This window comes from Colias eurytheme, chromosome 10, assembly GCF_061535395.1.
Source record: "Colias eurytheme isolate Ceu_HAF_F1 chromosome 10, ilColEury1 Martin Lab GWU primary, whole genome shotgun sequence".
Lineage (NCBI taxonomy): Eukaryota > Metazoa > Arthropoda > Insecta > Lepidoptera > Pieridae > Colias > Colias eurytheme.
In genome coordinates this window covers 6905918-7035565 of record NC_142989.1, presented here as the reverse complement: position 1 = coordinate 7035565, position 129648 = coordinate 6905918, and the positions used below count along the sequence as shown (strand labels likewise).

At 33.6% G+C, this 129648-nt stretch overlaps 11 protein-coding genes across 15 annotated transcripts; 8 read left to right on the top strand and 3 right to left on the bottom strand.

The window, feature by feature from the left end:
- The first annotated feature begins 464 nt into the window (after positions 1-464).
- On the top strand, positions 465-8757 carry LOC149905251 (transmembrane protein 181). Of its 2 annotated transcripts, XM_090106654.1 has the most exons (13): positions 465-587; positions 917-1084; positions 1185-1288; positions 2304-2462; positions 2807-2909; positions 3441-3594; positions 4122-4202; positions 5019-5118; positions 5618-5745; positions 6317-6463; positions 6816-6918; positions 7128-7352; positions 8392-8757. In XM_090106654.1, the coding sequence occupies exons 2-13, from the start codon at positions 936-938 to the stop codon at positions 8523-8525; spliced, it is 1587 nt and encodes a 528-aa protein (XP_089962780.1). In that variant the 5' UTR covers positions 465-587; positions 917-935; the 3' UTR covers positions 8526-8757. The 2 variants fall into 2 exon arrangements, with proteins under 2 accessions (XP_089962780.1, XP_089962779.1); XM_090106653.1 differs by lacking the exon at positions 465-587 and having other exon boundaries at positions 802-1084; positions 8392-8756.
- A 3492-nt stretch (positions 8758-12249) lies between these two features.
- ova (ovaries absent) lies at positions 12250-14577 on the bottom strand. The gene has a single exon (XM_090106068.1). The coding sequence runs from the start codon at positions 14343-14345 to the stop codon at positions 12975-12977; it is 1371 nt and encodes a 456-aa protein (XP_089962194.1). The 5' UTR covers positions 14346-14577; the 3' UTR covers positions 12250-12974.
- Positions 14578-17339: 2762 nt separating this feature from the next.
- On the top strand, positions 17340-27197 carry TBC1D5 (TBC1 domain family member 5). 2 transcript variants are annotated; one of them, XM_090106067.1, is made up of 13 exons: positions 17340-17521; positions 17596-17663; positions 18162-18299; positions 18588-18687; positions 19438-19554; positions 19841-19968; positions 20608-20658; positions 21277-21379; positions 22328-22446; positions 22816-22958; positions 23797-23989; positions 24620-24833; positions 25500-27197. In XM_090106067.1, the coding sequence occupies exons 1-13, from the start codon at positions 17519-17521 to the stop codon at positions 25773-25775; spliced, it is 1653 nt and encodes a 550-aa protein (XP_089962193.1). In that variant the 5' UTR covers positions 17340-17518; the 3' UTR covers positions 25776-27197. The 2 variants fall into 2 exon arrangements, with proteins under 2 accessions (XP_089962193.1, XP_089962192.1); XM_090106066.1 differs by having other exon boundaries at positions 24617-24833.
- A 2721-nt stretch (positions 27198-29918) lies between these two features.
- Positions 29919-36276, top strand: LOC149905248 (cytochrome P450 6k1-like). Of its 2 annotated transcripts, XM_090106589.1 has the most exons (10): positions 29919-29994; positions 30616-30775; positions 31371-31571; positions 32137-32286; positions 33080-33264; positions 33425-33567; positions 33772-33890; positions 34211-34313; positions 35572-35820; positions 36078-36276. In XM_090106589.1, the coding sequence occupies exons 2-10, from the start codon at positions 30617-30619 to the stop codon at positions 36248-36250; spliced, it is 1482 nt and encodes a 493-aa protein (XP_089962715.1). In that variant the 5' UTR covers positions 29919-29994; position 30616; the 3' UTR covers positions 36251-36276. The 2 variants fall into 2 exon arrangements, with proteins under 2 accessions (XP_089962715.1, XP_089962714.1); XM_090106588.1 differs by lacking the exon at positions 29919-29994 and having other exon boundaries at positions 30243-30775.
- Positions 36277-37048: 772 nt separating this feature from the next.
- LOC149905247 (cytochrome P450 6k1-like) lies at positions 37049-43518 on the top strand. Its single transcript, XM_090106591.1, has 10 exons — positions 37049-37103; positions 39984-40143; positions 40463-40663; positions 40959-41108; positions 41286-41470; positions 41629-41777; positions 42097-42215; positions 42425-42515; positions 42781-43029; positions 43288-43518. Exons 2-10 carry the CDS (start codon positions 39985-39987, stop codon positions 43458-43460), a joined length of 1476 nt encoding a protein of 491 aa, XP_089962717.1. The 5' UTR covers positions 37049-37103; position 39984; the 3' UTR covers positions 43461-43518.
- A 488-nt stretch (positions 43519-44006) lies between these two features.
- Positions 44007-47314, top strand: LOC149905246 (odorant receptor 13a-like). Its single transcript, XM_090106558.1, has 5 exons — positions 44007-44776; positions 44877-44976; positions 45061-45165; positions 45540-45695; positions 47261-47314. Exons 1-5 carry the CDS (start codon positions 44007-44009, stop codon positions 47312-47314), a joined length of 1185 nt encoding a protein of 394 aa, XP_089962684.1.
- Positions 47315-51580: 4266 nt separating this feature from the next.
- Positions 51581-57529, top strand: LOC149905245 (cytochrome P450 6k1-like). The gene is made up of 10 exons (XM_090106590.1): positions 51581-51827; positions 54181-54340; positions 54660-54860; positions 55084-55233; positions 55442-55626; positions 55799-55956; positions 56043-56161; positions 56292-56397; positions 56546-56794; positions 57318-57529. Coding segments are annotated over exons 1-10 (1503 nt in total). The 5' UTR covers positions 51581-51825; the 3' UTR covers positions 57491-57529.
- A 648-nt stretch (positions 57530-58177) lies between these two features.
- On the bottom strand, positions 58178-68867 carry LOC149905244 (ATP-dependent DNA helicase DDX11). Its single transcript, XM_090106587.1, has 14 exons — positions 68642-68867; positions 68447-68567; positions 67972-68288; positions 67641-67807; positions 67204-67444; positions 66393-66660; positions 65757-66064; positions 65305-65490; positions 64523-64717; positions 63955-64143; positions 63482-63588; positions 62881-63041; positions 60305-60405; positions 58178-58264 (listed from the first exon to the last, which is right to left on the bottom strand). The coding sequence occupies exons 1-14, from the start codon at positions 68759-68761 to the stop codon at positions 58178-58180; spliced, it is 2568 nt and encodes an 855-aa protein (XP_089962713.1). The 5' UTR covers positions 68762-68867.
- A 2461-nt stretch (positions 68868-71328) lies between these two features.
- DCTN6-p27 (dynactin subunit 6) lies at positions 71329-73692 on the top strand. Its single transcript, XM_090106369.1, has 4 exons — positions 71329-71507; positions 71614-71784; positions 72042-72214; positions 72580-73692. Exons 1-4 carry the CDS (start codon positions 71497-71499, stop codon positions 72795-72797), a joined length of 573 nt encoding a protein of 190 aa, XP_089962495.1. The 5' UTR covers positions 71329-71496; the 3' UTR covers positions 72798-73692.
- A 577-nt stretch (positions 73693-74269) lies between these two features.
- fwd (phosphatidylinositol 4-kinase beta fwd) lies at positions 74270-119107 on the top strand. Of its 2 annotated transcripts, none has more exons than XM_090106623.1 (10): positions 74270-74787; positions 103897-104800; positions 108246-108446; positions 109838-110110; positions 111111-111290; positions 111745-111978; positions 113672-113850; positions 114797-114908; positions 115219-115360; positions 115782-119107. In XM_090106623.1, the coding sequence occupies exons 1-10, from the start codon at positions 74699-74701 to the stop codon at positions 115961-115963; spliced, it is 2496 nt and encodes an 831-aa protein (XP_089962749.1). In that variant the 5' UTR covers positions 74270-74698; the 3' UTR covers positions 115964-119107. The 2 variants fall into 2 exon arrangements, with proteins under 2 accessions (XP_089962749.1, XP_089962750.1); XM_090106624.1 differs by lacking the exon at positions 74270-74787 and adding an exon at positions 103465-103812.
- Positions 119108-120058: 951 nt separating this feature from the next.
- On the bottom strand, positions 120059-127633 carry LOC149905241 (ATP-dependent RNA helicase DDX54). Its single transcript, XM_090106560.1, has 13 exons — positions 127360-127633; positions 127001-127180; positions 126630-126813; positions 126041-126387; positions 125413-125623; positions 124886-125004; positions 124493-124606; positions 123844-124035; positions 123298-123411; positions 122856-122983; positions 122182-122317; positions 120853-120979; positions 120059-120269 (listed from the first exon to the last, which is right to left on the bottom strand). The coding sequence occupies exons 1-13, from the start codon at positions 127552-127554 to the stop codon at positions 120085-120087; spliced, it is 2232 nt and encodes a 743-aa protein (XP_089962686.1). The 5' UTR covers positions 127555-127633; the 3' UTR covers positions 120059-120084.
- Positions 127634-129648: the final 2015 nt, after the last annotated feature.

Here is a 129648-nt window from a genome sequence, read left to right as displayed (position 1 = left end):
TGAAATTCTTTTCAATACGTACCTACATTTAACCAATAATTTTTCTTATCATTTTAAATCAAAACAGATGTACCTAAGTATGTATATTAAATAAGGATACAACCATTGAGATAATATTACTACGTATGGAGGAGACACCACGAACAAAATCTGTGCGCCATTTTTTTGCTCTAACTAAGTTTTAAAAATTATTATCTAGTTAGGTACTAACCGATAAAAGTTATTCCTTTGCACTTTTCCGTATTATTTGTGCAATATCGTAACACACACGAAGGCATATTTGATTCGTTTCACTTTAAAACAAATAAAAAATGAGCGTGCAGTTACGCCATATGGCGTATGTTGAGCGGAACATAAGTGATGTAGGCGGTGTCGTCTCCATATGTATATCTCAATGGATACAACCATATTAAATAGAGGTTTAGAGCTAGCGCGCACGAGCAACTTTGTCCCCGCAACTATTTTGTCTCTCCCATCAATTTGTATGGGGAGTTGCGTCGCTACGTGCGCGCACTTTCATACTAGCCCATGGGTGGAGAGACAAAATAGTTGCGGAGACAAAGTTGCTCGTGCGCGCTAGCTCTTAGGTACGCAAATAATAATAACTAAGTAAAGATGAAATACTTAACTATCGAAATCACCTTCATTCTTCTTATAAAAATTATACATTTATTATTAATCCGTACGTTTTTAAACTCATTTATTACATTTTACTTTTGAATCTTGTTTTTGTATCTATAGTACGGAATCCATTAGCCACGTAATATCCATCATGGCGTGTCTATGGCAAGTCCCGCGAAAATCAATAATGCTTGTAAACAAGCCGAGTACGATTCCGCTACGAACTGCGTATTTTACCACGTATGGTTCACGTTTTTGCTTTGTTCAGAGTTTTAATTATTTATTTCTGTTATAGTCATTTAAGTTAGGCTAAAATGGAGTCAGCCAATGTAGGATATTCCTACCATTTGCCCAGCGGGGGTTGGAATTATAAAATTCGCAACACTCTATCACAATTTAGTGATTTATTTAGCGAATTTAATAAATATATTGCCCCTGCTTATCATCATGATCGCTGTGAGAGGTAAGTGAATTTATTTATTTTTTAATAGTTTGTAAAAATAAGTTCTTTGTTTTTATTTTTTATTTTATATTGAACCTCAAAATTATAATAATATTTACAGATCTGTTCAAATGCGGGTATATTCAATGCACAAAGGAGAATTTGTTATGGTTATTATTGCATTTTTTGCATGTTTTGGTCTTGGAGTATTCATAGGATTAGCGGGTGAGTTATAACTTTTATATTTTCGCAGTTTATAGTGTCGCAAAAGTCGTATGCAGAGGCTTCATAAACTGCCAAGTGTATCCACTCCTTAGAGTATGTATTTAGCTTGCTATTACATACCTACTCTAAGATCCACTCGATACAAAAAATAAAAATAAACTTTTATTCGCGATTAATAAAAATATTACAAAATATCAAACTAATTAGTTACAAAATAAATTTAACTAGGGGTTGTTTATTAAAAAAAATAGGTTCAAATTATAATTGTGTTACAATTAAAGTACTAACATAGGTTATAGTAATAGGTAGTCTTAAAAAAACAATCAACTCATACGGACAGACGACAGTGAGTGAAGAGAGGTTTAAGTGTCCAAGTACGTGACGTAATATAAGGGTTTAGTTTTTATCGTGCCTTTGTAAAAATACTGTATCGTCTACTGTAACTCTTTTCTAATGCATTCTTTCAAGCGGTCTATTGATATAAATTGAAATCCATACTAATATTATAAATGCGAAAGTAGGTAACTCTGTCTGTCTGTCTGTTACTCAATCACGCCTTAACTACTGAACCAATTTGCATGAAATTTCGTATAGACATATTTTGATACTCGAGAAAGGACATAGGATAGGTTTTATCCCGGAAATCCTACGGGAACGGGATTTTCTTTGAGCGGGCGAAGCCGCGGGCGGAAAGCTAGTAGAATATAGTTTGTTTTTGTAAGCTTTGTAGGTAAATCTCGTACTAAGTTAGCTACTACTCATACGAATATAAGATCGTATTGTTATTAATTTATCTTTGTTCACTTTTAATATTATAAAAGCTCAAAAAATATTCCTACAATTGCAACAAACGCAGTATAGCATTTGTTATACGCCTTCCTTCACTAATATGAATCGCCGTAACATTTTGATATAGACCGTAAACGACCGCCCTCTGTGCCGATATATTTCTGATATGTAGGTATACCAACTCTGTAGTGTAATTAAAATTATTAATATTAAATAAATAAAACAGGTCCATCACCAACAATGACAACATCTATATCAGCCACCAGCGTGCTAAAGAACGCTAGCACGATATTCACTGGGCCATACCGTTTGCATAGTCCCGCGTTGGGCACTCGCGTCCAACAGTTGTGGTTGCTTGCTGAAATCATTACTAATAATAATGATGGTATGTATGAACTTATAATGATGTTTTAAGTACAATTTGTCGAAACGCATTTCTGTTTTATTCCAAAAAGTTGAGCATAACATGGCATAACGTAAGCGATCAAATTCGTTTCGATATTTTACGGTCACTTTGAACCTTAGAGCATAAGCTTTGAACCAAAACAATATTACTTAATGTGTCCTCGACCTATTAATAGCAATTATTTTAATAGTAACTAGGTAGGTACATCAGTTTATAACTCAAATTAAAAATGAAAGCATTGTAAGGAAACAATCCCTTTAGTAAGTAGTAACTACTGTGTGTCACTGAGATTTAACCTAAAAATGATTTTTTTTTTATTGCAGAAGAAATATTTGATAAGAGCTTCCAAATAAGTATATCAATAGATGGCGTACTGAGCGACCATTCGACTGTCAATTTAACGCCAGAATCAGATGCAACTAATAGGTAAGAAAATGACCTAATTTTATACCCACAATTACTTATATGATGACTTTACACTAGTAATTACCTTTTACGGCCTACAGAAAACATATGCAGGGAACAATGCACACATTCATTCATTCATCATTTATGGAATAATTATAAAATTTCACCTGCAAATAAATTCATAATGCTAACGTTTTTTTCCTAGAAATCTGTCATCGAAAACAAGTGATAACTGCGTTAAAAACAACCGACTTCAAACTTGCACTTGCAACATTTACAAATACAGACAAAAATGCTCATAAAATAAAAACTACTGGGCCTATCCGAATAAAATTTTTATGGGACCAATTCGACACCATCCCGCATCGAACAAAAAAAGAATCACGTAAATCGGTTCAGAAGCCTCGGAGTAATCGGTGTACATACATAAAAAAAAAACATACCGGCCGAATTGATAACCTCCTCCTTTTTTTGAAGTCGGTTAATTATCACTTAAATTAATAACTAAAATTATCGTAATTGTGATTAAACTCGTTTAAATTTTTCCAGAACACTCCATCTAAAATGTCAGAAACAAGTATGCGAAGAAGTGATGGTTCTACATCTGGGTTCCTTAGAATACACGCATTACGTACTCAACATACATTTCTATGGTCTACAAGAGTTCCATAAAAGATATTTTATACGCGAAGTAATGTTTTATGTAAGTTTCACATTCTTAGACACATCACCTACATTTAAGGGGCAGACTTTCACCTAGCTGTCTCTTTCTATCGCCCATAAATAGCATACAATAGAGCGAGAAAGACTGCTTGCTAACTTGCTTATATTAACTGGCATTAATTTGAGTAAAGAAAATTCTTAGTATTTGAAGTAATGAATCATAAATGTATTGTATGCTTGATAAACGAGTAGGTTAAAAGGGTTTCTTAAAAGTCGGTTTAACGCACGTTTTTATCTGATTTCTCGCCCTTATTTGGTTTATCAAGCGGCAAATGCATTTCACATCTGTTCTAATGAATGATTTATTTAGGATCTGCTAGTGTGACTGTGAGATATGATAAAATGTTGTATATCCTACTAAAACTCTGCCCAGATTTTATCGAGATAAAAATACCAAAAATAGTCTATGACATTCAAGAATATTCTAACTTTTTACTGTTGAAAAATTCTTAAAATTAACCCAGTAGTTTCTCAGCCAAATACACACCTCATTGTTATTTATTTCAGTTTAAAACCTACAATCCAGTATTCACACAAATGGAGACTTGGTTCAGATTCATTTTCCTACTAACTACGTTCTCTGTTGCTGTAAGTACCTAACTTTAAACTATACAGGGTGTCCCACTATTGGTATACTAAGCGCGAAGGAACTTGTAGTTTTGCATACACTGATCACGTAAAAAATACTTTAAAAAAAAATTACGTCCAAAATTTTTTGCTAAATTTTTCCTGAAAATCCACGTTTTCTTCTCTAGCTTCGCGCAGCCGGCATATACCGCTTCTCTTATATGAGCATTTTATCTATGAAAACATAATCTTAAACGATAGCTCACGTGCTGGTGGCAAAGTTGGGCGGCTCGCTTGTTATGGGTGTACACATAGAGTTTTAAGAATTCATCTATTTGAAAAAAAAATGAATCTGGAATTTTTTAATTATTTTTTACGTACTCAGCGTATGCAAAACTATAACCTCCTTTGAGCTCAGTATACCAACAGTGGGACACCCTGTATAAATATTATTGATACATATTTCCTTTAACTTGTGAGGTCATCGTATCGCTTGTATTATCTCTTTAGTTTATAAAATCCTTGTCAAGCATCTCATGTATATTCAGGAACTCCGGGAATAAAATAAGCACCTACGACCACGATAAGTAAAAAGGTGTAGCTAGTGTATGAGAGCTCCGGGTGGCACGTCGAAATATGGCTAATTAGCCACAATTTACTTCAATTGTCTGTTTTTCGCTCATACTTGAATAACGCTAATTTTTTCGTCTGTGTATAATATGATTTTCATTAATTCAATAAAACATCGAGACAGTATTGACTTAACGTACGTTCCAGCATGTATACGAAATAAAACATATTTGTAGATTTTCTTTAGTTTACTAATAATAATTGCAGTGTTGGTTTGCGCATACGCTCCGGAAGTACTCTACGCAAGACTGGGCAATTGAACAGAAGTGGTTATCTATTTTACTACCATTGCTCTTGTTATATAATGGTAAGAACTATTTTATTAAGATTTTATATGCTAATAACTTGGCCCTTGATGTTCATGACACTTAAGCTACATAATATTTTAAATTAAATTTCATACTAGATACAGTTAGTAAGTTACCTATTACCTACATGAAAATATATGAAAGAGATTTTTATATTATTTTTTTTATACAGATAAACAGAATCCAATTTCAAGACGTTTTATATACAGATTTAAAAGACCAATCGCAACCTCGCTCACTTGACGTGCGTGATTTAAGTCACGTAGCATTTAGACTTCTTTTAATACAGACAGTTGACTTTATAACGATACTTAAACTTAAACTTATTATATTGTAACCCTTTTGATTAAATTCTCTTGAATTATCGTCTCAAACTAACATAATATATGGGTGAAATGTCATTTTGACAGCCCACATAAAAATATTGTACACTACCGTCATCAACATATTTCGAAAAATAAATAAATAATGTTACTATTTATGTTTGTTTATATCCAGACCCAATATACCCCTTACGGCTAGTATCGGGCGGGTGTTTTGCGCCGTTCGTAGACACGATGTTCCAGACGACGTTCCTAGCTTGCGTCATGCTCTCGTGGCTCGCCTTGTACCATGGACTGAGACAGGTGATATGAATTAATAATTTGCTTGTATATGAAAAAAAATCATGAAAAAATATGAAAAAAACATAAAAAACCGCGTTTAATATTTTTTAAGAAAAAAAAAAATATGGTCAGGCGGTATTTGAATTTGTATTACCGGGATAATTGAGAACAGTTACTAACAACGAACTAATTTCAGCAATCGATTTTTTTATACCTACTCTTTCGGTTTAATATTTATTTTTTGTCAATTAATGCCATCTAAATTGAAAGTATATTGATATCTCTCAAATATAGTTGGGTATATTTTGTCTGTGATGAAAGATTTAGGTACAAGTCATTAATTGTTAAGACACAGAACATAATAACATATGATTTAGCAGATGATGATAAGAATTAGATAATAATTAAGGTTAATAACGATACCCTTTCATAATTACCTACGATTTTATTAAAACCAATTTAAATACGTGTTAAAAACCTACTATTTCTCTTTGAATTCGAAATAAATAATTTTTAGAACCATATATTTTCAAAAACATTGCAGTATTTTCTTGTAATTATTTAGAAAATTAATTCACACTATCTTTTTCAGAACGAAAGAAGTTTTGTGTCGTTTTATCTGTTAAAAGTTATAATCGTCGGCTTAGTATGGACACCGGCGATGATTGTAACAGTGTGGCAAAAGTATTATGGATACTATGATCCAACGTTTAATTACCTTACAGATCCTAATTATCGAGTAAGTGCATATACATATTATATGTTTTAACCTCTCATTGCAATTAAGCAGGAAAAAGTCTTGTTTTAATTGTACAATATTAACAACTTAAATATTTTTGTTTGAAAAATAACTGGCAATACATACTTTAGGTACTGTAATTTTTTTTTTTCTCTGGCAATGTTTTTCTGAACTATATAATTCCTGCTATTTCTAAAACTTGAAATTCAAATGTCTTTTGCATACGAGGAACACATAAGTTATATGAATTAAATATACTTATTATCAACATAGACAATAGATGAATAGAGCATCAAAATTATTATAGCAAATGAAAATGATGCACTAATTATACCTATTTGTTTTTTTACAGATAATAAAATTAACCTTCTTCTGTGCTGTCGCGCTATACTTCTTGTACCTGCTTATACTTGTAGTCAAGGCATATAGTGATCTAAGAAATATGCCATTTTTTGGTAAGTTCATCGATCCTAATAATTTATTATTCTGAATATAACTTTAAGAGACATAGATATGACATAAAGAAAATCTTGCTAAAGAAATAACTACCTTCCTATAGTCATAACTCATAAATATGATTTATCAGTAACATGATGTTGAGCTGCTACCATACCAATACATACTAAAAAACAATCTTTCCCATAATTCCTTAATATTTTTTTAGATATAAGATTGCGCTGTTTATCGATAATAGTGGTGTCCGTGATATCGATAACCACAATCCTAGGGCTCCACTCTTGGGGCCCCGCGGCCCTACAGGACCATTGGGCCTCGCAACCGAAGGTCCATTTTGATACATCCGCACCATTCATGGCTATGTATGGTCTGTTTAACTTCAAACTGTACATCCTGGCGTATCTTTTCTCGCCTGGAACTGGATCTTTACATGGTATGATCGCCTTATTATACGTGGTAACCGAGATAAATATTCTTAGTAAACAATAATTATTTTTAACAAAAAACAAAACCGCCTTGAAATTGACTGATTCAAAATATTTAGAGCGGCCATACATGGGCAGCTCGAGCAGTTAACGGCTGAGTGACGTACACGGACTGCTCGAGCGGTCGGTCGTTGACTGCTCGAGCTGTCGCTACAAACTGCGCAGTTGACGGCTTGAAGCGGTCGCGACTGCTCGAGCAGTCCGTGTACGGCAGTAAATATAGTCGCGCGGTCGAAGTTTCAAGCTGTCGGTCTCAACTGCTTGAAGCGGTCCGTGTACGGCCGCCCTTATAGTTTACCTATGCAGTCAGAAAGCCAAAGCAGTCAGTCGAATTGAGAACCTTCTCGTTTTTTTGAAGTCTGTTGATTAATACCAAGAAGCTTATATCTAATACACTGGAGATTTCAGTATGAACTTGTAACAAGAAAATATGACCTTGAGTGACGCCTGTATGTTTTTTATCCCTTTCACACCTATCTAACTACCTAGGTGTGAAAGGGATAAAAAAACATACAGGCGTCATTCAGCGTCATATTTTCTTGTTACAAGTTAATGTTCATACTGAAATCTCCAGTGTATTAAATATAAGCTTCTTGATTAATACCATGAAGTGAAGTTAGACGTTGAATTATTTATTACTATGTCTCTATAATCATATGTTTATTTGAGTAGGTACATATTGTTGTGAAACTCGTGTAGTAATGAGATTTGTTTCGACATTCAAATGTTTGTTGTAACAATATATTATATTTTGACAAGTTAGAAACACAGAGAACACAAATGTTTATTTAAAAGTAGTAAATTACTCATATTTCACTTTCTTGTGAAGACGTTAGAGTTGAGCTGACTCACGTAGCATATATTAAGACACATTCTTGAGCCAATTCATATTAATTTTCGTACATTTCGAAAAACTGAAGATAATGTTATTAACTCGCCCAGCAGTTATATTTACACATAGAAAAGTAATAGACATTTTTTTTCCAGAAACCGCTATAACCAAAGACAATCCAGCGTTTTCAATGATCAACGACTCGGATGAAGATGTTATCTATGGTTCAGATGAAGAAAGCCGGCGTCCTCTTAACTCCCACTCCAGAGCAAATACAGAAAATATATGATGCAATATATTTTGCCTATATATTGTATTTCTTTTCTTGTTATACAATAAAACAAAGTAAACAAAATTTATCCTTATTTTCAGCGTATTGCAAATTATTAATCTCCCTTCGTGTAAAATGAAGTTAACAAATATCCCGAGACACAATGCTGCCGTATATAAATTTCTTCAGAAAATTTGTAAAAAAAATTATCTACAAGTTTGATGAATCACCATTCAGTAGTGAATTCATCGAAACAAGTTAATTTTTATAAAAGCAGTTTTGATAACTCATCCTGTGTTTTACGGTCAATAAATAACTGAGAAATGGATATTTAAATGTCTTGTAGCAGAATTGAAATATGTCGCTGCGGCTGACGTCACATCAGAAAAGTTTCATATTGCTCTAGAAAATATTACCTACAGTTAGGTTCCTCACGTACTGTCCGCGATGTTATTATTTTACAAACATATAGGTCTGAACCGCCTTTAAATGTTTATGACCACAGATTAAGTAAATGACTGATGTCATTAATTCGAATTGTTGGTACCGCAGCAACTGCAACGATCGCGACGACACGACGTGACGTCATCATATTGAGCCGCACTCACTTGACACTTCGCATGGCACAAAATTATATTTTAAGCAAAACTTTAAATATCCTAAATCCTTTTTCTCTTATACCGCAGCCACACTATGCTCCTCGTCCTGCTCATCGCTCTGCTCATTGCGCTGCAGCTGCCGTTATTCGCTGCGACATAGCTTATTATATTAATGTAGATAGTAAAAAGAAATATACATCGTCGTCGTCGATCAAACATAAAAAAACATTTACACTTTTTCATTTGACCATTCCATGCTTGGCGACGACCTAATTTCCAATTTTGCATACGTGTGTCTTGCGCGAGTGCTCGATGCGGACTGCGTTCGCGCGAGTATGTGGGCTGTGGCCGGTCATCGAACTCGTATTGCCGGTCCTTTGACTCGCGCGCAAAAGCCGACAAAATAGGGAGCAGTGAGCAGGACGATGAGCACGACTAGTGGCATGACGAGTAACGTGGCCACACTATGTCGCTGCCATATGCGGCGATTACACCTAACGAGTACAGTGGCGAGTCAGTGTCCTCGGCCGAGTACTCGGTTGGTATAAACACTTCAACGAATGCTCGGCCGAGTACTCGGCCGAGAAGAGCGGCGAGACAGTCACTAGAATCCCAATTTGTTTACTCGGCCGAGTACCCACTCGCTATCCCGCTCGGCAGGTATAAACACGCACTCGTCGCGTCACTCGGCCACTCGCCACTCGTTCGTTTCGTCATTGTATTTTTTCAAAGAATTATTATTTTTATTTATTATTTCTAATAAATCCCACAATTCGTTAATAATATCTGGTAACAGCCGATTTAAAACCCGTTTAAATTCTTTTTTTTTTTTGATCCATTGCAGACGTCCGCGTCGTGATCAAAACTGAACTGACTCGCCACTAGTGAAATACGTGTAAACACCCACTCGGTTCGGCAACTGTCTCGGCCGAGAGCGTATTTACTGACTCGCCACTGTACTCGTTAGGTGTAATCAGCGCATTAGATATAGTGAGATGTGGTCTCTGCCTACTTTCCTCGTTACTTCCCATATGCGGCGATTACACCTAACGAGTACAGTGGCGAGTCAGTGTCCTCGGCCGAGTGCTCGGTTGGTATAAACACTTCAACGAGTGCTCGGCCGAGTACTCGGCCGAGAAGAGCGGCGAGACAGTCACTAGAATCCCAATTTGTTTACTCGGCCGAGTACCCACTCGCTATCCCGCTCGGCAGGTATAAACACGCACTCGTCGCGTCACTCGGCCACTCGCCACTCGTTCGTTTCGTCATTGTATTTTTTCAAAGAATTATTATTTTTATTTATTATTTCTAATAAATCCCACAATTCGTTAATAATATCTGGTAACAGCCGATTTAAAACCCGTTTAAATTCTTTTTTTTTCGTTCCATTGCAGACGTCCGCGTCGTGATCAAAACTGAACTGACTCGCCACTAGTGAAATACGTGTAAACACCCACTCGGTTCGGCAACTGTCTCGGCCGAGAGCGTATTTACTGACTCGCCACTGTACTCGTTAGGTGTAATCAGCGCATTACCAATCGTCGAGTGTGTGGCCGGCCGGTTAGATATCATTATATTCGAAGATTGATTATTTTCAAACAGAACACAGTATTTTATTGCAATTTAGACCAATCCCCACCTAATAAGTATCACATAATAATATTGAAAATAAAGCAAACAACTCAATCTCGGTACCTACAACTATAACATTACCTTATGTGGCGATTACACCTAACGAGTACAGTGGCGAGTCAGTGTCCTCGGCCGAGTGCTCGGTTGGTATAAACACTTCAACGAGTGCTCGGCCGAGTACTCGGCCGAGAAGAGCGGCGAGACAGTCACTAGAATCCCAATTTGTTTACTCGGCCGTGTACCCACTCGCTATCCCGCTCGGCAGGTATAAACACGCACTCGTCGCGTCACTCGGCCACTCGCCACTCGTTCGTTTCGTCATTGTATTTTTTCAAAGAATTATTATTTTTATTTATTATTTCTAATAAATCCCACAATTCGTTAAAAATATCTGGTAACAGCCGATTTAAAACCCGTTTAAATTCTTTTTTTTTTCGATCCATTGCAGACGTCCGCGTCGTGATCAAAACTGAACTGACTCGCCACTAGTGAAATACGTGTAAACACCCACTCGGTTCGGCAACTGTCTCGGCCGAGAGCGTACTATTTACTGACTCGCCACTGTACTCGTTAGGTGTAATCAGCCCATTATCTTTCAAGCAATTAATATGACGGAAGAAGGGCCCCAAAGGCTATTTTTAAAAAGAGTGACGTCAGCAATTCTGACGTCACCATCATCAGAGCAGGCGCTCATACTCGAAGTAGAACGTCCGTAGGTATTTTACTGCCTTTTTAATCGATCATCGATCGCATTTAAAGCAAACCATGACTCACAAGAATTAGTTTGAGTGTTGCCACTCGAATTTTTACACTGAATTTTTATCATTTTTAACAAAGATTAATTATTTCGTTAATTTAATTATTTCATTAGTGGTAGATTAATGAATCAACCACTTATTTAAAAAGATCAAAGTAAACTTTAGCTAGTTATAATTATTTAGTAGTTTGAGGGTAGTCGTTTATCGTCGTTGCGCCGACAAATATATTGTATGGAAATATTATTATTTTTTTAATGCCAACCGGTTAAAACTTGTTTAAGCCAGTTGTCTCCGGGGATTAACCGGTTATTACCGGTTTATTTATACACCACACTTGTATTTGTATTCTATGACCGTAGCGTTCAGATGCTTTAGTTGCTTCTTTGTTCATTCCAAAGGGTGGAACATCTGAACATTTCTATGTAATTTAATGCTCTTGCGAATACGCACTGTTCGGTTTAATATGCGCATTTAAAATGTAATATATTGCGTCGTACTCGTAGGTACCTTGCTGGAACACTGTCGATAAGTAAAATTTTACCGTAATACGCATGATTTGTTAGTTTATAAAATCATGTTGTAATAAAACATCGAGCATCATGTTCGATATATAAAATGATAATAGAACGGCGAATGAAGTATGTTCTGGCACAAGTAAATTCTCTAGTGCTTAGTCTATCAGCATCTTTATGTTAGTAAAAGTCTTTCATTTGATTTAAGAAATTTTAACTTTAATAATAAATTTACAAATAGTATAAAATTAACATTAAATGTCGTAAATGAGGTCGACAAGAAAAACTAAGGCATATAAAATAAAAATACTTGTTACAGGTTATTAGGTATCACATTTCTAGTACATATTACATTACAGAAAGACGAGAACGGAGAATCGATGATCAGCTAGGTATATTACCACAAGATCGCATCCTTCTTATTGAAGTGTTGCCAACTTCAGTGTTTGCAAAATTGATTAATACGATATTTACGCAATAATGAAGGCATATTGAAAGATAAGTTATAATTATTGGTTGAGCATAAAACTGAGTGCAATTAATATAAAATTGTCATGTCAGTAATTTTAAAAACGTTCACTTAAATCATTTCGATCTCCTAAATTCACAGAAAAAATATCATCTTATCAACATATTACAACATTTAGGCCTCGTTCCCATCTGCAAGAAAACTTCCGCAAGAAATGTCCGGCAGTCTGTCTGACAGCAACTTGTAAGTCTACTTGCAGGTGGAAACGCGGAATTAGACTTGCAAGCTTAATGACATTCCAAATACATTGACAACCCTGTCATACGCCATTTTGTGTTCACGTAACCGCCATTTTGAACAAAGCCGATCAGTATTGCCAGCTTCTAATTCTATAATTGTCATAGCCAGTTTAGAAATGAAACATTATATGACATTAATTTTTTAATCAGGAATACAATAAATAATAAGTCAGCATACCTATATTAAAATACATACAGTCAATCTAATGCTATAGTCTGTAAATTGTTCAAAGAGTGAGTGATGAGAATTACAGGATGGGGTTGTAATATAAGTGAGGAGAGGGGTCGTTGTCTCGCACCACAAGGTTCAGCAGGAAGCGCATGCGGCGTCGCTGCGGTGCGCCGCAGTACTGCCCCGCCCCTCATTACACAAGTAATCCCTGCTCTAGGATCACAGTTCTCATTAACACTAGTCTCTTCATCGTCTGAACACAGATCAATCACCTCACACTCACTGTCAGTTTTATTTAATGGATCACAGCTTTTCACATCCACTTCCATTGTTTCAGTATCAGGCTCCACATACACAATGTCTTTCTCTTCGACACACTGTCTACTCAGCGCTTCTTTCTGGAGATTATCTATATATTCTTCTATTTTCTCTAAAGACATCCGTGTTACATCTACAGATACTGGCTTGCACTTGAGAAGCAATAGCTGACCCTTTATATCCAGAACCGTTTTACACCTCTGATTTGGAAACACATGCTTTCTGTGCCAATAGTCTATGGGCCTTTTGTATCGGACCGGAAACACATGATTTTTGCCTTTACTACCTACATTTTTACTACATATTATTTGATTACAGCAATACCTCTCTACTCTTTCACGAGAGTAGCTAGTGTCTCTTTGAACATTAACTTTGGCATTTTTCAAATATGCCAAAGACGAAAATGGATATGGTGGGCCTCTGTCTATGCTTGCAGCATTCCGTCCATTTCTTGGCCGGACATCTGTAACACAATTATCTGGGACTTTCTCCTCATTCTCTTCTTGTATTGGTTTGAGCTTTAATGCAGACACAAATTCTTGTAAAGAACCAGAGCAAGATGTCTGATAGCTTTCATTGTTACACAGTCTCTCGTGAGCCTTTAGAATGTCAACATTATCAAAGTGACTGTCACAGGTATCACACAAATAAATATCAGCTGGCTTATCATACATCAAGTTCTCATTTCTAAATGTTACTAAGAGCCTTCCAGTCGGGCCATGGTAGAGAGACGTGGTGTGGTCGTTGTTGTCAACGTACGTGAGTATACTCCGGTCATATCGAGCTAAGTGCGCCGAGAACAATAACAGAAAGGCGCTTTTGTGATAGTCATAGCATCGCTTCACTAAATTCTTGAGCCTCGCTTCCCAGTCCTGTGGAACTTTACAGGGTCTAACGAAGGGGTGAGAGAATACAACATTTTTCGGCCACCAAGGCGGTTGTTTAATATCTTTGGCAGTATCATGACCCCAGGAACATGTCACCATGAATGTTATGAACTTTTCCAACTCGGCAGCTGAGACCTTTGATAGATCGATCGGGTTCCCGTTAGCGAACAGCAGCGGCAAGTTGGCGATCATGATTGCGATCGCTTATGGTCATCGTCGAAGAAGCAGCGCTTGCGTTTTGGTCCCGTGTAACATTACAACAATAGCTTTGCACTGCATTATTCTCATCAACACTAAACACTTTCAATATAGCACATAAATTTTACGATTTTTTAAACGTAAATTCCAAGGATCTAAACTTGTTTCGCTCTCAAAATAATTAAAAAATTCAGAGAGCAAGCGCGTTCGTTAACTAAAAAGAGAAAGAATCATATTTCGTCACAGAATAAACTTCCACAGATTATATTACACACAAATCGCAATAGAAATCAGCTATCAACCATCCCAAACCATCCCGATTCCCCGCTCATAAGCATAATTAATATGTATATTATTATTAAATAAAGTTAATGTTTTTAAAATTTTATGTTATTCTAATTAATATTGAAGAATTCTATGAAATAATAAAAAAAATATATATATGACTCCGGTATACTTTAGAAATAATAAGTTCTTTCGTTTTATTGGTTGATTACTATACATAAATTATAATAATATAACGAAGAATATTGTCTGAATACCATATAAAATTATTGTATGTCTTTATAATTTTCTTGTCTTTTTTATTAAAAACTGTTAGCTGAGTAAACACTGTAATCTGTGAGAGCCAAGAAGCTTATATTTAATACACTGGAGATTTCAGTATGAACATTAACTCAAGTAACAAGAAAATATGAATTATGACGTTGAATGACGCCTGTATGTTTTTTTTATCCCTTTCTCACTTAACTTGGGCAAGTTGGTGTGAAAGGGATTTAAAAAACATACAGGCGTCATTCAAGGTCATATTTTCTTGTTACAAGTTAACCCTTAATAGGGCAAAGGCCAATTGGTTACCACCTCAGTTTATTGACCATAAACCAAGGAACGTTTTATGCATGATTTCATAAATTCATCTTTTGGAAGGTGTAAATAGCGTATAAACTTTTATTAGACCTGGCAATAACGTAACTGAAAAAGTTTACAAACTACCAACAATTAAAAAAAAAGTATCGAAAACACATCGAAAACAACTCTCGTTAGAGAGTAGTATATTCTTTGATCGAAAAAATTTGAAAATTGGAGGTATGTGGTTGCGTTAGTTATAATTTTGTTCTACTAAGATTCCGGTAAATGGTTTTGTGATATTTGGTAGCATTATTGAATATGTTTAGCTGCATGACTGTTATAGTAATTTTTGAAATGAAGTTTGTACTATTCAGAAAATCATTGTAAGCTCGGTGGTAAAACTTATACCATTGCCTGGTTACACCGACATACTATAGTATTTGGTGGTTATATAGTTACCATTACCCTTCTCGCAATTGCTATTTCAGAAAATGTCGAATACTAACATCAAGAAAAAGAAGCTTTCAAACACTGCAATCGAGATAATTTTAGAAGGAAATCTCTCCGATATTGAAAGCAGTGACGAAAGTATCTCGGAAGAACCACTTTAGGGCACTAACAAAATTGGTCAGATAAGATTCCAAGGCATAGCATACCAAAGTGCTAACTGTAAATATGCGCGTTTGGCTCGGAGTCTAATAGATGGATTCACATGCAAAAAAAGAACAACAAGTATTATTTTCAAGAATAAACAAGGTGGGAATTTCGGAGTACCCGCTGAAATCAGACGCTCTTCTGTACCACACTACCCAGAAATCCAGGAAAAATTTACTAGATGTCGATTATGTAGCACGAAAAGCATTCAAAAACGATCGAGAATTATTTGTAACATCTGCAAAGTAGCTTTATGTGCTACACCATGCTTCAAAAGCTTTCATATTGCTCCAGAAGAAAGAGAAGCTAGGGACTGTAGCAGCTCTAGTTCTTGTACCTTGACGGGCTAAGGTCAAATAATTACCACCCAATTTTCACGTACTTATGATTATATATTCTTAGATTTTCTTGAATACGATTAAAATAGGTCCTAATATACGAATAAATAATAACACAAAAACTGTTTTTTTAATATTTTTTACCTCCGCCCTATTAAGGGTTAATGGTCATAGTGCAATCTCCAGTGTATTAGATATAAGCTTCTTGAATATAGCAGAGAACTCCTCTATTGGGTTGAGGGTGGGTTGAGGCTTAGATTTAGAGGCTTAGATTAAATGATCTAAGTGTTGAGGTATAAACTTAAAAATTAAACTGTTATTATTGTAATTTATTGGCTTGGACTCCTGCATGCAGGACTAGTTTTTTATATTTATGTGTGATTAGAATGAAAATGCACCATGTACATATCCTCCATTTCTTTCCCCTACACTAATTATTAATTATTATATATTTATATAGTCTGTTCTGAACTGTCACAAAAACAATTATGACAGCAAAAAAAAATATCAAATTCAAATACAAAAACTGTCAGTTGTCACCTTCCAATATACAATCAGCGTTCCCAACCGTACGATAATTATCGTACAAACACGATAATTTGGTGCCTACGTACGATGTACGATAGCATGTTATTATCGTACGCTGATTTTACGATAATTTCTATCAGGCAAAATTCGAGAATTTATATTATTTCACCCATACAAATATGAAATTTTGACGTGTTTCATATCGAACTTTCATGGGAAAAGTGAAATTTTGTCAGATTGAATTTTAAACTTGGCGCGTTTATTGAACATAAAGTGGAAATGGAATCGGTTCAGGTCTGTAGTCTGTACCACGCGTAAAACCAAAGAGTATAATGAATATTAGGGCACGTAAAACGTTTGGGTTTCAGCATGGTTTCAGTGTCCCGTTGATTTGACAGCGGTAGTTAAACAAAGATTAACTATAGAGAACTTGCATACTTATCAATATTACAATTTATATGATTTATTTATTTATAATTGACTTTATTCTAAAAAGTACGATAATTTCGAACCAAAAACGCCTAATGTACGATAATTTTACGCCCCTGGTACGATAATCAGCTCACTTCAGGTTGCTAACACTGTATACAATACGATTATTGTCAGAATCAGATGTACAACACATGTACAAACATATTTGTGTTATCTCAATTTGATTCATGAAAATACCCTACCCGGAATATAGGAGAAATAAATAAGTATAATAAACAGAAACTTTAAAATGTTTTTTCTATAATTGTTGCATAAAATTCATTCTTGTTTGTATTTTTTTCAACTTAAGCTTAAATTGACATAAATATGGTAAGTTCAACGAAGAACTGGTTATTTATGTGTTTTTTTTTCTTCTACTATTACTATTAAATATTTTGTTCAAGGAGCATAAAATTAAACACGATTCCATGGACTCTCCTTCTTCGACTACCAGAGAAGCAGTCGATTACAAGTAAGTAATAATATGTCTACATATCTGATCGCAAAGAATATATTCCTTTCTTTGTTTCGGGCACAATATCTTATTTATTCCCGCCGTTTCTAAAAAAAAATATAGTAGAAAAAAATATTTGGGTATTGTATTGACCTAAATATAATATTTGTTTATTGATTAATGTGAAAAACTAAATATAATTTTGTTCATTGAAAAAATATGTTAAAATTATTCTAATCTCTCCAATTTATATTTAAAACTTAGTATTTGACTTGAAAAGTACTGAGTATAAATTTATAAAGCATTTGAATGCCATAAAACTAAAATATATATCTAAGTACTATGCGATTGTTACTTTGAAATAACATTAAAAGTGTTTAAAAAAATAACAGGGTCTAAACTTTTAATAATTTTATAGAATTAAATCTTATTAAGACTCAAATTATTAGGGAAGCTGGACAGTAAAATAATAAATGCACTTCTAGATAATATATTAAACATTTATTGTGTTTTCAGTCTACAATTTCCAACATGGTCAATGGAATATTTGAAGAAGACATCCATAGAGCTGAAGTTAGTGAGGCCTCGTAGCTTAGCATGGGCTGTCATGTTGAACGCAATCCCATCACCTGATGGAGGAGATATTATGTTAAGGTAGTATGTGGAATTTTTGAAATTTCAATATAAATTTCACATCTAAAAAAATTAGACCCAACCTTGGACTGCATCTATTCATTGAGATTTTTCTAAATTTTAAAAATAATGCAGCAACAGAAATAAACAGGCAATGGATTTTGAATTGCTGTCTTACATAATGTGTTAAATGAATGACTAATTAATAAACAGAAAAATGATATTTAATTGATGTCTAATGTTTCTTGTGCATTTTCCTGTACATATTAGAGAAATAATCTTATTTAATTTATATATATTTACTTACAGCATTAAGGGCCATAGAAGCTTGTACAATGATCTGAAAGAGAAATTATCAATGGATCCACGTGCAGTTATCGGAGATGATCCTCTATCACAAAATGATGAGGTAAAATAACAATTTTATTACATTTTTCACAATCAAATCAAATGTTTTATATTGTATCATAAAAATTTTCCTTCTATTTAGGTATTTCAGAAAAACAATAATTTTTCATTAAATTTAAATAAATATTTCTGGATGTATCACTTGGTTCAACATAATATTAATTTTCTAATCAAAGCTTATATTATTACATATAATGTTCTTATAATTTTTTTCTGTCTCAGAAATTGGAACAAAACAATATTTATTTTGGGGATTGAACCCCACAGCCTTTGGTCAGGGTCACTTATCACTGCACAAAGATAAAGAAAAACTTCATTCCACTTGTTCCATTTATTTTAAATTTCCATAAACAAGTATTTATTTAGATATTGCAGATATCTTCTTAATATATATAAATCTCGTGTCACAATGTTTATCCTCAATGAACTCCTAAACCACTTAACCGATTATAATAAAATTCGCACACCATGTGCAGTTTGATCCAACTTGAGAGATAGGATAGGTTTTATCCCGGAAAACCCTCGGGAATGGGAACTATGCGGGTTTTTCATTGAAAACGCGGGCGCAGCCGCGGGCGGAAAGATAGTTTAAATATAGTATTATTTACGTAAATTTATGTAAATGTTTTTGTAGACACACAGAACAATATAATTGGCTTTAATAAAGGGAAAGGAAAAAAGAGTATTGTTCCATTCCATTGTTTGTTTAAATTACTAATGAAACAGGTTTTGTTCTTTGTTTGTTTTTCAGAGTGCCTGGAAACAGCATTTCTGCGACAATGAGCTCAAAGCATTAATTTTACAAGATGTAGTTAGAACATTTCCTGATGAAGTATTTTTCAGAGATAAGGATATTCAAGATATGATGGTAAGTTTTTTTTATATGTACTTACAAAAAATTTAATATACATTACTAAAGAAACAAAATTATTCATAGTCTCTGGTAGCAAAATTTTCTTATAGAAAACACATGTGTAAATATTCGAAAATCCTTCTTAAATTCACTGTGAATGTCTTTTTACTCAATAAGGCATTGTATAAAGCATGATATATTCATTTTGTAAGTTGTTGTTTTCTGATCTTTTTGTTATATTAAAAGATGGATACTAAAAATATGAAAAAAAAAAATTAAAAGATTTTTTATTTATTTTAAGGTTCGCGTATTATTTTTCTGGGCAAGAGCACACCCGAGTCCTGGATATCGCCAGGGAATGCACGAAATACTTGCACCACTGTTGTATGAGCTTCATAATGATAGAAAATTTGCGCCCAATGAATTGAGGTTATTTACTTTTATTATTATGATTTTTTTGTGTAATGTGGCATAGTACAGTAAATTATTTACTTCTACTTGTTAAAAAAGTCATAAGTGAAATACATCTTCAGCTACATAAGCTGTTTAAACCTTTACTTATCAAATTGTCTTATTTTATTGTCATCTTAAAGTACAGAAATTTCGTAATGATTTTGAGTGGGATTATGTTATATAGACCGCCTCCTTACAGTGGTTGACGTGTGAGCACTGAGGTCCTGGGTTCGATTCCTGGTGGAGACAAAGAAAAAAAATATGTCTCGGTCTGGTAGGACATAGAAGGTTGATCACTTACTTGTCCCTAAAGAAAATCGATCAGTGAAACAGATGTATAATGCATCTGCCCCTTACCCCCCTAGGGGACATGGGACTTCACTTATGTTATAGTTTGTCTGACTCATTCATTGATTTTTTCAAGGCATTTAATCCTATTATAGACCTATTTCAGTTTTGTATGTGGGAGTAAAGAGTTAATACTAATCTGTAATTCCAATAAAAAATTAATATATGTGAAACATTTTTGTGCATTTGTATGCTAATTATATGTAAAGAATTATTTAATATAATGATATTAAGGTAATATATTAAACGTTTTACATAATATTTCAGTGATACACTACGGTACTATTTGGATGACAGGTTTTTGGAACATGATAGTTAGTAAGTATATTTTTATATTATTTGGCTACTAAAATATGCGTGTGTTATAGTCTATAGACAAAAATAGTGATTTTAATCTGTAATATTATAAACACAATTAACTCAATGCATGTCTATTGTCTATATTCGAGATCTTTATAGAAAACTAAATTATCAGAGTGCAACTGTAAGTATAAGTGAGAAATATAGGATAATCAAATGTTTATTTAATCTATATTTGCTGAATGATTGTGACATGACATAATAAGAGACAGCTGCTTTATTTTATAAATAATCAGTAATCCATAAATATAAACAGAAGTTAATTTATTTTCTGATTACAAAATGTACAGTACAAGTTCAAAAATGTATATCAATGAACTTAATAAAATTGAACCAAGTGAGAAAGAAAATTTTTTTTTTCTTCTAACTATGAACTTAAAAAAACATACCAAATAATCAAACAATCGATCTCAGAACCTAGTTTAAAACATTAAAACCTGGACTAACCAACTTATTAAAAAGTCAGACTTAATAATTCGGTAATAGGATATTTTTTGCAAGGCTTAAAACCAAAGATATACCAAAATATGCCATTAATAATTTTCATTATTTTAACTTGATCGTTATATGTTTCAGTATGTTATTTAACGCTGTGATGAAGGGCTTAGAACAATTTTATACAACTGGAGATGTAATACCGACGTCATGTGGCCGCTTGCCTACTGCTAGAAGCTTACATGTAAGTTATTTATTCTTATAACTATATATCATACTCTATAATCTAAAATATTATAACTTAATTGTTATGAAGTTATAACTTCACAGCACATTTAGAGTGCCCAATTAAAAAAATCATTTCTATAGTAACCAGTTTACAAGAAGAAAGGTTTTTTTTTTTTTTTTTTTTTTATGTCAGAGCAAGCAAAGGAGCAGATGGGCCACCTGATGTTAAGTGGTCACCACCGCCCATAAACACTTGTAACACTAGGAGTGTTACAGGTGCTTTGCCGGCCTTTTATAGACAAATAAGCTCTTTTCTTGAAGGCCCCAATGTCGTAGTTGTTCGGGAACACCGCAGGTGGCAAATCGTTCCACAGTTTCACCGTACGCGGAAGGAAGTTGCGGGTGAAGCGGACAGTGGTGGAGCGCCAACCATCCAGATGGTGCGGATGGAACTGGTTTTTACGGCGTGTGGTCCGGTGGTGGAACTGTGCGGCTGGTAGTAGGTGGAACAATTCCTCAGAGCACTCCCCATAGTAGATTCTGTACAGTATACAGAGAGACGCAACGTCTCTTCGCACTGACAGAGGATCGAGCCTATCGGAAAGCCTACGGTCATCGACAATTCGAGCTGCTCGACGTTGGATGCGGTACACGTTGTAGGTTTACAATGTGTATGGAACATTTATGGCATTGATACAAAAAATTGCAGTGTAAATTGATAAATAAAAATAAACCATACATCCTTACAAACTCCTTTATAATATTAGTGAGAAAATTCTTTTTTTGAAGTGAAACTTCTTTATCGGGGTTGGACAAAAATTTAGTGTAACATTTTTGCGTTACGCCGTACGCGTGACATTTTTGCGTTACGCCATACTCGTGACATTTTTAAGGTCATAAAGAAGTTTCACTTCTTACGTGTGTACTCTAGTACACGCATACATTTTTTTTTTCGCTGTTTTAGAATCAAAATGAAGCAGTGCGGTACTTAGAGCGAGTGAGAGAGGATTATTTAGTACCAGCGGACCCTGAGCTCGCCGCACATCTCAGCAACTGTAATATATCTATGGAACTGTTTGGCATGTATATATCGATTTTTATTTTCTATATAATATTTCGTCATCGTTTTGATAAAATTTTAAAGAATTAAAATTATGTTTAGCTAAAGCTAATAATCGGTTAATATGTAGTTATAAATATCTATCAAACGAAATAATTTTTGCTTGTCTTTTATTAAGATGATTCTGATGGTGACATTGTTTAATAATTATGTTGCTGCATAAGAAATTTAAAACTGATATTTGAATGGCAGTATCATCCTGATTGAAGTAACATTTTTTTATAATAATGTAACAATAAAGTGTATTTTTTTAAACAAAGATATATTATGTCTATGTCATAAAGCTGAAATTGTGCAATATCATTAATTATTCTTTATCTTTATATTTCCAGTCGCTGGCTGAGGCTATTATTCGGTAGAGAGTTCCCTAGGACCGAAATACCTCATTTATGGGGCTTCATATTCTCTGATGGACCAATGCTGCCCAATGTACATTACATTATAGTCGCTATGCTCATTGCTATAAGGAGTACATGTGAGTTTATCTTTATCTCTTGTGAAGAAAAGTTAAAAAAATGCTATAATATATTGTAAATATTATATTATAGCATTTTTTAACGAAATCTAAAAGCGATTTATTTGTGCATTACTATTTTGGAAAAATTAGGTATTTAAAATTACATATTTGTGTCTTTTTTAATGTCATTAAAATTTCGGTCTGATACTTTTAATTTTTACCATAAACTTAAACGATTGCATTTAGTAGCTGTTATTTCCTTTAAAAAAATGTGTATAATCTTTTTTAAATGCCAATTCAAACAACTTTGCATGATATGTACACTAATTTAGGAATTACACCGCAAATGTTTCTTAGTTAATAGTTTTTAAGCCTATTTGTATAAATTCCAATTTGTGAACCAGAAAAAAAATTGGTTGTTTGTAAAGTAGGTTTACGATCGAGATGTTTACGTGATAACGTCTTATTGGTGGCAGCGCTCGAGATGAGACGGGAGATCGGTCCGTCTCTCTCTCGTTATACCTGCGATCGCGCTCGTGAGGTTTTGGTGTGACACAAGTTTCTGAACATGTCACCCAACTAAAACGATTTTAAAAACGTTATCACGTCAAAATGCGATAATATATTTATAATATAGAAAAAAATCTGGTATTTAAAATTATTTGCTTTTTTAAGGCCATAAAATTTTCGGTCTGATACTTTTAATTTCTACCATAAGTCATAAGTCGGAGTGGAAAGCGTGAGGTTTTTTCGTTACGGAATTTCTCGATTCGGTCCCCGTGCTCAAGGCCCGTGATAGAAACTATGCAATAGCTTAACAGTTTACTCAGATATAAGTTCATATCTCCCATTTCAGTACTATCCTGCGACACTGGCTCAGCACTATCCGTGCTAATGCGGCCAATGAGCGTGTGCGCGGCGCACGTGTGTGCACTGGCGCTGCACTTGCGGCACCCGCGGCACCCGCGACCCCCCACACCGGTGACACCAGTGACCCCCGTGACAATGGTCACCCCCCCGCAGGATGTAGCAGCTAATTCGCAACATACGTACGTATTTGTTTCGAAAATGGAGTAAATAATTTGGATGTTGGATTTTCCACATTTTATGGCAGTGTTATAGCATGTCATAAAATGTGGAAAATATGGCAGCAATAAAACAACGAGACATGGTGTTGTAACGTCTGTATAATGTCTGTGTAATGTTTGTCCAATTTATTTTGAGTACAACATGGCTTATATTATTCTATTATACTACATGCTTGTTACAATCTTAACATATAAGTAAATCGTGTGCTTAATCTATCTACGTGACAATATACAGCTGATATGTGCAAATATGTAGTCGCTACATTCGCCATGACTGGTTAAATCTGGATTGATACATTTCACTGATTGATTTGTATGATCATCTGCACTCCTACCTCGTGCATTTAGACCAAACGAACATAGACCTAGAGCTTTGTGATGTTTTAGTGTAAGCGAAAACTCGTATTCAAAACATTCATACGTTCAATATTAGAATTCTTTGCAAAAAGAGAACAACAAAAGAACTACGCCTGTTTAAACTAAAATATTTGACAAAGTGGAGTTAGATTGAGCATATTCGCTCGTTAGATCTAAATGCACCGTCACACAAACGTATTTCGACAAAGCAAAGATGATACTGAATTTCAGCAGGTGCGAGGAGACTGGCAGCGTTTGGTTCGAGCAGCGTGGGCGGGAGAGCGACTCGGAGGGGTCGGAGGGCGTGGCGGAGGGGGGGGATGTAGCACGATCACTAGCCGCGCTTGCATTGGTGCGTGCGCGCTTACCGCCCGCACTAGCGGCACTACGAGCCGCGTTGCCCCGCCCACCGCCCGCCGCGCTGCCCGCCCTGCAGCAGCTCGCACAGGTACACACATCTTATCTTAATACTATTATAAAGGCGAAAGTTTGTAAGTATGGATGTATGGATGTTTGTTACTCTTTCACGCAAAAACTACTGAATCGATTACAATGAAATTTAGCACACATATAGTGGGTAACTTGGATTAACACATAGGATAGGTTTTATTCCGGAAATCCCACGGGAACGGAAACTATGCGGGTTTATCTTTGAAATTTCGGGCGAAGCCGCGGGCGGAAAGCTAGTATAGTATATAGAAGAGCGTGTGGTTCGAGCAGCATGACCGGGAGAGTGACTCGGACGGGGGAGATGTAGCACTTACCGCCCGCACTTGCGGCCCTGCGTGCTGCGTTACCCCGCCCGCTCCCTGCCCGCCCTAAAGTAACTCGCGCAGGTACAAAAAAATAGTAGAGTAATCCGGTAAAACTCATTTGCCATGCGGAATTGGTGCGGGGCATCTGTACTCATGCACCGATTCGTATAAATTTATTACTAGGCTTTTAAAAATATAGCTATTGACGCAACTAAATATGGAACGCATGTTATATCCTAACTTATTTACATGTTAAATACACGTCTTGAAGGTGAAATACAATATCCCTTCTGTAATTTATGACAAATAGCCTCCTATATAAAAAGACAAACCGTTAAATTTATCAATTGAACCCACAGCTTGCGGCGCTCCTGCAGTGCCGAAACCACGCGCTCATTGACGTAGAAACTGCATTAGAAGCCGCAGAAAATCAATCGAACGACGCGGTCGGCAAGAAACAACTAGTTCCCGTGGTAATGCTTGCGGGAAAATCCAAAAAAGTGAATCAAAACCAAGTGAAACTTAAATTAAATCAGAAAGTGAAGGAAGTGCCCTTAAAAGTGTTCCACCAAGTGGAGTGTGATAGTACAAGTGATCTGCCGTTCCTGGACCCGCTACGGATAAGGACAGAATGACTACGGCGCAAACTAATGCTATACAGTTACTACCATTGAATGCACTCAGGTATTCTTTTTTTATTAAAGTGATTACATTTTTTCTGATGTAGAAAAAATTTTGGGATGGTAAATATGTAAGGAAATCCTTTAAAACGTAATAGAAGATTTATATGATTATTTCTGTCTGAGTGTGGTTGTTCTTGTGTGCCATTTTGTTCAGTATAAAAAGAGATTGTTGCAAGCAAAATATGATACATAAATTAAAAACTTGAGTAAGCTATAGACGATAAACAATTTTGTATGATACGATAACTACTTGTTATGTTGGTATTGAAAATGTTTAAAGAATTTATTATGATGTCTCTTATAGCTTGATCGAACAATAAAAAAAGATTAATTATTATAAAAATTACGATTAGATAGTAAATAAACAAGCATACTAAAACTTTTTGTATGCAATTTCATAAAACATTAGTCAAATATATCTCTTTGATTCTTTAAAATATATCAGTTGTATGTATATTATATAACTGCCTGTTAATAACAAAACTAGAGAAACTACTACATCAGGTAGTTTTTAAAACTATAATCGGTGACAAAAAATGCTCAGGTATTTAATGTTACCTCTACAGAAGATAAACCCTCGCAAAATATTAATGTTATATTACGTCATAGTTACTGTCTTTGTCTCGTTTTGTACTAGTAGGCATTTAAAGCCACTTTTTCTAATTCTTTCATTACCTGTTTTGAATCTGTTTCTTATATTTTATTTCAAATAACCACATAAGTTGATAACTAACACAAAACACTGTCTATAACAAGACAGCAAATAGCGTATCTTAATGTAATATAAAAATGTGCTGCTAATAATATTTAAGAAACAATTTAGTATTTATCTTTTTCCATAGAATTCTATATAGCAAAGTTTTGGTCCTTCAAGTCGGATCGTACTGTATTTGTAGAATATTTATTACATACATTATTGTAGTTCCTTTTAATAGCGTTTATTGTTTTTATGTCTTATTCTGCTTAACTACAAAAATTTTATGAAATAAGTTATGATTTTTTATGCTGAATTTTCATTCACTTTACAAATTGTTACTATTAATTTTTATAATGTTGATCAAATGCGTGTTTGTTAGTTTAGTTTAAAATATTCTGTGATAAAATTTGTAAAAATGTGTAAGCGCAAAATAAATATATTAGTTATACATCAAGGAAGTATTAAATATTAATTGCTCACGAACAATTGTTATTCTTAGCTGCACTTAAAAATTTCATAAAATTGGTTCTTCGTTTTCTGAATGATTCAGTCATTGTATAACTAATTGTTAATTTTATTAAGAATTTATTGTAAACTAGAAATAAGTAGAATTAAATGTTTGTAAGACTCAATTTTATTCTATACTTTTACATTAAAATATATGGAGTACAATATTATTTTTTTGTATTATTTGACTAAGTTAGTAGCGAGTACTGCATTTCTATCTGACGAGCGATTGCAGTGTGTTAACCAGCATACGTTATATAAATCATGCCGTTTTGTTATTCACAACCTTTAAATAAAAACTTATAATATATAAAAATTAAAAACTAACTTGTTTCCCGCAGCTTCGTCCGCGTGGTTATAGAAATTGCGCCATCTATCGGAATTTTTGCAGTGACTAAAAATCGCAAGTGCAGCGGTGGCTCAGTAGCGAGGACCATGGACTTAAAATCAATAAGTCTTGGTTCGAGACCAGGCGAGCGTGCAGGAATTCAATTGATATTTCATTTATCTGCGCTTGTTATAACATCACTGCTCGAAACAGAGAAAGAAAACATCGTGAGAAATCCGGCATGTCATACGTAACACATTATTGTTATTTCGTATCTCATAACGGTAATATAATCAATATTATAATTTATAATTATCTTCATCACGTGTGGTTGCAGTGTATTTAAAGATTATCATCGATCAATAACATTTAAAATTTTATCGACTATAACGATAATCTTGCGTCGTTTAGGTATTGAATGATTGCATCTGACCTTACTTCATCCGTCAGAAACACAATATCTTGGAACGTTTTTTGTTTGGATCGTTTATCCACAATATACGTGGCTTTAAAGTATCTTGGAACGTTTAAGGTTTTATCCATAATGTTCTAATAATGTTATCGAGAGTCCCTCATTTTTGGAAAACATTTGTTGAGCGACGAAGTTGGTTCAACTTTTTGCCGGTAGATATATCAGAGCCATCTGGTTAAATCAGTCGTTTCATAATTAATAGCCTAATCTTCGATTTACTTCGATCGATACACTATTATTTCATTTAACTATACGGTTAGATAGATTTATGAAACGGCACCCATTAATCAAGAAACTATCTACTTGGCTGTGATGTGTTATATTATGTTACAGTCGAAACTCATTACAAGTCAAAACTACTTTTGACTACCGAAATCAGTCTGAGGACGTCGCGGTCGCGTCGGTCAAAAACTTTCACTTTTTGCAGTCAGAAGTGGTTTTGACCGCAAATGAGTTTTGACTAACATGTACACCTTGCTGGATATTTTAGTAGTACGAGTACCTAAATACTAAATAGATATACATATATCATGTGTATAGTTACTCATTGGCGTAGTAATGTTTTTATGATTTGTGATTGCATTGTTATCACTATAATTTTTGTTATCTGTACTGCGGGCTGCGGCATGCATCCAATAAGTGTCTTACTATAATTATTGACCTATCCTATGTTATGAAGTTGATATAAATTATTTACCTTAAGATAATAAACTTAGTATTTTTTTGTCATAGTCGTGGTATATTTTAATACTTGGATGAAACGATAAAGACCAGCTATAATAAACAGCTAGAAGACATTTCACATTCAAATTCTCATTGAGTTAACGAAATTAGAAACAACAGTTCAATATACCTACGTACTGCTGTCTGCTACGAACAGCTGCAGCGTTAGTTCAGTGGTTTGAACCTCAGACTTAAAGCGGTTGGGAGTTTGAGACCGGACGAGCGTGCAAGAAAAAAAAATAAAAAATTTGTATACATTGTCGCACAATTACTTTCTTTTTATGACAGGTGATATCCACTAACCCGCACTTGGCCAGCGTGGTGGATTCTGGCCGGTCACAGGAACAGGCAGCGGGAATATAATATATGGGTTGATGTTGTTCATAGTACAACTTGCTTTGCTGCGGCTTCGTCTGTGTAAAAATTTGTTTTTTTTATCAACCGTTTTAATTATTATAACAAGTCGATAACTGCGTTAAAAACAACCGACTTCAAACTTGCACTTGCAACATTTACAAATACAGACAAAAATGCTCATAAAATAAAAACTACTGGACCTATCCGAATAAAATTTTTATGGGACCAATTCGACACCATTCCGCATCGAACAAAAAAAGAATCACGTAAATCGGTTCAGAAACCACGGAGTAATCGGTGTACATACATAAAAAAAAAAAAAAAAAAAAAAACATACCGGCCGAATTGATAACCTCCTCCTTTTTTTTGAAGTCGGTTAAAAATTGACAGCCTTCTTTCTTCTTTTTCCTATTATAAGGCATCCTTAAACTTTTTTATTATATAAATAGGGAAGATTAAAATTTAAAAATAAGTGAGTAATATTATTTTTTAAATAAATTGCCCATAGCCCATATTTCGATATATTTTTCGCTTGCATTTATCTCTTACCACGCTTTGACATACTTAAATCGACATTCAGCACTAAAACGTTTTATTAAGACATTCTTACAGAATCAAAACACAGTTTTTTTATAAATTACCAGACGTGTTAATTTTTTGAATTGTCTGACCTTGTATGAATTGGTTTTTTGTTTATAGTAAAGATGGAATATATCAAATTAAAGGTCAGTTAGGTGACGGTCTGAGTCTGACGGACTGATTTTTCACTGCACATCGAAATAGTGAACGAAGAGCTTCGCATTTGATAAGAAGCCCGGTTTTAGCAGTTGGAAAAATAAAGTGAAGTAACTAGGTACCTACATAATTATATTTTTTCTTGGTAAATTCAGAAACGTCTGCCAGGTTAGGCAACTGCACCTATATTACTCAGATAAAGTAATGATAATATTATGGTAGATAAAGATTATGATTAAGGGATTACCTTAAATAATGCAGTTTACAAGAAAACGTATTTATAACCGTGGACATATTTTTATTCCTTTACTTAAAATTGATACGATAATTAGCTCCGTGTTCTCTGAAGTAGGTGAGTACAATTCTTTCAAGATTTTCGGAAATGGAAATCTAAGATAAATAAATACAAACATCCTATAATTATTTTAAGTATTTAATTTCTTAAATAAGAATGATAGATACCTACTCGGTACCTATTTGATTTAGGGGCCGAAATCCGAATTAATGTAGTACAATACAGTTGTCCTTAAAATTTTGTGTGAGCTCAATTTTACTTAAAACTAACAAGCCTTTAATAAACTCAAAAAAAATTGCTTATATTTAGCATATTAATTGCACTTTGTAAACCCACTCTAAAGCAGAATATATTATGTCGCTGTCGAGTGTCGTCTGGTTGAATCTACTATTTGTTTGAATGACTAGCGCGTTTATTGAATGACGACATTCAATTGAATGACTAGGCCGAACGTTGATCTAACAAGCGTCACTCAACGCCAAATTAGCGAGCAAGAAGAGTTCTCTGTTCCAAGAGCTATGTTATAATCCGCTAACTGGTTGAACGTTGACTGAACCTTGTTAAATCAACGTGCGGCCTAGTCATTCAATAAAATGTCGACATTTAATTCAGTAGGCAGCAAGTCATTCAATCAATTAGCAGATTCTACTAGATGACGGCGACATATACCTTTTTCAGGATGTTTTGGAAACTTCTTGGCATATTAGTGATATGTGCTCTAACATGGCTGTACGTGCGCTGGACCCGCGTGCGGCAGTACTGGGCAAAGCGCGGGGTGCCGCACATGCCGCCGCACCCCGTCATGGGGAGCCTCACCTTCCTGCAGCGACAGAATCCCGTAAGAAATTTACCAAACTTTTGTTATCTGAAATAGAACTAGTATGATATACATATATACTGTGTATGTATGATGATTGTTTTAACGAGAGATTGTAAACAAATCTCAAATCAAGAAAATTAAAAAAAAAACACCATTTTGACTAAATGTATGGTGGAATTTCTTTAACAATAGTTTTACTTTTTAAACAATCACGCATAGACCCCGCAGCTTTTCACTCTTGAGTAATCGCATATTTAGATAGATTATATTATAATCTACCCAAAAGTAATGTGTTAAATTGTAGTGATATTTTACGGAACACAATTATTTTTATTAGACTGCTTTTCTGTATTATTTTAAAAGTTATTAAGCTATTGCATAGCTTCTATCGCGGGCCTTGAGCGCGGGGACCGAATCGAGAAATTCCGTAACGAAAAATCCTCACGCTCCAAAAACCATGGCTTGAAGGCATGCTATGCGCTTTACCGCGGCAGTTCCCGAGTGCCACTCGTTTTTTTGTATTGTATTTTATATTATTTTCAGGTAAGGTCTTGTATTGAATTTCCGACGGATCAATCTCGCGAGATAGATTATCATATTTTATGTTTTTCAGGCAGTATGGATGATAGAATTATACCAGAAATTCAACGCACCATACATAGGAGCGTGGTGGTTCTGGCGACCAGTTCTTATCGTCCATTCCCCAGAATTAGCTCGCAATATACTCATAAAGGACTCCGCTAACTTTAGGGACAGGTTCATGCGATCTGGCGCATCGGATCCCATTGGATCTCTTAATATATCCTTCATTAAGGTTCGTATATTTGCCCCCGAAATATTATGCAAATATCCAATGTGCAGTTACTCTTATAATACTCATTAAATCATAATAGACGACTGCGCATAATATCTATGCGCACTTACATAAATAAAAACTGACTGGGATTAAACCGTTAATAATTATTTTGATTTTTTATTATTTGCTTTTTTATTATATTCAAAGTACATGTATATGTCGTGGCCATATCGTAGATTTGCTAGAAATGAGACCATTTCGTGAAATGATCAATCATTTAATGAAATGAGCAAATCTACGATATGGCCACGACGTATACAAGATCTGAATGAATTATCAATTGAATTCGTTTGATTATAAAAAAATGATGACAGAAGTGTACGCTTATAGCACAGTAAACAGAACGAATTTGTTATTCTGTTCACTATGCTTATAGCATGCAATTTTGTTGAGGTTGTATCGTGGCAAAATTAGATTGCGTCAGCGGGTTTATCCACTTCTTATGTAATATTTTTTGCAGGATTATTTATTAAAAATCTTTATAAGAACGATATATTATAATTAATTGATTTATTTTTTACAGGAACCACAATGGTCTATAATTCGGCGCCGATTAACTACGGTATTTACGGCTTCAAAACTAAAAGCTTTCCAAAACTTATATGATACAAAATCTAACGAATTGATCCAACGGATCGAATCCTCGAAGGATAAAACTAAAATAAATTTGCGGGTAAGTTGTTTATTTGCTCGCTGCGCAAATAAAATTTAAATAATTTGGAAAATCCAAAAGTGCACGCCTCATAATTTTTTTTAATAAATATTTATTAATTATTATTTTTGATTATTTAATAACAATTAAACCACATCGAATCAGACCCTGAAAAATGAAAGGGTTCTATTCCTGAGCATACTCAAGCGTAAGAGAAAAAAAAAGACTCGATTAGTAAAGTATTTCGGTCGCTATCGTGTTAACAAGAAAAAGGATCCGCACATACAGACACACGGACGTCCAAGACAGAACTTTTTTAAACTGTTTTTTAACTAGTTTAAATAACAAAAATGACATCAAAAATATCATGAACGTTAAAAATAGTGTTTTTTCTTAATATGTGTGTGTATGTATTATCTTACAAGTGCAATGTATGATACATAAAGACATTTTAAGTTTGAAAAATCAGATGTTTTGCGCGAAGTGACAGTAGTACCCACCTCAACGCTTCGCTTATGAGGCGTGCAAAAATATAGCCTTCCGCCCGCGGCTTCGCCCTCGGTGTCAAAGGAAATTACCATGAAAAGGAGACGTTTCACGGAAAAAGTAGCTTATAAAAAATAAAAGTAGCCTCTAAGGTCTTAAGTCTGAATAATCTCCAGACACAAAAATCGAATAAAAATCGCTCACTTGTGAGCGAAAGTTTGCGAGATTTTTGCGCCGTGAAAAACAGATACCTAAACAAATAAATACATTTTCGCAATTTACAGTTTCATATTACCACCAATTTTCTTACGACCAATTTTCTTCCCAGAATCTGTTCACAGACTATACGACAGATATAATTGGTACAGCTGCTTTTGGTGTCAAAACGAACGCCACCCTCACAGGGGAAGATCCCATGAGGGTTGTTACTAAAGCCTTCATGAATTTCGACTTATATAGAGGTCTTTGTTGGAGCAGTATTTTCTTTATACCAGAACTTGTGGATATTTTTAGGTAAAAATACTTTGTTGTTTCTATAGACTTCGATTATAACGTCTCAAATATAACTCTCAAAATGTGTATTATATTTCCTAGAACTCAATTTTGCATAGGTACGTTGTATTTATTCTTTTTTATATATTTGTTTTAATTTAATATTCTTATTTATCTATAGATTTTCATTATTCCCTAAATGGGCTACAGATTACTTTAGGAAAGTTTTACGAATCGCATCGGAACAGAGAAAGGAGGAAAACAGAGATTTACTTAACCCAAAGGATTTACTTGATGCGCTTCTCAGCCTTAAAGATAAGGATGGTAAAGGAATAATTAATACTCAGTTTTATTAAGAATATAATATCACATTTTCAATACATTTTTTTTTCAGTAATTATTAAAGTTACATTTTTTCAGATATTTTTAATAACGATGCACTTTTGACTGGCTTTTCAATATTGTTTCAAATATGGTCAATTTAAAAAGACAAATAAATGTATATTATATGCTCGAATACGTTTCCAGACGTTTCCGATGATATAATAGTAGCAAATGCAGCCATGTTACTATTTGGTGGGTTTGAGACTTCTGGCTCCATCATAAGCTTCGCGTGTTATGAATTAGCATTCCGACCTGAAATGCAGGTAAACTATTTATTAAGAAATTGTTCAGAAAGAAACATTTAAGAGAATTTCCGACAAAAGTACCGACGATTTAGTGATTTAAAGAATTATCAAAGGGCATCCTGGGTTTTTCTTTAGTTAAAGAAAGTCTTCCATCTCATCATTAACAAAATTTTATCACATGCTTGGCTTGATTGAGTTAACAATTTAAGAAGACTTTAAGTAACAATTCCATAAAATAGCAGAAAACATATTATATCCCAATTATCCCTGTTTTATTGAAAAACAAATGCATCGGTGAAAATTCATGTCCTAGAATATAGATAATTTTCTTTTTTCAGGATAAACTATATGCAGAATTAGTTCAAGTCAAAAATGACAATGAAGACGGTCTTGATATAGCAAAACTTGCTGAATTACAGTTTCTAAACTGCATTATTAAAGGTAATTTTTTCAATAAGATTGTATATTCCAGAATTTTCTGCATTTTTCTTTCCTACTCGTATATATTATACTAGCTGTACCCACATTGCTTCGCTCCTGTTTGTCTTAGCGTGATGATATACAGGGTTACTTGTAAAACACCAGCAACCTCGCAGGACAAGATAGCTAACTGTAACATCATAAGTAACAACATTTCTTCTACGACTATTATGGCATAACGCAATAAATTATTTTTAAATGATTTCATTATCGAAAGGACGACACGACGCCCCCTTCCCCCTCTCGTTCGCTTCTTGTTTACGTAATTTTTGGGATGCGCGTAGAGTTTACAATATTAAATTATACAATATTAAATTATACAAAATTAAATCTAACAAATTATCAAAAGTCGTAGAACAAATGTTGTTACTTATGATGTTAGCTATCTTGTCCTGCGAGGTTGCTGGTGTTTTACAAGTAACCCTGTATAGCCTAGTGCCTTCCTCAATAAATGGGCTATTTAACACTGAAATAATTTTTCAAATAAGACCAGTACTTCAAGCAAACAAACTCTTCCTTTTTATAATGATATTCTGTAGTCTACAAACCAACACAAATCTGTCGCAAATATTAAGTCCTACAGATTTATATTTTATACTAGACTTAAATATATTCGATAATAACCAGTTTTTTACATTGGTAATGATATGTGATTAGAAATCTCTGTACCGCCGGTTTTGAGCGATAAATATAATTATAATCTAATTATAATTGTGATACCATTCAAGATTTAGATTTTATAGATGATTAGCGGTAGAGCTTAAAGAATACAATAACTGTATGGTTTTAATGGATTCAGAAATAACACGTTATTTTGAGATATATTATTTAAAGATAAAAGTACTCGTTATTCTTACGAGATAAAAATTAATCTTTGCAAACATTGACGTATGTGGCACGATAAGGCGGAAAGTATAATTATATAGAAAATACATTATAACAACATTTAGAGATTTAGCTAGGATTTAGAAAAAACTGATATATTGTATACCTAAGGCATAATGAATATTCAATCATAATTTTATTCGGATCTAGTATATATATATATTGGAATAAATTTATTCTGTAGATTGCTCCAGGAATATAATTGCTTAGATGTTCGTTGATAATTGATATATTTATACCCATTTATTAATTACTTTATTAACTCATGAACCTTTCTTCATAATATACACATTTTACACACTAAAACCGTACTAAACAAATCCACAAATTTTAGAAGCCCTTCGGAAATATACTCCAATGGGTTGGCTAGATAGAGTTGCCTCAAAGGATTACAAAATCGACGACAAGCTAACCATTCCCGCTGGTATGCCGGTCTACATCAACGCTATTGGCATGTATTATAATGAAGGTCTGTTCCCGCAGCCTAAGGAATTCCGTCCAGAACGATTCTTGCCAGAAAACGAAAAAGATATTAAGCAAGCTACGTACATGCCGTTTGGAGAAGGACCTAGGAATTGTATTGGTAAGATTTTTTTTAATAGGACTATAATTGATGTCATTAATTCCTAAAGATTTTGCAAAAAGGCTGCAAATATTTATGTCTCATACCATTACCTAGTCTTTAAATATACTTTGCAATATTATGTAAATACTTGTAATTTGTTATTTTAAACTGACTATGTACTTATCATTTTTAGAGAATGGTAAATTGAAAATGTATTCAAAAATATTTTTTATAGTGTGCTATTTTAAGATAAGTAACGTTTATTTTATTTTCAGGGCAAAGATTCGGTCTCGTAACAGTACGGCATGCTTTAGCGAGCATGGTATTAAAATATAAACTTAGTCCGGTAGAAAACGCAACGAAACCTAACGACTTGGAATACGACAAAAGGGCACTTTTCATTTTACCAGGAGAAATACTTCATATTAATTTTATCCCTAGACGTTAAAATGTGTTTATGTCCATTATTTATAATTAAATGTATGATCTTTATAAATGTATAATTATTTTTCAGAATAAAGTTTTTAAGTGATACCTAAGTATTTCGTATTATTATGTCCCTCGTCCTCTATTTAGTTCACTACTCGAAAAATGATAGGTGTAGGAAATGACTACTACTACACATTAATATCTATGTAGGTACATTATAAACACTGATTTTGTATGGTATTCATAGCGAATTTTAGTAAATGCGAATGTGGAGTACCTAATTTAGAAAACTTGTGAATGCAACATGGTGACATCCTAATATCATTCATATTTATTACAACAATCCCTAGGTTGTGATAACTTTACATTACCTATTTGTTTAAATTAACAGTAGAATTTTTTAAACCTACAGATTCTCCCCTTTTACCCCTTGTTGGTTCAGTTAATTATAATAATTGACAATATAAATAATTAAGAGTAGACAAATAAACACAAACCTTGAGGCAAAAAATATGATCAATATTAGATATTGAAAACATCGGCTAAAATGTCTAGCTACTATAATCTTTAAAAGTCAAGGTTAGGCAAACTAAACGTGGTTTGATTTTTAAAAAATAAATTTACAAAAAATCTCAGCACTGCAGAGTACACTTCAATAAGACAAGATAATACGTAGGTGATACATTAGATCTTTTGGTTGTCGTTTTGCTTAGTGCCCTGAGTACATGATATATTTTAAACAATTTGATAACATTTAAATAATATGTATAGTACAAAGTTTTTGATGATAGTATGATATTGTTTGCGATGGATTGATGCAATTCAGAAGTGTCAGTGTTTAGCAGTGTTTAGCAGCAATAATTATTTGCCATGTATGTATTTTTTTAACATTTTGTTTATGTTTTGTGTACGATTTAAAAAAATAGTGTTGTTAATAAAACTTGTAAGTAAGTATAATTATAAAAATTAAAAATAAAACGTAACTATGATATTTACTGGCTCATGTGTGAAAAATAATCTGCGAATTGGTATTAGAAAACATGCAAAGTAAATAAAAATAATATTTTAGATCTACAATATTGAGTCGATGTCCTGTAAATATATTTTTAGGTTTATACATTTTTTTATTTAAAATAAAATATCACCAACTTCGTCAAAACTATACTAGATAGGTATTCAGATTGATCTATGAATCAATTTTTAAAATAGGTGATAATAATAAATAATTTGGAAAATCCAAAAGTGCACGCCTCATAATTTTTTTTAATAAATATTTATTAATTATTATTTTTGTTTATTTAATAACAATTAAACCACATCGAATCAGACCCTGAAAAATGAAAGGGTTCTATTCCTGAGCATACTCAAGCGTAAGAGAAAAAAAAAGACTCGATTAGTAAAGTATTTCGGTCGCTATCGTGTTAACAAGAAAAAGGATCCGCACATACAGACACACGGACGTCCAAGACAGAACTTTTTTAAACTGTTTTTTAACTAGTTTAAATAACAAAAATGACATCAAAAATATCATGAACGTTAAAAATAGTGTTTTTTCTTAATATGTGTGTGTATGTATTATCTTACAAGTGCAATGTATGATACATAAAGACATTTTAAGTTTGAAAAATCAGATGTTTTGCGCGAAGTGACAGTAGTACCCACCTCAACGCTTCGCTTATGAGGCGTGCAATAACTAGCTAACCGGTGTCCATAAAAAATATAGTTTATGAATGTGATAAATAAAGAATAGAAGATAAAGAAAGGTAGTTTTTCGTTGGAGAATGAATTTTTAATATCTACTGTTTTAGAACTTATCTAGTTTACCTAATACAAAAAAATCCACAAACTAAAGAACGTAACATTCTTGAAAAAGGCTGTTGCTGTCATCGAGATAGTATGTACTAACAAGTGTAGGTATTTGTGTCGTCGTCGATGAACAACAACACAGTTGACATCATCAATTAGACAGTAGATTTCCATAGGACTTTTACCCCCTATTGCAATTCAGCCATCTCTGAATATAAAGAAAAAAAAATAACACGCTACTTACAAACTTAGAACTTTAAGTACACCAAATTTCATGAACCCGTAGTTTCGGTGTGATAAGTTGTTTAGATTCGTATAGACAGATCAACAGACAGGCAAATATTTTTTTAATACAGATTTAGGTGCTGTATTATCTATTTGCGAGTACGTGAGTTTGCGAGTACCTACTCACCTTCAAAATGCATGTAGATATCATGAATCATCACCTTAAAATGTTCGACGTGTTACAATTTTATATACCTATCCGTGCAATGCTAGATTGAGAAAAAAAATTTGAGAAAGTTATAAGATTTTATAAATCCTAAGTATAAGATTTAAGTAGCAATAGACAACGTCGTAAACAACGTCAAGGACAAGGTTATTTAATTATGATAATATCTCCTTGCTAAATTTTTGGAAGAGCGCTTATCGAATATCGAATGAAGATTAGGTATCGACCTTTGATAGGACACTCAATATGAGCATCAATAATTTAGTACAATGTTGTAAATGCGACAAGCATGAAATATTATATTTTATTTTACAATTATAGTAGGTATAGGTATTATTTCTTTTTTACAAATTAATTAATCATCGTTTGATCCATTCTACGTCACTAACTTATAATATTACCTTAAATTACTAAGGTACTCTGTGCATTCTATCTTAAAATGTCTTGAGGTTAGGTACTTTCAATTTATGCTTATATTAACTACCCTCAATTTGTTGTTATTTTTGTTTGTTTCTATTGTCAGTCGTACTTACGGGTACATGATTGTAAATACTTATATTTTTCTGTAAGTGATTTCATATATTGTATTCTTTTGCGAAAAAATTTCTCTAACCGTAATTTTTATCTCTTTGCCCGCAACACAACTGCACACACGCACATTTAATTACTTAACGACTTCTGAATTGAAAATTTTAATATGTATAATAATATTCATATAGAATCACCGAATAAGGCTATTCTTGTGAGTTTGTGTAGTGAAAAGGAGAACTGGATATTTGTATCAGAAACGAAGCCGCGAGATAAAAGCTAGCTTACCGCCGCGCTTCGCTTTCGTGGACTGCCTACAATATATTGTAGCTGCTTCGTGGATTTTATAAGAAAAGGCATTTGTAACAACTTCAGATAGTAGACCGTATCGTCAGCTAGGTATTTATTTTAACAGAAAAAACATCCGAGAGGCGCCTCAATTTATCACAATCTCGTAATTTTTTTTATCCTCCGGTTATATGTGGAAAATGTTACATATAAGGTGAATTTAATAAGTGAATTAAACGCCTCAATCACGCATAATCCACTGGCCAGATTTTTACGTGGCAAATACAAACAGAAAAAAATATTTTTATCCTTTTATATTCATTGTTTAGAAATGTGCTGGTGACTGTTTTATTATATTATGTATTATGTAGGTATTATATGTAAAGACATAGATAGGTTTCGTATCTGAGCACCTGTAGTGATATCACCTAAAATATCTTAAACCTCATATCAATCGGTAGTTAGATTTATATTCACAACTGCAGTGATTTGATAGTATAAGATACCTAGGTACTTACTATTATCTATTATATATCTTAGTAGTATTTTTAAATTTGATAGATTAAATTGTAGTCAGACACATATAATAATTTGCGAAAGTTTTGAAACCAATTAGGAACCCATGAGGTTACTATAGTTATTTATAGTTTTTTGATCACAATACACAATATCTTTGCAGAATGTTCGGAACACTGCTTATTTTAGCTGTGATATGTGCTCTAACATGGCTGTACGTGCGCTGGTCGCGCGTGCGGCAGTACTGGGCGAAGCGCGGGGTGCCGCACCTACCGCCGCACCCCGTCATGGGGAGCCTCACCTTCCTGCAGCGACAGAACCCCGTAAGAAATATCCTATATAATGGAATAATAAAAGAAACTCGCAGTAGTTAGTATAAAGCTTATGGAACATGCAATTGTTTCATAGCTCTCCATACACAATCACTCCTATTTAATCGGTGGATAAATAATGAATGAATGCATATTAGGTAACTTAGGTATGCATATTAGATATTTTGACATTTATAATAATGAGTAGAGTAATGCTTTTTGCTTCTTACTTTTACAAACGTATCCAATGTTTAAAATTATATGTTAAAATGTAATGTCCTATACCTACCTACCAATTCAATTTTCCAATACTTCTTCTTTCTATTTTCAGACAATATGGATGATAGACATGTACCAAAAGTTCAAATCACCCTACACAGGGGTGTGGTGGTTCTGGCGACCGGTTCTTCTTATTAATTCCCCGGAGTTGGCGCGAAATGTCCTCGTTAAAGACGCGGCCAATTTTAGAGACAGATTTACAAGCTCTGGCGTTTCCGATCCTATTGGAGGACTTAATTTGTTCACCATAAAGGTTTGCTTTAATATTTATCTCTTTATTAAACTTAGTAGGTATACTCATACGTGTACACTTCACATTATCACATGAAAGCCAAACTGTAATATGTATATCCCTCCCCTATTCATTCGAGTCTTCTATCGATATTGTATTATCATAGCTTGATGTATATGATATTGTATTATCATAGCATGAAGTCGCCTTAACTGGCGACTTCATGAGAAAGCGTAATAGACGAGGAGATACATACACGAGGATGCTCATATAATTCGATTTGTTTACTTAAATAAATACATTTTCACTATTACAGGATCCACAATGGTCATCGGTACGCCGCCATTTAACCAACGTATTTACTGCTTCCAAACTGAAGGCCTTACAGGATCTTTTTACATCGAAGTCAAAAGATTTGATACATGTACTAAAAACTTCCGAAGACAATAGTAAAATCAATCTTAGAGTGAGTAATTTATACATTTCTTTGACGGGATGTCCTAGGCCGAGATACATCCGCACAAACCGAGCTGCTTCGCGTAGCAATTACTTCGCAAAGCTTCTCGCTCTGTGTGGATCCGCCTTATTGAATCGTTTTGGTAAAAGAAATAACAAATCATTGATATTTTCATGATATTTGCAGTATCTGTTAACGGACTTTACCACTGATATTATTGGAACTGCCGCGTTTGGTGTAAAGACGAATGCTATTCTCACTGGCGAAGATTCCATGAGGCTGGTCACTAAAGCTTTTATGGAATTTAACTGGTACAGAGGTCTTTGTTGGAGCAGTGTATTCTTCTTTCCTGAATTAGTGGATATTTTCAGGTAGATATTTATTTATCGTGAAATATCCCATAACTTACTTACAATTGGCATACAGAAATATTTGGCGTTGATTGTAAATTGTAAAATTTTAGTAAAATTCAGCAGAATAGAATATTGGTTTTTTATCATCTATTAATAGCGTTTGTATGAATTTACAGATTTACTGTATTCCCTAAATGGGCTACAGATTACTTCAAAAAAGTTCTAGGGATTGCATCGAAACAGAGAAGGGAAGAGTTAAAAGATTTAAGTAGCCCAAGAGATTTGCTGGATGCTCTGCTGACCCTTAAAGAAAATGATAAACAAGGTACTTTTTTACTACCTACTAAATTATTAAGACGCACGCACTTCTCTTCCATTGGTAATGACATTCTTAAATTAACTTATTCTTACTCATCTTATTGTCTAAAATTCAGTTTTATCAAGATGTAACAACAAAGAATAACACTTGGAGCAATTTCATTAAATGCATCTGTTGTTTTGATCGATTTTCTTTTAACAGGTAAGTCCTACCAGAACTATAATTTTTTTTTTGGTTATAAAGATCTTTAAATCGGTAATAAAATTCATACTTCATAAACTACTATTTAAAAGATAAACGTAATTTGGTATTAACTTTTTCATAGACATGAGTGATGACTTGGTAGTGGCGCAAGCTGCTCTCTTCCTATTTGCGGGCTTCGACACGTCTGGATCTAGTTTAACGTTTTCCATTTACGAACTAGCCTTCCAACCCGAATTGCAGGTAAATAACCTTTTTTTATTTATTGATTATTCAAACTTATATATATTTACTTATAGGCTCTTTATTTTGTGAGAACTCCAGAATAGTAGAATACTCTATTTGAATAGCAATTTCGTATCTCATTTTAGATATATTTATTGACAATGTTATCTGTTGTATTTAAGCCAGGAAACAAACATCTGTTATTATATTATATAAATGTTTTCTAGGATAAGTTGTATGAAGAGATATCACAAGTCGAAGGTGAATTAGATTTGACAAAGCTCGGCGAACTGGTGTATCTTAACTGTGTTATAAAAGGTATGTGTATTCCAAAGTTTAAACTAAAACAACAGGTTTTTATTAAATCTAGGAATAAAGAACTGTGAGATAATGTTAGCTTCAATCCAAGCAAAATTTTTTATAATACTTCTAATAATAATTATTGAATAGAAAAAAAATCAATATCGAATTTTGTAAATAGCAAAATTGGAATAGCTTCCCCAACGAAAGAAGTTTCATTTATCGTTATTTAAGTAAATCCCAAATACATAGTGTAATAATTTTACCCTTGTTTTTATTCCAGAGGGTCTCAGAAAATATGCACCTCTTGGTTGGCTAGATCGTATTGCAGCAAAGGATTACCAAGTGGACGACAAACTAACCATTCCCGCGGGAACACCGGTCTATGTCAATGGTATCGGCATGCATTACGACGAAGACCTCTTCCCGGAACCGAGGAAATTCCTTCCCGATAGATTCTTGCCGGAAAACGAAAAGAATATTAAGCCATTTACGTTTATGCCGTTCGGCGAAGGACCTAGGAATTGTATCGGTTAGTTTTACTATTTATTTACAATCATTATTATAGATTGATATTAATTTTAAGTTTTTCTTTGCTTCTTACTGTAATATTTATTAATTACCGATGATCCGATTCATAATCAGATAATTTACTACTAGTACAATAACGTCAGGAGACTGAGACCATAGTACGATATTACGTACTAGACCTATAGATTATTTGAAATCATTGAATATTATATTATTTGGAATCCTTTCACACTAATTTACCTATCTTTATTTATTTCAGGAAAAAGATTCGGCCTCATAGTTCTACGGCACGCACTCGCCTACTTAATAATGAATTTCAAAATTGTACCTTTACCCAACGGACCGAAACCTGACGAAATTGAATTTGATAAGCACAGTCTCATTTTGGCTCCAGGGCAAACTGTTAATCTCCAATTTATTCCAAGAAACTAGTAAAATGATTGAATTTTTTACAAGGTTTTTAGTAGTACATATATTTTCATGAAATAAAATCCAGCTATGTGAATGTGTTTTCTTTTTTAAAAATATCCTATTTCACGCATAATAAAAAGGTGAAACTTCTTTAGACGCGTTGAGAGTAAAATTTCATGGTCGCGTCATAGAAATACCGTCACGTCACGGTTACAGAGTAAGGCGACGATTTTGTTATCTTTGAATTTTGCCAAAGAAGTTTCACTTCTGACACGAGTGCTCGGCATACACGCTCTTTTTATATAAAGTGATATGATATGTGTAATTTCCTCATCAGCATGTCCATTATAGTCTACCTACAGGAAAATACATGTTTATTGCCTAACGAAGACAGTCAATCAATCAGTATCATTTTTAATATGTGCTTTTATATCCATGGAAAGATTGACAGTATATGAAGTGAATTGTATTAAAAAGATTATCGTTGTCAGTATCAGATACAAATTCTCAGGCTTCATAATATTTTAGAAGTTCAATTTAGAAAGACAAAGAGTTAAGTTGAACACAATGTCAACACTAAAATTTAATCGGGAATATAAAATTGCAAATATTGCTCTGAAAATCGGCCGATCTAGTCCCTATGCTACTTATGATATTTGGCATAAAATTAATACTTGGGTTTATGTTTTCGTCAGCTGTTTTTGTTTTGTATTCCTTACTTATTCAATCATTTTTCACGATATACCCAAACAAAATTACAGTGAAGCTACTAAAAATGTATTAATGACTATCATCGCAACTATAATAGTGTTTAAGTTAATAATTCTCTATCACCACCGTCTCTCTATTATGAGATTGATACAAACAATGGACGAAGATTATGAAGCGGCGCAGCATTTCCCGAAAGAGGATAAATCCGTTATACTTAAATATTCGCAAAAGGGGAAAAGCATCTGTGTAATTTGGTGTTTCATAGCTGGATACACGGCTTTAGTATTTCCCTCTAAAGCTTTATATTCTATGGTATGTTCATATATTAACGGAGAGTTTACATTGGTTCCGATGTTTGATATGACTTATCCCCAATTTATTAACGATCATAAGTATGAGCCGTTTGTTTATTGCCTCTTATTTCTTGTGACATCGTTATTTGCTTTATTTGCGAGCTCGATGTACATTGGTTTTGATCCCTTGGCGCCCATTTTCGTATTACACTCGTGCGGTCAGCTTCACCTGCTTAGTCGAAGGATACTGAAAATTTTTGACGAAAATTGTCATCGAAGTGACGTTAAGAGAAATTTAAAGAACATTAACATTAAACTGGCGTCTATATACAGGTAACATGCAACATAATTAACAACTAAAATAAACAAATGGCAAATACTACTGATAATACATACAAACATTATCTACGTAAAGGCGTAATTTACTTTTCAGTTTTGTTAAGGAAGTGCAGGATGTATTTACTGTAATGTTTGAGTACAATTTGAAAATAACTACTATTTTAATCCCCATGGCTGCTTTTCAAATATTTGAGGTACATAATATATCATCTCAAATTTAATAGGTTATAACAACATGCTAATAAAATCATAAATAACATGATTTACTTTTGTTTCAGTCATTACGACGTTATGAATTTAATGCGGAATTTACAGTGTTTTTCTTTGGAACTCTCTGTCATTTTTACTTTCCCTGTTATTACAGTGATCAATTGATGGAAACGGTAGTCGAATTTTTGTATAATTTTATTGAGGCTTTAAATGGATTCATGTCCATTTCCAATAAAAACACCTGACTATTTATTGGCATATTTTCTAAAGTCTGGTGAACGATTTTGCAGCTTAAAAAAATCTTAATTTTAACTGCATATATACCAATTAACAAAAACTAGGAGTTTCGGACAATAATATGTGCCTATCATCTATTAGTTTTATTTTAAGAAATAATTTTGCAGTGCACAGGGGCGCCCTCTCCGAAAGTTCGCGATTAAAGTTTCTTTAATTTTTATAATTGTAAAGTTACTATCATTTGGTTACAGTAGATTTTTAAGAACTCTAAATTGTACCAACAATACACTAAACTTTTTTTCATATGTAGAGTGAAATGATGCGACAAGCAATTTACTCATGTGGTTGGGAGAACAATACAAGTATAGAAAATAAAAAAATTATACTATTCATGCTGACAAGGACAACAATACCGCTGGTTATCCGCACTATATTCTATCCAATTTGTCTTGACACTTTTGCAGAGGTAAGTTAATTAAGTAACTGAAATGATATTATCTACATATTTAACATATTATTAAAAACCAGGCAAATTCCACGATTGACCGTAACGATAACGCCTTTTGACTTTTTTTTCCTAAAACCTATAAAACTGCATTTTAAAAAATTGAAAACGAACACGCACTGGGCCAGCTCGCATAGGAAAAAGCTCCCCCACATAAGATCGGCGTGAGAATCGCCGATCGCCGATCTTATGTCTGATATCAAGTCCCAATCTAGCATATGAATGCGTTAAATTTTAATGTCTCGAGTCACTTCCTATCATACTATCATACTCATGTTGAACGAAAAAACACTAATAATGATATGTAAATCACAAAACATTTATGCTTATTCACCGATAAAGTAAATTTGTAAAGTGTGTGTTAGATCTTGGAACATGTGCAGAGAAGGGTTCCGTGGTATGACATAAAATTTATACCTTTGCGGAATTTTATTACTTTTATACCTCCTTAACATTATATTTCAATACTTTCTTGTCTATTACAATAAATTACCCAAAAACATTATATAGTTTTTATGATAAAAAGGCCGTTACCCCCATGGGTAGGTACTAGGTAGCGCTAATACACCTTTTTTTTTTTTTTTTTTTTTTTTTTTTTTAGTGGGGAAATCTTGCATAGATACCCACGGCCTCTGGGGAAGAGGCCGTGGGTTATGTCGGATTCCTACCGACCAAAACCCCACTGTGTTCCGTCAAGCCGCATCAACGACGGGGCCACGGGTATGTGTAGAATTCATCCGTGACCCCATCAGCGGCAGCCCGTCACCGGGCCCAAACAAGCTAAGAGCCTGCCAGCTCTACCCTCATGGAGCGGCGTGAGCGGAACACGTCTCACGCCGCCTCATCCCACCGGACAATGGACTAAATCCCCACTCCATTGCCCGGCGCCCCTCGTCAAGGAGGCTGGTTGCGGCCGCGTAAATCAGCCGCAACGCGACGACGACGCCCAATAGGACGTCGGCGCCGGATCGGGTCCGCGTGAGGATCCCTCTCGCGAACCCGCTCCGCCTCCTCTTTCCGCGAGATCACGTCCTCGGAGAACGTGATCACAGCGCTAATACACCTGTCTCTATCATAATAATCTTTATACTAACAGGTCTGTGCTAATAGTATAAAGCTGAAGAGTTTGTTTGTTTGAACGCGCTAATCTCAGGAACTACTGGTCCGATTTGAAAAATTATTTCGGTGTTAGATAGCACATTTATCGAGAAAGGCTATAGGCTATATTATATCATCACGTTAAGACCAACATTAGCGAAGCAATGCGGGTGAAACCGAACGGCACAGCTAGTCATAGATAATAACTAATCATGCAGTCAGCCACAAATAATTTGAATGAACGAATTTATTTAGATTCCAATAATTCATAAAAATAAATTATAAATAGTTCTGTTTCTGAATGAATAATATACCTTACCAAGTGTGTATTTTAAATTTTGTCCACTAATCAATATAGGTAATATTGATTATTGGTGTATTATGTATATCTAATATCTGAAACCTACTCACACTTTTTTTTGTTTCAGATGTGTCGTCAATCCTTTGCAATTTATAATATTATGAATGCGGCATGGGTTTAGTTAACATTTTGTACAATAATATTAAGCTGCGAATAATACTATTTAGGTACTTAGGTATACAGGGTGTCCCACTGTTGGTATACTAAGCTCAAAGGAGGTTATAGTTTTGCATATGCTGAGTACGTAAAAAATACTTATAAAATTCCAGACGCATTTTTTTTCAAAAAGATGAAGTCTTAAAACTCTATGTGTACTTACACCCATTACAAGCAACCCACCACCTTTGCCACCAGCGTGAGCTATCGTTTAAGATTATGTTTTCATAGATAAAATGCTCACATTAGCAAAGCTATATATATGCCGGTTGCGCGAAGCCAGAGAAGAAAACATGGATTTTCAGGAATAATTTAGCAAAAAAATTTTGACGTAATTTTGTTTTTTAAGTATTTTTTTCGTGATCAGTGTATGCAAAACTACAAGTTCCTTCACGCTTAGTATACCAATAGTGGGACACCCTGTATAAAAATGCGAACGTTTATGAGGATGATGGTTGTGTGAGGAAAATATTTTATTTCCCCCGGTTCGTCCATGGTTGCAACAGGGCGGGACACCTAGTAATAATTAATAAAATAGGCACCTAGTTACATGAATTCTTTATACTTAGATTGTAGAACATTGTACGCTTGACAAAGAATTTTAATAATCGTAGAATTTCCCATTATGTAGTTAATTAGTTAAGATAATTTTACGATATTTTGCACCTACATAGGTATTATGTTTGAAAATAAAGCTGAGTCAGAATTTGAAAACAATGTTATTTTATTTGCATTTCATACCTACTTCACAGTTTATGAATGAAATTCTTGTTTCGATAAGTGCCACACCAGAAACAAAATGAATAGTCACGATTCTCAATTGCGTTGATGAGAAGCAATCCATATTGATAAATTATATAAATTTAATACTTATTATTTTATTTAAAAACAACGACTCCCCAAATCGTTAAATAGGTTAAGTTGTATCTGTTTGAGAACACATCATTTGATATTGAACTAAATTCTCATATTATGTACCAATACAAAATAGATAAGATTTTTTTACTCGAATATATCTAATATTATAGGTACACAACGAGACATATTAATAGATATTCTATTAATACTTAAATAATTTTATAAATATGACTAATTAAAATATAACGTTTTGCTTTGCAGACCTTTTAAGACCATTAAGCAATAATAGGTCTGAAAAGTTCACACTTCCCAGGGTTCAGGTACTTCTATCAGTTGTGACCAGAAATCTTCGCATTGTATGGACTAATAATAACATATTTCAATTTTTCCTCCTACCATAAAAATATGTGAATCGAACTCTTGAAATCTTGATAAAGAATTGTAAAAATATAAAGTACATAATTAGTTACCTCAAAATAAAAAATTTGGCTTCTCTAAAGTAGATTAGCTGCAATTATCCAAAACTTGTTTCTTAATATATAAATAATGTATTTGTTTTTACCTAAGGTTTTTACATGTATATGTAAGAAATATAGTAATTGATGTAATTATACCTGTACATTATCCTACATATTGAGTGTAATGAAGAATAATAGTGCGGTAAATATGAGACATGCAAGGTCACAAAAATCACTTAAAGCTTATATTTTTATAATATACAATATACAATAGATGTGAATAATGAACGGAACACTAATAAACCTAATATGAAATGTGTAAAATTCAACATATTTGTAATATTTTATGTAGGTAACATTATAAAAGACTCAAAAAAAATTGCGTGCTTGTGATCACTATAAAACGAAGTCGCTTTCTCTGTCCCTATGTCCCTTTGTATGCTTAAATCTTCAAAACTACAGTTTTTTTTAATAGATAAAATGATTCAAGAGGACGGTTTTAGTAAGTATACAATTTATTAGGTTTTAGACAAAGAGGGCGAAGCCGCGGGCGGAAAGCTAGTCAACTATAAACTTGGAAAGTCAACTATAAACTTTGAAAGTAGCCGACCCGTGAACTACACACTCAAATAAAAAAATGCAAATGATAACAATTGCTTTATAAAACCATAGAATATATATTATATACTCTAACGATAATACTAACTGGTAACTACTATCTGCTCAATAAAATTATATATTTTTTGTTGAAAACCGCGGAGATACATAGGTACTACGATTGGAAACTTTCCGACATTTTTAGCCCACTTCAAAAAAAGGAGGAGGTTATCAATTCGGCCGGTATATTTTTTTATGTATGTACACCGATTACGCCGATGTTTCTGAACCGATTTACGTGATTCTTATTTTGATTGATGTGGAATAGTTTCGAATTTGTCCCATAAAAATTTTATTCGGATAGGCCCTCTAGTTTTTGTTTTATGAGCAGTTTTGTCTGATCTCGATGATTTTAATGAAATCTAGCAAGTAACTTTGATTCACTTCCTGGTTAGCGATTTAGCTGAAATTTCGTACCTATACGTATGTAAATAATTGGATAGCGATGAAAAATTATAACGTAGAGCTGATTTGATGATGGAATCGGAAGTTGACATAGGAACTAAGTTATTAAATGATTCAACTTTATCGAGTTTGGGCTCCTTTGATTCTTATTGAAAAATACACCCAAAAGTATTAAATAAAAATAAAAAAGGTTTGATATTATTATTTACCTACTACATATCGCACCCCTAGATGAAGACTCCGGTAACTCAAAAAGTGCCCGTTTTGAGTTAATGGCCTTTTCAAATCCTCGTATCGAGTACCTACACGGAGATATAACTCACGTAACAATATCGTCCACCATTTTGAAAAAATGGCGCGAAACATTACTTTAGTTGAATGACCTTGCCCCGCACCGCCCGTAGACTAGTCCACCATTTTTAGTTAATTCCCGATCGACATAGGTGAAGGACGTTTCAAAAGTTGCACATTTTAAGTTGCAGGAGTTTACGTGAAGTTTATAAGGTAAGTTTATTTTCTTATTTGGAGTTGATCAAGTTTTGCTGAAATTTCGTTGATATTTAGGACTGCTCATTTTGATTTGCAGGGGTTTTGATGATATTGTATCACAATGTTTTTTTGGCTATTTTGAGTTACTTTAATTTACATGAAAATTTACGTAAATTTTGAGTTAACTCAGTTTTCTTGAATAAAAGATTAACTCTGTTTATTGTTGCTTGTTTAGTTAAATACGCAATTATAATAAAGTAAATAGATTATTTATAACATTTTCAATTGATTTCTTTCTATGTTATAAATGTTCGAAGTAAGATCGTGAAGTTTTGCTGTTTTTTTTAGTTGGTTGACTTTACTTGATTTTTTAATGAATGTGATCATTATTGCTCATTGCTTTATTCTCATTTGCTTTCAGAATTATGAAAGGTCGGGGAAAATTGATGTTAGAGATGTTGAACACAAAAAAGGAGGATCCTGACCCGCTAGAAGCATCGGAGGGTTCAAGGAATTTGTCCCCGGGTACAATAATGGTCACAAAAATACTAACAATTTTTATTCTATTTTTTTAGAATAAACATCTATTTACTTATTGCTGTGATTTTAAGAAAGTTATGATAGTTATTAAGTATAGTTTTAGCTAAGCAATAAGTAGTCCACGATCTCAATTTTATTAAAATAGTAATTATGTATTAGTAATAATAAGTTCATATGTACCATTTTTTGAATACATATTTAAATTTTCTAATATTATGCATTTTTATTTTAAAAATATATTTATTTATTTATTTATGAATGAAAAACTAGTAATATAACTCAAAACTCCTCAGCAAAAATCCGCTTTTTTTAGGTGAAAAGTAACGGTAACTCATTTTAATTTCAGGTAAAGTAAACTAACTCTTCTTAGTGTACAAAAAAGTTCAATATTTCTACTTCAAAACCCCGGTAACTAAAAAAAAATATATTGTTCAGGTTTTTAACAGTCAATAAACAAACAAGTTAATCCAACACGGTCTAAAAATATTATCTTTGAATGTGTATAGTTAGAGTTTTGATATCTTTTCTAAATGCAGAAATATCAGTTTTTCTTTATTTCTGAAAAAACTGGTTTTTTGAGTTACCGGAGTCTTCATCTAGGGGTGCGATATCATTGAGTTGTGCTATTTACTAAATAGGTTTAAAGTCGGTGCCAAGCACTAAGCACTAATTAGTATTAAGCCCGTGTAAACCGGGCATTATGAAATCAAATCTACTAGTTACAACATAAAATTATGTTTTACATTGGCTTGTTTTTACTTTTCCGTTTTTGAAGTCGGTTTTTTTTCTACGTAGTTATTTTTATATGCCGAACATAAAATTTCAACAATTAACCTTTTACTATATAATGTAAACAGAAAAATACAATATTATAATACTGTAGACATAATATTCAAAATCGGCTATTATTACTAAAAATCTCGTAATGCAATGCAAATATTGATTGCAAGATTATACCAGACGTTGCATGACGAAGATAAACTAGACGTACGAATATATTTATTGATGTTTTGTGTATGTAGTCAGTACTAATGGGTGCGCGGACAAGTGATAAGATTCATTATTTAATATGTAAGTATTGAATCATATTCTTGGTTAAGTTTGTTGCAAGCGAATATACAATTGTGCTTAGTAGAAAAAGGTGTATCAACTCTCAATGTATTTTTTGTGAAATAAATATTTCTATACCAGTTATTGTAAATAACATTTAATTACCATATAAAATTTCGAATTAAATAATCAAGTTTATTTAATTTTTAAACCGTTAGTAAGTAGGTAACTATAAAAAGTATATTTATTTTTCTATATTTTTAAAACTTTAATTACCTATATAATATATGTATATAGGTACCTACAATTATAAAGAAAAAAATTAAAAATTCTCATACATAAAAAAATATGTATAGGTAATGTGTTATGGGACGGGCTTATTTACTTAGACTTAGAAACAAAAAATAAATAAAGGATGTCTGGTTAATACTGGTTTAAACTTGAGTCTGTGCTTGAGTCTTATAATCAGCTAAAAAGAGCAACTAGGTACTAAGCGTTAAAAATTCCATTCAATATCATTTCATATACTAAAATAATATAAGTATGTTGGGTATACCTATTCATATAGGTATTATTATAAGTGTAAATACATATAAAACCCCTAAGTTATAAGTAAGAAGGTAAGGCAGACCGTTGTCTGCCTTACTCTTATAATTTACATAGAGATAGTATAGTACCACAGACATGTAAATACATATATGTCTGTGTATAGTACATAACTATATCTCGATGATAATTTAGGTGTTTTATAACCGGCTAACGTGCCGGGACAGCTTCTTTTACTATATGTACCTATAACTATGTACTTATTAGTCTACTGTGCTAATCTACTATGCATTTGAAATGACTTTATCTAAACAGTAAACCAGTTTCAATGAGTACTAGAACCACTAGGGTAACCGGTATACAAAGATACACATTTGGAAAATATCCGTAGATTACTTTAGAATTTATAATATAGGTAGGTATACTGAGAAGGATCAAACACTATTTAATATTCAATGTCATTTGTTTATGTAATGAATGTTTTTTTATGTATAATAGTTACATACATATTTTTAAGTTAACGTTCGATAGAAATGTCAGGGACCTTTTTCGTATAAACGTTGATTCCTTTTTACTTTTTAACAGTATGAAAGTAAATAATAATATACAGTTAAAACATATTATATCTTGAAAAAATGTATATAAGTAATAATAGCATATAATATTAACAAAAATATAGAATTAAGATCATACTAGTTATCACTAAGTACATAGTATAAAACAAAGTCGCTTTCTCTGTCTTTAAATAACGCGGGCAAAGCCGCGAGCGGTGAGCTAGTAAATAGGTAATAAATAAAGCTGCATAAAATCAATCAAAATAGATAGGAGAAGATAGCATATTTGAAGACGTTCCTAGTAGCGGTAAAGATAATTTGGATATGAATTATAATCAACTTACAAATCAATTCAGCTTATAAAAATTGCATTCAAAGTACGATTATCTGAACATAATTTATCGAATTTTGAAGGTTATCTTTATAAAATCATATCAATGTGATAATTTTTTATTTGCATTTAAGCATAACGTCTTCCAAATAACTTATCGTTTTTTTTCTAAGGTCAAAGGATATCTAGTTTGTTGTTAATGTTTTAATGTTATTCTAATCTTAATGTGTAAATATTTAAGAATACTTAAAGTGATGTCACGTGTCTCACTGTGTTATATCGGGACTACTTTACTGTTCTTTTCCACCAGAGATGCTACGTTGCTATGCTTCGTTGCTGTAGATGCGTTTGATATCCACCAATCAGATTCATAGATGTATTCATTGGTTTCAACTAAGATTCATTTTTTGTCGTGACAACGTCTTATAATTCGATAGAGCCAGCTGCACGCACGAAAAAACGTGACTCATACGGCGTTACCTCGCTCTGAGGCGTTCCATGTAGGCTTGAAGTGCAAGCGAGAGCGCGGAACGAGCGACAAAGAAGCACAATCTGACGTTGTCACGTTCAACTATCGTCAGTAAACCGACTTTACAGACAACCAAATTTTTATATGGAACGATGGATGGTCGCGAGTCATGGGGTAGCTATGTGCAGTGCATTACATAGCTCGAGCTGCGCATCTTCCTCGCACAGCTATTTGCGCATCATACGCGGCGCATTTTCATGGCACATTTTACTCGCACTGCTTTATAGCGTAGCATTGGGAGAAACGGTCACATAGTTTCATAAATTATTATATGTAATTGTTATAGTAATAAAATACCTATATACATATAAATAAATATAATTTGGCAGATATCAATTAAATCTCAGCTACTATTTTATCAAACCCAAAGTCCGATATCGCGTCATCTCATTCGCATATGTTTATCCAATACAGGATGTTCGTAAGTCTCCTAATTGCGGCAGCACTATGTGTGTTGGCCTGGGTGTACGTGCGCTGGTCGCGCGTGCGGCAGTACTGGGCGAAGCGCGGGGTGCCGCACCTGCCGCCGCACCCCGTCATGGGGAGTCTTACCTTCCTGCAGCGACAGAATCCCGTAAGATTTTGCCAGTTCCGAAAAATATATCCAGTCCTATTAATCCATAGCTTGCATGTTACTCTAAAAGATCTATAGCCTATAGTCTATATAATTATACCTCGATAACTGTACATTTAATATTTTTGTAAACTAAATACTACATATTTGATATCGCCGATTTATAAATCAACGTATACTGTTAACGTCATTTTCCTTTGCCAAGCCACGGCCCCGCTGACCGAGCTGCTTCCCGCAGCAATTACCTCGCGAGACTGTTCTCTCTGAGGTAATATACCTAATGGCTACTCGAATAAATGCATAAAAACAAATTTTACAGGGAAGATGGATGATAAACACATACCAACATTTCAAGACGCCGTATGTCGGTGCGTGGTGGTTCTGGAGACCGACGCTCATTATCAACTCCCCTGAGATCGCCAGAAATATTCTCGTGAAGGACTTTGCCAATTTCAGGGATAGGTTGCTGGGTTCTGGCTCATCGGATCCTATTGGGCATCTCAATATTTTTACAGTTAACGTATGTACCTCATCTATTTATCCACTTTATTGCAAAATGTATAAATATTTCATATAACTTCGTACCTACCTTATTGTGATCATCGATGACAAAAGATCTACAAACTGGAAAACTACCGTTGGAAAGTAAGATTTTGAATCGAGAAATGCTCTAAACAGTATCCATAAAAACCTATTATTTGTTTTATTTGCAAACACTCACCACTTCACTATTATTATTTAAGGAACCACTATGGTCTTCAATCAGACGTCGTTTAACAAGCATCTTTACAGCCTCCAAGCTGAGAGCTCTACAAAATCTGCTTGACACTAAAGCGAATCAGTTGATAGAACGTATTAAAAGTACAGAGAACAAATCCGCCATTAGCCTAAGGGTGAGTAGTATCCACACTCAAACTTTTTTTATGCACTTACAAATACGAAAATTTATATGAAGAAACTATTTTATAATGAAATGTTCCGAAGTTGCTGAAATTCCAGAAACGAATTTAGGTCTGAAAAAAATTAACAATGTTGTGGAGTTGTGTGTATTCTTGTTATTATTTTGCCTATATAATACATATTATTGTACACGATTGTCAGGTGCTATTCACGGACTACACATCGGACATTATAGGCACTGCTGCTTTTGGAGTAGAGACTAAAGCGATTATTGGCGGCGATTGCCCGATGCGCAAAGTCACTAAGGCTTTCATGACTTTCGACCTTTACCGGGGCATTTGCTGGAGTAGTATCTTCTTCTTCCCAGAACTTGTTAATGTATTCAGGTATTAAAAATCTTAATTCGTTATGTATGTTTGTCGTTGTTGAATATATTTACTTGATTATCGACGACAGTATGAATTATGTTTAAACTCGCATTGCTTTATTATTTTTATTAATATTTTAGGCTATGATTTTGATTGTTGAAGATGTAGGAGTATATTTTTCCATTTACAGGTTTACGTTCTTCCCCAAATGGGCTACGGATTACTTCACGAAAGTGTTCCGCGTGGTATCTAAACAGAGAAAGGACGAAAAAAGTCGTATCGGTGAACCCAAGGATTTAATTGACGCTCTAATTAAATTAAAACAAGAATCAGACGAAAACAATGAAGGTAGGTTATCTCCAAATTACCCACTTCACTTTCAAACTATGAAGTATGCACCAAATTGAATCAATTTTTTTAATTATATATTTTAGGTCTAACGGAGGAGATAATGGTGGCACAAGCGGCAATATTCTTATTGGGAGGCTTTGAAACATCAGGCGCTGCTCTGAGTTTTGCATTATATGAATTAGCATTCAAGCCAGAGATACAAGTAAGATGACTTTTCATTACTTTGAGTTCTTAAGGAATAATTTAGATGGCAACTCGTCTCCTGTTAATCATATTCAATTGATATTATAACTCGTATATTATAATTAAATTGAACTCGTTTTACGTTTTAGGAAAAAATGTACAATGAGTTAGTACAAATAAAAGAGCAAGATGAAAATGGCCACTTGGATATTTCAAAGCTTGCAGAAGCGCCTTATTTTAATAGTGTTATCAAAGGTGGGTATAGTACAATTAATACGAAGTGGACGACCACAGAATATAATATCTTTCTATCTTGTATCTTCACTAATACATATGAAACATCATAAGAAATATTTTTAGTCAATAACCTAATTTATTAACAGAACATTGATTTATATTGCAGAAGCACTTCGGAAATATCCTCCAATGGGCTGGCTAGACAGAATAGCCGTAAAGGACTATAAAATAGACGATAATCTCACCATCGAAGCGGGAACGCCGATTTACGTCAACGCTATCGGCATGCATTATGATGAAAATTACTTCCCAAATCCCTTGGATTTCGATCCAGAACGATTTATGCCAGAAAATGAGAAAAACATCAAACCGTTCACATATTTACCATTCGGAGAAGGCCCTAGAAACTGTATAGGTAAGATTGGAACATACTGTCTGGTAGTTTATGGCTTTTTATAGGTAATTTACTGCGCAAAGATTCAGAATTTAACCAGCATACACAGTATATTTCCTTAATGGGTTCTTTTTAAGGGCGATTTTAAGTAGAAAATCTCATTAACGCACAGAGAATATGTATGAGGTAGTCTAACTTTCGTGATCCTTCTTTATTATTTACTAGCTATGCTCCGCGATTTTACCCGCAGAGCTCCGCTCCTATTGGTCTTAGCGTGATGATATAATATAGCCTTCCTCGATAAATGGGAAAAAAAACTAACACCGAATGAATTTTTCAAATCGGACCAGTAATTCCTGAGATTAGCGCGTTCAAACAAACAAACAACTCTTCAGCTTTATAATATTAGTATAGATTAAGATATCAAGAAATGCCTGTCATGAAAATTTTATTTTTAATGAAAACTGGCATCTAATAAATTATAAGTTCGGTTACACAAATTATAGCTTACGACATTTATTTTTAAACATAATTTTTCTTTCAGGTAAACGCTTTGGTCAGATTTCGGTTCGACACGCTTTGTCACATGTGGTATTGAATTATACTGTAGCACCTGTAGCAAAACAACCCAAACCAATTGAGGTAGAGTTTGAGAAACATGGACTCTTCTTGGTCCCAGGTCAAGATCTCTACGTTGATTTTATTCCTAGAAATTAATTTTGAAAGAAAGAAATAAACATTTGTATTGAAAAAAGATTGTTTCTTTTTATATTTATCTATGTAAAGCAGACAGTTTAGGGCGTCATCATTCGGATGATCCGTCATAGTTGTATTGGAATAATAAAAATTATTATTGATGTTACAAAATCCGGAACTCGAAGATGTCAGTACTCCGAAGCATAACTATCACTTCTAAGCTCCCTAAGAATTTCAAAATCAAATTTTTGACGGACTTTTCCAAAATATTAGACTAAGATATTTTAAAAGAATGGCAATAAGAATGTCAGATATTTGCCAGACTTGTTAAGCTTTTGCACAGCTTCTATCGCGGGCCTTGAGCGCGGGGACCGAATCGAGAAATTTAGTAACGAAAAACCTCACGCTCCCCACTCCGACGGGCGCGGAGGTGTGGCTTGAAGGCATAGCATGCAATACCGCGGCACGGCTTTACCGCGGCAGTCCCCGAGTGCCACACGTCTTTTTTTACTTTTAAAAACTATCAGTTGTTTTAGTAATTGATTAGATAGCGCAGCGACGTATGAATATTTAATTATTGTTTAAATACTGAATTTGTTACGTGAAAATATTTGTATTTGAAACATAAATGGTTCTAAAATCTAAATAATACACCGTTATAAGAAAAAGATTTATATATTTACATTAAATAAAATGATTTAAAACTGTTTATTGTGTTTTAATTTTGTGCTTCGAAAAGAACCTTGCGATACTGCTGACCGTCTGACCGAAAGTACAATTTGGTGTCAACGATTTCTGTAAGGAAAAAGAAAAGTATTACAAAGAATGATAGACGATAAAATTATGCTATTATTCTCAAAGTAGTAAGAGTGAAGTAACAATATATGATAAATAAATAATAGTAATGTTATAAAGGGATTTTTTCATTGCTAGTTTCTAAATTTCTAGTCTATTATAAAACTACAAGCTGGGACGCACTGACGTACTACGACGTAAAAATGTCCGTTTATTATATTGTTAGACGTAACTTTTGATTTAATATTTTTGTGGATATACAGGGTGTAATCGTTAAGTGTGCACAGGCGATTTTTCCGTAAGTATTACAGATAACAAAAAACTTTAAACTGATATCGAAAGTACTTAACCTAATGAGTAAAATGGCCGTAATAAATTTTTAAAAATAAATCGAGAAATATCAAAAAAATTATCTTTAAACCCTCCCATACATTAAGTATGAAATATGAATATCCCATATACATTTAATATGAAAGATTTTAGCTTTATTTTTCTTTTTTTGGTTTTCTGTTGTAATTACTTCGCAAATTTGAAGTGACATTTTCCACGTTTTTCCGGACATTTTCACGCATTTTCCGGATATTTTTCAGGGATTTTCCAGGCATTTTCCACGGTTTTTCCGGAAAATCCCTGGAAAATATCATGAAAATGCGTGAAAATGTCCGGAAAATGCGTGAAAATGTCCGGGAGGAGCGTGGAAAATGCCTGGAAAATCCCCGAAAAATGCCAGGGAAATGTATGGAAAACATCCGGAAAATCCCCGGGAAATGCTTGGAAAATCCCCGGAAAATGCCTGGGAAATGCTCGGAAAAGTCTGGAAAATATCCGAAAAATGCGTGGAAATTTCCGAAAAAACCGTGGAAAATGCCTGGAAAAACCCTGGAAAATATCCGGAAAATGCGTGAAAATGTCCGGAAAATGCGTGAAAATGTCCGGGAGGAGCGTGGAAAATGCCTGGAAAACCCCCGAAAAATGCCAGGGAAAAGTCTGGAAAACATCCGGAAAATCCCCGGGAAATGCTCGGAAAATCCCCGGAAAATGCCTGGGAAATTCCCGGAAAATAACCGGAAAATGCCTGGGAAATGCTCGGAAAAGTCGGGAAAATATCCGGAAAATGCGTGGAAATATCCGGAAAATGCGTGGAAGCTTCCGGAAAAACCGTGGAAAATTTCTGGAAAATGCCTGGAAGATCCCCGGAAAATGCCTGAGAAATGTCCGGAAAATGTCTGGGAAATGCGTGGAGAATGCCTGGAAAATCTCCGGAAAATGCCAGGGAAATGTCCGGAAAATGTCTGGAAACATCCGGAAAATCCCAGGAAAATGCTCGGAAAATGCCTGGGAAATTCCCGGAAAATGCCTGGGAAATTCCCGGAAAATGCCAGGAAAATGTCTGGAAAATATCCGGAAAATGCGTGGAAATGTCCGGAAAGAGCGTGGAAAATGCCACTTCAAATTTGCGAAGTAATTAAAGCAGAAAACCAAAAAAGAGAAAGAAAGCTAAAATCTTTCATATTAAATGTATATGGGATATTCGTATTTCATACTTAATGTATGGGAGGGTTTAAAGATAATTTCTTTGATATTTCTCGATTTATTTTTAAAAATTTATTACGGTCATTTTACTCATTAGGTTAAGTACTTTCGATATCAGTTTAAAGTTTTTTGTTATCTGTAATACTTACGGAAAAATCGCCTGTGCACACTTAACGATTACACACTGTATAGTTGTCAATATAGTTGTCATTATTTCATGTCTGAACATGCTTAGCTGTCGAATATGTACTATAAAAAGCCGCTTTCCTTTGACTCGTGGCGCATTCGTACGAATCGTGCCTAGGGGCTCGGACGATGTTTATACGACGTTCGACCCAACTACCCTCACTTTGCTTATAGTCGTTGACTAGCTGCGATTTGTTATCAACGACCTACATCAATTAGGTAGCTGTGTAGAACCACAGTAGGTGCATTCTTATTACATTCAAACTAATATTTAACCCGGCCTTGCGTGTTATTTCTTACAATATTAATAGGAAAAAATACCTGAACAAAAGAGGGTAGAGCTGCGATAGTACTTGGTCGTGAATATCTTTCATCGACCAACAACACAGTTGCATAATCGTTTATGTGACGCACTGCTCTGCCTGAAAAACAAAAGTTTTCATTTCATTTTTATATCTAACTAGCTGTGTCCTGCGGTTTTACCCGCAGTACTCCACTTCTCTTGGTCTTAGCGTGATGATGTATAGATACCTGCCTCGATAAATGGGCTATCTTACACCGAAAGAATTTTTCAAATCGGACCAGTAGTTCCCGAGATTAGCGCGTTCAAACAAACAAAAAAAAACAAACTCTTCAGCTATATAATATTAGTACCTACTACCTATAGATAGTATAGATTATCTCTGCTGATATTTGTTTGATTGATGGTTATGTTACGTTATTTCATTATCCCTACTGATATTGTATGTTTGATGATGCGTTAAGATTTTACTTTGTTCAATTACCGAGAAATTATTTAGGCATATCATGAAGGTATAAGTAAAGAAGAGAATCCTTTTGGGAGCTGACAAGGTGGCATGGATCAGTCTATTAAAATATTAAGTGTAATTAATAATGAAGTTGTATACATTATATAAATGAATGTACGGGTAAAAATAAAAGCTATTAAATAGATACGTTTTTAATCTATGTCTAATTAATCTATGTAAACAATCAACAATAATAATGTCGAACCTTATCGTAAAACACTTTTAATCAATTAATCAATTAATAAGTTATCCAAAAATTTTTGTCGGTATAAAGCATGATTCACGCTACACAGTACGGGCGCTTGTGCACTACAAGGAATTTTACTGTCCGGCATTCCGATTTTTTACGGTCCGGTGTGGCATGAAAAAACCGATGAATTGCTTGTGCACCTGTCCGTCTTTACTCGGATCAGTGCGGTACAGTTCAAGGAAGTTTGGCGGTATAATGCTATCATAAATGATTGTTTTGCATTTTACAAGAAACGAGTAAAAAATATAGAAGGTGAAATATTATATTACTTCGTTATAATAAAAAGTAAAGTTCCGTAAGAGATTTAAAATGCGTGTTTTACTTATTTATTTTAATCGGTGACGAGGAGCTAAAGCTATTCCCACTTGAACTTGAACTTACCAACACTTACTTAGATAATAATTATAGGTCAATGCTTGGTCAATGTATATAAAATAACAATACCGACTTCTCAAATCTCATTGCCAACTAAAAGAAAGTAAAACAAGAGCTTGCTTTTAATTGGCATATGCAGTAAAAACAGTAAAATCCAAGCAAGTGGGCATTCGAAAACAATTATACCTACAGCGACTCGTAGACACAAAAAACCATCCGGAATAGGGAAAAGTAAAATGTCGGACAGTAAAATTACGTATAGTGCACAAGCTAGTATATAGATTAATGGCGTGCCATACCGAACCGTAAAAAATCGGAATGCCGGACCGTAAAATTCCTTGTAGTGGACAAACGCCCTACCGCGGGGACGGGCCGTGCCGGATTCGTGAAAAAAAATGAAACAATCTTCTTATATATAAAAATGAATCGCAAAATGTGTTGGTAAGCGCATAACTCGAGAACGGCTGAACCGATTTCGATAATTCTTTTTTTTATTATATTCCTTGAAGTACGAGGATGGTTTTTGTGTAGAGAAAACGTAAATATGTACCACGGGCGAAGCCGGGGCGGACCGCTAGTATCCATATAAAAATTTACGCCTACGCGTTCGAGCCAGGTTTAATGAAAATCAGGCATGAATGACGTCATACAAAAGTATACCTACGGCCGGTTACAGAGCTTCACCGACCGTCAGTGCGTACCATCGTCCTTGACGATACGCATTGACCGACCGTCAGTTTGTATCATTTAGTGCTCTGCGTACCAGTAAACTGACCAGACCAGCGCCCCTAGACAAGTGGCTTTCTATTAGCGTAAAGTTCAATAGAATAGATTATGAATGTATGAGATTGACATAATCAATCGTCGTCGTCGTCGTAATCAAACGTCAATCTCATACATTCATAATCTATTCTATTAAACTTTACGCTAATAGAAAGCCACTTGTCTAGGGGGGCAGACCTGGTATCGATGTATGTTATAGTCTGTGCACCGGTCGGTACAGCACTGAACGCGTTCATTTGTTTGGAACAAATGGAAACAAATTGTTTCCATAATGCGACAGTCGACCGACGGTCCTCGTACGCAGTGCGTAGCAAAATACGCGTGCGTATGGTCGGTCTAGCACTGTACGGTTTATGAATTTCCATACATATGACAAGCGCGACTGACGTACGCACTGACGGTCTGTGAAGCTCTGTAACCGGCCTACAATAACGTTTGTTCAAGCCCCGGGCGGGACACGGACGGGGTACGGCCCGGTCGCGAACGGTGTAGCGTAAATAATTATTTTATGTTTTAATGGTATGTTAATTATAGATAGAATTGGCGTGAAAGGATGCGGGTCCGAATCCCGCCTCATGATCGATGTTTTTCTATTCTTCATAAATTTATAGACATTTTATTCTTCGCAGTCATTTTTCAACTATACGTATACGTTCAAACGCAATACACAGTACACTTACCAATACATTGGTTTACAGCTTTCATGCATAAATTTTCGTAATACTGGGATCCGGCGCCCGGCGTTGCTTGATTTAAATAATTCATTTTTTCTTTCAATTCTGGAGATTTCACGTTGGGGTAAGGCAGGCCGAGCACTAATACGCACCGTCCTAAATCATCACTGAAAAAGCATATTAAAAAAATTATTTTGAAAATTTATATTAAACTAGCGGTCCGCCCCGCCTTCGCCCGTGGAACATAATATTTACGTTTTCTCTACATAAGTACCATCCTCGTACTTCAAGGAATATAATAAAAAAAGAATTATCGAAATCAGTTCAGCCGTTCTCGAGTTATGCGCTTACCAACACATTTTGCGATTCATTTTTATATATAAGAAAGAAGAAGATAGTAACAATTATTAAATGCAATACTATGTATAAATTAAAGGGATTCAAGTTGTAACCGAAATTCCCAAAAAATGAGGGAGGTAAGGGAGGGAGGTAAAATTAGGAAATAGATTATATAAAAAATCGTACATAAAAAATGTATCTGCCCTATGACATAATTATAAATTTACTTTAGAAATCAAGAAACGACTTCTTATGTCGAAAAAATTACCTAAAATTAAGTCCCTCGCTGAGCTTGCCACCAACCACACTAAGTAATAACGCTCCCGTTTTTTCTGAATCTTTATTGTTAATCGCCGCTGCATATTTTTGTAGTACCTACAAATAATTATAATGTTTAGTAATTATTGAAATTATACCACTTGTTACAATAAAACAAGTGATGTTACGTAATGATTGTAGTTATTTTTAATTCAGATGCATTAAAAAATAATTTCTAAATGTAATTTTTTTAATGCATTTGAAGATTTCCTTCCACTACCAATTCAGAGCCTACCATTGTAAGAAGTCATGATAATATACATACAGAAAGAATATCTATGACACTATTGTTTATGACAATATTATTTTATTAAGAATCGAGCCCATTTATAAAAGGCTTTAAAACAAACCTTTCTAACTACTGCTTTTACTCAAAAAATATGTAAACGTTGTTTTTTTAAATAAGAAAATCGTTATGCTTACCTGATCAACATCAGCAGCTGACTTCGGTTCACGGAACACAGTTTTCTTCTTCGATATTGCGTCTATAACGTTGGTATTTTTCATATGTTCATAGACTACCTTTTCATACGAGTATGATGGTAGGAAACATACAACCCCACCGGGTACTATAGAACATATGTTACGCAGAATGCGTCCTACTTCATCGAGCTGCAAATAATAACAAACATTTTTTTGTTGAAATCAATGTATGCTGTAGAGTATTACTAGTCTTTATTTTTGAGAAAATTATGAATATTAAGATTGATTTAGTCAATTATATATAAATAACTCATTGTTTCTAAAAAAATTGGTTGTCTGTAAAGTCGGTTTACTGACGATAGTTGAACGTGACAACGTCTTAAGACCGATTGTGCTTCTTTTTCGCTCGTTCCGCGCTCTCGCTTGCACTTCAAGCCTTACATGGAACGCCTCAGAGCGAGGTAACGCCGGATGAGTCATGTTTTTTTGGCTGACATGGCTCTATCGAATTATAAGACGTTGTCACGTCAAAAAAATTTAAATAAAAAGTTTCGGTTTTTTCACTCACCAACTCCTTCCCCATACGTTGTTCATACGAGAAGTTAAGCGCACAATTAGCGGGTCCTTTCGACATACACAGTGCGAGCACGTGGTCCGGCGCCACCACGTGGTCGCACTGCAGCTCGCGCACGCGTGTGGGCCCCTTGTGTAGTAGCGCACGGAACTCGCCCACCGGCTCCATAGTCCCGCCCGCCACTATCACCTGTACCACAGAATACTTAATAGCAGCTAACGCTACAGAACGGACACTCCGCCTCCCGCTAAGTAAACACTTACGTCACCTCGCACGATCATGAGTAATATGGCTGGCGCTAACCGCAGGGATGTGCAGGGCAATAAATATTTTTGATCGACCAATGTGACATGTACATGCAACTAACAAATGTGCCAACCCTAAAGCGTTAACACATACCCTGCACGATGGTCGATTAGATACATTGCACACACATTGCAAGCACCTACGTTAACCCTGTACAAAATTCTAATGCTAGTCTGACTGTCAAAACGATAATTTTGTATAGTGTCCGGGATTTGCCAGTAGTGGGAGTGTATAAAGTTAGCGGGTCGATTAGATACATTGCACACACATTGCAAGCACAACAGGCGTTTGGCCTTGCGTTGCGCAAAACTTCCAAGCCATACTTTTTTAACACATAGGCTTCATAAACCTTAATCTGGCGCGGTCAAATATTGACAAATACAATTATATATGAACAAAAAACAATATAATCCTAAAAAAAACGAACTACATTGTAAAATGCATTGCAAGTAATTAAACGAGAAACTCACCGATCGGCACTGTTGCACAATATCCGCAAAGCGGTCCACCGTATCTAACAGCAAGTAACGCAAGGCGGCGTCACTTGTATCCCGCTGCACTAGCACTCGCCCCGCGGCGCTGCGTGCACATAACATCTCTATTAGATCTAAAACTGCGTATAATGCACTACCGGCTGATGTTCTGTTTTCTGATTGCTGAAAACGTATATTTAAGAATAAAATAGATGTTACTTACAACTTTTTTTGCATGCTTTAAAATTTCATTCAAATGTCCTTCAACATTCTCAACATCCGCGCGAATAGTGAGACGAATATCAAGCACTATTCGCCTCGTCTTTGCGAATGTAAATGCAGTATTATACATTTATGCAAAAAGGTTTTGGATACTATTAAATCATTTCATATTAATGAAAAAAATATCTGGAGTCATTTGAACATGAAGCTTAAAAAAATGCCTTTACCTGAATCATGGGTTTCTCAACTTGATTCTCCTCAACAACCTTTTCCTTATCCGTCTTCTTAGATATATTGCTGAGAAAGTCTTTAAAAGATCTCTTCTTGTCAACTTGCTTTACTTTCTCACTCTCTTCTAACTCTTGCTGACTATACCTCATAGAAAATCCATGTAATTTGGGCGCCAAACGTGTCTGTCTACAGAATTCTACTAACGGCCTTAAATTCATATGATCAATCTCAGCTTTTATGACGAAATCTTCAAGTGTGTAAATTTTTGCTTCGTTTGTTTCACCCTCTTTTGTGTTTAAAAGGTCTAAAATACAAATTTTAACACTTCGTAATTAAAACAAAATTAGAATAAAGAAAAATAAAGCTAAAAATGTTCCTGACAATAAAAATGTTGTGTAGTTTTATGAAACTACGGTAAAAGTGAAACTGTTCGAACGGTTCCGAACACTGCTTTGTGTAGCGCATGTCGCGTGACGGTCGGCTGCCGAGTAGGTATACCTACTCGCCAGCCGCGATACACGCGACATGCGCTACACAGACCAAAAAGTTTGAGACGATGTAATAAAAGTTTCACTTTAAAAGCTAAGAAAATTCATAAAAATTCTTATGCAAAATGTAATAATAGTACTTACTCAATAATCTTCCAACAACAAAATTCATTTGATTGAGCAGCAACAAATTCTTACTACTTAACCTAGATCTATACTTATTTATATAAAACTGTAGGAATGTTTTAAGGCACTTCAGTTGTTTGCCAGACACTGGAGCGGAATATGCATTTTCTAAGGCAGCTGTAAGACCATGTGCTTCATCTAATATTACGATATTATCCTTTAGTTTTAGCGATATTCCTGATCTAGCTCCACTACTTAGTATGCCAGCATGGCTAATGAGAACAACCTGAAATGTGTATACTCATTTATATTATAAACATTTATTAAAATTAAAATACTTATTCAGGAAGCTATGAAATGGAAATGATGAACGGATATAATAAATTGCTATAGGCATTTTCTTGATAATATAATTAGTCAATGCCCAAACAGACTTTTGAATTTAGCAATGTTTTCATATTAAATACAACTTATATTATGCTTATAATCATTTCATCAATTTACAATACTATATTCTTAACATATTGTCATTTAAGTTTGTTAAGTTTAAGGAAGCAATGTTAGACTATGTATGATTACATTTTTCTTGATTATTAACTACTAGCTTACCGCCCGCGGCTGCGCCCGCTTTGTCTAAAACCTAATAAATTATATACTAAAACCTTCCTCTTGAATCACTCTATCTATTAAAAAAAACCGCATCGAAATCCGTTGCGTAGTTTTATAGATTTAAGCATACAAAGGGACATAGGGAAATAGGGACAGAGAAAGCGACTTTGTTTTATACTATGTAGTGATAGTGATTGACTATAAAAAACTATCAACAAACCTCAGATTCATCTAACGCCATTCGAGAAGCATAATATGGACATGCCTTAAGCACTTTACCACATTTTACTAAATCTTCCATATCCATAATATCTACTAGTAATCTCTCCTTGAGTTTTGTAATATTACTCTGATTATAAAAAGGACATCCTGTACATGATTTTGTTTTCTTTTTCTTTAAGGAATTTCCATCTTCGTCAGTTAAGGTTGATTTTGTTTTGGACTTTTGCAAGTCTAAACATCTGTAAAGTTTATTAATAATATAATATTTAATAGTAATGATATTTGTGTACTAGTTAAAAAAGTACATACTAGTTAAAAAAAAAATATATCTTCGGCCCAATTAAAAATATGTATATATCATTACATTTACAAAAATATCCACAGAACTTTTTTTTTTCACCTACCCACAAAAAAAATATTTTCATCAAATCATACCTTTCATTAATCAAGTTGACATTCTTCAATTTATTAACATCTGAGTTGATACAGTAATGTTGCCTTGAAGCCAATGTTACTACTCTAATGTTGTTATTAAACACTGTACGCTTCATTTCACCAACAAATTGAGATAGCTGACTGTGTGTTCTGCTACTAATGTATATCTAGAAATTTAAATAAATCACTAATAACATAGAAATATTTTTGTAATAGAAGTTTAATTTTTAATAAATAATGTAAGATTAACATTTTTAAACAATTTATAGGTCACGTCTTGTTGACAAGCCCCTTTCCAAGCCATTTATATTTACTACTTCCAAATAATTACCTTTGTTATAGGATCACTTTCATTATCTTCTAATTCTTCAAGCTCAGATTCATCATCTTGGACCTCTACTTCTTCAATCATTAAATCATCGTCCAAATCTTTTTCTACTTTATTTTCCTTTTCTTCTGAAAATTCTATAGGTTTTTTGAAATAGTGATCTATTTTATTAATATTTGACTTACATGATGCTACTCTCTTCTTAAGTTCATTGAAATATTCCTCTCTCTTTTTCAACTTATCCAATTTTAATTGCAAACTAGCAATTGTTTGATTATTTTTAATTTTATGATACTCTTCCTGGAGCCAGTCATCGGCAGCTATAATTTCAATATTATAAAACTTAATTGCAATAAATAACAATTTATATTCTATTCTTATTCTAAAAAGAAGTGAATGTTAAACTGAATTTATTTGGCTTCTTTGTTGGTAAGAAAATACTTGAACATTCATATAAGTAAAACATATAAACGTTTACCTGGAATTTCAGAATTTTTTTCTTTTAATATTGCTATTTCCTTTTCTAAATCTTCTACAACTTTTTTGTTGTTGTCTTTGAGCCACTGTAATGCACCGCAGCAAATACTCAACGACTTACCCTGGAAAAGGTTATATGTTATAGTATAATAAGTACCTACTTTACAAGGGCACAAAAATATAATCTCTCACTCACAGTTCCAGTGGGACTTTCAAAAATACCAAGTTCACTCTTATTTATTGTATCGTATAACTCTTTCATAAATTTCTTTTGAATATCATAAGGCTCGAACGGAAATTGAAATTGAGGTTCCATGTTACTTTTTTATAATTTACTAACTAAATCAAAAATGATAATACAATAATAAATTCAATAACTTAAAAACTTGAACGACATTAAAATAGTTACAAAAATTGCCGCCATCCGCTAATGCGTTTGTCAAAATTTGACAAATAATGACAATTGACGCCACAGAATATATTATTTATTCAGAGGATATTGACGCAGATTCTCACTCTACGGACGCAGACGTGGTATTCCTACGGTACATACACCACACTAAGAGCGTTTTCACATTATCCGATCCGATATCGGATATCGGACGCCGATAGCCGATATCCGATATCGGATACAATTTGCCCTTTCACATTGTCCGATAAAATCGTTCCGATATCGTAATGGGTGTTGCCAGAAATTTTTAGAGAAAACTAAACTAAATTGCCAGTTGATAAAAAAAGGTATAATTAAAAAAAATCAAATGTTATAAATCATAGTTGTACATGTACATTAAAAATAACTACGATAAAGAAAAACAACTTCAAAAAAGAAAAGTAAAATATAAAAAAAAGATTTGATATCACAAATTACTGCATATTATTTAGATGTGCTATTTACTAAATAGTTTTGATATCGGTCATTTGTTTAACATAATAATATGTATACTTATGTTAACACATTATAAATTTATATCAATACCTACTACAACCTAGTATTAGTTAATAGTTTTGGTAATACATATTAGTAAATACCTTTCAAAATCTATTAAATGTATTTTTAGCAAGATGTACCTAGTCATTTAGTCATTTTTTCACTACATACATTTATAAAAGTTCATGTAGTACCTATGATAAGTGATACAATCTTTGTTCACATTTTCGTTTCTTTTTCTTATTACACTGTAATATCCTAAAATAATATTGTCACTCGTTCAAATATATTTGTAATATGATTGTTGTAATTTCCTGTAAGTAAAGATACATAAATAATTTTAGACTTAAGAGTTTTCAAACTTTGTATTCTTTGTTGTAAATTCAAAATAAAAATAAAATCGGTGTGAAATCTCCTCCTTTTTTTGAAGTCGGTTAAAAACAAAGCACTCAATGACAACAATACAATAAACAGCACATCCAACATCCGAGTAGGAGGAGGAGCGAGGCAGAATGAGATAAAATAAAGATGATAGACACTAATGTTTTCGAAGATAGATATTTGAATTTAAGAACGCAATATATTTTTGTTTACTTCAGTTCAGCCAATTGCCGTATATTTTAATACGGCAAATAAAATACCTACCGTATAAATCGTATTTTAAATGCCTATAAATACTTAAATGTGTGTTTTCTTAATAAAAAAAAGGTTTCTTTCAATAGAAAGGGTTTTAGGTTAAAAGCAAAGAATTTTTTTAAAGATTGAGCGCCCTATAAGACTGAAAATACACAAACTAGTGCTTTTTTGCTGTTGGTATACTGTCTTTTCGAAAATTGAGTTGGCAACACTGAACATTATCGTCCGATAGCCACTGGGAATATCGGTGTCGGCTCCGATATCCGATATCGGACCGGACAATGTGAAAGACAGGCACATATTTCATACATTTTACTTCCCTCCGATATCGGATATCGGCTATCGGCTTCCGATATCCGATATCGGATCGGATAATGTGAAAACGCTCTAAGGGCGACCACTCACGCTCGGTTCCGTGATTAGGTTTCTCGATAGTCAATCAGGAATTCCACGTGCCTAGCGCAAACCATCATTTTTTTGTATTAGAAATTTAAACAGTCAGTCCGAATAGGTTCGAATAGAGACGCTTTTGCGCTTTTATTGGCGCAAGACAAGAAGAAGAGTAACATGGGGTACATATTCTGATAGCCCACGATAGAAGGAATCTAAAAAAAATATAGACTTCAAGGTTTGGGCCATCCTGTATATTCTAAATTATTATTACAGTTTTTTCGTTTTTTTTTAGCTTTGCTTTTTTGTAAAGTTGGTAAAGACCAACAGCATGTTGGACTGTGGACATCTCTATTTTAGAGTTTATGTATTCTTTGGTGGACATATCATTATTGAATATTGGCATGCACGGTATGTGACCTGTGTCACATCCTCATTATAACAGTAACAGTGTGGTCACTGTGGGCGGACCCAAGGCGGACCAAATCTTGAGGTATTTTTCTTTTCATAGTCATTTTTTTGACACAATGGTAGTTTTAAAATTACAGAGCATAATGCGACTCAGTGGCGCACAATGCCGAATTATGCTGATGCTTAATTGGAACGTGAAATGCACCAGCAGGTTGCGCTAAGTTCAGTGTTGAAAAAAAAAATATTCATAGAGTTAGCAATAACCTCACTAGTGTGTAAATAAAGTGGTATACATAATAATTGATTGAAACGTGATTACTAACGATAAATCGATTGCACGCATCAATTCACGCGCATTACCTACTTTTAAAAGTGCTCGATTGTGCGAAGCGTTGCTGTAGAGTGTAGTTGAAACATTCAACGTTAAGCATTATGCTGCCTAATGCGCTCTAGTGCTATAATTGGAAAACGGGGATAGTCTGTGACAAAAAAAGTAATCATCTGATGGCTGACAAGTGACAGTTAATTTTTGACAACATTCGTCATATTATCTTGTGATTATTTTCAAAATACATAAAATAAATTAATATAAGTTCAGGAATTACTTATAAAATTATATATAGGGAATAATATAGTATTTTAAGTTAAACGCCTCTTTTGTTAAATAAAATTTCTTCTGTTTAAAAATGTCTCACAAGTAAGTTAAGTTTTATTTGCAACTGTTGTGTTCATTAAATATATAAAAATAACTGTGAGTAATGAGTATATCAAAACAAACGTGTTTAATGTTATCATTATTCTAGCATAAAGATTTTGCCCGGTGCAACAGTTTGCGAAGATTGTACTTTAGAAGGTGATATCACCATTGGTGGTGGCACTGTCATACATCCGAGAGTGACAATTAAAGCTGAAGGAGGCCCTATTATCATAGCAGAGTACTGCATTATTGAAGAATACTCAACCATAATTCATAAGTAAGTTATTTATACAATAGAGGCTAAGATAAGACATAAAATTCAAAAACAATAAACATCAATTAGTTCTATAAAATATATTTAAAATACTAGGAAATTTACTGAGTAGGGAAGTGATTACCCCATACTTTCCTTTCTAAAAGTTTGTCCACTTCTAATTTGGACTAATAAGTAATTGTCATATATACCTAATTGTATTCAAAATAATTTTAAGCAGACAATCCTATTTAGTTTTAATAATTTATTAACTCTTACAGAAAAAGTGATAAACAAGAAGTGCCACCAAAACCACTCTTCATCGGTGCTCATAATGTTTTTGAAGTTGGCTGCAAGTTGGAATCAATTTTTGGCCACATTGGAGAAAGCAATGTCTTCGAGTGTAGATCATTTGTTGGTGTTGATGTTAGAATTGGAAGCGGTTGTGTTGTTGGTGTGTATCTAATGAAATTGTAAAAGTTAAATTGTTTCTGTGCTGATAGCTAATATAATATGACAGAAAAGGACATGATGATAGTAAATAGTCGTTCATCGTCCCATTTTTCAAGTATTAATGAGTTTACAGCTATTGTAATTAATTATTTAAATAATTGGCAATGGAGAGAATACTAAACCTGAATGAATCATTATTGCCTAATATCAGAGAGGAATATAATTATAATCCTTATAACTAGTAAAAAGAATATTTGTTTGTAATTTTCACAACTTGAATAATTTGGTGCCAAGTAACAAAAAAAATCTGAGAATGAAACCTCTTACAAAACGATAGGTTGATTTTATTTTTCATTTAATTTTCAGGTGCATCATGTCAACTCATAGCACCTCAAACATTAGTTGACAATACAGTTATATGGGGTTCAGAGCACCACATCCGGGAAGCGTTAGAGAAACAACCATCACAGCTTTTACAGCTCGACTTCCTTAGTAAAGTGATGCCTAACTATCATAGACTACGAAAACCAAATGTTCACAAAAGGCAATCTTCTTCAAGACAGTCACAGGAACCTGTTAAATGAGATGTTTTTAAGTTAAAAATATTTATATACTATTAATAATTAAAAGCTTATAATTGCTTGGTGAAACAATAATATTATGTTCACTTATTTATTTAACAAAAGCATTAATAAACTTTCTAGTTACAAACTTATGTTTTTAAGGGGGCGCATAAAGCAAAATAACCAATCTTCTATTAGATGATACGTGTAATATGCAAAACCAAATCTAAAAAATAAAATATATATCAAACTAGATGATATGTTCAACGATTCTGTTTAATCGAAAACATAAAAATATTAAAATTTACTCGATAAAAAAAAATCACCAAGTTAGCTCTAATTTTCACACTTTTACGTTTTCTACTTGACATGGTAATACTTATTATGATTTTTTTTTCATAAACAATTATATTAAAACATTTGCAAGATATTTGTCAGAGCATTTTGTGTAATTACTTTTAGTTTTGGTTTTATCTGCGATAAACCACTTTTATCGTGACAAAATCAAACGTTTATCTCGAGAAAAAAAGAGCGCCAAAAGTGGTTTATCGCAGATAAAACCAAAACTAAAAGTAATTACACAAAATGCTCTGACAAATATCTTGCAAATGTTTTAATATAATTGTTTATGAAAAAAAAATCATAATAAGTATTACCATGTCAAGTAGAAAACGTAAAAGTGTGAAAATTAGAGCTAACTTGGTGATTTTTTTTTATCGAGTAAATTTTAATATTTTATGTTTTTGATTAAACAGAATTGTTGAACATATCATCTAGTTTGATATATATTTTATTTTTTAGATTTGGTCTTACATATTACTTACACGTATCATCTAATAGAAGATTGGTTATTTTGCTTTATGCACCCCCTTAAGAAGCTACTAACTGCAGATTTATATCATGAAATAAAGCATAAATCAAATAAATTTTTATTTTTATTTATACTCTACTTATAAATTTATAAATTATAAGTATTAAATGCCTTACACATTTATGAATTTCCAAGGAATTTCCTGTACTTATTGCTTATTCCGATATGGTTTTGGTTGAGTTTTAGTAAATAAATTGTAGGGCATCTGATATATAAATATATTATGTGTTTTTTTCTTTCTCAAAAGAATATAATATGATCAATGAATTACTATAAATTAATAATCGTAATAAATCAATGCGTATCAATATACTGGCAAAGTTTCGAAATCGATCACCATAATCTGTAATGATTTTGCTTGCAGAAATAAATGTGTTAGAAAAGTTAACATGGTTAATTTTTTGAGTAATGCCCATCAATTGTTTTAAGTCATAAAACTTACATAAGTACATACATTATGTATTTAGTTGAAATCATTATTTACAGATTTTAATGATTACTTAAATATATACTATGTTAAATTTTATATATATTCTCTGTGAACTGAATGCACACAAAACACATCACTGTCATTTTGTGAGTTGTGACATTGGCAGATGAAATCGTGATGTCTACGTTGAATGTGATGTTGTCTCGATGGGAGAGTCATCGATTTCTTTAATTTAATATTGTTTCGTTTGGTTACGTTTACAAGCTTTCGTAGTATTTTTCGCAGTAAATATTATTTTTTATAGCTTAGTACGATTTTGTTTTTGAATTTCTACATCTGTGGCCCGTGTACAATTCAAGACAAACCAGTTATAAAAGTTGACTGTCGAAGTCAGTTTTTAACAAAAGTGGATCATGGTGATACATTGTTAATTTAATTAAATCCATATATTCAAAGAATAGCTCATTTTTACAAATTCGGACTTTCATTTGAACTGGATATTGGTGTATTTTGAGTAGACGATTGTGTGGACTATCGACGACGCCATGTTGTTATTTACTCTTTGATTTTACGCTTTTTTGTTATGGGTTTTTTGTGTGGTGAAAACATCAGTGCGTGAGCATGTTGGAAGATGTCCCGATTCACGGTAGCCGCCTCGATGCCAGGAGCAAACCCCCAACGCATCAAAGGAATCTTAGCCTGGATTTCAGGTGAGTCACATAACTTTCAAAAGGTACTATCAATGCGCTCTTATATCGTTGCAGTACGGGCTATTTTTGTATAACAAATATGTATTTATTTTAGAAAATTTATCGCCGACTATAACTCTTATCTAGTCAGTTTCTTGCGATAATAGGTCGATTAGTAAGTATTTAAATTGCTATGTAAATAACAAATATTAATCTTAACAAACCATTTTTACAATCTTGTAGACAATAAATATTTATTGATTGTTTTTTGAAAATTTATTGAAATTAGTACACAATTTACAATCATCTATCAATAACAAATAAAAGGAAAAAATTAAATTAAAATATTAAATATCCCCAAGTTTAAATAAATTAGAATAACATGATCAATTTTATCCTGTATGTTGTGTTTTTATGCGAACATAAGTGCCTATTCCTTTATATTTGTTTCATTTACAGATTATCTAAATATGTTATTATCTGCATATAATTTCAAAGCATTCTTGTTTCTTTAACTATGCCTACATTGTAATGTGATATCAGTATGAATACATTTTATTATCTGTCCTTAATTACTTAAATCAGACGACCTTGGCAACAAGCCAGTTATGCGTTAAAGAGAGCTGAAATGATTGATAGACATCCATACAAACATTCATCATCGAACAGTGATATTTGTCAAAAGTTAATAGTTAAAAGCTGTTCAATTTAAAGAAGCCGATTTATTAAAGGGTACTAGACTATAATATAGCAGACTCAATTATGTTCATATTCAATTGAATAATTAGGCAAAGTCTTACAAATTGCTGTATGTAAAAAACAATTGTATATATAATCCATAGCAAAGATTGATAACTAGTCTAAATTCTAAATTATAGTTTTCTTTTACAAACGTACTGAATAAATAGTCAATTCAGATCACGCAAAAAATAATTTTAAATACTTACACATCTTATATATAAAAATGAATCGCAAAATGTGTTGGTAAGCGCATAACTCGAGAACGGCTGAACCGATTTCGATAATTCTTTTTTTATTATATTCCTTGAAGTACGAGGATGGTTTTTATGTAGAAAAAACGTAAATATGTACCACGGGCGAAGCCGGGGCGGACCGCTAGTATGGAATATTTTTAATTTATACAATACTAAATTTGCGCCGCCAGCTTTGTCCATGTAGTCAAGTTTCCATTCCCATGACATATCTGCAATTAAACATATTGTATGTCCTCTCATAGGTTTTAAACTCAACATGTATCTAATTTTATCAAAATTGGTTCAGAGGTAGCTTATGAACACACAGTATGTAATTTTAATTATTTTATTTTTAACTTTCAAAAGTTTCATATACCAGCAAAGTATATACGATTGTATTTTTACATCGTCTTATTATAAATGAGAGTAGATACAATGAATTGTAATTACAGTGTAAATAAATTAGTGACTATACTTTCACATTAGAATATTTTATAAAAACAACGGTGTTATTATGTATTTACTTTCATAATTATTTAAATACGTATCTTCATGTTATTTTTTACGAATAATTGTAGATTTTAATTCAATACTTTTGATATTCAGGAACTGAAATTCTAAAACTAAAGAATATATAAAAAATATAAAAGCAGAATAAAATAAGTTTCTTGTATAAAGTTTAAATTACATTGTGGTATTTTCAGTTGAATTGCCATTGTTATAACATAATTTATAATCCTCATTTGTCCATCACCATAATCTCTTTAGTGGTTTATGGAATTTAAACTCAATTACAAATATTTAGAAGGTTAAATACATTACATATATACAGTAGGCGCTCGATAATCCGGCGCTCGCCAATCCGGCACGCTCAGTAGTCCGGCACTTCGGGACTCAGACAGCCCGCTCTATAATCCGGCATTTTACATAGCTGAACGCCGGATTACTGAACGAAAACATCACAAATGATGAACCTAATATGTAATTTTAATACATAATTAATTAATATTTTAATTAATTTATGTATTTTTTTTATAATAAATTCAACTTACCATTTTAAATATAAATAAATAAATAATAAATAAATAAATAATATGAAGTCTTATTTCCTATAGTAATTCGATAATCCGGCATTTCCGACAATCCGGCATAGAGGAAAAATTGCCGGTGCCGGATTAGCAAGCGCCTACTGTATATGTAATTATTTTAATTTCTACAGTATTAGAAACTTGAAAGTAGATGCTTTGGGCCAAAATGGTTGAATGATTATATCAATTATTTCTTTAATACGAGTAGATACATATATGAGAATCAACTAGTTAATTCATGAAAATGAGGAGTAAACAATAAATCTTCTTATATATAAAAATGAATCGCAAAATGTGTTGGTAAGCGCATAACTCGAGAACGGCTGAACCGATTTCGATAATTCTTTTTTTATTATATTCCTTGAAGTACGAGGATGGTTCTTATGTAGAGAAAACGTCAACATGTACCATGGGCGAAGCCGGGGCGGACCGCTAGTTCTCAATAAATCTGTGTGATTTAAATAATTTGAGGATAACAACAACTTGAATGTTTCAGCATGACATTGATTTTCCTCAATGATTTAGACATACATGTTATTGACTTGTTATTTTATTAGGGTGATTATTTCCAGTTTAAAATGCATTGGAAATGCATTTAATTAACTATTATTTAAAATGACTTTTTAATTACATGATAAGTTAGTTAAATGACCATATTGAGGATTGAAAAAATCACATTTAAGCCTCCATGTTTACAAAAACTTGAAGTATTGAAGTCTTATTTTATTTTTATAGAATAAATTTATTTTGATGGAAACTTTCTAAAAGAAATACCGTCTTAAAAGTCTATGCTATACTACCATAATTTTACAAAAATAATTCCGATATTAATAAAAGAAACATCTTCAAAGCAGAATCTTAGAAAGTGATGTTAAATTAAACAATCAAAAGATATTCAACCTCACTTTTGTACTCTCATTAAGAGTTACTATCTAGGGCATCACTACTAATAGTGAATACTATTGAGAACTCAATATTGGGGTTCGCGTAAATACACGATTCTAGTAACCTGTAACTGGGACAGGCTTTGCAGGTGAATGTACTGGGCGAAAGTAAAAGTGCCGCAGACGGATGGCGGCGGGAGGCCGATCGGAGATTCCTGCTTTTAACTGCTTCGCCATCCTTATTGCTATGACAATTAATAACTATTAACGCATGAGCTAGTGACTTATAAGATTAGTTAAGTGTTATTTGATTTGATTAGCTGGAGAGTTTGTTAAGTTGTTAGGTTGCGATAAGATGTGCTATTCTTGCTACTTTTTTGGTATTCTCATCGGCTTCTTTTTATATTTAACATATCTTACAGTTAATAACTACAGTCATAATAGATCAAGAGCCCACGACGGCCAGACATTCCTTTCTTTAAGAATTTATCTCGATGACACAATAAAAAAGTCATCGGGATACGTGAAATTCCATCATCATAAGTCCTCGTAAAAGATAAGGAATAACTTTATTACTTATATATTATACTTTTATTTTTTTAATAATTATAGTTAAGTAACTAATGTTTTTAGTGAGTTATTTCATATTTGTTACGCTTTTAGGTAGTTATGTGAATTTGATGATATGTTAGTTATTTTTTAAATGTGTCTGGCTAGATGTAAGAACCATGAAAACTGTCTGGCTCTTAAGGTAACATCTTTTTATAGGTCCCCAAGTAACATATATAAAATTTAGCTTTTAAACTATAATGAAAGTTAGGTACAATTTTATACACCCTTACTACCTGTTTCCTGCCAAAGTAACCACAACCCAGACTTGATAATCGCTAGTCGTTCTTATCTGTATCGGAGACATATACAGAGAAACTTTCAACTTTATTAAAGAAAGGAATGTCTGGCCGTCGTGGGCTCTTGATCTATAAGAATGAATTTTCATTCAAAGCATAGACGTCTAGCCATTCATCTGTGTGTGTGTAAACAATTTCCGAATTTTCTATCCTCCACGCTCAATCCTCAATTACCAGGATATAGGCCCCAGAATGTTTATGTAATGTTTATACTGAAGACCTTGTAGTCGGCGATGATAGTTATTTTCTTGCAATAATTAAAATATTATTTTTTATGATTAACACAACCATTTGAAGTATACTGTGATGTTGATAAGACATGTACAGTGTAGAAGTTACGCAATTCTCGACTATTTCTATGCTATCCATCAATAAAACAATCGACTTTTAGAGTGGAATGTCTGACGTTCATTACGCGAACGAATGCTTACCCAAGGCCCTCCTTTATTAGAGCAATAAACGAAATATCCAGTGACTTTTCAAGCATATACTGATTTGTCTATGTATAAGTTAAACTGTGTACAGTAGCGTCAAAGACTAGGGTATGAGATGAAAATGTAAAATTATTTATTTCAGCAAAAAACACACTAACAACACAAATTTAACAATACAATAATTTGCTGAAGCTTATTACACATTATAGGTATGTATTAGCTATAGCTATATGTATAACTTGAGTATGAGATGTGTGTAATACGGATTTATTTAATACAAGCCAGCCTCTATAGACGGGATAATCAAGTTTCCTGTGTTCATCTGTGATGTGTGTACTTCAAATTACATTTTCATTCCAATACGTTTTAGTTTTTGGATTTGGTTATGAGGAATTTATGTATTATACTATTATTTAACAAGTAACGAATAGCAATAACATAATATGTTTTATCATATTAAAGATAGTGTTTTGATACTACTGTCATAAATAAGTGATAAGCTGATAACGCCTTTGTGTTTTATGAATAATAATTAATTCAATAAATTATGTGTTCATAGGTCATATTTTAATGTATTTTTTGGTATGTTTATTTTTATTTCCCTCTTTCAAAATTTATTTAAAAGAGGCATATCAATCATATAGATATAATATTCCCTATTTTTTTATTAACATGTACATTGTAAAACCTCATTCTAATATTTAATTTTTCATCAATTAATGAACGATTCGATACATAACTAGTTTAATAAAAATTACTATGAATAGGTAGTAATTTATAATAAATCACATAAAAATTATCAAAATCAAGCGACTTTCCACATACTAATATTAATTTTCAATCAACATGGCGTTTATTAGTATAGCTATTTGCGTAAACAGTTAACTAATGATTCATGTTAATTAGATATATCAAGTGAAGCATGCGTGGTCGAAGCGTGTGCGTACATATGTACTTATTGTGGTTTATGACCCTTTATCAATCAGTTGTACGTCATCGGAATGCAGAGAATGCTCAACGGAGAGGATGGTGATCTAATTCCTTCAATTAGCTTAAATTTAATTATCAAAGAACGCATGTTAAACATGTTTAGTCTGACTACACAGAACAAAATTCTGAGCATTTCGTTTTCCAAATGTAGCCAAAATATTACTTGAATTTCAAGCTTTTCTGTAGGCGCGCGTTTTAAAGCTAAGATGAAAATCTAGAATATTTATATTACAAAGCTGACTTTTCATCTAGGTTTTGTTACTAAGATTACATAACGGTGCTTTTGTGATACTTAGAAGTTAATCCAAAAATGTTGGTGATGTTATAAATTGCAATTCAAATGCCCTAATGCCATAATGTTGATTTTTAATTAAATTTTGTGTATATCTAATTAATAAGATAGGTGTATTTTCGATTGACTAACAAGTTACTAAGCTATAACTACCAAAAAGCAACGATGAACATGAAAGTCCTCACTAAAGTGCGTCCGAATATCGAAATTCATGCGATACATCTCTGAGATATCAATGAAATTGGTGTATGAATCAAAGTATCGCGGTGGCAACTGAGTCTGTATAAGGCTAGCACATTATATATTATAATGAGATGTGAATAGGCCGGATATTTTTGGTTCACATGGCGTCAGAGAGATCAGCGGAGGTTAGACGCCGCAGTGACTGTTGATAAATGTGTCTGAGAACTCGTTTATGATCTGTGGTCTCGTATTGTGGCATATTTAATATCATAATTGTATGTGTCACATGTAATTCAGAAATGCATGACGCATTTAATTAAATTATAAAAAACATTTTACTGTTCACATATAGTCAACTTCACTCTTTTATTTTTATCGTAATAAAAAACTACTACTCATAGGTACGTTGTTTTGTTTGGTATCAGAGAAAGGCTAATTTTAAAGCGTTTCGGTATTTCCATAGAATGTAGAGATAATAGAAAATATTTGTTAATTATCCAAAAAATTGCCTTAATATACACAAGTAGGTAATACCTACTTAAATGTTTGAGATATAAAATTAATTAATAAAAGATTTATGCATTTAGAATTTGGGTTCCGTTAAGTGTCACTATAATACTAAGTTAGGGCATCTAGGCTGATGAAAAAAAATATGAAGGCTAAGATTGAGAGCTACTTTTTTTAATCCATTTAAAGTTTTGCATTCCATTTACGTTCGGAACGACTTACCTTGCTTATATGTATAAGGAATATCGTTTTCTGAATCCTGACTTTAATACTATTCTAACGATTAACGCTTCATAAATAATGAATTAGTAGAATGTAAAAAACATCCAGCTACCTATTAATCTGTACATTTTTATAACCATCATTCTTAAAACATTCATCATATTCATACAATAAAGTTCATAATCAGACCTTAGGTACGGTAAAATATGTACGTATAAAGGCAAAATTTTAGAAGTTGCCTGAGTAAAATAAAATTAATTGAGACATACTTCCGTACCATTGTTCATCTTTCTGTTGGCACTTGAAAGATTCGTATACATTTTCTTATAGATACAGAACTTGGAAGGGAACTTGAGGGACAAGACTTGAATATCGAACTGAAAGGGGATGGAAATTTAAGATGGGGAAGGTCTAACGCGTGTTAACACAGGAGTATTCATATGTCGAAGAGTATACGTGTTGAAGTGTAAAGTGAAATATGTGTAAAAGCAATTGATTTTATACGTTCATTAAAGCAGCTGTATAAGGTACATTTTCCTTTAACCTAGATACGGGTAACTGTGGCTTAATGTTGTAATCCCTAGTAGAGGAGAAATATTATACTATCTTCATGGCACAATACCGCGGTCTGTGTTTAGATGACCGAATTGTTTGAATACACTTGCAGCCGCACCAGTTTCATGTTATGTTATGTTTGTTTGATATGTTGCGATAAAATATAATAGATGAAAATGAACATAAATATACTTTTTCCCTTCTCATGTCAAGCGTCGATAAGTGAAGCTAAAAAAAATCTGCTAAAATATCTATCGCTCAATCAAATAAAAAAACATGAAAGTAAATAAACTATAACATTCCATTCTTACCAACATTAATAACTCTACTATGTATGTATTTATTATAAAACTCTTACCGCCTACATCTTCCTACGAATAGTAACCATCAATCCATAAATGATAAAGTTATACAAACATTGCACGGGACGCATTTTCCTGTGATTATATCCTCTCATAATGTATTTGCATTGTCTAGATTTACTGCAACGAGGAAAATATTACTCATCGGGGGATTTTTTAAATCAAGCCTACGATATTATAACTGTGAGGAATTTAAACTGATGGATAAAGTTGTTTAAAATGAAGTGTCTAGTAAATAGTTCTTTCTAAAATACTAATGCTATGAGTATTTTTTCCTGAAACAAGGTGAAACATTAAACCGTGGATAGGAGTAAAGAATAAATAAATATCCTTAAAGTACTACAAAATAAGAAAATGTTACAAGACTCGTGATGTTATTTGTAAGTATATTACGCCTACGTTGCAACGGCTAATGTTATTATCTATATTTGTGCATAGGTACCTACGTATCTCACTCACATAGTAAAGTGAAGTTCTTTAGTACATAGTGTACTATTTTATATTTAGTTACATTGATATTGATATGGGCCTGCTATCATTACGAAAAGTATACGGAAACGTGAATCCATCATGTTTACAAAACATTTGAAATACATATTTGACTGTTTGATTTAATTTTGTTAAAGTTATCAACTTCATTGAAATATTTTAAATACCTCTAGGTACTAGATGAAAATACATTAACTAAGAAATCTTAAAGGTACTTAAAAATAAACTGTTAATAATAGGTATGCTAAATTATAGTAAAAATAACATTTACTTTTTTTTCTTGAAGGTAACTGAATTGACGTCAATGTAGCCAATTATTATTAGCTGCAAAATATAAGTTCAGTTTAATTTTCTTAAAGTAAACATGTTGTTCTACTTACTTAAATTTTATTTTTATATTTAAATAGATTCCTGTAAAAAAATATCGAAGAAATGTATAAAAAAATATTATTTAACGGGGCGCGGGCGATGTATACTTTTTCAATAATTAAATGAGTTAATCGCTACCAATACAATTGAATGCACTAAGCAAAAGAAAAAATAATCATCATAATATACGCGATATTTGCAGTAACACCTACCATAAACGTATGACGTATTTCCCTACAGGCTACACTTGGGATTCCCATATTTTCTAGACGGATTGGGGGTGAGAAAATCAATACACTTATATTTGATAGACATGTAGACTTCTTGGAATACCAGTTCATTGACCCTCTATAACACGAGAGCCTTGACAATAGATAACCCCATTATATTGTTATTTAAGTACCTACTAGGCCAAATCCTAAGATAATAAATGATCCAAATCATCTTATCTTTTATTCTTTGACTTGTCTTACATTATTTATACATAATATGAACATTTTTGTCATGATAATATGTTTGGAGAGTAAAATAAAGCGAAATGTACAAAGCAGATTCATTTCCAAAATGGAACAGAAATTAGAACGAAAAAACGCGCAAAGAAGCGGCCCCAATCCAGACGAGCGGTCCCACAGAGCCCGGTCAAAGTTTGAATAATTCATACACAATCGACAGTTGTACATCACTTCACCTCTTTTCGCACTGTTGTGAACAATTTCGCTAAGAATAATGGGTTTAATGAGGCGTTTTAAATTGCGTTCCGCGGTTTGCAGTTGGCGAACTACTGAACTTTGGGGCTAAGTGCCGTGGGTAACTGCGTATGAAAGCTAAAAATGTTATGCCATAAATTATTCCGCGCTTTGGAGTGGATATGCGAGCCTTTTAAATCTGGCCGCTTTTTGCAACATATATTCGCGTAATTTTAAATATAGTCCGTGTTTATATTAGGATATTTATATTACAATTTACGTGAAGCACTATTTGAAGAGAATATTTCATAAGCGTCCCTTCATAGGTTGGTTTGGAGATTTACTTTGAAAAGATGCAGCTGCTCAGAGAAAGAAATATCATCTATAAGGGGGCATTAATCGATTTCACATCTAATATACTCGAGAATATTGTGTGCCTTTCCTGTTTGTACTTTGTACTATAATAACATGTGGTCTCTTTGATATTAATGTAGCCAGCAATCGTAGGTCACTACTCTTCACATTTGAAAGGGAGAGGACACAATGGACGGAAGCGATCAATCAGTAGGAACCCACGCTAGGGGAGACCACGTTGGTCCGTAATAAGCAATGACGGACCCCACCAATGTATAGTCTGAGATTTTACTATTTAATGCGGCGATGTTAAGTCAATTCAATTTAGAAATTCCCATTACTATGAAACCATTCCCTTTGCTTACGCATCGTTAGATTTTGATGTTTCTGTCTAAGAAGTTTTGTGTCAAAACTCAACCGTGTGTAAGGAAAGCTCGTCGTATTTATAGGAGGACCTTATTTTACGTACTTATTCTTGTGCTCGTTAGAAATGAATATTATCTAAGGTCACGATTTTCATTAAAGAATTTCATGCAATTAATGTTACGAAAGATTTTAGTTTTTAAACACTAAAGAAAAATAAATATTTTAAAGAAAACCACGTCAAAGGTCAGGGGACGTTCACACGGACATTTCAACTATTACAGGCGTAGATTTGGGTGTGGTTTTTACCATTTAAGGTGAAGTAAATTGTCTGTGGCTTTAGTAGAAAATGTTCTCATGTCGCATAAAAGTTGATGTTATTACATAATAATGGCTATGATTGAATGGATATTCTGATTTCTGCGATTTTCGCATATTATGTTATATGCACAACAATTAATATACCTACCTAACGTAAGTATTGCAAGTACGTAATTGTTTTTAGAGTATCGGACACTAATTTTATAAAGGCCAAAGTTTGGTTGTAGGTATTTATCACGATTTTACGTCAGAACGGATTTGGATAAGTTGATTAATTTTTTGATTAATTTTGCCACTTATTCTTACAACTGCGATAATAACCAAAGCAGAATAACTTAAAAAAAACGTATGTAATAGCAAAAGTTAGCCAATCATGACAGGAAATTTAATCAACTTAATCATATCATAAAAGCCAAAAACAACAGAGACGTGAGATGCATATCAGAAAGCACCACATTGCGCCAGGTTTAAGCGAAATGTGCTCGGCAGATGGTCGAGCGAAAATCGCAAAGATCACAAAAAATAAACAGCATTCCGCACCTGCCTCAGATTTAACGAGCGCGTGACAAAAACATCTGCCGGGATTGCGGGATGGTACCGCGACCGTGAACGTGACGTTGCCACGGCTCCTACCTATACCAGAACTACGCTTATACTTTATAGGGCACGGCTCGTATCAATACAGGAACTACAAATAGTGGACCACCTTTTATCGATAAAAGTGAACGCTACACGGATAAATACAAATTTGTTTGATGCTATAAATACTAGGAAATTGTGAAAAGTAGTAACTAATGTTATGAAAATAATATAAATTTGTTTGATGGTAGAAATTCTAGGAAATTGTGATTTGTGAAGAGTATTAAAGAATGTTTTGTAAATAATATATCCCTGCAGTAGTTTTTGTTTTTGCTGTGTTCTGATTTCTGCTAAAACATTCTCAAAGTACGTACCTATATTTTGTTTAAACTTGATATGCCGTTTCAGGTAGATGATGACCTAGATTCTAGAATAGAATATATAGTCCAATAGATATGTTATGTAGAAACTCAAAACAAATTATAGATCTTAGGTGGTAATCATGTTAACATGTTAATTCGTTTAATAAAACGTATACTATATAGAACGTTTATAACTGAACGTTTTATAAACGTAAACGTAATTGTGCAGATATTTTAATAGGAAGAGACCCGATATTCATCGTTCATTATAAATCAAATGTATACCGATCCGATAATGATTGTAGCACGTCTAATGATGTAATTTGATTGGAGAAGTACAAGAAAGAAACGGGTGCGAGATTACGTATAAAAACTACTTTCGATGATGATTCGAATTATCTAACAGTTATCTATGAAAGTGTTGGAGTAGTACCGGTGAGTGACGCTCTATACAAACTGTTATAGATCTCTTATTGAGAGCAGTCATGAATGTATATGAATTTGAAAATAAAGAAAGCTTTATATTATGTTAAGACAACTGTATAATCACAAAAAGGAAATCTGTAAATCCTGAGACTACAAAGCTGACCCGAAAAACATATTTGGAGGCGGTCCATACATTTTATGTGTTATCAAACGGGTTAAATCAACCGATCTTTATACATATTCTATAAGGAGTCGAATCTCGCATGCTCCAGTTATCTCTATTCAAATGGATGGTAATCATTTGGAAAGTCATGTTATGATATGCGATATTGTGTTCGTATGATATACATGTGCATACAGACACTACGATTGTATGACCTCGGCTACTTTCGGAAGTGCCTATTCAATTTTATTTCGCCTTGTATATAGCAACCAAGCAAGGTCGTGTAGCCCACATGCGAATGGTAAGCGTCATGTTATAATTAACTTCATTCCAGTTATTGAAAATTATTAAGAAACTAGTGAAAGAGAACACGATCTTAATAATTTCAATATGTTTGCATCAAACTTTGTACATACTATGAACTGCAAGGCTTATCATTAATAAACTCAATATATAAGACGCAGAAGGAGTGCCTAACAAACAAAAAGTCTTTACGATCGACTACTTCATAGATGAAATGAGTAGGATGTTGAAAAATGATCACTATAACCATAGTGAACATATCCACAGCCTTCACAATTAATATTTAATCTCTCTCATGAAAGCCTTCACTATAACGTTATTCCAGAAAGGAAGTTAAACATGCAGGCTTTCAACTAAATCACTGACATTGAGTCGGGTCAACAGTCTAGTCCCTTGTGTTCTATTTATGTTTCATACAGTTGTGAGATGAGCCTCAGAATTTGTGATAATGAGTAGTACATAATAAGAGAAACATTTTTGCTATACATTTTACCAGTAAAGTTTTCGTTCCTAACCTTTTTAGCGAAAATCAAGCGAAATTTCAAAGGCGGTAATCAGATTTTCCGGTGAAATGAATATTTTTGCCTTAAATAGATTATTTTAAGGGTATCTACGTACATAGACTACAGGCCCATGTTGAAAAAATTATGGGTCATTTGACCCACCACCTGACCTATCTAGAATGATATAAGAGCATAAAATAATAAGATTCAGCACTATGACGTCACTCGTAAGCTGTCCACCTAAGTGCAGATGAGAATTCGAAAGTTCAGGTAGAGATTTTCTCCCCTTGTCTCCATGATTTTTGTACGGCGTTGCGGAATAATGGCTTAAAAGCAGTATAGAAATAGTATGACACAGATGCCGTACAAAAATGGTGGTCCACAAAGTCGGAATTTATTTTTATTTTTCGACAGTTGCCGGGGTAAATTTGGTCATTTGATTTTGTACGGCATCTGTGTCATACTATTTCTATACTACTTTTAATCAATTATTCCGCAACGCCGTACAAAAATCTTGGAGACAAGGGGAGAAAATCTCTACCTGAACCTTCGAATTCTCGTCTGCACTCAGGTGGACAGCTTACAAGTGATGTCATAGTGCTGAATCTTATTATTTTATGCTCTTATATCGTTCTAGATAGGTCACCTGGTGGGTCAAATGACCCATAATTTTTTCAACACGGGCCTGTAGTCTAACAATATCGAAGCGGTAAAGTTTAATGGAACCTCTGACGTTAAACTTCGATATCTTTTGGTTTGTCTTATTGTTTGCGAATTGCGTGTCACAAACGGTTTCTGAGAACGAGCCAAGTTAACAATGTAGGTATGAGACGAAGAAATCGAAGCGAACAAATCTTTAGCGAGAAAAATAATCAATAACAATGTCATCTGATTGCAATAGATTGGAGTGATGGGAGCCAATAAAGCGGGGTTTGAAGGTTTTACTTTTTATTCATACGAGACAATATTTTTTAATCATTACTGGTATAAAATAAGGTATGTTTTGCTATATTTATGCAAATAATACGAATCGGCGGTATATTCAGCTTCGTTGAATTTTTTTTCTTATATACCTCTATAGCAGTTTTTTCAGTATGGTCTTTAACATTAATACTATGAAAGCCTACTTAACTTCGGAGTTCGGTTTCTTAGAAGAGCCTTATATGTTCCAGTAGACTGAAGAGGTATATAAATTAATGATGGGCTTTAACGTTGAATACTAAGAGAGCAGATAAAGAGCAAAGGAAGTCAGCTTAATTATTCAGGGATGTTTAATACTTTCCGGATTATGTGCCAAGTGTATTTTTTACGTTGCATTTTAAAAATTGTACAACATGGTGCTGTCAATGATTAAGACTGTGTTTTCATTAGTGATGACGTCACAGGAGAACCACGGAAACCCGACGCCACGCCTCCAATGTGACTAATGCGTGGTTTACCCCTTTCCAATATGCATACGTACATTTTGCAACCCATTACTTTGCTTGTGTTTTCTTTTTTTCCGATATTTTTTTACACTCGTTGCATGTTTGAATTAGGATCACGTAGTCACTCTTTGATATGCAAAAAATTTAAAAAAGTAAAGAAAAAGATCCGAAAATTCAATTGTCATGATACAGAGTTGATTGCATTATAATTTATAATATGTAAATTAATTAATTTAATTTTAAAAATTAAGCTATAGTGACGAAAATAAATATTTTTATGGTATTATATTTTACAAGACTGCGTTATCATATATTTTATGCAACAGTAGAAGATTAAAAGATTGTAGAGTAGGTATTATACACTATTGCGACTTATGAAAATATCATTTCTTCACATTATGTGTCATTTTGGAAATTCTCACACACTGACGAAATTACGTTATGTCAGACAGTTAGAATGAAAATATTTCGACACCAGTTTATCATTCATTAAATTTGCTTCATTCACGAGGCGACAAAATATTGCCACAGACGGAATTCTCATAATAATTAAATTTTATATCACTGACATCATAGATTGGAAGTTTTTTATTAAAGACTTGCTCAATTGGTGGCTGGCTTAATTAAAATAAGCCAAAACAAAGATTGCTTCACTGCACACGATCTAAATACCCATATAATATATGTACATAATATAATTTTTGTATTTAAAACAATTCATTCTTATTAGGATTATATTAAATCTATTTTTATGTCTTACGGATTTAATGAACCTTATCTATACGAAGTTCGCAATAACGTTGAAATAAATGAATGAAATTTTTCCATACTCAAATAAAAATGCGTCATGATATACGGTCTACTATTTACTCGAAGTGCTACAACTTTTTCAATTAGAGTAACTGGAGTGTACACAGGTAGATATTAAGCATTGCAGTTAAATGCAGATGCTAAAAATATATACCCACATTTAACCTAATTTGTGTTAAATTGAAATTGTACAGATTATGGAATCATTGAAGGTCTACTCAGCTAATTCAGACGGTACTTAAGTACACAGCACTTGTCACTGGATTCCTCACTCGTGACGCCCCACTCATTCACGATTATTGAGTCGTCATGCGCGCCAGCTGCTTTTTACATTCCATTGTTTGAAGAGGAAGTCGCCTAATTGCCTTCTAACGCAATAAAAGGAAACCATTTTTTGGGCCGATTAGGAAATCGCATTGTTTACGTTCGAAAATGTATTGCGGCTTGATGCTATCGCTGCCTGAAGTCGGTTGTTGATGTTCTTTATTACTGATTTTATTGACTAATGCACGTTTTATTTTCGTTTACAGCAGAATGTCGTTTGGGGTATTTTATAGATTGTGGTTTTATAGAGATTAGCGATCTAATTACATACTTTAAATCATGGCACAGATATTATTTTTTAGGTTTTATAGAATTCAGTATTTCCAACGAAATAATCCATGACAGATCTGTCTGAGTAGGAAAAAGTTATTTAATTCTATTTCTTACGTTAGACAAACAACCGCGTCCGTACTCCGTGTGAAATCCATAATAACATTAGTTATAACTGCGAAAGTAACTGTTTACGTATCACGCTTTCACAGCTAAGGAACTGATTTTTAATATGAAACTTGGTTTTAGTCATTGAAATACAAAAGGCTTAGAAAGATAAAATTAAATGCAGATGACATAACGATTTGCACACAGTTTAAATCTTGTCTCTAGTCATTCTAAGTAAGTGCCTCACGCTCGTGAATGGTTTTTGCGAACACTATGGCTATGATATCAACTGACATTGAGCTCGTTAGAGCCGAGTTATCGCACAAAACAATAAAATCAGATAACGTACGCCTGAATGGGCCCAAGTATTTCCTTGAATACGACAATGGATACTGGTACCAGCGAACAGCGTACCAGTGACTCGAGGCGCAAGGCAGAAACAAAGCCATTATAAAATATAATGTCGAAACGATTGCAATAACAAACACGCGTGACGATAATGTTGTTACTGGTTCGCATTAATAAAGCTTAGACGCGATTGCATTTACAAACCTACATACAGTACGTACCTACTCTGAAGCAACTGATTTTAACGAGTTCAAAATGCTTCATCCATTTATAGTTGATTTAACAGTTAAGTGTAAACAATTTGGGAATTAAGGTATTAAAACATCATCGAAAAATGATTATAATGTAGTAGACAAAATGTAAATAAATATTGAGTCATCGAATAGGCGACAAAGATGACTAATTGCTCGATCTCCCCCGCTCACCATCTGTTATCGTTTTTCTGTTTCCGTGATAGCGATTTTATTGCTTCTCCGTAAGTTGGGGTTAGAATTTACTACTTCACGTTCAATGGACTCTTCATCTGACCAGAACTTTTCTATCTAATTAACATTTGAATATATATAGTTACCTACTGAAGGTTATGTTGTGCTGCTATTAAATGGTTTATAGAACTTATGTTGGAACAATTAGATTTAACTTATTGTAGCATTAATCCACGACATCGTTGCAGAGTATTGTAGCGTGTTTTGAATTGAACACATGTAGGGACAAACAATAATCCGATTAGTTAATTAGTGAGAAACGATGTCATTGCTGACTGCTGAGTCATATCATGTCATATGGCCCTTGGGTTAGTTTAAGTTCGTATTATATCATTATGTACAAGGTTCGTTTTTGATACCAATTTTGAATTTCTTGAATTATATAAGAATAGGTGCCTCAGGGCTAGATCGATATAATCTATACCGGTCGTTGTTTTATGGTCCTGGAAGGCAATCTAGAATCTGAGACATCTGATGGTCAGTAAGAAACTCCTCACAGTAGCATATCTTACTACCTACTTATTTTAAATGTTATGCTAACCAATAATGTTGGATGGTAAGGTTTAAATAATTAATCTAATGTTACCTATGTATTTTTCCACTCCTTACAAAATAGACAGAGATTTATTTTTATGAATAAAACGCGAGAGGAAACTTTTGTCTTTACTAGAATTATGTATTTACAATGATCAATCTACAATAATTTTTAATTCTGAATTGTAGTAGTGCAAGGATAATTTTTTTTGTTTTATTCATATAGATGACCCCACTGATTCGGTATGATCCGTCTGTCCGGTAGCGTGCCGTCATGTTATGCCGCTCTTATGTAGGCGAAGGATGGGCCTCTTTAAATCGATACAACTACACCTACACCCACACCTTACTGTGAGATCTGCTAAAATATGTTTAGATTATCTTAACAAAGTATCATGAGCGAATAACAATGTGGCATTTGATACAGGTTATAAAAGAAGTGGAACTTTATCCAAGCAGCGAATGTCTCCCTACACATTCCATCCATGTCCATTTGATATCTAACTGTCAAAACTGTGGATATTAAACAGAATATAATGATATCCAGATGAGTATAGATGATTTAGTGAGTACCTGCTTTAGATTAAATCCAAAACCGATTATAGGTATAAATCATTTGATCTGAGATAATAACAAACACCAAAACGATTAGGATTTCAATTTAGCACAAATTACGTTTTTATATAATATGCAAATACATTTCTATAACACGTATTGGGAAATTTCAATTTTCATTTATATTTGGCAATAACGCGCGAGAACACGATGGTTATTTTGGTTGTAACCTCCCGGGTCAAACATGATCCAATTTATGTCAAAGCATTTATCCCTCCATAAAATCTTTTACATTATGTCACTCCAAATTTAGAAGTAACCGAGAATTCAAATTTTCTCTCTGTACCTACATGATTAAGTTGACGGAGTTTAATGAAGCGTATACAATAAATAAATAATAAATAAATAAATATTATAGGATATTATTACACAAATCGACCTAGTCCCACAGTAAGCTTAATTAAGGCTTGTGTTGTGGGTACTAGGCGACGATAAATATAATATTTAATAAATACATATATAGATAATAACACCCAGACCCAAGAACAAATAATTGAGTTCATCACACAATTATTTGCCCTGACCGGGGATCGAACCCGGGACCGTCGGCTCAGTAGGCAATTACTTTACCACTGCGCCAACCGCGTCGTCAAAATGGTGAAGAAATGTGGGACAAATGGTTAACTGCCTTAATCTAGTTTTTAGTGACACGACAGCTATAGCCACTAATATTTGTAAATGAAAAAGGTCATCCCCAATCAGTTTATTAACCTCATGATTGTTATCAATAGCGGAGCCCTCACATTTAAATATGATTTATATTACACCCGCATTTCTAGTGAATGCTGGATTAATTTTCGATAAGACCGGTCACAGGTCATTGAATTGTAATTTATGGAAAGGTAAATTATAATATTGTTAGTACACTGAACAATACAGGGTACTTACCTATAGGCGAAAAGTAAATTTTTTATTTTTTTACTGTTACTTGACCCCAAGATCTATCGAAAATTGTGTTAACTTAAATACATAATTTATTTCAATTCAAATACAACTTTTCTTTTCATCACGCAGCTGCAGCAGAGACGGCGGAAATTTTTACGTTCATATACCATTTTTACGACCACTCAACGTTAATTTTGCTATTTCCCATTTATTGCGAGGAAGGGAAACTTTTATAATACATGGTCTCGGCAGTAGCTAACGCTAATCTCGGACTTCACTACATAGTATAAAACAAAGCCACTTTCTCTGTCCCTATGTCTCTATGTAAGCTTAAATCTTTAAAACTACGCAACGGATTTTGATGCGGTTTTTTTAAATAGATAGAGTGATTGAAGAGGAAGGTTTTAATATATAATTTATTATGTTTTAGACAAAGCGAGCGAAGCCGCGGGCGGAAAGCTAGTTCTTTAATAAAAATAATTGAAGCATGTACGAGTGAAAAATTCATTTCGACACAGGGTAAATCATAATTATTAATTATGTTGAGTTAATTCTCAGCGATGTACGAGCACGCTCAGAGGGGTTGTTCCCTTAATTTATTTTTTTGCTATAAACATTAGTTCTAAATGAATATAGTAGTAGTTAGTGACTCATATGAAAAGTCGGTATATGTTCATATGGAGGCGGTGCAGGTGACTTTTAGAAGCAGTTTCGACATTTCCTTAAATGTCGACATTTGTCGGCCATAACATAAGCAGCTATTTAAACTGTATTAGTTAATGTTTTTAAAATTATTCTGTTATCGTTCTCAATATGTTCATACTGAAGTCTAAATGGTACTTATTACCAGTTTTGCAAAACTAAGACAAAGATGTCTTAATTTTTTGCAAAACTGATAATCTCCATCGATTTATCATAACTTGTTTGTTGCCTGTTCCCCGCTATACTCAATTATAGGTGAATAAAATACAAAGTTTATCGGATCATATTATAAAAACAATGTGTGAGCATATGGTTTCTAATTCTGTTCTAATTATGCTCATTCTATTTCCATGCATCTTATGAGAACTATTCTGCCACTGTCTTATATAATTAGAAAACTTGTGTTTCTTGCTTTACATGGTTTTCAAGTGTGTAAATACGTGATGTAATTTAATTTTGCATTTGATAATGGGCAATTTTGTAAGTTAAAGTGAGAATGTTATGATGCGGAAAATAGGTTCTTTGTCCGATGGAGACTAACAAAAATGAGAATCACTTCACCTACTTACTCGTAAAGAAAGAAGTAGTTCACTGATGAAAGAACGCGAAGAACATTTATCCCAAATAAAGGACATGATTATGTGTGAAAGACGTTTCTAAACGTATTAGTCTTTATCTAAGGAAAATCAATCCAATCTGACTAGCGAGCAAATCTAATTATGGTTCTCGTTGCATTGATAATATTGAATGCCCACGACTTAAACTTTAAATATATTTATAAGCTAAACATACTTTGAAATTTAATAAGACTCTAGTTTATGTATAGGATTTCACAAAATAGAAATGAATATATGGTAAACTTCTTTTAATAAAAATATATTATTCATAGCTATTTATACGGTAGGAAATACATTTAATACTAAAATAATAATTTGAATGTGTATCGATATATCACTTAATACATTTTCATGCTTTTTCGTTGGTAATTTATCATTGAAACTGATGTGAATGCGTAAGAACAGCAATTAGAACAAGGTCGTTTACAAACCTATGATAGGAAGTGGTCTAAATCGCAGCCAGTTAAAAAGTTGTTTCATTATTATCCAGTTTAACGTCTTGACGTTATTTTATTAATGATATTATCCATTGTATTTATAGCTGCTTTGTTGGAATAATAAACTGTAAATCAGAGTTTAAGATTCATTTACAAGAAGTACGGAATATTCGGTCGACAAAACGCTAAAATTATAAATAATTTGGAAAATCCAAAAGTGCACGCCTCATAATTTTTTTTAAATAAATATTTATTAATTATTATTTTTGTTTATTTAATAACAATTAAACCACATCGAATCAGACCCTGAAAAATGAAAGGGTTCTATTCCTGAGCATACTCAAGCGTAAGAGAAAAAAAAGACTCGATTAGTAAAGTATTTCGGTCGCTATCGTGTTAACAAGAAAAAGGATCCGCACATACAGACACACGGACGTCCAAGACAGAACTTTTTTAAACTGTTTTTTAACTAGTTTAAATAACAAAAATGACATCAAAAATATCATAAACGTTAAAAATAGTGTTTTTTCTTAATATGTGTGTGTATGTATTATCTTACAAGTGCAATGTATGATACATAAAGACATTTTAAGTTTGAAAAATCAGATGTTTTGCGCGAAGTGACAGTAGTACCCACCTCAACGCTTCGCTTATGAGGCGTGCAAAAGTGGTGTTGTCTTGATGTAGGTGGGTTTGGTTGTCGCATTGCTGATGCTCTATATTCTATAACATTGGCAAGCCCAGTAGCCTCTTTTATCTTTTGTCTGCTTGCCTGACAAGGCGGTGTGTAAAGCCAAGCCTGTTTTAGCACTATAATGTTTGTTCTTTTAGTATCCAAAAGTTGACCTTTTAGACACTGTTATTTCTATAAGATCTCCAGAGTCAGTTTTCCTACCTCTTCTGTAGACAGAATGTAGGTAAATTTAAAGAAGGTTTTCTTTCCAGAAACGAGTTCAGTTCAATTTCCTAAATTATGTCGGAATAGAAACTAGTTAATTTATGTTCCTATTAATAGTAGAAACAACTACCTGTGACTTATTATAAATGAACACCGGTTTTATATTATACAATTACTTTTCAATTTCTTAGAATGGATATTGTTTCTATGTCAAGAATTGCGGTATTGTTTTTTGCGTGACTGATTAGCAAACATTTATCCATTCACGATCCTTACTGTGGACAATAGGAATATTTTTACCTATAATGTAAATATATTCCTATTGTATAATAATATATAATAACTGGAAAATACTCATGGATTATTATGATAAAATATCATGGCAACTTTATTATGTTTAAATGAATTATAGGCACGAATTTACGTTCACTGTGTAGGTACTGTATTTTGGTAAAATTCTAGTAACGGAGTGCGTAAAATTGAACGTGTTGAACTAATTGTCCGCTCCGGGAGGTACTAGGATAAAAATATCGAATATATTTTATACAGATTATAAAGGAACTGTGTGCCAATTTCATACTGAATCTAGTGGGATGTTTGGTACATATTGAGTTTTTATTTATTTAATTTTGCTCGTGTTGATACATTCTATTGTACTCGCTAGTTATCATTGCAATTATGTTTACTATAATGCGTAGTTTGATTTACGTGTTGAGTCTAAATCGTGCTCTATGTATCGGATAACTTGTTGTTACTGGGCAGCAGCTGTACAGGTCTAGGATATGTCATGCTCTTGGGTCGTGATCTTTGTTTCCTTGCCTTGATTGATAATCGGATTTGATTCAATTATTTAAAAATCTCTTATAATGTGCAATGAAATGATCTTGTTATTCGCTATAGGTACCTCAGTCCAACTGAGTGGAATGATCTTCATAAAATTTCACACAAAACATATTTTGAGGGCCTTCAGAAATTATACTTATTTGTAAAATTATTGAGATTTGTATGTCTCTTATGGCTGGCTCATATGTTATACAGTTTTTGTATTAACTAAAACGAATAAAGTGTTGTTTGTGTATAAATCGGAAAAATGGGAATTTTGATAGAAAGGATTAACTTTCTGATTTTTCATCTACACAAGTGAACCTTAATGATAGCTTGACAGTTACAATATAATTTAACACCGAAACCGATTAAGATTAAACACGACCTCATTTTTCTTAATGGATTTCATTAGTTTAATAGCCACGGAATATAAATTGAGGACTGTAGGGTCTGTTAAGTTTAATTTCTCCCAAATGTTTCTTATTTTACTTGTCCAGTAAGTTAAAAAAAAAAATGTAAGTTAAAATGTGAATTGGGATGTAATAAGGAAAGTCTAGTGTGAAGTAGAATTATTTCACCACTTCCACTTATGGTGAAGATTTGGAATTACCTACCAGCTGCTCTGAACTCGAACGAAAATGACACTGACTATTCAGGAGTGCTTATATGTTCTGATAAGGCCGACCAAGCACCTGGACAACTTCTTATTTAAGATGAGGAACAGATAAGCACTTATTTGTTCCTCAAAAGATCAAGCACCTGGACCACTTCTTATAGTGTTCAACTATTTAATGGCTTTTAATTTAAAGCATTATTGACGTGCAATAACAAATGAGGGCCGGTGTCCGATTATGGCATGCAATTTACATGTCACAGAATGTCTATCAGAATGATTTTACCATCATATATAATACTTTTAAGAAAATACGATGCAGCTTGGGTAGCGGTAGTATTTGCTCCTGAATAAAAGTGTAAGACACGTCATTAAAGTTCTTGAATATGTATGTATATGGATTCAACGTGACATATATTTGCCTTGTGACAATATCTAAAGGTAAAGCCTACAGCATTAAAGCCATACGCAAGACAGCCACAGCAGTCTACCGCTGTTATTGGATTAGCGTAATGACATTGGATGTCGTCTGATGCATGTTGTGAGTGGTCTGGAAAGTTCTATTAAATTCTCATACATTATCTGAGGACGGATACTTTTTTGTTGCTAATGTGTTGGAGACACCTTAACGTCCAAAGAGAAGTTATAAAATCTTACTGGTCATATGTTAGTCACTATAGAGTATAGACAGACCAGCTCTATAATACTTATGCACCCGAATGGTTGGAACCCGAAATGAGTAGGATAATTTATATGAGCTTAGACGTGATTAAATTGGGTAATACTGTACTTGCAACAATATTACAAAAGTAGAGATGATGTTTTACGCAAAGATACCAATCTTGGTAATTATAATCTCTCGCAAATTTCGACAGAGAATTATTTTATGCCATAATTTTTATCATAACAGTTGAATGTTTTATATGTGTTCATTTTTAAGCGATTTACGTAATTTTGAATGCTGACATAATTGGGAAAATGGGTACCTCCATATTTTAATTCATTGGGTCGCTATTTGTATAATTTGGTAAAATTATATAACTGTTCGATGCTTGAGCCAACGTTCACGTGCTGCTTGCTTAATATTGATGAATATAAATACATTGTAACAACAAAATTACATAACAAATACGTCACGGTCCAGAAGCCTTCTAGAATTCTCTTTGCCAATCTTCTTTGCATTAGCGTAGCGAAGTACATATTAATTTATTCGAACGCTATTTATATTGCGATGGTATTTGTTTTATTTGCATGATATTAACACCATTTCATGGCTACTTGGTAACTTAGAAGTGGAATAGATAAAGTTTGCAAATTTTTGATTTAGATTGCTTGCTTTTACTTTCCTAATAAAACAACCATAATTCAATGTATTGAAGTTTAGCATGATCTCTGAAATAATGCATTGCATACTTTTTAGTACCTAGTTCATATACATGAAAAAAAATATTCAAAGAGGAGCACAATCGATTTCAAAATTAAGCTAACTTGGAAATAAAGGGAAATAAGATGCAAATGATTTAAATTTTCCTTTTGATAAGTACCTAATTATAACCTTATATACTTGAGTACTAAGTACTTAGTTACATTCTAAAGTTATTGATCGGAGGATTATGTTAGTAAATACCAAATGAAATATAATTTAAACTTCTTAGTGTAATATTGTATTTCTAAATGTTTTTGTTGGTGTGATGCCAATTATATACTGGTCACCTTATACACGTTACAGTAGTGTTTTAATATCCGTAATTTGAATAAATTGAGATCAGTTAAGTACTGGATTTTTTGCTTTGTGAATCATTCACATCGAAGGAAACTTAACCTTTTTCCTGGTGAAAAATAAACATATAATGAATATTTCAATAGGTATTCATCATTTAAACTACCCGTGGTAAAATTAATGATAAATGAGATGCTTCTCTATAATATTGGAATATAAGTATAAGGATAAAAAGGTAGGTACGTGAATATTTTGAATATAGTATATAGGTTGAAGGTAGAAGGAAATAAAAGCAATATATTTACGAGGTACATCATTCAAAGATGATCATTGGCTTTCGTGTTTTGGCAAAAAATTTCAAATGTGAATAAAACAATCAAATAGGTATACATACAATATGATCAGGTTAATAACAATATGTTACCAGTATAACCAGTTGTATACCTTCTTGTATAGTTTACAAATTGTTCCATTTCAAAGTTAATTCCTAAAATGTAAACAAAATTTGAATATGTAGTACAGGTACCTAAATAGAAGATTGTTTTTTTATACGAATTAATTAAAATTATGAAAGAATCCTATCAATTTAAAGCCATTGTCATGTGGTATTTTTGAATGCACATAAAAAGAGCAATTTTCAAAAATAAAAATCACGTTCCATTATGTACGTACGTCCATCCAAATGTATAATTATACGTGTAATTATTATTGTCAAGTGGAGGAAAATAATTTAAAAGCAAAGCACGAATATATAAGTACGTGAAGCCTATCGCGGAAGAGGTTTAAAGGCTTTTTACTCGACGTTCATAACAACTTCCTGTATGGACTGTTACGGACTCCTTTGACACGGCTGGGAAAGGCGAAACTTAATGTTCCAGTGGGAATAGAAGTTTTTCATACGCTATTGACCAGTTGGATGCCTAGAAATATTGCTAAGGTATGTGGAGTTTTTCATACCCCGAAATGTTGACGTGAAAGCCAGTTTGTTCCGCTTTCATGGTTTTAACTGCTTGGTGCTGCTAAAATAAGGCAGGGTCACTTCGTGTTTTGAGCGTAGGTAGTATACACTGTTATCCCGATGTATAGCGAATAGGTAGCAATGTCTATGATTGCATTGTGGGTTTTTACTAATTGTTTTGATTTGAATTTGGCTACAAGAGACGAACGCTATATGTATATTGAACATTGTACTAATTCAGTTATAATTTACCAAGCATGACCGTTATGTATTGATTAGATGATAATTATATTAGTTAAATATTCACGATTCCATCCCAATTCGTCTGACTTGGTTCATCAAACTTGGTCTTGGACTCTTGACATAGCAGACGTTGACTTTACGTGGGAGGTATGAAACTTCGTGAATATTGTATTGAAAATCAATGGTGTACTACCTCAGTAATTAAATAAAGAATTTATATTTTTTTAATTGTATATAAATTCCAATCTTAATAATTACCGAATTTCATGCTCGATAACTCTGCTCTCCTTTGTTGTATCTAGCCTCTCAAAACGCTTTTCCTTTCAAATTCTACAACATTAGTCAGTTTTCATTCACGAGTAAAAGTAATAAACATATCAAGTGTATATTTCTAAAGAGAAATTGCACGACACAAGAAACTACCATATCATCGCCATACACGGTGTAAGTGGCAGGGTCTCTGTACTCAGTAAGTACTCACTCGATTGACTTTCGCTACTTACAGTTTGTAAGACATGATCCTAGGAACACGATATATAAGAAAAGATAAAAATATCGAGAAAAGTTTGTATACAAGTACTACATAAATATGGAGTCACTCCTCTATATTAGAATGTATTCCAAAGATATGGCATATAAGTTTTTAGTGTGGAAACAATACAGTCCGAACTTTACTGTTTGTTTCTTAGCATATTTTACTTATTGTGACTTTTCTAAGACCTGAAAACATGCTCCACTTTCACCTTAAAATACATTTCTAATGTATGAGAAACAGCCGGTCTATGTTTTTCTTCGACACGTGGAAAGCTATAACAATAATGTTCAATTCAATCAAACATCCATTGTTTTAATTATTATTGACGTCGTTCATACGCTGAATTGGGTATGTGAGTCTACGTCTACCAGCATTGTTAAATATCTATTGAAATATACCTACTCCAAAATATGGACAGAAACATAAGTATCGTAGTGACTGTAGCGCTGATCTCTCATGAGATCATATTAAGGTTTTTACATAAATTACGAAAACGTTTTCGTAAATTGGACACTCGAACTTGTTAGATTTTTTATCAAGAAAATCCGATTGTGACTTTGGATTTTTGCTGCGGCACTAATTTTAAATTATCCATAAAAAGCCTTCTGCTGCTGGCAGTTTATAGCTCTAATGAGGCAATTTTTTGCCTTAAACTTGATGTATTGCACTTATGGGCGGAGATTTACATTAACATTATGAGCACGCACTCGGTGCGTGGTTATTTCAGACCGGTTTATTCAACATAATCAGCTGCTTTGACGAAAATTAATTGCTTATGCTATGCTTCAAGTATACAAACATTGGTAAATACATTATATATACACACATAATGTACTTGCACTATACATTGTTATAAATCAGAACAATGTACGACTTATAATGCACATATTGCTTTGTTGTGAACGATACCTATGTTCTTTATTGAACATAGGTCTGATTGATAAACTGCCAAGTACACATGACATGTATTCTCATATTTCTATCATTGAAACAGATCAATTAACCATTATTTACCCGCATTCGAAGTTGTTGTGTTGAACGTGTGTAAACATACAAATTGAAATCAATATACCGCCCGTTGGGGTTAAGTGCTAATTCTCTGAATAACATCTGATGTGCTGAATTGGTGTTTGTGTATGGTGAAAAAAAATTGTTATACCTTATATATTTTTGGCGAAAGACATTCCATAGTTTGAATACTTGATGATCAGAGTTTTTTTATGTTTTGTAATGTCCAATAATTTAATCAGAGCGTATGATAGGAAGAGAAATCTGAATCGTCATTTTACTTATTACTAATTTAACGGCCTTACTAATATTACCTTTTAACGAAGAACTGATAACCATGGCAGAATCTATTAAGCGTGTCTGTAGTTTTTTTGACTTATTATTTAATCACGTTCAAATTGGGCCGTCAAAACATTTGGAATTGTAAATATTTTTCGTTGCGTCCTCGCTTTTCCAGACGACCGGCTCGCTGGAACTAGTCACTTGTTTATGTGTAATTGGAGTTTGGTAAATGAATTACAGTCGGACACGCGAGGTTTATTGTTTGGTTCGAATCGTTGCTGATTCTTAGGAGGTGCCCGGTGTATGTGTACTGAGTATTATAGTTTTATATCCACACAGGTCAAATTGCCGAGTGTTCAGTTGACCAGTTGTGCACTGCATGTTGATATTGTTAACTTTATAATAATAGCACATGCTCTAGTCATGTGTTCATAATAACAACTACATACATTGTCTTGATTCCGGATATAATAAACACAATAATTGTTTTATGGAACAACATAATATTCATTTGCCTTTTGGCCACAGCATTTCATGGATTTAATTGTTGCTATTTCTCAGAGATTTGAAATAATTTGCAGTTATCACGAAAAACGCGATAGGAGTGGTAATTAAGACGGCGATTATTTGCGCATTGCAGGTTATATTTAGTCATTCGGTTTGTTTTAATGAGTTTACCATTACTTTGCTAAAACAGGATGTCATGCGAAACGATACTTGCGAAACTTATAAATATAGTTGCAAAAATATCCACTTATATGTGGAAGTTAATACGAGGCATTAAAATTGGTTAAGTACATAATATTAATAAGGTACACTGTATCGTTTTCAAAAATATTCTTTGCTACGTATTATTCTTTAAATATTGGGTTAAACAAATTGACGTACTTATTGGTTTAATTCACTTAGCATTATACTTCCCTCCTATTGAAATTGCTCTGTTGATTATCGTTAGTTCGTCATCAGCACATCTGTTCGAGGGGGAACATGTGCTCCAGTCTCGATAAAACTCTAAAAATAAATGAACCAAATATATGACCACTTCGGTTTCTGAGGAATGTTCACTCGTCAATCGTCCCTAAATACTTCCCCTAGATATAATTTATGTTTATAATCTATCGCGGCTTAAAACATATACATACAGATTGATCTTTTGATTGCGCACTCGAGTGGTGTTAAAATTATTTGAGGTCGTTGGCCGCTTTCTCCGACGTGTTTGTATGCTTTCTTTAATCTTATGTCATGACGACGTCTCCGTTGGTAGCCGTAAACAATGTCTGGCATCAGACACAACTTGAGAGCCCTGGTGGATTTATAAGCACGATTAACAGTACATTGCATTTAAATATTCCCCAACTAAAAAAATGTACCACAATCCGTCTATGGATCGATTTGCAAAATCTGTCAATGAATACTAATTAGTAATAACTAATACACCTCGTGTTGCCCTTATATGTTTTTGGTATGAAATCCTAACCCGTGCATGCATACTAACGGCGTCAGCTGAGATAAAATACACAGCTCTACGTGATATGGTTAACAAATTAACGCGCGCTCGAATTGAGCAAGCCTGGCAAAGGCTATTTCGTCTATTTGCACAAATGTCTCATTTTAAAAGGCGTACGTCAGTTTCTTCAGCTGTGGAAATATATGTGCTCAGTGCCGTGAAGTGTGTTGGGGAAATCTTTGTTTACTGCTTCAGTTTGGCTACAGAAATTGTTTAGACGCGGTCATGTACATGTAGTGTAATCGAGGTGATCCTTCTTCTTCGGTATGCGGCGCGGCGTGCCTGTTTTGTTGCGTAAAACAGTTTGCTGTGCGCTCGCGTTCGAAGCGGACGCGTCTGTGTTATTATGTTCGTCAGTTTTATTTACACGGTTACGCTATAAACATATGGCGCGCGTTAGTGTCAAAAGTGCGTCCTTATTCAACTTATAGTATTGTGCGTGATTTGAATGTGATAAATGATAACAGTGCTGTTTCACGAATGATAAAAAAATAATTACAAATGGTTAAAAAGATTATTGTTGTTGGAATACGTCATTATGAGGACCCTTTCTATAAGTCGTTCGACGACAAATATAGGTATAATAAAGCTAGCTCTCTGACTCTATATAGTTTAAGATAAAATAAAGGTAGTTTACTTATATGTATATTTTTTGTTCGTAGACATGTGACGGGTGCGAACGGGCCGCCAGTGGGATGCGGCCACCAGAGGAACCGATCCCTGGATTCTGTCCTCCAAAGGATACCAGAGGACATGACGCCGACGTCGCCGGAGGGCGCGCCGCTCCGCATACCGGGCGATGTGCCCGCCCCACGGCTCGCCCTCCCGCCAGAAGTTCCCGCCGGCTCTGACGACTCCGGGATACACACGCCACCAGACAGTCACGATGAAGAAAGACCTACACCCGCCGCAGCAAGGTCGCGAGAGAGCCTCGATTCTGGCAATCCAGAAGACACAGATAAACCCCCGGATCCACCGGATATAGCCACCACACAGTGCGTCCCATATACGACAACTAAAACAATTACTGCAACGGACACTGCAAACCACAAAGACTTTCTCTTGAGATTGTTCGAAAGTAAACTCTTTGATATGAGCATGGCGATCTCATACCTCTTCAATTCAAAAGAGCCAGGTGTACAAACGTACCTGGCCAACAAACTGTTCTCATTCCCACATGAAGACGTCGATTTTTACCTTCCGCAATTAGCGACAATGTATATAGAGATGGGTGATGTCGCTGAAGTTTTACGGCCATATTTAGTGCATAGGTGTAAACAAAGTGCTGACTTTTCGTTGCGACTCGCGTGGCTACTGACGGCTTTCGGCGGAGACGCCAAAAGGTCTAGAGCGACGAAGTTGAGGGATTCAATACTCGCTGAAGAGATAAGGCCCGCGGCGAGAAGAGGGCACCATAGAGCTCACTCTGATGCCTCCGCGTTGAGGCTTGCCACTCCATCGGGAAGGCATTTAGGGGACCTGGCTTCTGGAAGAGCATTCGATAGCGGATGTCTGTGCGGTGAACAGTGCTCGTGCGGTGCGCCAAGGCTAGCTCCACAAACACAGGTGAGCATTCACATTCTACATTTTTTAATCTTAAACCTTGTTACGTAAGCCAATTAAATTTCATTACGCTCAAATTTACACGAGAATAAGTTTAAATTATTCAATATGATGCGAAAAGCTATTCGAAATCGGAGAATTATCATATGAATATAATGTCTTTATCTGTTATTTAAATAAGATTATATCACGTACATTTTGTCCTGATAATGATAATGTTGGAAACTGACAATTACCCGATCTTACAAGAAAGGGTTCACTGTTAAATAAACTTCTATTTACTCCATTTATAAATAATTAAAAATAATTCAGTACAGATAAATAGTAAAGATAATAAATACATATTAGTTATGTTAGAAAAAAATATTTAAATAATTTAGGTCACATTTAACGATTATAAAACGGAATACGTTCTTGATGGCAATGGATTATTATAGTTAAACAATTTTTAATATAGTTAATTGCATCATTCGTTATCAGCCAAAAAACTATAACGCAAATTGAGGTCACTTCGCGTAGGACGAATAAATCAATATTGTAATTTCCCTTTTACTTTGTCTGGGTAAACCCTGAAAATGTGAATTTTCTTTTGTTCAGGGAGGATCGATTGGTTTAGCTTTCGTTTTTGGTGTTATACGATAGCCGCTATTACATTTGGGCTTTTGTTTACATGGAGTAAAATTATCGTCACGATAATTACAGGTTATAGTTTGTTTTATTAGATTATATCTCTATCTCTATATCAAAAGGTCGCACATAATATTATTGAAATTAAGAACTTTGACGATTGTGATCGTTTAAAGGATCAGAATAGATAATAATCTACAACATATTTTAATGAATTGATAAGTTTGGATAAAAATATTTTTAACTAAGTATATTTATTCCGCATATTTAACGCGTAGTGCGTACTAAGAAGTATTTTTATTTGTTTAAAGAGTCCTTCCTATTTGCCCCATTCACTAGTTTCGAAAGTTTTTGTTTTATTTTTATATTAATACATGTTTTATTTCAATATTCGTTTATTTTAATAATGGACCTCTGCCTAGTTATTTCTGAAATTTTCTTCAATATTATAGTAAGCCTCATCCGTTTGTTAGGTACAAATAAATAAACCTAACAAACAAACTACATATGTCTACATAGATATTACGTTTATCATTTTATGACGTTTTGCGTATTTTGCTCTTCCGCCCCGATGACGAATAGCGGACCTTTTCCGTTTATAGCACTTACAAACAGACGAGTCAACAAAAAATGTATGCAATGTAAACTTGGCTCAGCCATTGCCTTGAAGACAACATTGTATGATGATTCTTTCTCAAGTGAATCGTGTTTCGGTCTGAGGATAATCGAAAATGTACTTACTATTGAAAGGTCGGCGTTTAGTTTGTTTGGGTTCATATAAATAGCCCCCTTTGATAAGACCTTTTGGTAATAGAATTGTTTGATGTTTACTTAAAGCGACCCTTATTATGCCCTACGTATAAGTAAAGTGATTGAATTTCTTTTATGTATAAAATCATTTACTTGTCCATTATATTTTTTTTATTAAACAGATTACTTCATTTACATCTACCTGTATAGGCATTTTTATTGAATTGAAAACAATGAATTAAATGTAATATGACAATTGCGCGATTATAACTGAATACACAATAAAATGAGTATGCCATTGCAAACTATACCTCGTCTCGGCCTCATGATAAGGTTCGAAGCACATCCAATGTCACATTAAGCGATTTTAAACGTTAATTAATAACTGTCAAGATTCAATATGCAATGTTTGATGTGGTGTTTAATGGCTTCGTCGTGTTTACTAATTGTAAGCAGCAAAAAGAAAAAATCTTACTAGCAGTATCTGTATTCTGTCCTACGTAACAACGGGTAGTGTTTACCTTGAGGCTTGCTTATCATATCAGATCGTTCAAGTCTGTGACGTAATTAATGAGCACAAATTGTTATTGATTGTAGATTGATTTGTGTACATAACAAAATTGAATTGAAGTCTCTGTTTCTGTTTGGTATGTTATGCAGGGAAACGATTTTGGTAGGAGTTTCAGTCGGCTATGTTATTTTCGCGGGGGCCAGCTAGTGTATAAATAGCGTTACTCTTCATAATCGTTATCATAATATGCATTGCAAAGTTGGTAAATAGTTTATAGACCACAGGCCCATGTTGAAAAAATTATGGGTCATTTGACCCACCACCTGACTGACCTATCTAGAATGATATAAGAGCATAAAATAATAAGATTCAGCACTATGACGTCACTCGTAAGCTGTCCACCTGAGTGCAGATGAGAATTCGAAGGTTCAGGTAGAGATTTTCTCCCCTTGTCTCGATGATTTCTGTACGGCGTTGCGGAATAATGGCTTAAAAGCAGTATAGAAATAGTATGACAAAAGATGCCGTACAAAAATGGTGGTCCACAAAGTCGGAATTTATTTTTATTTTTCGACAGTTGCCGGGGTAAATTTGGTCATTTGATTTTGTACGGCATCTGTGGATAGGTCACCTGGTGGGTCAAATGACCCATAATTTTTTCAACACGGGCCTCTAGTCTATTATACCACCAGTAAACAGATAAAATTGACAGAAATAGGATTGATTAAATAACTTTTATAAGATAAGAGGATTACATATTATGTTCCAAATTGTACCTAATATCAAAATCAAAACATCTGTAAATGTAAAAGATCTTTTCCTGAAAGTGATTCATTTTATGCTTGGACTCAAAGAGATGCAGAATCATCGACTTCATCGTATCACGTGTATAAACAAGGAACGCAATGACAAACAATTTATATATAGCTCCTATAAAATTAGTTTCAGCAACTTTTTAAATGTATCAGCTAAGAGCTAAGAGCCCACGCTTTCCATTTTCCCACGAAAGCGATACTTTTCTCGATTGTTGAGATCATTCGACAGAATCATACCTCAAATCGTAACGTTACGTCATACGAGCGTTCATTTCTCTTTGATGCTGTTATTGTGAAGAATATCCGAATGATGTTGTTTATTTTTGGGATTTTCCTAAGTGTTTGAGCGGTTTTTATTTAGGTGCAATCAGTTCTGCTACAGCATTAGGTTATTAATTTATTATTCGTCGAATTAAAAATAGACGTCTCTGGTAATCGTGATTTTACATGCAAAACGATTAGATAACTCATTATTCACATTTCGTAATTAACACCAAAGAGATGTAGATCTGTACCGTTTATATTAGATTGTTTTTGTTATATAAATATTTTAGCTCAATATGCATGTATTCATGAGATAATTTCATCAATTGATATTGCAAAAGCATAATAGATAACCATTTTATAAATCTTTAATGTACAGTGCAGCTGTCCATGTAATAGGTAAACTGAATCCTTTCTTATAAAGTAACATTAATAAACCTATAAAAAATCCAAAATTAATAAAAATATCTCCCCATTTCAGTTCCTAACAGCGCTCACGAACATCGGACGCCGGCTAGCCAGCGTGTCCGACAAGGAGAGACGCAACGGGCGGCTGCGAGCCGAGCTGGTGACCCTCGACCTGAACCTGCCCGCGAGGGTCTGGCTCCCACTGCACAAGAAGCCACATTATGTACTCAGGATACCGCCGCATGCGGCTGCGGTGCTCAACAGCAAGGACAAGGTGAGGAATCTTATCGGTTTCACTAATTAGGGAAAACGCGTGCCAACTACAAAAGGGTTTCAAATGTAACACTGGCATTAACGTATGTACTACAACATAACTAGAGACTCATTGTGTACGAACGATACAAGACATTCATTGAAATTAGAACCTTATTGCGTGGTGGTTATGTTCAAAGTCTATTATTATATATACTATATATAGTATCACTCATTAAAAAAACTCTGCCGAGTACACGCGTACGCAGTGTTTTGCGTCGGACAATTTTTGAGCGTTTGTGAGTTATCTATATACATATAGAGATAGTTAAATTTTTAATGATAAATTCACTCAAACACTATAGAAATAGATCGCTTGCGTTTGTTATACAATAAGTAAACAACGTATATTTATCATTTGAAATCGTTTTTAGTTCGTTATCTGAATATGAATTAGGTTTTTCTTTTTTGCTATGAGCAGACAAAGCCTTTTTAAAATTAAAATGATCTATAATCCTCTTTTGTAGAAGTATAGTAATTAATAATTATGTTGCGGAAATCTAGACCACGTACACTGAAGCGTAGCTTGTCTAGAATAAAACTATGTATAGCCAAAGTTTTTGTAGAAGATAAAATAAAATTAAAGTACATAGTTTTTTTTTATATAAATATTGCAAACGTAAATTCGTAAGAATATACAGAGTGCAAGGTTGAGTGTTACCATGTGTTACTTAATTGAACCTGAAAGTCAAGACTATTAAATTGAAATTAACTTGACATTAAGTTCAGGAAATATGTTATAACTGTATCACTCCAATGTTTTTGTAATTAGCAAAAATAACATGAAATAATATTCAAATATTTATTGTTTATGTCTAGGAAATCAATCAGAAGATAAATATTTTATAGTAATAAACACATGTATGGATAGTAAGGTCCAATGCTTGTGTTCAATAAAATTACGTTGGAAGGCCAAATTTAACGACCTTATATTATTTTAGTCAATCTGAGATGAACACTCTCACGGTTGCTACTATAAAAAGAATGTATCCTGTTGTTTCCTCCGATGATCAACATGTTTATATATCGTTTATATCTACCAAATGTTAATTACATTTTTACTTAATATTAATTGTTTTATTAATGCACCATCTGTGTATTGTAAATTGTAAAACTATTTCACATATACATATTTAAGTGTCTGTTAGTTTTGTTTGTTTGTGTCCGTAGAGTTCGAACGGATAGTTACCTGGCCTAATAGTTGTTAATTCGGTTGGATAGTGTTAAGGCCGCCGGACGTGTCGGATACCGAATAGTTACTGGATTTCCGCTTTATCTCTGGGTCCAAAACTACTCTTCTACAACACACTTCATAAAAACACAACAGTTTTAACATCTTCCTTTATCTTACAGGCGCCCTACATTATCTACGTGGAAGTGCTCGAAACGGAAGGCCACGAGCCGCTCCCCCCTCGCCTGTTACCCCCCGCGCCTCCCGCCCCGCACTCACCCCCGATTCGCCATACAAAAAGCGAAGAGAACCTAGTGCCGGAATGGCCAAGTCTCTCAATGTATTCGGCTATGGATGACGTGGATAATAGTGACTGTTGGAGCCACGATGATGAGGACGCCTGCTTCCAAGCGTGCCCGCCCAGGGCGTGCCCGGCTCCGGATTGCGTGTCGCAGGTAAGCGTGTTATAATTAATATAGTTAAAAAATTCGCCTAATCTCATTAAATTATTGCAGTGGCATCAATCCTTGATAAGTGTAAAAAGTTTGAATAAAGAGGGTCAAAATCGAGTCTAAAAGAGTCGTTTACATATTGTATTGTCGTTGGCATCTTGTATTTATTTACATTGTAAATAAATATGCGAGTAACTTTCACGTTATATGCATAACATTTACGTTGACATGATGAATTTTTCCTAGAAAGATTACGATTTTCACTTTATTATATAATTTACGTTAAATTCTCTTTAATCTTATCGTCATTATCTTTATTGTATTATTACTTTCATTTAACGAATACACTACATGTTGTTTATATTTTTCTTACCTGAAGAAAACGAACTAATGTTTAGACAAAGATTTATGGTAAACGCTTATTACGCGTTTTCATATTTAGGTTTTATGTTAGTATTTTAAATACATATTATATAATTATATATAATTGTACAATACTGCTATAACACTACTATGATATACCTGTAAGTTTTGTTTTGGTTGTATTTTCCATTAAAATATATTTGCTTTCTCGAGTTATCGGTTTTTTTTTTCTCCAGCTCTCAGTATACTCCATGCAAATTCGGTACAAACAGTATCTCTACCCCTTATTTTGTAATTTTCGGTTTAATCAAATCAAAAAAGGACGTGATTCTCAATTGTTCTTAATTTTTTTGATTATCGTTCTCTAGCTCTCCGTACAATCTATTCAATCGGTAGTCGGTATAAACAGTATCTCTACCACTTATTTTGAAATTTATGTTTAACCAAATCAAAAAAGGATGTGATTCTCAATTGTTCTTAATTTTTTTGATTATCGTTCTCCAGCTCTCTGTACAATCTATTCAATCGGTAGTCGGCACAAACAGTATCTCTACCACTTATTTTGTAATTTATGTCAATACAAAAAAGGACGTGATTCTCAATTGTTCTTAATTGTTTTTATTATATATTTCTCCTCCAGCTGTCCGTACAATCCGTGCAATCCGTGCAGTCGGTGCAGTCGGCGTCGTCGTGCGGGTCGCGCGAGTCGCTGGCGGTGGGCGCGGGCGAGGTGCGGCGGCGGCTGGTGGACGCGACCGCCGCGCCGCCCGCCAACGCGTTCCGCCACGACCCGCACGACCCGTCCGCGGTCGCGCTCAAGGTACAGTTGCAGTGGGATATAAGTCCAGTCGGTACAGTCGGTGTAGTCGGCGTCGTCGTGCGGGTCGCGCGAGTCGCTGTGCAGTGTAGTGTAGTGACATTCAGTGCAAGATTGTCAATATACGCAAAAATACTTTCAACCTTATTCCGATGCATTAAAGTCGGATTTACAATCCATTTTTTTTAATATGAAAAATTCATAATATGGGGATATCTTGTACAATTTTACATTGATTTTAAATTTCACACAAAATGCGATGGTATTATTATTCAAATTTGCCTATTGGAATTTGGCTATATTAATTAGCTTGAATCTTATATTGGAGCTCGTCTATACGTGTGCGTGTACGTTACCATGCGTGCTTGTGTACGTTTAATATTCAATACACTTTGTTCATAAACAAAAAACCTCTTAAAGTACTGTAATTCATTATATGTTTGCATTATCACCACAGGAGTCGTGGGAGACCAAGCTATCACGCATGCGCGCAACATCCCCATACGGCTGTCTAGCTGGATGGCGATTACTCGGCTGTATAGTGAAAGTCGGAGATGATCTGCGCCAAGAGATGTTAGCTGCGCAGTTATTGAGGCGGTTGCAAGCCGTGTGGGAGCTGGAACGCGTGCCGCTAGCCTTGAGACCGTACGAGATTATATGCCTGGATAAAGAGTCCGGGCTGATACAGCCGGTGAGTTGTTCTTGTATACTGGATAAAAAAAAAGACGGGTTGCACTCCGGGAGTGCCGGCAGAAGTGAAAACTTGATTATTAACGTTCAGCATGTTTGATATTTTGGAATGGTATCCGTCTTACGCATGGAATATAAGGGCTAAAAAAAAATCCGTCTTACGCTTTTTCGATCAGGCCACGTGTCCTGACGCGAGTTTAAGATTTTATACCCAACGCCGCTAAAGAAGTTTTCACTTCAAAAATATACCGGCCGAATTGATAACCTCCTCCTTTGTTTGAAGTAGGTTAAAAATATAAGGGAAGGGAGAGTCCGGTCTCATACAGCCGGTGTGATATAGGTATATAAGCTAGGGTTTGCGTTGCTAGGGGCAACGTGAATTGTCTTATATAGCAGTGGCTGGAGATGTTCGATAGAGTCGTGGGATTATTAAATTAACATGATAGTGATTCAGAATATTGTTTTCTACTATTAAAAGTAAAAAATAATAATATGTAATATTTATTTATTTATTTATTATACTTTATTGCATTGAAAATACATAAATACATATAACAAAGACAATACTACAGAAACAGCAAAGGGCGGCCTTATCGCTAGGTAGCGATATCTACCAGGCAACCCAACAATCAGAGGAAATTTAACAATATGATGTGGGTGAGCAAAAATAAGGCAATACTAACACATTGAAAAATGTACAAAATAAACATATACAAAGCTAACTACTTACTAATAGTAATATAAAATACATAAAAATAATGAAATATATAAATACATAAATACGATAATAATTATAATAAATAGTTATACATACACTTACATATAATATGTAATATGTGAGTTAATATCTACTTAATCTGCTCACTTTATTCCCACAAGATCATATCTGATTGTCCTTTGTTATTTCTTATAGCTACATAGCAAGGGGCTTATACAATTGGTGACCTAGTATACTATTGTTTATTTATTACATAATATAAGTGTATGAAGGTTGACAGCACTCCGCCCTTATGAGGTCATAATATGCGATATATTATTAATTATTTTAATGCGTAGAAAGTTGTTAGCTTTGGTCCCGTGTGGGTTAAATTCATATTCAAATGGGGCTGTCTATCGTTATGTTACCAATGTGCTTTTATTGTTTTAAAACAGGTTTATTTATAAGTAATACAGATATAACTTTGAGGGTCATGTGAAGGTTGTTAATAATTTACAAACAAGAATTCATTTTGTTGTTAGTGTAACGCTCTTGTTTAGCGGATATTATTTACGCCATTTTTTCGTTGCTTTTAGATCGTGTTATAGTAGTTTTAGTTTTTAAACTTTCTTTTTTATATTGAATTCACTTTTTCTTGTCATTAAAATTAATGACATGGTTCCCATGTTACCATACGATCGAATCGATTCAGAACAGATCTTCGTATTTATTATAGATTTAAATTTACCCTTTTAACGTGATAACGTTTTTAAAATCGTTTTAGTCGGGTGACATGTTCAGAAACTTGTGTCACACCAAAACCTCACGAGCGCGATCGCAGGTATAACGAGAGAGAGACGGACCGATCTCCCGTCTCATCTCGAGCACTGCCACCAATAATACGTTATCACGTAAACATCTCGATCGTAAACCTACTTTACAAACAACCAATTTTTTTTACAATAAATTTCTTAATCATATTTCATTATCCACACAGGTGCTGAACTCAGTGTCGCTCCACCAAATCAAGAAGCAGTCGGGCAAGTCTCTCCGCGCGTGGCTGGAGCTGGAGCACGGGCCGGCCACGAGCGAGGGCTTCCTGCGCGCGCAGCGCAACTTCGTGCACTCGGCCGCCGCCTACGCGCTCACCAGCTACCTGCTGCAGCTGAAGGACAGGTGCGTGCATTATGTTTATGTCGCCGTTAAGTTGAAAAACCGTCAGATTATAAGCTAACTCGCGAGATTATAAACGGTTGAAAAATTGAAAAAAAAAAAATTAAGATTAATCCGTAACGTTTCCTTGCAATTACACGCCTGTCACAACTATAATGCGAGTATATCATAGTTACTCATTATGCCGAGAGAGCCCCGCTTCGCGGGGTTCCTTAAGTTGTGATTTTTAACCTTCGGTTGTAATAAATCGAACCCAACCAAACTGATCATATCAAATATTTATTTCATAATTTAACGCTTTCACATTGATAGATCTATCAAAAAATAATATGTTGAATTGTAAGTTACAGATCACAGTTTTAGTTTCTTTCCTATATATTTGATACTTGTAGCCGGCGGCTTAACGCTTAACCATGTAGAGATTGTCTAATCTAAAAATGAACGCCCCTCCACTGTGTTTACGCTCACATTCAAAGTACGTGTATAGACGCAATACACACAAATTGGTCTGCCTCATTGGTCGTTCAGTCCTCCAGTCCCGTCCATGCCCGAACGACAGGACCAGTTGGCCAACTAGTGCATAAATGACGCGATGCACGACAGAACGGACGTGTCATTCCGTACATAGCGCGCTCTCCCCGCCATACAATGCTAGGCAACTGAACTGATCGCCCGATTAGTTGACAAATCAGTGCGCGAGACAGTCAAAGTTTGCAGTAGAATCGCCGCGCGCACACATATAAAGTGGTTCAATAATTATTTGTCCTCACACATTGAAACAATTAAGTTTAGTGGAGGGGCGTTCATTTTTAGATTAGACAATCTCTACGCACGTTGTAAGTTGTAACCACTGCAAAACTATGGACTAATTTCGTTTCTGCATATAATATGAAATAGATAAACAATATAAAATAATTAACACATTATAATACAAATTTCTTAATTTCAGGCATAATGGCAACATTTTATTAGACAGCGCGGGACACATCATCCACATCGATTTTGGATTTATATTTTCGATATCACCGAAGAACTTGGGATTCGAGAGTTCACCGTTCAAGGTAATGTTTGCGACACTCAAAAACGTTAGACGAACATTTTGCTATGTAATAATGATTACATCCCAAATAAATGATTCTTTATTTAAATATTCTACTATTACGTCAATTTTTTCGGTAATTTTAAAGTGAAACATGAAATTTTGATAATTCGGGGTGTCCCTTTAGTATACCAATCCTTTTAACTGTAGACTGTATTTTGACTGGATGAATAAGCTTAAATTTACCAACCTAATTCAATGCCTCACCTAAATATAAAACTTCACTATAATTAATATTTTTCCAATATATTAATAAATATCTATACCTACAGTTAACAAACGAATTCGTCGAAGTGATGGACGGCGAGAATTCAGACATGTTCGCGTACTTCAAGATACTCATACTGCGCGGTCTGATCGCGGCGCGCAAACACTGCGACCAGATACTGCATCTCGTTGATACTATGCGAATGGGTATGGAGTTTTTGTGCATCTATATTCATATTGAAGTATTTTGAATTTCATTTTATCGATATTTTTAGTGTATGTTTGTTGTCTTCTAAGTTACTAGCTCATTTCATCATTATCATGGTTTCTTTGATAGTGTTTTTCGCATATTACATGACATTATTGTAAGTCGATCTGTGATAGAGACTAATGTAACTAACAAAAGTAAATATCAATAAAATTGGTTTGAAAAATTCCATTGGTACAGCAAATGCTTACCTCTGTAAAATGGTTACCTAATATATTTACAGCTACTTTCTATTATACATGAACATTCTGTATCATATGATATCCAATGGCTATTGATTTTCATTAAATATGAACACCCTGTATATTAGTATTAACAAATAACATTTTCGAGTGCTAACAGCGATTATTCTATTCAAAGGTGGTCAACTAGCGTGTCTCCGAAGCAGTAGTTCCGTATCTTCATTCCGAGCTCGTTTCCACATCGGTCGTACGGAACCCCAACTACGCCAACTCGTGGATAGACTCGTTAGTGACGCTCTACATTCGCTCTCCACTCGGCTCTATGATAACTACCAGTACTATACTAATGGTATACTGTAGCGATTGCCCGCTCTACATAGAGACATATAGCTACCATGGTTGACATATGAAAAAATTCCTTGTCTGTAAAGTCGGTTTACTGACGATAATATTGAACGTGACAACGTCCGTTTCTGGCCTTACATGGAACGCCTCAGAGCGAGGTAACGCCGCATGAGTCATGTTTTTTCGTGCGTGCAGCCGGCTCTATCGAATTATAAGACGTTGTCACGTCAAAATGTTCTCTAGCCGCGTTCGCCCGCTCTACATAGAGATTTGTAACTACCAATGACAGTAATATAACAAAGGAATTGTGTCGCGCCAGCCAGCTCTACATAAAAACTCTGTCTTCTCTAAATAGAGTCACGTTGTAATAGTCGCTTCTAGTACATCTTCTATCTTAACATACGAGATACTGTAAAGCGACTATTAACACTGTGGCTATAACAGCACGAATAAGCGGTGTTAATTCTGGTGGTAAATAAAACACTTAAAGGTTTTGGCGTCTGGGCTACATAGTGACAGTACATTATTGAAAAGAATATGAAATGAGGGTAGAAACCCTCATTACTTTCTCAGGCTTAAAACGAGAACTTTCTGAACATACATATTGAAACAAATTTTTCACAGAAAGGAATTCTACCAATCACAAATGAAGGTTTTTTGGTTATATACAAATCAAGCAATAGAGGAAGATTAAGACACATCACTAAAGTGACAATATCACGAACTTTTTACCAAAAATAAAATGTATTATTTGGTAAAATTTAACAAAAATCTCGAAATGAATATTATTCGAAATAACATCAATACGATTTATCGTGTAATAATACTAATGTATTATCCGTAAGATTAAAGGAATATCTTTATCCATCGATTGTACGATTACATTTGATAAAAAATCCAAATGAATTATGACATGGCATAAAATTACATACTTGAACTTACCTCGACGTAATATGATCTGAAATTATATTCAAAACATAATTTTCATTGTCACAAAGACATTTCTTTGTGTAAAGACGCAGTAGTTTCGAGAAAAATAGTTTTTTTGCGCATCAAATCTTCATCCGAGAAGTTTTTGTTAAATATTTGTGCCATACACATGCGTCATGTATAAATTAAATATATGAACAAAGCAATATCATAGTATTGTTCTGTTGAACATTTGTTTGACCCGTCCATTGTAGTTTTCTGTAGAACGTGTTTAGTACATCAAAAGTCCGTTCACACTTTGTCGTGACGACGATTTATTTTAATTTTTTTTTATTCCATCTTATTAATAGTTTCTCAACGATAAACAATGTAAGTGTTTTGTCTCATTTACTTTTGCATAAGTAAAGACGACAATATAACGATTATTTTGAACATCAATAATGTAAGATTTTGGTTGGCTATGTTTTAGTTTGGATCACTTGAGATTTTTTTTCAAAAGATTACAATGTGAAAGCGTATCGATGTGAAATACTATATTTTCCTGAATTGGGTATTATTTTAGAAATTTCAGTCATAAAAAAGTTATTTCAAAATATTTCGCCTCGCTACGTTTTCTCTATCCATCAAAGACAACGCCTTATCATCAAAAAATAATTTTAATCTAATAATAATACTAAATAATAATCAAAGTCTTAGTATATATTTGGTTTCGTAGCGCCTACTGGTTCCCTTGTAAATGAACATGCAGATGTAAGTCAGGAAATGTAAATATAAAAAAAAAAATTTTCGCAAAGAGAAGACTGATTGTTTCAGGCGTGAAATGGTTTAGATTTAGGTTTATTATCCGAATAAGTTTTAATGTAAATTGTCTGTGTGGATGTACGGTGATCTGTGGAAGCTAGGCGTGTAAACGATTTAGTTAGACTTGGAAATTATTGTAATTTGTATAGTTATGATTTAGACAATGTTAGATAGACATGTCCAAGACACCAACTATGATACTATCTAGATAAAATTATAGTGACGCGAGCTGTGAAAGAATACTTTCATTAGTTACATTATACACTTTTTTGATAATATTTAAATTGTAGCGTCGTTTACATTGTCGCTGATTGTGAATTGAACGGAAAGTTAAGTCAATACAAAAAAAAATCCCAATTTATTAAGATATTTTGTCAAGTTTTAGTAAGATATTTATAATTATTGTACCTTTATTTACGATTACTGTATTTGTCGAGTGGATCTGCAATATAATTTTAATTTGTTAAGACATTACGAAAAATATATGCGCTATTTTTTCAATCCATACACGTGAATAAGATTGTTGCCAAATTTTAAGCTTTATCCTAAAGAAATTCGCTTATATTTTTCCATCTTCAATATAAATAAGTCTACAGAATGCAATAAATAATTAATCGTATGTTAATATTTTATCATTGTATGTTAATAATTCAGATGATGAATTTTGAATGTTTCTTGTGGATTATTTTGTTGAAGTGATGACGTGGAAACGGTATTTGCAAACATAGTATTAAACACCATATCAAAAGGCATTCCATTTTTATATTGGTAAAAATACGAGAGTTGGTCATTTACGAGTGTCACGCCAATTCAATGTCGTCACGATAAGTAAACTTTATCGTGACGACATTGTATGTTCTGACTTTTAAATTCTGAACGGGGAACTCTGATAGTTATCGAAAAGTAAATTTAAGTTAGATACCAAAACAATCGGTGTTTGTAATTCGGAAAACATTGAAGCAATGTTTAGTAAATCTTATGTATTTTATCGATTTGTGTATAAATCGAGAGAATTGTCTGCTTGAAGAAAAATATTTTAAATATATTAAGGCTGTTGTAATGTGTCGGTGTATATGCTTGAAAGACGTGAATATAATTTTCGAACAAAATTTTTGTAATGCGTGCTCGAACTGTATTCGCTGATATATTATTGTGGTGTGTCGACTGACGTGTTGATAGCTTATAAGTATATAATGTACCTTCAAATATTTTATATTATACATATATGGTATTCTATAATCGTATGTTTGATAGATTCTCTTAAAATTGTAAATATGTTTTCTCTACATACCAGAATATGTATGATTCAGTCCAAATTCAATGTTTCTCCTCCAAATCGATTATTGCTTGTTATTTATCGACGTGTACAGATAATTTTAGGTAAATAACTAATGTCTATCTTTTTTTAAATATAACTATACTATGATTTTTGAGGATTTTTATTGCTTACCTATTAAACCATGAACCAAATTGGCGTCTTTTATTTTGAAATTTATTTTTTACATCATAATTAAACTGTGCATTATGTGTCTGCTTAATTTATTTATAAAAAGTATGAGTATTTCGCTTGAGGAAAGTAGTGCCAAAAATGTTAATTTGATTCTGGCTGTTGACTTATTAATTGCCAAGGTTGAATAACAAATAACAGGAAAACTAAGTACTTTAATTAATAAGTATTGTAAGTATATATTTATATAAGTACTTATTTTCTTAAAAGATGTCGACATCTTCATCATCTAGTTTTATCAAATACTAGCCTCTCATCCCGGCTGACACAGGATAAAAACGAAATCAAATATAGCATAGGTAATATTATGTTACTACTTCCTAATATCACAGATAAGTAATATGCTAATGCTGTAGCTTTATATTAGTGAAAAACCATTAAGATCGGTCCAATACTTTTGGAGCTTATTCAATTCATAAACATAGAACAATTTGTGTAGACTACGTTAACTAATAACTGTTCAAAATTCTAATTAACATAATATTATATTGGCTATTCACATGAATAGATCAGAGGAACACACAACGGAACAAGCCGAATGCTTGAACGTCATTTCCCTACTGCTATGTTTGCTGTCATTTCGGCGCTGCACTGTACGTACACGTTCAATATTACAATATATTATAATTTATTTGCTTTTCAAAATATTATGTAATCGGTCTTACTAATAAAATGTTACCCATTCGCTATTCAATGGATTAGTTATTGCAATAACCTGTCTTGTTTTTATGATTGACGTTTCATGTGAGCAAGAGCAGGACACAGCTATGGTAGAAAATGGTTGAAATTTATCCATTGTATAACTTTTTATTAGTAAGGCCTTAAGATAGTAAAGCTTACGAAAATGTCTTTGGTGGTAAATAAAACACAAATTCAAATTTCACATTTATTATACACATCACTTTCTCTTCTTGCCTTTCCCTTTGCCCTTTCCCTTTCCCTTGTGTTTCAGTTTCTGTTTGATCTTGTCCTTTCGTATCCTCTCCTTGACGATCTGCTGCGAATCTCTCATTTCATTGGTTCCGTGCATTTTCTTTGATACACGCTCGTTGTGTTTCACCCAGCGGGGACGGAACTCTGATGCTGCGGAATAATAACAAATTATATGTTTATAAATTATTTGCTACACACGATTTGCGAAAATTAATTAATAATACTTGAGATAGACAAACATTGAGTTAATTATTGATGTAACAATAAATTAATAAAACAACTTTTTTCACTACAAGAAAAAAAAAGCCATTAACTGTCACTTTTTTTTTTAATGAGATTTATAGGCAAAGTTAGTTAATAATACAGTATTTAACGACTGTAAGGATTATTATTAACTAGCGGTCCGCCCCGGCTTCGCCCGTGGTACATATTTCGCAATAAAAGGTAGCCTATGTTCTTTCTCAGGGTCTAAAGATTGTCTTTGCCAAATTTCATCAAAATCGGTAAAGAGGTTTATGCGTGAAAACAATACATACATAATTACATAATTACAAACTTTTCCTCTTTATAATATTAGTATAGATAGTATCGCTTCAAAGGCTAAATTAAGCGATATAAATTTTTACAAACACATCCCTCGCTCATTTTCACACATCTTTCGTATAAAAGCACCTTTAAACGGTAGCTTCGCCTCACGATAACATGAATAAATACAAAGACATAGCAAACTCACGCAGCTTCTGCCCCGTAACATCTCCGTCCGAATGATTGCGTCGTTTCCACTCGTCGAACTTCCCGCTGCGGTAGGACGCGGGCACGCGCCCGCCGCTCTCCGTGCGGATCATTTTGCGACCGCCGTCCTGTTGTAGTATAGAATTATAAATTTATTAAAAAATTGGTTGTCTGTAAAGTCGGTACTGATGATAGTTGAACGTGACAACGTCCGATTGTGCTTCTTTGTCGCTCGTTCCGCGCTCTCGCTTGCACTTCAAGCTTAACATGGAACGCCTCAGAGCGAGGTAACGCCGCATGAGTCATGTTTTTTCGTGCGTGCAGCCGGCGCTATCGAATTATAAGACGTTGTCACGTCAAAAACGATGAAGATAAAGATTTTTTGAAATGAAGCACACGATTCCCTAGTTATCTATGACGATGATGTTTTGAAACCGGTCGTAGTTTTTACTTATAATCACTAAAAAAATAATTTTAAAGTGAACAAAAGTGGAACTAGTGTGTTTCATTTCAAATACTAAACTATATAATGCAGTTCTAAATCTAGAGGTAATAAATAATAATACAAATTATAAATTATATCAGCATGTAGTAGTATAAAAAAAAAGATTCTATAATTCTTTATGTTGAAGAAGGGAACAATGACAAATGCATTTTCCAACATTTTATAATTATTACAACAAAACATAATATTATGAAATGGTTGTTGGTACTGAACACAAGAAATTACTGTGCCGATTTGAAAACATTTTTCTCCACCAGAAAGCTGATAAAATGACATAAACTTTTTGAAGTGAAACTTCTTAAGGTGCGTTGAGAGTAAAATTTCAAGTTCGCGTCATGGCAGAACCGTCACGTCATAGAGTATGGCGACGATTTTGGTATCTTTGAACCTAGTCAAAGAAGTTTCACTACTGACACGTGTGCTCAACTTTTTTTTATATAAAAATAAGTTTGAGTTTTTGAAGTGAAACTTCTTTATCGGGGTTGGAAAAAAATTTGGTGTAACATTTTTTCGTTACGCGCCATCTTGTTTTTATCCCTACCACGCGTGATTGACGTATTTCTGTAAAGTTGCATGTATAGTAAATTATTTTTTTGAAAATAAGGTCATAAAGACGTTTCTCTTCTTACGTGTGTACAATAGTACACGCACACATTTTAAAGTGAAACTTTTATTACATCGTCTCAAACTTTTTGGTCTGTGTAGCGTATATCGCGTGACGGTCGGCTGCCGAGTAGGTATAAAGCAGTGTTCGGAAAGTTTCACTTTTACCGTGGTTTCATAAAACCACACAACATTTTTTTTTATTTAGTTTCATCCACGTACCGGATCAACATGCACCATCTTCTTCCTCTTCCTGTCCCACCGCAGTTGCGCGCGGTTGGCCCTCGCCCCGTCCCCGCAGTCCGCGGACACATCTAGTTGCGCTTGCGCAGCGTTACTCGCGAAGTTCACTGACATACTGTAACATGAATTAAAATATATAAATAAATAGAATAACAGAATTAAAACATATAAATAAATAGAGAAAAAAAAAGACGGGTTGCATTCGGGAGTGCCGGCAGAAGTGAAAACTTGATTATTAACGTTCAGCATGTTTGATATTTTGGAATGGTATCCGTCTTACGCATGGAATATAAGGGCTAAAAAAAAATCCGTCTTACGCTTTTTCGATCAGGCCACGTGTCCTGACGCGAGTTTAAGATTTTATACCCAACGCCGCTAAAGAAGTTTTCACTTCAAAAATAATATTTTAAGTATGAAATGTTTTTTGTGCGTTTGCTACTAATGAACAAACACAAAAACAATTATGTATTAGATTTTAGGTACATGTTGTAATTATTGCAAAGGTCTGTTTCCTTCATTTAGGAACTCGGAAAGCTCCTAGGATTTTGCTTTTAAGTAAATTTTGTACCAAAGCGTATAAATAAACCGATTTGACGTGTGAAACATGAAGAGAGCGATATTAAATTAGATTAATTATATTTAAGACTCCATACCCAGATTCAGTGTGTTGATCACTTGCAAAGTGTGGTATATAGTTTTCATCGCGAACCACTGCTTTCCTCTTCTTTTTATTCTTTTCTGAACTTTCTGATCCATTTTGATTCAAGATTTCTAGTTCACCCTGAAATTTATAATTAGCAGCTAGATTTATTTTCACTGACTAAATTATATCCGATAAGACTCGATTTCCACTACAACTCATTCTACTAGAAATGCTAAAAAATTACTAAGTATGCAGATTTTAATTTCCTGATAGTAAAATTATTATAAGTAATATTTGAAATTTTTTTTTACAAAGATTCAAGACTAAAGTTGAAGATTTTAATTTCCTGATAATTAAATTATTATACGTAATATTTGAAAAAAAAATTACATAGATTCAAGGCGAAAGTTGAAGACTTAAAATACATAATAATATTTTAAAACATTTCATACCTGTCCATCCTTATTGCTTCTAGTCTTTTGTACGGTTTTTCCGTGAACGCGCCTCTTGGCTTTCATTGCGAGGTACATTGGAGAATCGTTTCTTCCGGTTAACTCTAATATCGTCTGGAATAAATCAATTCTAATTCAAGTTTGCATTGTAATCTTAAAATAAGTATATTTGCATAAAAATGGCGTTAAGACGATAGGAAAACATTTCTACTCAGTATCAATTTAACTCTAGTTTTCAACTAATTTATTAAGTAAAAAAAATATATGTATAAGAAATAAATAAGTGTGTCACTAATGTTAATATAATTAATAATTATCATCAAGTGGCCTGTGGTAAAATAAATTTTAAGTTTAATTTTGTTTTTTTTTTTTTTTAATAAAGAAATAAGTAGATCTTAAAATATAAAAAACATACCGGCCGAATTGATAACCTCCTCCTTTTTTTTGAAGTCGGTTAATAATTAATGATACATTAATCACAGAAAAAACTGCGATATCTCAATAATTTTCACTACTCAACAATAGAAATTAGCTCTTAACACTTACGCCTTTAGGTCGAAAGTTCTTTATCTGGTCCACAAGCTCGTCAGCGGCGCGCTCTGATTGGTCGATCACGAAGGGGTGTGGCGCGGTGGGCGGGGTCAACTGTTTCGCACGTTTGTTTGCATCTGCTGAAGCTGGTTCCCGCCATTTTATGTATTGCTGCCAACCACGGCCGCATACTCGACTGGCGTCTTCCTATATTATCGATAATTGAGTATTAATTTCTGAAAACCCTATAAATGCTTTTGGTTTCTCAAATTTTCCTTGTTATGTAGTTAAAATTTATTACCATTTGAGCTCAGTTATATAAAAGATCAGTAAACAAAAACATTTCTATCCTTATATTATTTAACCTACTTTTACTAATGCTATTTGACCAAAAATCCATACTAATATTATAAATGCGAAAGTAACTCTGTCTGTCTGTCTGTTACTCAATCACGCCTTAACTACTGAACCAATTTGCATGAAATTTGGTATAGAGATATTTTGATACCCGAGAAAGGACATAGGCTACTTTTTACCCCGGGACATAGGATAGGTTTTATCCCGGAAATCCCACGGGAACGGAAACTGTGCGGGTTTTTCTTTGAAAACGCGGGTGAAAAACAAAAACATTAGTATATTAAGTATTTTATTTAGTTATACTCACTATTTCCGAGTAATTCTTTTCCCACGCCATAACATCCTGGTGTCTGAGCTCTAATAAACTAATCGGCATCGAACCCCAGACTCCACTGGGACAGTCTGTGCCAGTCTCTTCAATCTGTTAAGTACAATATAAAATATTTAAAACGAAAACTAAATTCAATTTAATTCATATTTGTAGATACTATTGCAATAAGTCAGTAATTGCCACAAAAATTTTTAGGCAGTAGTCTGCAAAAATGAAAAAATAAAGCTTTCATAAATCATTTAAGAACCATTTCCACAAATGATACATTAAAAATAATCACATATTAATTGGATTACATTCCAAACCAAAACAAATTCACACATACAACTTATGGCTGATATAAAAACATGCGCAAATAAAAAACATTACCTGATTTGGTGGAATCAAATCGGTTCCAAGGAAAAGTTGCAGATCCAGTAAATGTGCTAGTTCTTCAGCAGCCACTAACGATAACGCTCGCCCCGCCCTTCCGGCACGAGCACTACGACCTTGCCATTACGAATTTTATAGATTAGACAAATTTTATATCTATAGTTGACTTTAAATGAAATTAATCTAAGAAAAATTTAATACATAAGTTTCACTAAAACTTGCCTCTCGCCGAATCATACAAAACAAGAGTAAAAGTCATTAAAATTCATTTAATTGTTCTTAAGTTATAAATGAGGTAACTAATATGTGTTACACAAGCTTTTTAAAATAAATTTAAACATTATTTTCAAACCATTCATTTACAATAACTTAATAGAACTACTATATGTATTTAAAATTAAATATCTATTAAAAATAGAATTATTCATGTTTCTATATGAAAATACAGGAAAAATTTGCTTGCCATTTTTACTAGACATCATTATCTAACATTAAAAAAGTTAAAAGTAATTTTAAAAACTTACCAACTCTATGCACAAACAGTTTCGGTTTAGCGGGGAAGTTATAATTGATGACAGTGTCAAGTGACGGCAAGTCCAACCCTCTGGCCGCTACATCAGTGACAATGAGCACTGAACACTTCTTATTCGTGAACTTGCCGAGAGCTATCTTCCTGGCCGATGGATCGAGGCCCGAGTAAGCATAGGTTGACGTTATACCCGCTTGTTTTAGTATCTAGAAATAGGTTTAGTATCTAAAAAAAAGGCGTGTGTGCCGAGCACACATGTCAGAAGTGAAACTTCTTTTGCAAGATTCAAAGATATCAAAATCATTGTCTTGCTTGTGACGGTATTACCCTGACGTGACCTTGAAATTTTACTCTCAACACGCCTAAAGAAGTTTCACTTTAAAAATAGAAAAATGAAAATTATTAAATGGGAAAATAAAATACATTTATGTAAATGGAACAAGCTAAGTTTTCAGTCTATTTTAAAGTCTCTATAACAGACTAAGCACTGCATGTTTCTATTATTTTGAAAGGCGAATATATAAACAGCACTCAATATAGCATCACAAAAACAATGAAAGATGGGGCCATGTATACAAAGGAATATCTATTACATATGTATGTTCAATAAATATCATACTTACTAGATGTAAATATTCCACATGATGTTTAGTAGCGGCAAAAACAACAGCCTGCGGAGTGGTGGGAGTCAACACTCTATCTAGTAAAAGCAAGAGTGCTGCCGTTTTCAACTCAGCCCTCACATAAATCCAACCCAGCCATAATGTTGATGGCAATTTCCAATCAACGTCTAATCGTATTAACACTGGATCTGTTAGACCAGCTCTCGCGAACTCAACAAGCATTTTAGGTAGCGTCGCAGAAAATAACAATGTTTGTCGACTTGTGGGCAATCTTGCGACTATCTCTTGTAGTTGCTCTCCGAAACCGAGCTCAAATAGCCTGTCTGCTTCGTCAAATACTACAACCTCTGGAAATTAAATGTAAGACTTTTACAGAAAGAATTTTACTTTCTATATAAAGTTTCATTATTCTTATTAACTTAAAATATATTTTACTACTTTTGTCTTTAATGTCGTGAATAGAGCTTCTTCATACAACAAAAGCAATGGAATATGCTTGCAACAATTAAAAATATCAAATTATGGGAAGATTTAAACATCATAATAAAATTTAATCACACTAAGGCATGAAATAATTAAGAATACATACTGATATTGTCTAATTTGAGGTTCATCTCAATACATATGTGTAGGAAACGTCCGGGAGTAGCCACTACAATATCAGGTACATTGCCAGACATTATGGCAAACTGACTGTCAATTGATTCTCCTCCCAATATAGCTGCTGATGTAAGTCCAGTAAATTTGCCGAGTTCTCGGACAAAACGAATAGTCTACAAAAATAAGAAATGAAATGAAATTATGCACTGTCCAAGTCTTGTTAAATAAAATACATGTTTCATATACTAACTTTTTGGATTTGAAATGTATATTTTAAGAAATTATTGTTTATTTTAATCATACCATAATCATTATGTTCACAATATTCTATATATTTTTAAGTATCCAACTACTTATTACCTGTAACGCCAATTCCCTTGTGGGCGATAGAATAAGAGCTCTCATGTTTTTGCCAGGCATGGCTTTATGTGCTTGCGAGGTGAGCTTCTCAAGTATGGGTAATACGAAACAGGCTGTTTTACCAGATCCTGTGCGAGCCATGGCCACAACATCTTTGTTCTCAAGTGCTATTGGTATTGTCTGTAAAGATATTAACATAGTTTAGTGTTTAACGCCTTCTGCAGTGCTCATATCACTTATTTTTATATACAATTAGTATAACATTCAACATCATATAACTAGTAATTGACCATGCAGGAAAACCTTTATCTACAAAATATAAATGTCTTCTGAAATAAAATCAACAATACACAACATACTTTTCTTTGAATTGGTGTGGGCTGTTTATAGCCTCTCTTGGTTATTCCTTTTAGAACTGGAAAGCTAAAGCCCATAGATTGAAAGCCTCCTGAATTTTTCTTCTTTTTGTTACTCGGTCCATCTTTTTTTGTTATTTCTTCATGAGGGGCTTCGAAACCCGGCAATTCATTGCCAACGTCTTTTGGCGGCAACATTATGTTAATTATTTAACTACACATTACTTAAGTTTTTAATAAATTTTCTTTTGCTTTTCAACACGTGCAAATACTTAGGTTGTGTTGTGACAGCTGACAAGTGTCAATATTCAATAAACGTTTTAAATGTCATTGTCAGATGTCATTTGTCAGACAAAGACAGATTAAACAACTTCCTACATAATCACAGATTCTATTAAATATGGGAAATACATACGGGGATGAATTCTAACAATATCAAAAAAAAAAAAAAAAATCCCCGAAATTAATAAGGTATTTTTAGTTGATCTTTATTATAATATTCTAGTCAACGAAGTTGAACATTTTTGTTACTATCGGGGTCTCTCGCTTTATATATTTATTAATCATAATGTCAATTCACTCTACTTCACAATAAACCTTCCAAATGGTTTGAGCAATTAATAATAGGTAGGTAGTAATCGAAATATTTGATCGAACTGCAATAATATGTTGAACTTCCGTCACGTGACTCTTAATAAACAATGTACAACCAAAGTCTATGAAACAAACAAAGAGAACCCAAACTTTATACACATAATATTATGTAGGTATTCAATATTAGTCAGTGGTATGTCTTGAAGGGTTTTACAGCCCTTTATCGGCACACAAAATCAGATCGTCGTAAAACTTACTTTTTGTTTGTTGTTTCGCTGAAATATCGTCAACCACAATAATCCATCGACAATATTAGAAAAACTTATTATTACGGCTTCGGCTATTCAAACACACACTGTCACACAATCTCACGAGGTATAGGTAGCGTTTAGCTACTATTATGTATTCTGTGGTATAGGTACACTATTCTCATATATAAATTACTAGACTTCCGCCCGCGGCTTCGCCCGCGTTTTCAAAGGAAAACCCGCATAGTTCCCGTTCCCGGGATTTCCGGGATAAAACCTATCCTATGTGTTAATCCAAGTTATTCTCGATATGCGTGCTAAATTTCATTGTAATCGGTTTAGTAGTATTTACGTGAAAGAGTAACAAACACACACATCCTCACAAACTTTCGCATTTATAATATTAGTAGGACTGGTAAATACATCTTCCTTACGGCCAAAGCTAATTGCATTTCGCAATATTCTGATAACTATGTCAAGCTTCTGTATGTTTAAATCTCCATATAATAAATTATAAACCTAAAATCTAGAGTGCTTTCGGCATGTGATCGATACCACACTTTGGGATATTTATACTTAGCATTAAGGGCATTTTTGTATAATATTTTAGTATAAGTGCTACATAAACTTTATTTTAACTTAAAATATAGATACTGTTGCTTTATTACTTAATGAGCTTTATTATAATAAAGTCTATGGGCCCTATTTTTTATAATAAAAATATTATCATTTATTATTATAAAAAATAGCGGAATAGGATCATAAAAATTATCAAAAAATATTTACGGTCCTATCATTCACATTAAATCCAGCAGAGAAAATTGAGAGAAAGGAAGTAATTAATACTAGGTATAATCTTCAGTTTTCACCGGAGTAAATTTTACTATTTAAATTTTATAAATTACAGAGAGGTTTTTATGCTGCTTATTGTTTGATAATTGTTATTTGACCTTCAACATGTTGTGGTAAACAGTAACTAAGTATATATAATATATTTTATTTTGGTCAGTTGTTTTTTATGATAAATTATTGCGATGCGAATTACCTAACAAACACTGAATTTGGTTTTCCCGAGAAATGTGAATTAAAACACGTCGGCTTTTTTATTGGCGGGAGGTAGTAATTAGTTTTCCATGAAGTAGAATGCTATAATATTGTATATAATATTATGTAAACATTCATTTGTCTTTAGCATTCTTGTGGTCGTAAACTCCTTTTCCGCATAATTAACTAATAGACTGTACGTATTGGAATATCACAACAAACATTTTATACGATAGAAAATTAATTAGGTACCTACTTACGGTACCTTTGTCGAATTCAGTCTACAGTCAACAGTATCACTGGTGGGCGGTGGCCAAGAGGCTAGGCGTTATCCTGGCATGGCAAAATGACGCGGTTTCGAAATTAGAATCCCTCATGATCTAATTTTTTAATATTCTTTTAAAAT

Coding starts and splice junctions, on each gene's coding strand:
- LOC149905246 (XM_090106558.1), top strand. CDS start 44,007: ATGTCAACACTAAAATTTAATCGGGAATATAAAATTGCAAATATTGCT. Junction 44,777..44,876: donor AAACTGGCGTCTATATACAG/GTAACATGCAAC, acceptor TTTACTTTTCAG/TTTTGTTAAGGAAGTGCAGG. Junction 44,977..45,060: donor CTGCTTTTCAAATATTTGAG/GTACATAATATA, acceptor CTTTTGTTTCAG/TCATTACGACGTTATGAATT.
- LOC149905251 (XM_090106654.1), top strand. CDS start 936: ATGGAGTCAGCCAATGTAGGATATTCCTACCATTTGCCCAGCGGGGGT. Junction 6,919..7,127: donor AAGAAATATGCCATTTTTTG/GTAAGTTCATCG, acceptor ATATTTTTTTAG/ATATAAGATTGCGCTGTTTA. Junction 7,353..8,391: donor TGGAACTGGATCTTTACATG/GTATGATCGCCT, acceptor TTTTTTTTCCAG/AAACCGCTATAACCAAAGAC.
- LOC149905245 (XM_090106590.1), top strand. Junction 54,861..55,083: donor TCAATATTTTTACAGTTAAC/GTATGTACCTCA, acceptor TTATTATTTAAG/GAACCACTATGGTCTTCAAT. Junction 56,162..56,291: donor CATTCAAGCCAGAGATACAA/GTAAGATGACTT, acceptor TTTACGTTTTAG/GAAAAAATGTACAATGAGTT.
- LOC149905241 (XM_090106560.1), bottom strand. CDS start 127,554: ATGTTGCCGCCAAAAGACGTTGGCAATGAATTGCCGGGTTTCGAAGCC. Junction 126,814..127,000: donor CAAGGGAATTGGCGTTACAG/GTAATAAGTAGT, acceptor TTATTTTTGTAG/ACTATTCGTTTTGTCCGAGA. Junction 122,318..122,855: donor GATCAACACACTGAATCTGG/GTATGGAGTCTT, acceptor TTCATGTTACAG/TATGTCAGTGAACTTCGCGA.
- ova (XM_090106068.1), bottom strand. CDS start 14,345: ATGATCGCCAACTTGCCGCTGCTGTTCGCTAACGGGAACCCGATCGAT.
- LOC149905247 (XM_090106591.1), top strand. CDS start 39,985: ATGTTCGGAACACTGCTTATTTTAGCTGTGATATGTGCTCTAACATGG. Junction 41,778..42,096: donor TAAAGAAAATGATAAACAAG/GTACTTTTTTAC, acceptor ACTTTTTCATAG/ACATGAGTGATGACTTGGTA. Junction 42,516..42,780: donor TCTTAACTGTGTTATAAAAG/GTATGTGTATTC, acceptor TTTTTATTCCAG/AGGGTCTCAGAAAATATGCA.
- fwd (XM_090106623.1), top strand. CDS start 74,699: ATGTTGGAAGATGTCCCGATTCACGGTAGCCGCCTCGATGCCAGGAGC. Junction 104,801..108,245: donor GGCTAGCTCCACAAACACAG/GTGAGCATTCAC, acceptor TCCCCATTTCAG/TTCCTAACAGCGCTCACGAA. Junction 111,979..113,671: donor AGTCCGGGCTGATACAGCCG/GTGAGTTGTTCT, acceptor TTATCCACACAG/GTGCTGAACTCAGTGTCGCT.
- DCTN6-p27 (XM_090106369.1), top strand. Junction 71,785..72,041: donor TACTCAACCATAATTCATAA/GTAAGTTATTTA, acceptor TAACTCTTACAG/AAAAAGTGATAAACAAGAAG. Junction 72,215..72,579: donor TGGAAGCGGTTGTGTTGTTG/GTGTGTATCTAA, acceptor TTTAATTTTCAG/GTGCATCATGTCAACTCATA.
- TBC1D5 (XM_090106066.1), top strand. Junction 19,555..19,840: donor AGGATATTCAAGATATGATG/GTAAGTTTTTTT, acceptor ATTTATTTTAAG/GTTCGCGTATTATTTTTCTG. Junction 19,969..20,607: donor TTTGCGCCCAATGAATTGAG/GTTATTTACTTT, acceptor ATAATATTTCAG/TGATACACTACGGTACTATT.
- LOC149905248 (XM_090106588.1), top strand. CDS start 30,590: ATGACGGCGACATATACCTTTTTCAGGATGTTTTGGAAACTTCTTGGC. Junction 32,287..33,079: donor AAACTAAAATAAATTTGCGG/GTAAGTTGTTTA, acceptor TTTTCTTCCCAG/AATCTGTTCACAGACTATAC. Junction 35,821..36,077: donor AGGACCTAGGAATTGTATTG/GTAAGATTTTTT, acceptor TTTTATTTTCAG/GGCAAAGATTCGGTCTCGTA.
- LOC149905244 (XM_090106587.1), bottom strand. CDS start 68,761: ATGGAACCTCAATTTCAATTTCCGTTCGAGCCTTATGATATTCAAAAG. Junction 64,718..65,304: donor TTGTGCAACAGTGCCGATCG/GTGAGTTTCTCG, acceptor TCTGTGGTACAG/GTGATAGTGGCGGGCGGGAC. Junction 64,144..64,522: donor AACGTATGGGGAAGGAGTTG/GTGAGTGAAAAA, acceptor TATTATTTGCAG/CTCGATGAAGTAGGACGCAT.